At 41.7% G+C, this 132,597-nt stretch overlaps 1 long non-coding RNA gene across 1 annotated transcript; it reads right to left on the bottom strand.

Moving 5' to 3' along the window:
* Window positions 1–42,244: 42,244 nt before the first annotated feature.
* LOC108590812 (uncharacterized) lies at window positions 42,245–106,564 on the bottom strand. Its single transcript, XR_013533374.1, has 7 exons — window positions 103,783–106,564; window positions 102,967–103,057; window positions 100,992–101,085; window positions 55,278–55,433; window positions 53,958–54,103; window positions 43,620–43,712; window positions 42,245–43,373 (listed from the first exon to the last, which is right to left on the bottom strand). It is a non-coding gene; the product is annotated as an uncharacterized LOC108590812 (long non-coding RNA).
* Between the last annotated feature and the right edge of the window lie 26,033 nt (window positions 106,565–132,597).

Genomic DNA, 132,597 nt, shown 5'->3' with positions numbered 1-132,597 from the left:
AACTCCAGCATCATGACTAGCTATCTGAATTGCTGGATAATAGTCCCTCAGCAAAACTAAGCCGAAGCCAAACCACATCCTGAAGATGAAACACTTCTCTGGGAAATCAGCTGACACTTCAGATATAAGAGCTTTGGGTCCCATATTCCCAAGCTTTACACATTACCTTGCTGCCACCAGAGGTTAATCAATATGTTCTCTTAGGTTCTTTTTGTGATGTTCCATCCTCCAAGGTCAAGCATGAAAAATGAGCAAAATCCATGCAAGGACTAAGATCCCAGCCATGGATTTTGAGGGAAGAAAAACTCTTGGGTTATTAGAAGACAGCCAGCTCTAATATCCAAAGGAGAACAACAACCAAAAAACAGGAATAGAGTTGGAAAATTTTGTAACTCTTTTAACATTTATTTTCACCAAACAACTCATTAAATCACTATAAAAGTCAACGCATATGGTCGGATATGACAGTTTAAATTCTAGAAAGAGTTATAAGTCAAGTTAAACTCATAATACATAATGTAGTCTGGGTGTCTCATCCATGAATTATAACATTTTTATTACATCTCATCTGCAAATTACCAACTTGTTCCCTGTCCTGCCAATCTCTTGATTAAATGGGAGAGTGTCAGGCATTGTGAAAATATATTTTGGTAAAAGATAACTCCATCATTTGTCTCGGTTATTTCTACATGCTTATTTAAAGCTTTATCGCTAGAGCAGCTGGTCCAAACTGAATTGTTGATTTAGCAAAGTGACAGCAGAAATGAGGAAGTAGGAAAAAAATTTGGCAAAAAAATCCATGTTTTACTGTCATTATCTTGCTGTATTTTGTCATATCTTTTTCTAATATTTGTATATTTTGAATACTTTCAGTGTCCATTTTGATCATTTCAGTTCCTATTCTTCAAAGTTATTCTTTCTCTACGGGCCTTATTCCCATGGGCCCAACTGAAAAGTGCTTTATTCTGTATCTGATACACATAATGGGGCAATAACTTGTACCCATCAAGTTTTCCCATAAAACGGTTTAATATCTTGAATCAGTGCCAATAGGTCAGGTGAGTGAATCAAGTATACATCATTTCACATTTATCAGAGAGCCATACTGCATTAGGTTCCTATAAAGAACGTACTTGAAAATTACCCTCTTTTAAGGACCTTGATTCTAAAAGTACACATTAATATATCAAAATATAAATAATAAGTACCTATATATTTACCAATTTTTAATAATTTCTCTTTATTTGCATTTGTTTTGATTAGTGTGTTTTATTTACCTTTTTCCAGTTGCAAAGTAACAACATAATTATTAGAGAAAATTTTGAATATAAACTAGTCCTAAAAATATTCACCCACAATCTCAACACCCAAAGATATAGAATGGAAACATTTTATAACTTTCATGAGTCATTCTGATTTATGTCCTCCACTCATAGTAAATGAAAAAAAAATGCATTGCTGGAAAATAGAAATTGCATTACTAATAGAAATTGTATTACTAAGGAGAAAACCGTCTTTCCTTAGCAACACATCTAAGTGGACATGCTTGATTATAAACTTGAAGGCCTGACTTGAACCATCTAATACAAAGTGCTGGGATTACAGGCTTGAGCCACCATGCCCAGCCGAGAATAAAACAATTTTAACAGGGAAAGGAAGACATACAATGACATTTATTAATTTCTAATGGACTACTTAAATGAAATTTTCAGTGACAGCAACCAACAATGAATAGAAGACCATTAAAATTAGTTTGGATTGTGTTTCACTGTTCTTAATTATTAAACAATTGTGGGATTTGTTTGCCTCACACAACTAAGGATGGAAAGTGCTTGTCTGACGGTGCCTCAGTGGAGCCAGAGCACCCAGCCTCTTTCTCCCTTTTGGGCTCTGCCATCCTTAGCATGTGGACCTCTTTCTCCACACTTCCAACCACATGATTGCTAGATGGCTGCTGCATCCCCTGATCCCACCTCGCATCCCAGGGAAAAGAAGGGGATTGGGCAAAAGCCCAAACGGGCAGGTGAGCTAAATCTATCCTCTTTTAAGAAGCTTTTATAGAAGACTCACCCATATCGAAGACTCATCCTCTGCCAGAATTGTGTCATGTGGTCATGCTTAGCAGCGAAGTAAAGGTGCCTAGCTCTGAGACGGCTCAGCTGAGATGAGTCAGCTGGAAGAAAGCATTCAGCTGGAAATAAATCATTACTTCACAATGAAGCACCAAGAACGAAGAAAAGGAGATGGGAGAGAAAAGAGAGAAAAAGGAGGAAAAACATTTCCTCATGGAGAACATTTTCTTGATATTTAATAGCATTTATAGGACACCAAAACTATCTTCTAGTAAGATGATGGCATGTTTTTCCCTGGAGATTTTTAAGGGTTTTCAGTTGCAATCAAATGGATGGAATTTTTTTTTTTTTTTTTTTGTATTTGGGCTCTGGGGTACATGTGCACGCCCTGCATCCTGCAGGATTGTTGCATAGGTACATACGTGCCATGGTGGTTTGCTGTCTCCACTCCCCCTACCCCCATGCCCATCACCTACATCAGGCATTTCTTCCAGTGTTATCCCTCCCCAATGGACGGAAATTTTTATAATTCATCTCTTACTGAAAAACAAGGAAAGAAACAAGATAGTCCCCTGAGTTGCCATGTAATCTCTATTTAGGCTTCCGGAATATGAATTCCTACCTTCTTCAAAATGTTTAGGAAAGTGTTCCTGGCAATAATGCAGAGGCTCCAACCCCAGGAATGAGGCCAAGAGAAAAGATGCTCAGATATTTTTTTAAATAAAAGTATTGAAATATTCCCAGAGATACATTAACTGCTGTGGACGGTTAATTTTGTGTTGGAATGATCAATTTAGGGTCAAGTTCTACATACAAGGGTCCCTCATGGACCCAAACATGTAAATCCAAGATGGGAGTACAAAATCACAAAATCTTTCAAGAATCTAGTTACTTAAAAGGGAATATTATCACTGCAAATATTCAGAGAAGACTTCAATTGAAAGAATACATATATATGTGAGAGAGAGAGAGAGTATGTGTGTGACAGAGGGAAACAGAGTGGAAGGGGAGAACTGAGAAAAAAGGACATAGAAATGTGTTTTATAAATAAAACTCTAAAAAGACTGTATTCCACCTTTGCAGAAATTATTGCGAGCAGCCTTATTTTGCTGACCTAGCAAGATATTTATCCAGCAAATCTCCTAACTATGTAAGAACACATTGTCAAATTATTTTAACTTGTTAATAAATTTAAAAAGCAAACTTTTCTGCAAACTCTCTGCTCTGGAGGCATATCTCCGGTTTATAAATTCTTATTCTCTGCTCTTACTGTAGCTACCACTCCTACTCCTCTCTGATCTAACAGAGTCTTCCTCTTTCCACCCTTGGCTCCAGATCCCAGTTTAGCCATTTCTCTTTGTCCAAGAAGCTGCATTATAGCCCCACAGTCCTGTGTGTATTTGCCCAGACTGAATATATTCAAGTGGTTCCTTCCAATAATCCTCTTTTCTAGACCCATATAATTTATGAAAAGGAATTTTGCAAAGGCTTAAATGTAGTCTGTGCCATATTCAATTTAATTCAATAAATATTTATTGAGTGCCCCCCTAGAATTGTGCTGTGCACTGTGTGAAATATAAAAGAAATATATAGCACAGTCCCTCCTGTCAAGGAGTTTGCAATATTCCTGGGAATAAAACTTGGATGCTGAAGTAATTACAGGATGCGAGATAGTATAGAGCAATGCCATAAAATTATGTAACCAAGACCACAATATAAGGTACAGACAACATTATGTTCGGTCAGGGCAAGCAGGATGGAGCTATGGGGAATAGTTCACAGAGGAGATAGAACTTGAGCTTGTCCTTGAGAGATGTATGGCCTCAGCTGGGAGCAGCAGTGGAGGAGGGCACTTCAGGCAGTGGAAAGAACGTAAGTAAAATCAGAGAGCAAGAACAGTAACCATGATATGTAAGAGGAAATGTGAAGAGGCCAGCCTGACTGAAGACAAAGGGGAATGGAGGTCGCAAAGTTGTGTTTGGAAAAGCTGGATAGAAAGAATATAATGAAAACACAGAAAGCCTTGAAGGGCACAGTAACAAATTTGGACTTGAACCGTATGCTCTTTATCTCTCTCTATCCCTTCCTTGATATTCTGTCATTGTCATTACAGAATTCATTCATTGACAGCCAGCATGGCACTCTGAGCAGAGCATGGACTTTAGAGTGAGAAAGCACAATTCTGCCCCATACACAACCTAAGAAAAGCCATTTAACTGTTCAAGCCTCGGGTTCACAACTGTAAAAATGAGAAAATCAATGCCTATACTTTAGGACTATTGTGAAAAATAGAGATTATGTGTATAATGTATCTTGTGGATGCAAACAGATGGAATCCTCTATGAGTTTCATGCATCCAGTAACTATTTGTTGAATGTCTACTATGTGCCAAACACCGTTCAGCACTGGGAAAATGAAAACAAAAACACACAGTGCTTATTCTCAAAACGCGAACAGAACAGATATGGTTTAAAACAGAGGAAAGACAGTAGCTTAGATTTGCATATGCTTTCAACCGAAGCCCATTTCCACCTTGTACTAGTTTTATAACTTTGGGGAAACTAATCACTGTGTATTTCAGTCTCATCATCTGTATAATTGGTACAATGGTATCTACCTGATAGGCTGATTTGAGGACTAAATGCAAGTATATAAAGAATCTAATCTAGTGCCTGACAATTTTAAGGTATTTAATCAATGTGACTTGTATTATAGTGAAATGGCAGGCATGAAAAACAATCTTGTAACAAAAATTAAGTGACTGGAAGGGAGTTAGATAAGTCTTCACAGATGACACAGTCACTTCACTGCGACTTAAATAACAAATTGGGTTTGCTAAGTGGCCATGTGTTAAGAGGACATTCCTGGAAGAGGAAACAGCATATGAAAGTAAACAGAAATGAAAGGGACTGGTTTATTCTAGGACATGCAGAATTCAGTACTGATAGATCATAAAGTTCAAGGTGGAAAGTCCAGGAGAAGAAAATGATAGATAAGGGCCAATTATCAAGAGACTGGAATGCCACAGGAAGGGGTTTGGGTCCCATCCAATGGGCAACAGGTAGTCATTGATCAGTGTTGAATAGCAAAGTGACTTGACCAGCTCTGAATGTTGGAGAATTCTCTCTAGTGCAGAGGTGGAAAGGCAGGGATAGCATTTAGAAGCTATTGAAAAAATTTACATGACACATGGAGATAGAGAAGATGGGATGATTACTAGAGAGATTTAAGAGTTGGTTCCATCAGAACTCTGTTTTGAATAGATTTTAGAGAAGGGTAAAGATCAGCGAAGAATCTGAAATGCCCCTCCTTTTCTTTCAGAAAGGTAGTGCATTTCTTGAGATTGACAAGACAGATGAGAAGCCGGTTTGGAATAAAGATGATATTTCCTGTCTGAGCTATGATGAACTTAAGGTGCCTGTGGAATATTCAAGTAGAAATTTGGCCACATCGTTCTGGGGTGCAGAATGGAGAACTAAGCTGGCTGGTGATGTAGAATTGGGTGTCATTTATATATATAAATGAGGGTTAACCATGAAAATGGACTCAGGGAAAAGGACAAGAAAGGGGCAGCCTACCTCTACTTAGCCTTAACACTGAGCTGCTCAAGGAGACGAAACTCAGATCTTTTAGGGTAAAAAGATAAACCTGAGATGTAGAGTCTGTTGAGGTATGCCCAAGGTCAAAGAAATCCATTTTCTGGCATACTCTACATGATGTAAGTTTCATTTGTCTGAAAGAAATGTGAGGGACCACATGGAGAGCCGATCTTGGATATTGAGGGACTACATACAGGATGACAATTATAAACACACTGTCTCTAGGAAAACACTTCATTTACAAAGCAGATTTGACAGCTCAAGTAGCTTTTTGGCAGAGCAGTCCCGCCTGGCCCCTGTGCGACCTGGTGAGCTTCGATTACAGCATTGATGCTGGCTCTACCACAGAGACCCCCTAAAAGGGGAGTGATAAATGAGATCCTGTCAGGCTTCATTCCCTGGGTGGCCTTGAATCTCTGCCGTTATCTGTTACCCTGCCAGCACTGACAGTGATGAACACAAGGCAGGCAGCTAACGACACCCCGATTCATTACCCGAAAAGAAGGGAAAGCAGAAATAAAGGGAAGGTGACTGCCACGCGGAAACTTCTCTCACGTGAGTGCCGTCTTCCTTTTGCAGGTTTGAATGGTGAAGAAATGATGGACTCTGTTTGTCCCAAACAAGGGCTCTAAGGATACAACAAAACAAGTCACAAGGAAGCTTGCCTGGAAAAGCAAACACTAGCTTCTTCGTGGTAAAGTCCTTCACAAGCCTTACAAATGTAGAAAATATTCAGCAATTTGTTTGTTTGTTTTCCAGTCCACTCTTAGTTGAGAAAAATGTAAAACATCAAAAATACAAAAAATCCATCAGTCTATAGCAATTGCCCATACTAAATTGTTATTCATTTCAGGAGAGTGTACAGTTTCTTTCTGTAAGACTCTATTAAGCCAGTTACTCTACAATAGCAAACATTTTAGGCAAACCTAACCATTGCTTCCCATGAAGATATTTATATCTTTAAGTAGTATCTGATTCATCCCTAAGAAATATGTCATCAAGATGGTTGGTTGGTTGGTTGGTTGGTTGGTTGGTTTTTGAGATGGAGTCTCGCTCTGTTGCCCAGGCTGGAGTGCAGCAATACGATCTCAGCTCACTGTAATCTCCACCGCCCGGGTTCAAGTGATTCTCTTGCCTCAGCCTCCTGAGTAGCTGGGATTACCAGCACCCACTACCACATCCTACTAACTTTTCATACTTTTAGTAGAGACAGTGTTTCACCTTGTTGGCCAGGCTGTCCTCGAACTCCTGACCTCAGGTGATCTACTTGCCTCAGCCTCCTAAAGTGCTAGGATTACAAGTGGTAGCCACCGTGCCCAGGCAGAGATTTTTGTTTTGACTGTTTTTTTCTGACCTAAAATGGGAATGAGAAAAGGGAGACACACTTATGCTATTGTCTCCCTTTTCTCATTAATGGGATTTCCTATGATACCTGAAGACATTGTACATGATTAATAAATTTACTTTGAATTTAATGCTCAAGGAACACAAGATTTTCCATTTTAATTCAATCTATCTTGATCTAGGGTGTTAGAGTACTGATTCTGTAGGACATTAAGAGGAAGAATGTTACTAAAAGGGAGGAAAAAATAATTCCATGGTCAAAGAGATTTGAGGAAACTTGAGTTACTTCACCTTTGTCAAGTTTTCTCAAATTTATTTGAACAGCTTTCCCATAGCACTGAGGAAACCTGAGTTACTCACTTCTATCAATTTTCTTTTCTACAGGGTATTTTTCAGTCCTTCATATATGAATGTGCATATTTACTCTCCTAAAACTATTGCCTGTAATATATCTCAATCTATTTTCTTCTACTCAGAATATTTTGTGCAATATTTATTTAGACTAGTGTTACATAGAACCACACTTTAAGAACTATTAGTCTAGACTTACCACAAACCCCATCCTCTCACTCATTTATTCCATTAATAAACTCATATGATTATCAAGCTATATACTAAGTATTTGGCAGAGCAAAACAGTCTGAGGGTGGGATAAATGCTTTTTAAAAAAGTGTGATATGATATTTTCCCCCAAAGCATGCATATATCGTGCTCCTATTCTGCTTTTCTACATTCTGTTCTTTAACCTTATTTTCAACATTCCCTGACTAAAGGAAAGAAGCATGGGTTAAAAAAGACACTGGTGCAGAGAGAAGAGCAATTATCTTAAATTTGACATAAAGGCAATGGAGGTAATTAATACATGGATTTCATCCTTGCTTTTTGCTTAAGACCAAATTGTTTTTCTAAAAATAGCAGCTTGAAAACATCACCAGTGCTTCCGGAAAACATTCCAAGCTTTTTTTATATACGTATGAATGAAAGTGGTCAGAACTTCAGAATACTTAAAAAACTACAGCATAATTTTCCTAAGTGCCTCTTGCAAGAGCACGCATAAAGGGATGATTCACTTCATTGTTATAGGACATGTAAGCACTGTATGTTGCTAGTTATGTAAGCGAACACACATTAGCAACATTTCTCATATTGGCTATTTGCTTTCTTCTAATACAAGCCCCTAGTGTTCAAAACAGCCGAGGAGATGTAACATCTGGACACTTTAGCACAAAAAACTGAAAAAGAGATATGAACTAACCAGAGTTGTTTATCAGTGTTTACTTTTTATTTTAGCCACAGAGCAAATAAAAAAAATTAAAACAAATTTAAAGCAAACTAGAGCTTTCATTATTCAAGCAATTTTAAACTAGTATCTAAGACTAGAAATGGACTATAAAGCCTCTCTGCTCTTTTTCATCTTTAAAAAGCAATCAGGCTTCTGGAGAAAAGAACCGATCATCCAAGAACTGAAGTAATATCTGAGAGAGATGAAACAATCATAAATTAGAAGTAGTCCATCATTCATTTTATTGCTATCTTCTCTCCAGGAGAAAGTTGACTCTCTGGAAAATCTGACTGGTGCTCTTTCCTCATGTGCTCCAAGAATTCAAAAGCCAGTTGTGATGTTTCCAAAATAAAGTACGAACAAAGACACTTCTATTTCTTTTTTATTTGGATACAAGCTTCATGGAATTTATCCAAGATGTGATAAATATAATTTTGTGGTTTTTAACAGAATAAGGTTTATCTCTCCACAGTTTCCATGTAAAATTCTTTTTTTCCCCTACAACCTTCTACTTTTTCTGTGGAGGCATTTATTTCTGGCTGATCAATCTGAATTGTTCCATTACCTTCTACCCACTAGTGATGAATAAAGTTCCTTATTTCTGAGTTCTCTGAGAGCTGGAGGATTGACAGGCATGAAGGAAGAACCGGGACTGCCAATGACGGCAGGAATTCATCTTATTAAGTCTCTGGTTTGAGTTAATCACTGGGGAGATAATATTTTAAACTCCAAAAGACTTCATGAAATTTTCCAGAATTTCTCCAGAGACACAGATCAATAGACCAGAATAATCAAGAAAAGGGAGCACGTTTACCAGATGTCACTCACTTGGTAGGGTATTTTACTTGAGTAAGCAAAAGAGGTTTTATGGAATTACTCCAACCTTATGAAAGAAGGAGCAAATCAACCCTCCAGCAAAACTCCAAATTGCAGCTAAAGATAAAAGAACAGGTGACATTTTAATTCCAATCTTCAGCCCTCAACAGAGGGATGCGGGTGGCATTTGTTTGTTATGTCATTCAGTTGATGAACAGGTTTCCCAGAGCACTGAGTAATCACTGCCCTGTACTCTAAAAATAATGCACAGTGATATGGGGACCCAGGGCCTCATAACTGTGCCGATGGTTCCCCTCTTCTCTTTCAGTGAGAAGCAACCAAAAATGAAGCCTGCCTAATTGCTATGAGGGTTCCTTGGGCTTCAGCGATGTTTAAATATTAGCCCCCAGAGCTCGGAGCTTAACTCACAGCAGCAAAGCAGAGTTATCTACCCTGGTACCCTGAACCAGGCATAAAAATTTGAAAATTTTCAAGCAAAGCCTAAGTTTAAAAAAGAAAATCACACATGGCAGGGTATCAGGAATGAATAAACCTCTAGCTCCCAAGAACATTTTCCAAAATGGCTCCTTTACCATTTCTAAATGTGAAGCACAGAGATCTCCAGGTGTGGGGACTCTTCCACTTCTAGATGCCCCTCTCCCTCCACACTGTGAGGTTTATCTGCACCTGCACCTCCTCTAAGACTTGGCTCCTTCCTGATCGTTTCTGCCTTCAATGAGATATGCTTATCTTGTTTTCTTATCCTCTCTCTCCTCTCCCTGTTCCCTCTCTTTCTCTGTTCCTCTTTATTCCTCTCGATCTCCCTCCAGGCCCCTTTCGTCTCTGGTCATGGCAGCCACCTAAGCATCAGTGGGTGCTCGAACTTGGCTTACCTGACAGGGGGTCCCTGAGGCTGCCCAAGAGAAACAAGACCCTAAGAAAATATAAAAATCTGAGCTGCAACAAAGCATTTTTCTAAACTTGAATTCAAAAGTATTTTCCTTAGCCCATGCTGCATGTGCTGTATTGTTAACTTCTATCAAAGGGGTTCATATCTCAGGAATCACGAGAAACTTTCAAACATGATTGATGGCTGGTCAAAAGAACATCCACAGCGCGATAAGCTGCAAAGAGGGAATGTGCTGAGCCGGTTCAGGATTGCCTGGCTGTGCCTTTCAAATTCCTTTCATCGCAATCGGTGACTGTAAGCACTGCAGGGTGAGAACAAGCCGGGACTTTGTGGAATATTCTTAACTGCTGATATGTAATCCATACAGCCAGTGGTAGCAGCCTGAGGATAAAAGATTTAAAGAAATAGAGACACAAGGACTGATTTTTTTAAAAGGCAACTTGGAAGGAAAAAAAAAGTGAGAACAGTAAGATTTATGTTAACCCATTGGGAGTGCTCTGGAAATCTCTTTGATGAAGGATTGAGATTGCTTTGAAGCAGACTTTATTGAAGCAAAAAGTAAGTGTGGTACCCAGGGACTTGGGTCAACTGGGTCACTTATCAGTCTTCCCGACTTTGAGTTTCCTTTTTTTTCCAAATTCTGCATGTTACCAACTCCTAAATGCTGCTCTATAAAAATACTTTCCTGCTGAAGGAGGCTTTTATATGGCCTTAGTAATTAGTAGAAACTTGACTGGTGGGAAATATATTAAAAAGATAAGAACCCAGAAAAGAGGATACACACATGTATATACCCACAGATGGCATGTAAAAGGCTATCTGCACCCCGTTATGCATGTCCTTTCTTCCTATGAGTTCAGATTTTAAATACCACCCTGCAGAGAGTTGGGACAAACCAGATAAGTACCGTGGGAAGGCAAAAGTGGTTGGCATTTTTCCAATGGTAGGAATATCAAATACAGCTTAGGGAGCAAGAAGGAAAGGTGGTCATGGCTGAAAAGGAGAGAACAACAAATAGAAGGTTTTGTGCCACCAGTGAATTTGCCTGAAACTGGGAATATAAAAGCATCCCTTAAACAAGTGAGATGGCCAATGCTGGGATTATGAAAGAAAGCTTTTGACAGAAAAAGAAAATTTTTTTAGAAAATCAAGGAGGAAAAGAAGCAAGTACTAATGAGTGACATAATGATGAGAAAGGACATATTGCTGATGATGTAGGGAAAGCCGAAACTCAGGATTGTCCTTCCTAGCACAAGCTGTCGTCTGTAGCTGTGCTTAGGCTGTTATTATAATTATGCTTTTCCATCGTTTCCGGCTGTGACCATAAAGTAATGAGGCTGATTTTTTTTTAACAAACTACAGCTTATATATTCAGTGTTGATTTTCAGAGAGAGCAATGTTGCTGTTCTTAGATTTTGAAATCTCTGATATCAGAAAACTATTTTCTTTGTGGCTAGTGTTTTGCCTCTGAAGGCAGTTTCCAAAGGGAAGTTTCCAAAGGGAACCATTTACAAAAATGGTTTGAACAATCATACAGCAGTGTTAGTGGTTTTATTGAAGTTAGTGTTTAACCTTCCCAGCTAACTTTTTGGAAGGACAAGGCTAATTTGGGGACACAAGTTCAAGAACAGTAGTTCAGCAATCAGTCATTGCTCACAAAATGAAGTCACAGGATTATTGAGGCAGGAGGAATTGGAACTCCTCTGCAGCCCTTTTAGACAGATACTGAGAAATATAGCAATCTGGTACACTGACCAGTGAAGAAACCACACTGGAAAGCATGAAAGCAAGTGCATTGGAGACTCCACCTACTAGATCATTATACCTCCCAAAAAATAAAGAAATCACTCTGCTCTCATTTGTCCCAACAAAGAAATGTAAATACAGTGTTTTCTCAGATGTTTTGCATAGTGATACGTTCCACAGAGAGCCACCAACTTTACACAAATAGCCAAGGTGGTTCCTAGGGAGATCAATAATGCACAGTGATCAATAATGCCACTACTTGGCAAATGCTGAAACCCACTGCTCCCCAGAGTCTCCACAAAAGAACAAGAACACTTTCAGAACACACAGAAATTTCAATAACTTGCATGAACAACCATCTTTCCGCTGGCAACTCATCCTTTCTTTCTGTAAGGAAATGGTCCGGCGATATAGCAATAAACAAGTACCTCTCCTCTACAAGGAGAGACCAAGCAGGACAATCTCACGCAGCTTCAAAGAGTATCAAAATGACAAACACTATGTTGCTTTGTAATATCTGGGCCAGTTTCCTGTGTTTTATTACAAATTTCCACCATGTGTTGGAGTTCCTTAGAGACGGTCAACTCCAATGCCATAGAAATAATAGCATTTTTATTTTGCTTAATGGCATTTTTATTTTTCTTTAGTTTAGCTTATGGGAAAATAGATATAGTGAACATATAAACCTCAGAAATGGTTATCTTTTCTCTTATTTTCCAGCCTTTATAAACTTTATATTGGTTGCCTGATGCTTTTTCCAAAATATGAGGGAACTGACTGAGCATAAAATGTTGAATTTGGACATGCAGGGAAACCCAGAATCCAAAACAGGTTGACATATTGGTAAATGTGATGAGCTACAAGGTGGCATCACTTCTGAGGCACCAAAAGATGAGCAGGTTGCAAGCAGGGGTGGTCCTTTAGGCCACTGCAGGGGACAGAGTCAGAAAATTATCACAGGTGTCTTCAGACTTGAGGACAAGTCATCAAAGCCCGAGGAAAGCACTCAAAGGACTTGAGCAGTGGTTTCTTCATAACTGGCCAACTTCTCTGATTAACCAAGATGACACTTTCAGTTTAGCCTACAGTGTTATGCCAATGCATTGAAATGGGAGAAAAAATGGGAAGAAATAACATTTACCGAATCTTCACACATGGCCAGAGACCTTATATCACAACAACCCAGTATGGGAAGGACCATTTCGTCGATTTCTACACATTAACCAATTGAAGACTCAGAAGTTAAGTAACTTATCCACCAGCAGAGCGCTTACAAATAGTGAATACAAGATTCAAACCCTGATCTGTCTGGTAACTAAAGCTAGGTGTTTTTAACATGCCTAAGCTGAATTCCAGTGACATTTTCCAGGGTGTCCTACCATTGTTTCTTCCTTTCATGCAATCTTTTCTATGAAAGTCCAATTTCATGAAAGATCCTCATTAGAAAGAAACTCCACTTTGCAAATAATTCACTACTGGATTCCTTTAATAAAGGTGTCATCTGGAATACCTTAACAAATGAAAAGAATTCACTTCTTGCATGAAGTGTGGTGTATTTGTATAGGCATAGAGTCCTTTTCTGACAATGCATCAACAGTTTTTATCCCCTGTATCCTTACACTGCCCTACATCAAGACTACTAACCAACAACCCCACAAATAGTAACCAAGCACTTACCATATGTCTACCAAAAGCTAGTCCTCAGAAAAGCCATGAGACATGGCATTTAAGCAGGTGAAAACAACAGAAAAATATAAACCTGGTAATGATAGGGCAGGTACATCTCCACTCCAAGCTCCCCTCTGCACTGTCGTTCTGACTCACTCTCCCCAGCCTCCCACTAGAAAGCTGCATAGCAACCATTTTTCAGTGTCAAGAATTCATTAAATAAAACATAAATACTATACTCTATGGGACCAGGATTGGGCTCCAAACAAAATTTAATGTGCAAACAGCACTTAAAGGCCCTTGGTCTCCATTCTGCTATTCCCATCACCAGCCTGGTTCAGAAACCTCATAACTCGTCCTCTCCACAAGTGACTTGGCTACAAAGCAAGTTGTTCAGAGAAGCAGATAACAACCTCCCTTGAAAGAAACTAGTGGAGCATTTTAGAAAATAGGGTCTGTAGCAAATGTGGTCATAGGAATCACACAGGAACCCCTCAGGACTCATTTCCTCTGGCATTGCCCTAATGACGCTGCTTACAGTCTAAATGATGGAGAATAGTTCTCCCACATCCTCTCCGGTCTGTGATGCTCCAGTATTTTCTCTGCCACTGATGCTCAGAAAACTGAAAGGATGACAGTGCCAAAGAACTTTCTCCTGGTTAATAGAGAGAATTTGAGATCACCTGGAGAGGCTCAGTCTATTGCAAAGACTCTTTGGGCAGTAATGAGACTTGAGAGATTTATCCGCCTTCAGGGAAGGTCTTCCCTAAACTACCCCAGATGCAACTATAGCCTATTTTTACAGACCTCTAAAGAAAGAAGGTTCTTAACTCTTCTCTTCTCTTCTGAACAGGAATAGAGAGATGGAAGGCAGTTCACTTACATCTCAAATCAGCATATATGTGAGTCAACATAATTGGCCAAACAAAATTATGTTTCATGATAACAGGTAAGCTATTTTTAGATCATTCATAATGAAAGTGCTTTTCTATCTATTGCCTGTTTATGAGATCTGAACTAAGGAAATCCAACCAAATCATTTCTTTCATCAAAATTCTTCTATGGCTCCCCATAATCTAAGTAATCTCATGTAAACGAGATTGAAAAGAGAAACTCTCTTATAATTTATTGTTCCCAGGGAGCCTGTAGCTCATTCCCTCATCTCCTTCAGGACTACATGTAAATGTCGCTTTCTCATTGAGGCCTTCCATTAAAAACTACCCCATTTAAAAACTGCAACATCCCCCAGCATTCTCTCTCTCCCTCTCCCTCTCTCTCTCTCTCTCTCTCTCTCCCCCCCCCTCTCTCTCACTCCCTCCCTCTCTCTCAATGTCTTTCATGCTTTATTTTTCTCCATACCACTTATCACCATCAAATGTACTATATAATTTTTATTGTCTATTTTCCCTATCAGGATGTAAGCTCCATCAAGGAAAATATTTTGGTCTGTTTTTCTCACTGTATTACTAAAATAGAGCCTGGTACATTGTAGGTACTCATTATATCACTGTTGAGAGTACTGAATGAGTACTACATCAACATATAGCTTCCTACAAGATGCAGAGTCTTATGTTAACTAATTGATGATTACTTTTCTCAAATAGGACATGGACAGATGAATATACAATAGCTATTCCTATTAAGGACATTAATTCTGGTTTGCTTAAAGAATCTGAAACAAGGAATTTTCAGCTGTGATCTTCAGAGCTGGCACTCCTGGAGATGTCTCCTTCCCTCAGCTCCAGAGGGATACCAAAATGTGGAGCCTTGGGCTTCCTGAATTCTGCCTCAACCAAACCAGTTCTTCTAATATCTGTCGTTTGCCCTGGGGCTTTCCATAAGATGTTACTGGGGAGGAAACTGTCCCATTGCTAAAAATACAGTTAGAAAACCTCTAGGCTAGGGCCGGGCGCGGTGGCTCAAGCCTGTAATCCCAGCACTTTGGGAGGCCGAGGCGGGTGGATCACAAGGTCAACAGATCGAGACCATCTTGGTCAACATGGTGAAACCCCGTCTCTACTAAAATTACAAAAAATTAGCTGGGCACGGTGGTGCGTGCCTGTAATCCCAGCTGCTCGGGAGGCTGAGGAAGGAGAATTGCCTGAACCCAGGAGGTGGAAATTGCGGTGAGCCGAGATCGCGCCATTGCACTCCAGCCCGGGTAACAAGAGCGAAACTCCGTCTCAAAAAAAAAAAAAAAAAAAAAAAAAAAAAAAAAAAGAAAACCTCTAGGCTAAACCATGAGAGAGAAAAGCATGAAAGAACATTGGATAGACTGTCAAATAAATACAGACTTAATTCATTCAACAAAGATTTATAGGGCACCCATTGGGTACCTCAATTTGTGCCAGATGCTGGAAATAAATAATGAAGTAGAGCACAGTCAGGCTCACAGTCAGCCAAGTTCACATAACAAATAATTATAATGTCCTCAGAAATTTTGCAGAATCAAAGGTGCTTTGGAGAAGGATGTCAGGAATGTGTCCTGCCAGAGGCACGTGCTGAATCTTAAGGATAGTTGTTAGCTAGGTGGAGCATGAGGAGACTGACCCTCACACTGTGACCTTAAATAAGATTTTACTCTCTTAGCACTCAGTTTCTCCAACTTTAAAATAGGAGGCTTGAAAATTAGCTGATTCGTAAAATTCATCCCAAATGTAAAACTATCTATCCAGCAAGGCACAGCGGCTCACACCTGAAATCCCAGCACTTTGGAAGGCTGAGGCAGGTGGATCATGAGGTCAGGAGTTCAAGACCAGCCTGGCCAAGATGACGAAAATACAAAAATTAGCCAGGCACAGTGGTGCATGCCTATAATCCCAGCTACTCGGGGGACTGAGGCAGGAGAATCACTTGAACCTGGCAGGCGGAAGTTGCAGTGAGCAGAGATCGCACTGCTGCACTGTAGCCTGGGTGACAGAGCAAGACTCTGTCTCAAAAAAAACTGTCTATCCTATCTATCCAGCTTTTCCTACTCACCCTACAACAGTAAAAAAAGTTGTCAGTTTCTAGTAATATTGCTGAATATAGTGTTTTGGCCAATTCATCAGAATATGAATAATGTATTTAGCATGCCATGACGATCAGTAAGTCCCAAGAAAAATTGTTTAAATTAATTGGTGCTTCCTTCCTATATGAGAGGTTTTTGTTGAATTTTTAGATTTAATTCCAATAATTCCATTATAACTATGCTCAGTACCAGATATGAAGCAACCTAAAAACAAGTTATGAAGTTACAAACTTTATTGTTCACCATTTAACTTCGTTTGAGTTTACATTTGAGATGTTCTTCCATGTTTAACATATTGAACAAGACAGAACTCATTATGTCCTGGAAAATTTGGAACTAGAAGAGATTTCAAGACATTTTACTCCTCCATGCTTTCAAGTCATAACAAATATGTCATCCAGGAATTTGTTCACTGTCATCAATTATCAAACTATCAAAAGTTAACAGGTTAGCATAATGACATTGAGTGGAATTCTGAAGTATATGTGCTTAGAGAATTTTGGTGTTGGAGTTTTCATTGTGTGTACAAATCTCATTATACTTACAATGTTCAAGAGCTTAATCTCTACCAGGAGGATTAAAGAAAATGACAGCTTCAAAAAAAAAACCATTAATAGCAATATTTTCAAACGCATAGGTTGGTGCAAAAGTAACTACAGTTTTGGCCATTACTTTCAATGGCAAAAACCACAATTACTTTTGCAGCAACCTAATATAAGTTGATATGCCCTTAATTTTAAGAGGAAGCAAGGAGAAAGTAAAAGAATATGAAAAAAGATATTTTTTAAATTGTATTTTGGCTCTGGGGTACAGGTGCACATCCAGCATCCTGCAGGATTGCTGCATAGGTACATACATGCCAAGGTGATTTGCTGTCTCCACCCCAATCCCTGCCTCCCCTGTTGCCTACATCAGGCATTTCTCCTGGTGTTATCCCTCCCCATCCTCCTCACACCCCCCATGGCTGTCCCTCCCCTCCCCTCCCCTTCATTCCCCCACCTAGCCCTGTGAGTATTTTTCCCTTCTCTCTGCCCAAGTGTTCTCATTGTTCATCACCAGTCTACGAGTAAAAACATGAGGTGTTTGATTTTCTGTTCTTGTGTCAGTTTGCTGAGAATGATGGCTTCTAGATTCATTCATGTCTCTGCAAAGGACACAAGCTTGTCGGTTTTTATGGCTGCATAGTATTCCATGGTGTATATGTGCCACATTTTCTTTGTCCAGTTTATCATTGATGGGCATTTGGATTGGTTTCATGTCTTTGCTATCATAAACAGTAATGCAATGAACATATATGTGTGCATGTGTCTTTATAATAGAACAACTTATAATCATTTGGGTATATACCCAGTAATGGGATTGCTGGGTCAAATGGAATTTCTACTTCTAGATCCTTGAGGAATCACACACCGTCTTCCACAATGGTTGAACTAACTTACACTCCCACCAACAGCGTAAAAGTGTTCCTATTTCTCCACAACCTCTCAAGCAACTGTCTCCAGATTTTTTAATGATCACCAATCTGACTGGCATGAGATGGTATCTCAATGCAGTTTTGATTTGCATTTATCTAATGACCAATGATGATGAGCATTTTTTCACATATTTGTTGGCCATGTATTTGTCTTCTTTTGAAAAGTGTCTGTTCATATCCTTTGCCCACTTTTGGATGGGTTTGTTTGTTTGTTTGTTTGTTTGTTTTCTTGTAAATCTGCTTTAGTTTTTTGTAGATTCTATACATTAGCCCTTTGTCAGATGGGTAGATTGTAAAAACTTTTTTCCCATTCTGTTGGTTTCAGGTTTACTCTAATGATTGTTTCTTTTACTGTACAGAAGCTCTGGAGTTTAATTAGATCCCATTTGTCTATTTTGGCTTTTGTTGCCATTGCTTTGGTGTTTTAGTCATGAAGTCCTTGCCTGTGCCTATGTCCTGAATGATGTTACCTAGGTTTTCTTCTAGGGTTTTTATGGTGTTACTTCTCATGTTTAAATCTTTAATCCATCTGGAGTTAATTTTTGTATAAGGTGTAAGGAAGGGGTCCAGTTTCAGCTTCCCACATATGGATAGCCAGTTTTCCCAACACCATTCATTAAACAGGGAATCCTTTCCCCATTGCTTGTTTTGGTCCGGTTTGTCAAAGATCAGATGGTTGTAGATGTGTGGCATTGCCTCCAAGGCCTCTGTTCTGTTCCATTGGTCTACGTCTCTGTTTTGGTACCAGTACCATGCTGTTTAGATTACTGTAGCCTTGTAGTATAGTTTGAAGTCAGGTAGCGTGATGCCTCCAGCTTTGTTCTTTTTGCTTAGGATTGTCTTGGCTATGTGGGCTCTCTTTTGGTTCCACATGAAGTTTAAGGTGGTTTTTTTCCAGTTCTGTGAAGAGGGTCATAGGTAGCTTGATGGGGATAGCATTGTATCTGTAAACTACTTTGGGCAGTATAGCCATTTTCACAATATTGATTCTTCCTAACCATGAGCATGGAATGTTTTTCCATGTGTTTGTGTCCTCTCTTATTTCTTTGAGCAGTGGTTTGTAGTTCTCCTTGAAGAGATCTTTTACCTCCTTTGTTAGTTGTATTCCTAGATATTTTGTTCTCTTCGTAGCAATTGTAAATGGGAGTTCGCTCATGCTTTGGCTTTCTGTTTGTCTGTTATTGGTGTATAGGAATGCTTGTGATTTTTGCACATTGATTTTGTATCCTGAGACTGTGCCGAAGTTGCTTATCAGCTCAAGGAGGTTTGGGGCTGATACAATGGAGTCTTCTAAATATAAAATCATGTCATCTGCAAATAGGGACAATTTGACTTCCTCTTTTCCTAATTGAATGCCCTTTATTTCTTTTTCTTGTCTAATTGCTCTGGCTAGAACTTCCAATACTATATTGAATAGGAGTGGTAAGAGAGGGCATCCTTGCCTAGTGCCAGTTTTTGAAGGGAATGCTTCTAGTTTTTACTTATTCAGTATGATATTGGCTGTGGGTTTGTCATAAATAGTTGTTCTTATTTTGAGATACATCCCATCAATACCTAGTTTATTGAGTGTTTTTAGCAAAAAGGGCTGTTGAATTTTGTTGAAGGCCTTCTCTGCATCTATTGAGATAACATTGTGGTTTTTGTCTTTGGTTCTGTTTGTGTGGTGGATTACGTTTATAGACTTGCATATGTTGAACCAGACTTGCATCCCCCGGATGAAGCCTACTTGATTGTGATGGATAAGCTTTATGATGTGCTGTTGGATTCGGTTTGCCAGTATTTTATTAAAGATTTTTGCATCCATGTTCATCATGGTTATTGGCCTGTACTTTTCTTTTTCAGTTGTGTCTCTGTCAGGTTTTGGTATCAGGATGATGTTGGTCTGATAGAAAGAGTTAGGGAGGATTCCCTCTGTTTGCATTGTTTGGAATAGTTTTAGAGGAAATGGTACCAGCTCCTCTTTTTATGTCTGGTAGAATTTGGCTGTGAACCTGTCTGGATCTGGACTTTTTTTGGTTGTTAGGCTATTAATTGCTGCCTCGACTTCAGACCTTGTTTGGTCTATTCAGGGTTTCAGCTTCTTCTTGTCTTAGTCCTGTGAGTGTGCAAATGTCCAAGAATTTATCAATTTCTTCCAGACTTACTGGTTTATGTGCATAGAGCTGTTTGTAGTAATCTCTGATGAAAGTTTGCATTTCCAAGGAATTGGTGGTGATCTCCCCTTTATCATTTTTTATTGCATCTATTTGATTCCTCTCTCTTTCCTTTTTTATTAGTCTAGCTAGCAGTCTATTTTGTTGCTCATTTCAAAAAACCAGCTCCTGGATTTATTGATTTTTTTGAAGGGTTTTTTGTGTCTCTATTTCCTTCAGTTCTGCTCTGATCTTAGTTATTTCTTGTTTTCTGCTTGTTTTTGAGTTTTTTTTGATCTTGCTCCTCTAGCTCTTTCAATTTTGATCATAGGGTGTCGATTTTAGATCTTTCCTTATTTCTCATGTGGGCATTTATTGCTATAAATTTCCCTCTAGACACTGCTTTAAATGTGCCCCATAGGATCTGGTATGTTGTGTCTTTATTCTCATTGGTTTTGAATAACATTTTTATTTCTGCCTTCATTTATTGTTTATCCATTCGTCATTCAGGAGCAAGTTGTTCAGTTTCCATGTGATTGTGCAGTTTTGAGTGCTTTTCTTGATCCTGAGTTCTAATTTGATTGTACTATGGTCTGAGAGACTGTTATGATTTCTGTTCTTTTGCATTTGCTTAGGAGTGATCTACTTTCAATCATGTGGTCAATTTTGGAGTAAGTGCAATGTGGTGCTGAGAAGAATGTGTATTCTGTGGATTTGGGGTAGAGTGTCCTGTAAATGTCTATTAGGTCCGCTTGGTTCAGAGCTGAGTTCAAGTCCTAGATATCCTTGTTGACTTTCTGTCTATTGATCTGTCCAATATTGTCAGTGGAGTGCCAAAGTCTCCCACTGTCATTGTGCAGGAGTCTAAGTCTCTTTGTAGGTCATCAAGAACTTGCCTTATATATCTGGGTGCTCCTGCACTGGGTGCATATATATCTAGGATAGTCAGCTCTTCTTGTTGCATTGATCCCTTTGCCATTATGTAATGCCCTTCTTCATCTTCTTTGATCTTTGTTGGTTTAAAGTCCACTCTATCAGAGACCTGGATTGCCGCCCCTGCCTCTCTTTGCTCTCCATTTGCCTGGTAAATCTTCTTCCATCCCTTTATTTTGAGTTCATGTGAGTCTTTGCATGTGAGATGGGTCACTTGAATACAGCACACTGATGGGTCTTGACTTTTTAACCAGTTTGCCAGTCTGTGTCTTTTGATTGGGACAGTCAGGCCACTTACATTCAACATTAATATTGTTACGTTTGAATTTGGTCCTGCCATTTTGTTACTGGCTGGTTGTTTGGCCCATTAGTTGACATGGCTTCTTCATTGCATCATCGTTCTTTACCATTTGATATGTTTTTGCAGTGGCTGGTACTGGCTGTTCCTTTCCCTGTTTAGTGCTTCCTTCAGCAGCTCCTGCAAGGCAGGTCCTGTAGCAACAAACTCTCTCAGCAATTGCTTGTCTATAAAGGATTTTATTTCTCCTTCACTTATGAAGCCTAGTTTGGCTGATATGAAATTCTGGATTGAAAGTTCTTTTCTTTAAGGATGTTGAATATTGGCCCCCACTCCCATCTATCCCGTAGAATTTCTGCCAAGAGATCTGCTATAAGTCTGATGGGCTTCCCTTTGTGGGTGACTCGACCTTTCTCTCTGGCTGCCCTTAGCATTTTTTCCTTCACTTCAACCCTGGTGAATCTGACAATTATGTGCCTTGGGGGGTTGCTCTTCTTAAGGAATATCTTTGTGGTGTTCTCTGTATTTCCTGGATTTCAGTGTTGGCCTACCTTGTTAGGTTGGGGAAGTTCTCTTGGATAATATCTTGAAGAGTGTTTTCCAACTTGGATTCATTCTCCCTGTCACATTCAGGTACACCAATCAAGTGTAGATTAGGTCTTCTCACATAATCCCATAGTTCTTGGAGGCTTTGTTCATTTTTTTCACTTTTTTCTCTCATCTTGCCATCTCATTTTATTTCATTGATTTGATCTTCTATCTCTGATATCCTTTCTTCTGCCTGATCGATTTGGCTATTGAAACTTCTGTATGCCTTATGAAGTTCTCATGCTGTGTTTTTAGCTCCATCAAGTCGTTTATGTTCTTCTCTAGGTTGGTTATTCTAGCTAGCATTTTGTCTAACCTTTTTTCAAGGTTCTCAGTTTCTTTGCATTGGGTTAGAACGTGGTCTTTTAACTCAGAGAAGTTTGTTATTTCCCACCTTATAAAGCCTGCTTCCGTCAATTTGCCAAATTCATTCTCTGTTTTTTTTTTTTTTGTTCCCTTGATAGTGAGGAATTGTGATCCCTGGGAGGAGAAGAGGTGTTCTGTTCTTTGATGATTTCATCCTTTTTGCACTGGTTTCCCCCCCCCCCCCCGCCCCCCATCTTTGTGGATTTACCTCCCTTTGATCTTTGAAGCTGGTGATTTCAGGAGGAGTCTCTGTTGGAGCTGTATCTTTTTTGTCCTGTAGAGGGCATTGCTGGGCTCTCTAAAATTCAGTCACGGTGGGTGCTGGGTGGGTGGTCCTTCCCTGGAGTTTGTTTACAAGTGAGATTGGCCCCGCCTTCCCAATAGCGTCTCTCCTTCCCAGAGATCAAATTGGTGTATTTGCTGCCAAGCTCTCTAGCTAGGGCTTCAGTTTCAGTTCTGTGGGGGGTGGGGCCTGCCGGCCTTATGGCCTGTTTTCCTGCTTTCAACTCTACCTGTTTCTGCAGGACGGTCTATCCCACTTGCCTTAGTCCAAACTTCCGCCCAGGTCCAGGCCACAACTTGCCACACCCAGCGGGAGCCTGCTGAAACTCGGCAACCCACCACGCCCCTCAGTCTGGCAGGGCTTTTGTGGACCCTGGGTTGCAGGAGGGATGAGGTAAGCTCAGGATCCGAATCAGAGCACAGAAGGGGTGAATCCTACCCCCACACCCTCCGAGCCAGCTGCACGTTCAAGGTGGAGACGCACCCCGCCCTGTCTTGGTTTGCCCCCCTGGGCGGCTCTCACCCTGCGGCCCATTGCCTGGGCTATTTTCAGTGCCCTATCAGTCCCACCTAAACTAACCCAGCACCTCGTTTGGCATCGTGAAGTCCTCTAGCCCTCTACATCCCATTCGCTAGGAGCTGCATTCCGGCGTTGCCTTCTTTGGGCCATCTTGACCCTGCCCACCAAAAAGAAATATTCTTTAATGATAAAATATGCACTAGATTTAATGTCTGTAGTTCTACCACTGAGTAGCTATGTGGGTAGATCACTTGAGGACAGATCGCTTGAGCTCTTGATAGATTGTCTGAGTTACTTCAGGCTGTTCTCTTATTTATCCAATGAAGGTGTTAATACCTATCGGAGTGGGAAATGCTCACATTTCTGTCACTTGATGAATGGATAAAGAAAATGTGGTGTATCTATAAAATGGAATGTTATTCAACATTAATAAAGTATGTGCTACAATATGAATGAACCATGGAAAATCATACTAAGTAGAAGAATTACGTCACTTAAGATTATATATTGAATGATTCCATTCATACTAAATGTTCAGGAAGGCAAGCCTGTAGAGACAGAAAGTTAATCAATGGTTATCCAGGGCTGTGGGCTGAGGGGAGCAGGAGAGGGATGGAGGTGGTGGGAATTTTTTGGAAGAGTGAGTAAAATATTCTAAAATCGATTGTGGTAATGGTTTCACAACTCTGTGATTATACTAGAAACCATTTATTATGGATTTAATGTTTGCATTTTCTCAATTCATATGTTGAAGCCCTCCCTAACATATAATATGATGGTTTGGGGGAGGTAATTAGGTAATGAGGTTGAGAGGGTAGGGCCCCCATAATGGGATTAGTGTCTTTCTAAAATGAGGAAGAGACCTGAGCTCACACTCTTTCTGCCATGTGAGGATAGAGAGAGGGCTACCAACTGCAAGTCAGGAAGAGGACCCTCACCAAGAACCAGATATTCCGGCACCTTGATCTTGGACTTCCCACCTTCCATAACTATGAGAAATAAATGAAATAAACATCTGTTATTTAAGTCACCCGGTCTATGCTATTTTGTTATAACAACCCAGACTGACAAAGACAATGCAGAATTGAACACTTTTAATAGGGGAATTGTATGGTATACGGATTATATATCTCAATAAAGCTGTTATTTAAAAATACTGATCAGAATTGTTGTGAGAAATAAACAATAGAAGATATCTGAAAGTTCTTCATTGATAAACAACATCCTGTATAATATTGGTCATATAATTATATTTAAATTTTCCTTGAAAGGGATATTTTCAGTGCCACCCTGTCAATCCAAAGATACCTAAAATAAGCCCAAAGTCAACAAAATAAGAGGCTGTTACTACCAAACCTATGTTCCTCAATTAGCATGTGTGCCACATCTGGATGCTGTTCCCACAGTACAGGGGCACACCAGGAGTCTATCTCACTAAGATTCAGAACTCCATCTACATTGCTGAAAACTCAGGCAGCATTTACTTTAGACCTTGTCAAACTTCTAATCAACTCACTTCTTGCTATCTAACTCTGAACATATATCAACAAAGCAGACAAGGATAAACATGTTGAAAGGTTGCTTTGAACACAGGAAATCTACTGTGAAAATAGAGGTAACCAGGTATACATAAAACAGAAGGGAGATTTTTCTCACATAACATAACCATGTTGATTCCACTACTGAAACCCATTTTCCCTTACATTTGAAGTACATCTTGGTGAACACAGCTTTCCCTTGTTTCACTTAACAACTGCTGTTAAAATTGTAGTGACAGAATGAGAAAGTCATTCAATGGAGATTGCCAAATGTCTAATTAGATAATGTTAAAAATCAAAGAAGGGGAATCCAACTGCTAAATATAATAAGCTAAGGCATAAAATCGTGGACAAAAAAGAAAACAGTACCCTCACTTTGTTAAAATGGGATACATGTATAAGATATTTTCTGCAAGTCTCCATGGATTAAGCCCATTACAACTAGTTATTGACTGACTGAGTTTCAGCTCTACATTGATTTCACATCTGATCAAGCTAAGATGCAGAATTACTGCAAACTCACTGTAACTAGAGGAGACAAAGGAACTGAATTCATCTTTGTAAAATTAGAAAAAGTAAAAACCATGAAAGGAAATATAAATAAATTTGATTCTCTGAAAATTTGTAATGACTTTTCAACAAAAGACACTACACAAAATTTGAAAATAAGAACCAGATTGTGAAAGACATTTGAAACAAATAAGAAAGACAAAACATTTGTACCCAGAATATATAAAGAACTCCTACAAATTAATGAGAAAAAAGACAATCCAATAGGAAAATAAGCAAAGGATATAAAGAGATAATTCACTGAAAAGAAAATCAAATGGCCCAAAAAAGAGAAAAGAAAAGGAGCTCATCCACACTAGTAACCAGGGAAATACAAATAAAATCACTAATGATATTGTGTACCAGACAGAAAGAACTGTTATCATTTGAAAATACCACACATTGACAAGGTTTTGTAGAAAGAGGAATCTGTTCATCAGTTGTAGCTATGTAAATTAGAACATTCATTTTGCACTGCCTGTTAAAATAAAAAATGTTTATACCTATGACCTAGCTTTCGTCCTTCTAGATACCTTATTTTTAAAAAGTCCTAGCACATGCAGAGATGTTTATTTTAAAGTTGTTTGTAATAGTTAACGTAGAATTATTAACTAAGATGTTACATATTCAAGAAGTAGAATATTATATAGTAGGTAAAAAAAAAACTGTATGTGTGTGTGTGTCATCATGCATATTACTTTTGTTTGTAAAGTAATATGCATAAAATATCATGTAAAAATAATGCTTTCCATGTTATAATACAATACTATATACATTTTATTAGGATGCAAATATATGTATGCTAGTGCATATACAATCAATCAGAAAAATATAAACAAACTCAAGATTATGAGTACCACTAAGAAGAGGGTGGAGGGAGGACAAGATTTAGATGGTAGTTGAAGAGGGTTTCCACTCTATCCAAAAATTTTTAATTTTTTCAAAAAAGAAAAATACAGGCATGTGTTATGTGTTTTTAAAGTATATATCCAGGAAAAAGCCTGAAAAACAAGTTATAAAACTGTTCAAGTGGTTTTTTATGGATGGTAGATATATTTGAGATTGTTATTGTCACACATATGGTGGGGGGCAGTGTGGGTGTGAGTATGCTCTCCAAATTCCTCAAGTTAAAAAAAAAAAGAGGATAATGTGGCCACTATAGTTTGATAGTCATATGGAATAACAAACCCAAATTCAAGAGTGGCCCTGATCTCAAAGTGACAAAAGCACTCTGCACATGAAAATCTGTTATATAGGTGGGATAATCCACTAACTAATCAACTATTATTCATTAGATTAAAATCTTTATTAAGCATTAAACTTTCACCTTGAAAATCAGAGAGCAGACCTTGAAGAAATGAGCAGAACCAGATTTTTCTGATTAAATATTACTACATAATTTGTCCTAAACACTTTTCCTTTTAAAAATGTCAAGATAATTATATGTTAAATATTATCTTAATAAGCCCTAGAAATTCAGATTTTAATTATAGAAACTTAGGAAACATGAGCTTCTAGCCTCACATCATTTAACTGTGGCCTTGTGGAATTTGCAGGTTATGCCAAAATCCTTCATTACCTGGTTACACACTAGTGGACAATATGACATTTTGCTTGGAAATGATATAGGATAATATGATGGAAAGTAACTGCACTTTTTCTATTGTGCTTCTCCTATAAGGCTATAAATAAGTTGAATTGTGCTCCCTTGATTTATGTTTATGACTATTATTATGATGATTTATTTTGGGTTGAGTGCTGACAGTGTGCTGAGTGCTGTACCAGACTCATAAGAAGAAATGGTTATGCCCCAGAGGCTTACATACCAAGACAAACAATTCAGCCATAAAATACACCGGCTAAGAGATGCTTAATCTCAGCAGTGCAATGCTTCTTGGAGTTTATATGTAGGTGGAGAAAATTTCCTCCTCCCGGGGAAAGAAGGTTAACGCTCTTTGAAAGACTTGGAGGACCAGTTTTCAATAGAGATTTCATACAGGGGTAGGGAAACATCAAAGTGTATGCTATTAGAAGCATAGTAAAGAGGATGGTCGATTGAGGGTTCCCCAGCAAACACACAGTTTATGTACTGAGTTAGGTATTGAGGTTATAAGATTGCCCATCAGGGACTTCAGTCTAGTGGGCACACTCGACTCTGTGATTCCAGATAGGTTCAATGTGCTACTTTTAATATTACAACCATCTTAACCTGTTCTAGAATAATATTGGTTACGGATATCTAAATCAGTGTTTCAGAATATATGTTTTAAAGAACGCTCTGCGTAGAGTATATTATTAGGTATGACAAAATTTTTAAATACAGTGGACCAATACATTTGAAAAATGCTGGGTTGAACAAAGTGAAACAAGGATCTCTATTGCAAAGGTTATCAGAACCATCAATCAAGCCATGGAAATTGTGAACCTCAGAGTTTGATTACAAAAAAAAAACGTTTGGTAGAGCACTTCACAGGACTAGTACACTGGGAAATACGTGTTGGGAAAGGTCGGTGAAAGAAAGAACAAAAGAGAAAATTAATTCAACTATGTTTGTTTTAACCATGATAGCTGTTGGGAGTCCTTTGTCTCCTGATTTGAGTGCTACAAAGATATAGCATGCCCTGGTATCTCTTCCCGCTGAGCTGAGCAAAACACGATACTCTCCACCACCTTCCAAGCACAGCTGGAAAGATAAGAGAGTTTGGTGAAGCACAATAAATGAGTCTACTCATTTGTGGTAGTCAGCCTTCTAGAGGGTCCCCAGTGATCCCAGCCTCCTGGCATTCCTGCCCTATGGGAGTCCCCTCCCCCAATAAATAGGACTGAATTATGTAATCAGCAGGATATTGGAGTGTGACTGCCAAAGTTAGGTCATAAAATACATTACAGCTTCTACCTTGCTGTTTTGAATCTCTGGCTCTGGGGAAAGCCAGCCACCATGCTGTGAGAACACTCAAGCAGCTCAGCGGAGAGATCTGTGTGGTGATGAGCAGAGTCCTTCTGCCTACATCATGTCAGTGAGTCTTCTTGGAAGCACCAAGTCAAGTCTTCAGAAAATGGCAGCCCCAGCCAACATTTTGACTGCAACCCTGTGAATGACCCAGAGCCCATGCCACCCACAACTGCTCTCAAATTCATGACCCACAAAACTGTGAGATAAAAAATGTCTGTTGTGTTAAGCCACGAGGCTTTGAGGTAATTTGTTGTACAGTGATAGACAACTAATATAACGCCCTAGATTTTTCAAGACTTCAAATATTCTCTCTTGTGCATCCATGTGTCCTGATTTGGGATTCAAAAACATTTGATCACCAAAGATACTACTTGCCTTGTACACAAGATTAGAGACACTGAACCTCAGTCAATACCAAGGCCAAAAGAGCAATCAAGGAATTAGCTATATGGCTTTCCTCAAGAATATACGACCACCACCCAGTTCACTGAAAACCTCTATTTCCTAAACGGGGCTGGTAAACTTCTCAACAAACTGATGAAATCACAGAGATAACTACCAAGACCTTTTGAAAAATAGGCCCACTGACCAGGCTATTGAGAGTCAGAAAGTGGCTTCCTCTATAAAGGTTGACACTGACATTGTCTAAACTCCACTATGAGGTACAGCAAAAGGATCAAGTCTCCTACACTGAGTTGAGGTAGTAGAACCGAATCCAGCTCTCCCCGGTGCAACATTAAAGGGGAAGAAATTGAATAGAGTCCAAGGATGAAGGCAAGGTTGGGGGAAGGGGAACAATACAAAGGGTCTGAAAAGACCTGTGCAGAGACATGAAAACATGCTACAAGGCAAGGGGGCCTGGGATCAAGGTAACCCATGCTGAGGAAGCTGGCTTAGAAGGGCAAACCCTAGGGCAGCAGTAGGAGCCCTGTGGAACAGAGCTGTGAAGGGTGCTGAGAAACTTTGGAAAGAGAGTGAAAAGTTCCCATATCACACAGGATAAGCAGTCTTACTTGGAAAGGAAAGGGCAGATTAGGCAAGATAAATGCCAAGTAGAGGTTCACAGACCACATGGAAGCGACATGCTCAAAAGAGGATGTGACCCAGATGATAGGATGGCCATCAGTGGGAAACAAAGCATTAGAAGAGGGTCCAATCTGAGCTATGACCTTGGGGGATATCAAAAATAGGTGAGGGTGCAAAAACGGAGGAGTGGGAAAAGGAGGAAGGGTGGAAGGGAAGGATGCCCAGTGGGAGGGAGAAGTATATAGATGGCAGACACAGTGGTTTATACCTGTAATCCCAGACTTTGGGAGGCCAAGGCAGGCCAATCACTTGAGCTCAGGAGTTCAAGGCCAACCTGGGCAACATGGTAAGACCTTGATTCTACTAAAACTACAAAAAAAAAAAAAAAAAAAAAAAAAACAAATTAGTTGGATGTGGTGGTGCACACCCAGCTACTCCAGAGGCTGAGGTGGGAGGATCGCTTGAGCCTGGAGGCAAAGCTTGCAATGAGCTGACATTTCGCCAGTGCACTCCAACCTGAGTAATTCTGTCTCAAAAACTAAAACCTTTGTTTTTTATGGTAACCACTGTTCCCATTTGAAAAGTTTAGAAAACACATGGCTGTCTAGCTGAGTATGGATTTCTGGGTGGAGAGGTAAACAGTTAGAAAATAACCCAGGACATCTGGACCACAGGTACCCCAACACAAAAGCAGGGGGTGTTTGGGTATGTAACCATCTACTTTAGCAATGTTGCCAGTCTTTTAAGGAATTCTGCACAAATAAGTTGGAATTATTTCCTCCCATTGCACCAAGTCCAGAAATAGTCCATGACCAATGATCCATTACAGCTGCCAGTAGAAATGAATTTGCTTGAAACTTTGCAGCAGGCTCAATACACAGTCTTGCTCATGGAAACACATGTAATGGTAATCCGTATTGCTCTCCAAGTCCAGACCTGGTGGATAATTACAATTAAGCTTCAATGGATTAGCTGCCAGTGGTACAGTAGATAGTGAATGATATTTTACATCTCTACTTTTTCAGCAAATTTGGGAATTAGATTTTTTTCTTCCTTCTCCATGGAAAACAAAAAAGTTATTTCTAATTCATTTAAGAGAACATTAAAATTACTGAGAATTGTACTGTTTCCCATGGCAGGATAAATGAGGTACAGAGTGACTCTCTTCATTGTGTTAGAAATGCAAGGGTCACTCACATTACTCACAGAGCCCCTAGTTTACATTTTTCAATTAGGAGATAATCAGTGTGCCATTATGAGTAAAAATTATTGGAATGACCTTTTGGCTGTATATTTTAACCAGCAAATCTTTGGGGAAGGTTTGATTGAAAGCATGACAGGAGAACAAGGCAAGTTATACTGATGATAAATAAGAACAATTATCACACTTATTATCTGATAAATAATTTAGTGTGATTTGCCATTAATCCATCTCAAGCCACCTCCTGGATGAAAACACACCCCACAGACTGTCTTCTTCAGCTTTTCCCATGTCATGTCAGAAATTCTTGCCTGAGAAACACAAAGGAAGCATTTACCTGGAATATGAAGACCTGTCACTGCGTACTTGATCATTTTAATCAGTTGCAGATAAATTACGGCCTTATATAAATAGTAAATAAATACTTCTTTCTCAGCTTACAAAAAAAGTCTATGAGAAGCTGTTTTGAGGAGAAGCCATAGCTCCATATTTAAAGATCTGTTTTGGTTTGGGAGTTTTTTTAATGTAATTTCAACCTTTATTTTAGATTTGGGAGTACCTGTGCAGGTTTGCTACCTGGGTATAGCATGTGAGGCTGAGGTTTGGGATACAGTGATCCAGTCGCCCAGGTACTAAGCATAGTACCCAACAGTTAGCTTTTCAGCCCTTGCCCCCTCTCTGTCTCCTCCATTAGTCCCCAGTGTCTACTGTTGCCATCTTTACGTCTGTGAGCACCCAATGTTGAGCTCCCACTTCTGAGCAAGAACATGCGCTATTTGGTTTTCTGTTCCTGTGTTGATTCGTTTAGGATAATGGCCTCCAGCTGCATCCTTGTTGCTGAAAAGGATATGATTTCATTCTTTTTTCTGGCTGTGTAGTAAGGAATCTGTTTTAAGTGTTGTCTTCCATGCTTCCCATGCACTTTTAGTCAATGCCTATGGCATATTCCTAATTTCAAAGAGTATATCCTATTATAAGAGGATAACTAAATTCTTCACAATATCCCATAAATCCAATTGGTAAAGATTGGTTAAATCTATTAAAATCATTCTAAATGTTGGAGATCAGTGATAAATGTCAATTCCTCTGTTGTGCCCTCCTTTTCGGCAATTCCAGTAAGCAAACATGTATTATTTTCAACCTTGAAAAGCAATATAGGGGTTTTGGGCATACAGGTTATATTTTTCTGGTGACTTCATCCACTAATATCTTGCAAAATAATATTAATACTGTTTTTTTCCTTTTGAGCCCTCAAAGAGAGACACCATGGTGACTCTCATTCAAAAATGAGGTTTTAATTCTACTGCTTCTTTTTTGTATGTGTAATTATTGCTCTTTTTCAAAAATGAATTTCAAAAACAAGTAAACTAATTTGATTTTGTATTATTTATCTCTAATAATAAGTAAATATGATTTGTTAGGTTTTGTCCCCATGCTTTTTTTTTCTCAGCATTTCTGGTCACTGCTTTGCTATTATTTACGTAGTCATCCTACCTATAAGTTTGGATTCATTTCATAAAATTTTAGGAAAATTTTTAATTACTAGATCATTAATATTAGGCAGAAATCTATGTGTCATTATCAGAAATTACAAACTGGTATTTCCTGTTGTGCACTTCTTTGCCAGGGAACTGATATATAGCCCTCAGACGTCAAAGGTTCTCCCCCTGCCTTCAGGTATCCGGAAGAGATTTGAACAAACTTTTAAGGGTCTGTTGAGAACATGGCTATACAACCATTCATGCAATTTGACATCCTCAAAGTCAGGAAATTCTTCCTCATAGCTAACTAAATCCCTCCAGCTGCAATAGAAGCCCATTTTAAATTTTGTTTTAGGACAAGGAGACTCATCATACTCTTATTTTGTAGATGAAGGAAAGGTGGCAAAGACAAGACACCACAGTGTTCCAATCTTTGTTGTTTCCTTGGCAATGAACAAAGTCAAGAAACAGCTTCTTGGTAGGCATTTCTTATCCACAGTTAGAAAATCTTTTCTCCTCCATCACAAGGTCAGCCAGGATCAATTTCACAGCCCAAGTAATAAGCATAGTACATCCCTGAAAGATGTACTATGGGCTGGGGAGCCCCACATCCTTATAAAGCAGAATGGAGAGTTATGATCATCCTTCATGGTAATATAAGATAATTTTAAACAATGGACAAGATCTTAGATTGCACTCAATTTAAAAACAATGCCAGAGTGCTACTTTACCTAATATAGACAATCTCCAATATATCATATATAAGTTATAAAACCTCTCTCCCCGTAGAGTCACAGGAACTGATTAAAGAAAGGTAAAGAAACTGGAGAAGAAAAATCTATGCAGCTTTTTCTTGTCTGACATGAGAAATAGATGTGAAATAGATGTCACTAATACAAATCAGGATGACTGAAGTTCTCATCATAACGTTGCATCCATATTTTAATGTCAACATCATGAAAATTCAAAAAAGAGAAATTTTTTTAATCTTTCTCTTTCCCATGTCTATTATATATGTGTATATCTGTCTATGTATGTGTGTGTGTGGTCAGACAGCACAAATATAGTACTGGTAAAACTAAATAAATAAATAGCACAAAAAAGGAGTATTTTACTATTTTTTTTACCAAAATTAATATGAGTTTCTTACAGGTGTTTTCTTCTTTTTAAAAGATATTACACTTTGAAACCTGATAATCCAGCTCTCTCCCATCTACACACTCCCAGGGAAATTTGGTAGATGGCATTTGATTTACAAAGGCTAGCAGAATGCTCATGGGCAGATCCTTCTGTTTGAAGCAATTCCAGAGATGGCCCTTCTGTGAAAATGCTTGAGACAGAACATCCCAGCACTCCCTACCAAGCAGAACAAAGCTCACATTTCACACAATTCCAGATATCCTGGGGCCTCCCAAGTTACCACCTGTGATTTGGATCTAAGCAAACAAAAAGCTAAAAGAGGAGACAAATCATCAGTAAATCTCCTAGGTGCTGATCCACAAATACTAGGAGCCAAGGGAAATAACCAGGAAGGTCTTGAAGTGATGCTACCAGAAAGGGAATTATGATCTCGTTGGCACCGGGGAACCTGTTAGGATAAATCAAGTGACTGAAATGTCAATACTGAGGAATGCAATCTGTGAAGAGAGGACAAAGAGGTGGGGAAATGAGGGTGTGTGCTATAGATCAAAAAGAGTTGGACTGGCAATGAAATACAGATGGATGATAAAGGAAGTAGCAATGCTGAAGCTTTATGAGTTAAGGTAAAAGAAATATATGAAATAAAGGGGAATTAGCAGTGGGTGTCCTCTGTGCACTACTAAATCAGGATGAACTCACTGATAAATTAGTGTAGAGGGAAAAAAACAGATACCCATGTCCCCATAAATAAATAAAATGTAGCATGCAGTATAAATCTCTGCATAGATGTCTTGCCTCTCCCTGCTGCTACCTACTAAAATCCTCCAGCATTCTCCTCCTCCTTTTCCTCCTAACTTCCAAATAAGTGTGGGTGCTAAAACCCTTGTTTAACTTCTTGTCTTTGAATAAATGATGATATTCTTGGTTTCACTCCTCCAGGTCCCTCAGGCAGACTTTGACCACTCTTGGGTTTAAAGGCACAATATACATAAACCAAATATGAGTAAAATGCTAAATGACAAGATCATAAAACTGTGCAACTCTAGATTTCAATTACTGAGACGTTTCTTAAGGGATAATAAAAAGAGCAAAATTCAGGTCATCCGGGAATGTTTAGAGCTGCATCGCTGTTAGTTGCTTGTTTCATGAAGTGGAAAGGGCAGCTAGAGGTGAGGCAGTTTGGGCCTGCTCACGACAAATAAGGAAGAACCAATCAGGAATCTGGAGGTGAAGGTCACTTGGGAGCGTGACCTGATTCCATTTGCTATGCCAAGAGAAGCCTTATTTGTGCAACTTCTCACAGATACACAAAATAGGAAAAAGGTGAAGCCATAAGAGAGAATTCTGCCCTGAAAGTTAAAACTCACAAGGGAAAAATCTGTGAAGCAAAATTACACTGTGAAATGTCATTCTCTAAAGGGCTTAAACAAGAACTGTGATAAATGTTATTACTCTGCAGTGCCATAAGGGTGTTGAAGACTCAATCACTGCTCTGATTTTGCCCAACAAGTGCAAGAAGGCAGTTATAGGAAAACAGACCCTGTTCCAAAAGGCTTGCAGGGCTAAAGGCTGCAGGAGAGAAGCAAAATGGGAAAACCACTAATACAGCCACCAAACTCATAAATAACTTTGGATCATCACTGCCTCGTTGCACTCTTGGGTTTAAAGGCACCATAAGGCCAATGTAAGCAAGGATAAATAAAGTGAAAGGTCAGAAAGGTCCAGCAAATATCCAGTTAAGAATCAAAGGAAAACTAGTCTAAACCAATCTTTAAGACTGGTTTTCTTAAAGATCTCAGCAAAACAGTTGCAAGAAACCCCCTAAAGTCATTCTAAGATCAGGCAAGTGTATCTAAGACTGGAGAAGAACAGCTGCACTTCTAATCTAGGATACAGATAAAAGAGTATCCAAACAGTTAGAAATTAACACCCATGGGGATGGTTCCCAGATATGTGATCACAGAAACTTTACAAAATGCATGTGTGTGTGCTCGTGTGTATGTGGGTATCATATATATATATATAATATATAATCACCAGTCATGTTATCTTCTACTCTAGTTGCAGTGCAAAAGAGACAGATTTTAATGAGTTCAGAGTATTATTTTAAACACTTTTTCATACCTTTTTTTTAACCTTTGAAATAGTTCAACCTCAACACTATATTATCCAAATTGTGATCAAGCCTTCCCAGCCTACAGCCACCCTAATGAGGTTCTCGTAAAGGGGCCATAAATTAAGGGAGGGATCTGGGAATCAAGAAAGAAGAGGTCAAAACGGGTTAATAATTCAAAGAGGGGGTTTGCTCCCCAAACTTTGTGTACTTGGATAACTAGGTGTGAAAAAGGAATGTTCTCTCCCAGTGATCAAGGCCACTTCCAAATTTATTAGTAAGTCAAAGCTACTACCAAGAGCAAAATGGAAGACTCTGTGCTCAGGTTAGGGCTTTCTTCCTAGAGATGACAAAAGTCGACCCTTATACATGAACTGATAAGGAAAGATGCTACTGACGAAGTAACTTTTTTAAAGAAGAAATTTATAGAACAATATGTACAGTCTGATCATATTCTGGCTTAAAAAGAGCAGAAGTTATAAATTTTGTGTTTTATGAGCATAGAAAAGGATCTGAAAAAATAAAACTTCTTAACAGTGTTGAGTAAAGTGGGATTAGAGAGAGGACTTTTGTTTTTACATGATTCATTTCTGTGTTTTTTACATTTTTATTATTATTGCCCTATTTTTATAACTTTAAAAAACAACTTTAGTATTCTCATAATTCAACTTTGGAACTTCCTACCTGCCTTTTATGGTTGTTTGTTAAAATAAAGTAGCATTTATCCATTCAACCTTTCATGGACTCACTTAAGCTCAAGAATTTACCTTCTCCATGAAAAAGAGAAAAACTGGGTTAGTGCTCCAGGTGAACAGACACAGAAATGGGACAATTGTATATAACACATGAGCCTGGGCTGAATCCCAGACCAAAGAAAATAATGTTTTTCTCTTGCTATAAAGATTTTTTTTTTTTGAGACAGGGTCTCACTCTGTCACCGATCTCTGCTCACTGCAACCTCCACCTCCCAGGCTCAAGCAATACTCTCACCTCAGCCTCTCTAGTAGCTAAGATTATAGGCATGCACCACCACCCTCAGCTAATTTTTGTATTTTTGTATAGAGACAGGTTTCACCAGGTTTTTTGTATTTTTTTATAGAGACAGGGTTTCACCAAGTTGCCCATGCTGGTCTCGAACTCCTGACCCCAAGTGATCTGCCCACCTTGGCCACCCAAAGTTTTAGGATTACAGGCATGAGCTACCATGCCTAGCCTCTCTTGCTATAAAAATATTAAGATAATTAATAAAATTTGAATAAACACATAGAGATAATACTATTGTCTATGTAGTTTACTGATTTTGATGACTTTACTAGGGTCATATAAGAGAACAGTGAATATTTAGGCATAAAGGGATGTCCATCTTGTCTTTTACTTACTTTCAATTAGGTCAGAAAAAAAGCATATAGATACAGAGAGATAGGTAAGGATACATCCACAAAGAGAAAGAAAGAGAAAGCAAATGCCTGAATGCCAGCAAAATGTTAACACTTAGGCAATCTGGATGGAGGTTATACAGGAATTTTTTGTACTATTTTTGCAACTTTTCTATAGGTCTAAAATTATTTCAAAATAAAGTTTTAGAAAATCAGGAAGGAAGAAATTAAAGGAGGAAGGTGGGAAGGGAGGGAGGGAGAAGGAGGGAGATATGCTTTATCGTCCACTCCTGATTTACAAAGGCCTCTATGATCTTCATTGTTTTGTTGGTTTCGTTGATTGTATTCATTTACATAGTTTGATCTTGTCAGTGAAATCTGATATATCTTCAGGAAGAAAGTTTAGTTTTCACAGATATTTAGCTAATAAACATATCTCAAGATATCTCACAGGCAAATATTCATAGCAAGTATGATTAACCTAACTTACTAGTAGGTGAAAAGACGGAATGAATTTGGACAAAGTCATAGAATAAGTCAGTGGTAGGACTGGAAATAGAAACCAGGTTTCCTAGTAACTCATTCACTATGTTTTTTAAGCCAGAATTTTGTGATGCAGCAGCTATTCTACGGTGGAAAATTGCCCCTGGGAAGTTACAGGAGTTCATCAAAGGCAGAGGGTCAGAGCCCTGTGTCTGCTGTGGCGAGACACTGGCCATATTGCTATGCACCCCATAAATCACAAATAATAATATCCTGAGGCATTCTCTTCTGTATTAAAAGATAAGAACTCTGTTTTTGTTTCCAAAACCATTGCTCTTTTTCCCTGCTTCACATGGCTCATGTAATTCAGAAGATAGACTTCATTCAAAGAATGAAAAATAGGTGAGTCTGAATCCCGGTGCCTCTCTCCATCAATTCAGCAAGCTGCAGAACGTTATCTGCCTTGTAAGTAGCTCAGCTCCCTCTAACAAGATGTATTCCTTTCCTAAAACAGGTTTGTACTTAGGGCTTCACCACCAGCAGTGTTAGCACCACTCTGAGAAAAGTTATGTATTGACATAAGAAGTCCAAATATGGGCTTTATGGAGTGCAGGTAGACCTCATCTTTGGAGAAAAAAAATATGTAGTATTCATAAATAATAGGCTTTAGAAAAAAAAATGATAAGGAAACACTCTCCTTCAATCCTGGCAAATGCACAGGCAGGCAGAGCTCCAAAGTCATCACCAAACTAGAAATGGCTCCAGAGGCTTTCTGCAGGAAGTGTTCTCATGGACTAAAACCTCTCCACTCCAAGTGTAGTCCACAGACCAGCTGCTTCAGTATCACCTGGGAGCTTGTTAGCAATGCAGACTCCCAGGCCCCTCCACAGAATGGCAAATCAGTGTCTGCATTTTAGCAAGATTTCCAGTACATTTGTGTATACATTATTGGAGTTGGACAAACACTAAACTCCAGGAAATGATGGAATAGCTAGCTTAAGCCTAAAAAGAAGCAGAGGGAAAACATACACACACACTAACAGTGCTCTGAGGCAAGCAGAGCCACAAAAGAAGATCCAAATTCTAGTCGGAACCACCCTCAGACAGGCATCCAGTACCTCTCCACTCCACCCATTCATCCATCCCTTCTCTGGGTCTTAGATCCCCGACCACATTCACCCTAAGTGAAAAGGCTAAGCCACCTATGGCCTGTTATCTTAGAACAGAGTTCAGGTGAGAGGGGGCACACACGGCTCAGTGGTATAGCATTTGCCTGCAGAAAGGTGTTCATGTGAGATTAAAAATAGAACTGCAATATAATGCAGCAATCCCACTACTGAGTATGTATCCAAAGGAAATGAAATCGGTATGTCAAAGAGATAACCTGCACTCCCAGCTTCACTGCAGCACTATTCACAATAGCCAAGATATGGAATCATCCTAGGTGTCCATCAAGAAATGAAGGGATAAAGAAAACCAGGGATATATACACAGTATAAACATAATGGGATATATACACAATACTATTCAGCCTTTAAAAAGAAGAAAATTCTATTATTTGTGACAATATGGATGAACCTGGAGGACGTTATGTTAAGTCAACTAAACCAGGCACACAAAGACAAATACTACATGATCTCACTTATACCTGGAATCTAAATGAGTTAAACTCATAGGAGCAGAGTAGAATAGTCAGTACCAGGGTTTGGGGAAGATGGTAGTCAAATAATACAAAATTTCAGTTAGGAAGAATAAGTTCAAGAGATCTATGGTACCAGATGTTGACTACAGTTAACAATAATTTATTGTATTCCTGAAAATTGCTAAGAGTAGAGTTTAAGTGTTCTCACTACAAAATATAAGTATTTGAGGTAATGCATATGGTAATGAGCTTGGTTTAGCCCTTCCACAATGTATACATATTTCAAAACAATATGTTATACATGACAAACATATAATTTTGTCGATTAATTTTTAAAATAAAGGTAAGAGAGGTGTTTAGATATGGAACAATCCTTTGCAAACCTCGGGGCTAAAATCTAAGCTTGAGCATGTCTGCAAACCTTATAATACACGGCATCCTACTTCCAAATCTCATTAGACTGTGGAATGAGATGAGCTTATGTTTTTTTTTAAAAAATGGCTTAATTCTATTCATGTTTTGCTTCTGTCTGCTCATGCAAGCCCCAGTATCTGAACACTTTCACAAAGTAGAGACCATGATGAGTTTTGCCCACCATTTGTGTCCCCCTGGCACTGCATTGCCATTACCTGGCACATGGTGGGTAACCAGCAAATATTTGTTAAGTGGATGTTGAAATTTCTCCCAGGGAAGTCTGTGCTGCTATCCACTAGCATCTGCCAGGCATCACTATTGTTTCTGTGGCAAACTGCCTGTCCCACTGGTACTGCCACCCTTGCTGAGCAGAGCTGTAATTTCCACTGACTAGAACCACTTCTACCAAATGCTGCCACCTCCCAGTAGACAGTGAGGTATCCAGCTGGGCATTGCCAGAGCTCGGCTGGGTAATGCCTGGGCTTCTCTTGTTCTATCCGGTTTTCTATTATTCTCTGGGAAAGAGATATCCGACTGTATTCTTTTTAATTGTCTGGGAGATTAAGAGGATAACCACCACTTATTGAGTGACTACTCTGTACCAGGCCCTGTCTCAGGCACATATATTATCTCAGTTAATGATTATAACAACCTTGTAAGGGTAATAAGATTAGGCCCATTTTATTAATTTAAAAACTGAGGCTTTGCCCAGTATTGCACAGCAAATAAATGTTTGAGCTAGGGCCTCACTCTATATTCTGGGTTCTTTGTTCTTTCTCCTATATTACAAGTACACAAAGCTAAGATTTTCAATTTTCTTATTTCGCATGTGTGTGTGTGTGTGTGTGTGTGTGTGTGTGCAGTTTTGTTTTGTTTTGTTTTGTATGAGACAGGTCTTTCTCTGTTTCCCAGGCTGAAGTACAGTGGCACGATCTCAGTTCACTGCAACCTCTGCCTCCTTGGTTCAAGTGATTCTCCTGACTCAGCCTCCCAGGCAGCTGGAAGTACAAGTACACATCACCATGCCTGGCTAATTTGTGTCTTTTTAGTAGAGATGGGGTTTCACCATGTTGGCCAGGGCGGTCTCGAACTCCTGACCTCTGGTGATCTGCTTACCTCGGCCTCCCAAAGTGCTGGCATTACAGGCATGAGCCACCACATCCAACCAATTTTCTCATTTCTTAAAGGGAAAACAGGCTATTGTATTATAATTCCATTTCTACAGGAAACTAGATTCTGTCCAGTGTAGGAAATATAGTTTCAGCAAGGCCAGAAATTATCCTTGAGTTGTTATGGGAGATGGGGAGGACATTTATGAAATGTCATGGAATCTTTGTCTAACAGTCTTCTAAAGGCCTCTAGAGGTCGTCCAGGCCAAATACATCCCAGTCCATGTATCTTCCTTAAAGCATTGGCTTGAACCAGGGCCTGAGGAGAAGTTCACTCTTACAAGAAGCTGCCCTTTCAGTTTAAATAGTTCTCCTTCAATGGAGCCAAAATAGACTCCAATTCTTCCTTGGAAGCCACACAGAATCCCAAATCTCTTCACTGCAACAAGCCTTTCAAGAACTGATGCAATAAACAGGACACTCACAAAAGCAGAAATTTATCTTTTGCCATTAAAGAGGCTTGCTCTGTGATCACTTCCTTATAAGACATGATTTCCAGCTCCGTTCCCACCCTGACTAACCCTCCAGTCATGCACCAATCTGCCTTTATAGGAAACACCCACAGTCTAAGTCATAATCACAGCTTTAGTGGGGCTGAGGCAGAGTCATTTTCTCCCTTTAGTTTAACCTCACTTCTCTCTTTCCATCTTGATTTTTACCCTAGCCCCTCACACTCAAGCTGATCCAAACTGTCATCCATCTACCAAAGGGTGGTACTGATGATAACTACACAAATGCATTAACTCTCTGAAGTATTTCACCAACCTACTCACCCACCTGCCTCTGAAGCCTCCCGTTTTGAAGTGGCAATGTGATCAATCAAGTCGGTTTCATGTTCCCAGCCCACACAGTACAGAGAAAAAATTAATGACACTGACTGTTCTTCTTACAGAAGCAACCCAACTAGACAGCAGCCTTCACAACAACAGAAAAGGAACACTTCACTTTTAGTCATACTGTAAGGAAAGGGGGAGGGGGAGGGAGTGTATATAAATATATATAAAGTAAGAAGCGATTTGCCTAAAGGCCGTAACAGGGCTTATGCTCCACTGGCTTAAGTAAAAACTAGGACTCCTCTTTTCACTCAGTGCTTAAGCATTTCACAGACACCAAAGACAGTAAAGACAGAAATACTTGATTTAGAGACTTTACCCAGCCCCTGTGGTTTGTAGATTGGAACTTCCAAAGCCAACCCAATGTGAACGGAACCGATGCAGTACAAGGACAGGAGAGGCCCCTCCGCACCATCAATCATGGGCTCCCAGCAGCTCCGCTTCATTTCCTGCCCACCAGACCCAGAGAGTAAAGACTGGATGCATTTCTCTCATTCTCTCTCTCTCTTTCTCTCTCCTCTCCCCACCTCTCTCTCTCTCTCCTTTTCTCTCTCTCTTTCTCACTGCCTTCTCTCTCTCTTTCTCCTTCTCCTTCTCTCCCTCTCTCTCCCCACCCCTCATTCTTGTTTCAAGCCCAGCCCAGGTGTCAGCCTCTCCATTATGAAAATAAATCCATCCCTTGCACAGGAAGAACCGTGAGGCATTAAAGGCCTGCTCTATTCAGCTTTGTGCACAGGTGCCAGGCCCTTCCTATTTCCCTTACTATCCTCAAAAGGAAATGGCCCCTCTGTACTCCTCATTCCTCAGGTCCCTAGACATACTCAGATTTCCACACCCTGAAATATTGACTTCCTAAATTAGATTTCCCACCCCCAGCACTATTTACATAAAGACAGCATGGAGTGGCTTGGAGTCTGTCTCTTAGAGAACTTACTTAAGGGCAGTGGCTTTCCATCTGACTTCCACAGAGATCTAGGGTCTCTCTGGAACCACCTCAGGAGGCAAAGGGAAGGCCCACAGGATGGGCTAGCTTTTACATATAGGAATATAGAAATACTGTGTAGGATTTTTTCTAATAGGAATACTCTTCCACTCAAGAAAAGAAAGCCAGGTTACCATAGGGAAGCATTCCTTCCTCCTTATCGCCCCGTGGCCATCAAATACACACACGGAAAGATGTGTGCCTTCTCTGCTTCCCGTGAAAGAGAAAAAGCTAAAAAAAGCTTTTGTGTTGTAGAATAAAAAGCGACAACAGGCAGAATGTTACTACTTCAGCTTCTCCCAGTTCTTAGAATGACACACTCTCAGAGAGCTCAGGATCATCCAGTCCAGCCCTTCATTATTCAGATGTGAAGTGAAAACCCACAGAGTTTTATTAACTTGGCTTGCTTTATTAACTTGGAAGCAAAGTCACTACCACAATTTTTTACACATAGTGCGCACTCAGTGTTGAAGGAATAAATGTTTACATAAATAATTTGTTAATATACACCCAATTCATTGCAGAAAACAGTTCAGGTGGTTTTCTAAGAAACATAAATCAAACAAACACAAGGGAATGACATTTAATAGGAGTGACAAAAAGGATGAATAGATATGCGCAGAGATGTTCTTGTCTTGAACTAAAGCTCCAAAAATTACTATCTCAGGTACTCAAGACTTTGGAAATTAACATTTGTTGTACTTTTCTAGACTATTCTAAATTTAAGTAATGAACAATTTTCTACTTAGAAGTTTAAATAACTAGTGAGAAGGCAAGGAGGGCTGGCAGGTAACAACGTGTCTATGGATAATATTTTGTGTCTAGGTATATCCTGCTTGATTTCATTCAAATTTGACTGCTCTTCTCTCAAGACCAGAGCCTTTTCACTAAGATTTGCTGTAAGAAAACAGAATTGGGTATGACAAACAGCAAGCCAAGTAGAGAACCTAAAGAGGTCGCATAGGCTGGCATGTGTTGGGACAGGCTTGATGGTTGTGTGCATGTATCTCACAGAAGAAGGCGATAGTCTCACTTCTCTAAGATTTGCCCATGAACTAGCAATAATGGCATCACCTGGGAGCTGGCTAGAAATGCAGATTCTCAAGCCCCACCCCAAACCCACAGAATCAGAATCTGCATTTTAAAAAGATCACCAGTTAATCTGAATGCACATTAAAGTTTGAAAAAGCAGTGCTCCACAGCGTCTTTAAACTCACCAATGCAGATGCCTGAAGTGCAGCCATAAAGACCTAAAGAAGATTTCTCAAAGAACTAAAAATAGAACTACCAATTGATCCAGTAATTCTACTACTGGGGATATATCCAAAGGGAAGAAATCATTACATCAAAAGGATACCTGCATTCGTATGTTGATTGCAGCACTATTCACAACAGCAAAGACGGGATCACCGTGAGTGTCCATCAACAGAGGCCTGGATAAAGAAAACATATACTATGCGATATTACTCAGCCATAAAAAAGATGGAAATCATGTCTTTTGTAGCAGCATGGCTGGAACCGGAAGCCATTATTCTAAGTGTAATAACTCAGAAACAGAGTAAAGTACTGTATGATCCCACTTATAAGAATGAATACGCAATGGGTACACAGAGTGGAATATGACACACTGGAGGCTACAAAAGGTAGGAGGGTGGAAAGGAGTGAGGGTGAAAGCTTACCCATTGAGTAATGAACACAATGTTCACTGTTCAGGCGATGGGTACACGAAAAGCCCGGACTTCACCACTAGGCAACAGACGCATGTCAGAAACCTACACGTGTACACACAAGTATATACAAATTTTACATTTTTATTAAAGTAAAATAAAATGCAGCCATAGAATAACTAAATAAAGCCTGAAACATACTGTTGGCTTGGAGTCCATCAATAAGAAGGACTTACGGGAAGTGGGGAGAAAACTTTGGTTTGGTTTTTGTTTTTAGAGGTTTTTGTTGTCCTCATTGATCTTCGATAAAACTATCAAATGAAAGTCAAATGGGGAAAAGCTACTTTTTGAGCCAATTTGTTTAGTCATACTTTGGCACACATTGACAAGATATTCACCCCCAGGGGGCATCATTGTTCTTGAGAAGTGACTGTTTTAGAGAAAACTTTTGTTTCCAGAGGCGCAGGCCACACAGCACGCAGTGGAATAGAAATACGGCGATTATCCGGTTCATTTACTTGCAGTACACAGTCAGACAAACCAATCCAGGTAGTGCGGGCCATAAAAAACATTCCGAGGTGCCTGAATTACCCAGGTTCACTGCTAACTTTCTTCAAATGAACTGGATCACAGCCAGCCCCACACGGTATTGTGTGCTTTTAAATATAGTGCAGAGGGAACCTGCACCAGCAGACGTGAGGAGGGGAGGGGCAGGTGTTGGTGACCCCTGGACCCAGACAGCATCTGACAAAGGGTGACATTAGTCTTCGGCAGAACCTCAGCTGCACTGTCTGCAAAGCGGTTATCACATGGAAGACAGGGAGGCCTGCCAAAATACAGACACTGGGACCAACCAAAGAATAATTTCTATAAATTCCATCATACAGGGAGAGGAGAGAGAGATGTCAGCAGAACACGTCTCCTGGCTGGGGAGCAGCACACACAGGACTTCAGGGTAGAGTCCGACAAGAAAGGGAAAATTTTTTTGAAAAGGCCAAATTTGTTCAAACAAGGTATGGCAGGCCAGCTGGAAGACATGTCAGTCAAGGACTGGACTCTCTGCTCAGAGGTATTTCTGTCACTTGCACATGACAGCTTCTCAAAACTAAATATAAGGAAAAATTAGAGCGAGATTTTCTCCAGGCATGGGGTGATTCTGATTGCCATTTAGAAACTGGTAGATTAACTAGTATTCATTCAGCCCCTCCTAAATGGAAGGTCCCTTTTCAGGTGCTTTGCATAAAATGGCTATTGGAGGGAAGTAGGGTGGTTAACCCTTTAGGGATCAAAACCACCCCTAATGGATTCTTGTTTGGACTATAGGGAAGTTCCTGGAAATGTCTGAAAATTTTTTAATGTATTTACATATGTTTTTTTCTGAGAAAAGAAACCATAGTTCTCATCAGATTCTCAAACAGATCCATGGCCCCAGAAAGATTAAGAATTACAGTTAGCTGAATGAACTAGGAAAAATCAAAGGAATAACATCTATTGAGGATTCGCCTCCAGGCCCTGTACTGGTGACATCATTTGATATGGTTTGGCTGTGACCCCACCCAATCTCATTGTGAACTATAGCTCCCATAATTCCCACATGTTGTGGGAGGGACCCAGTGGGAGATAATTGACTCATGGAGGCAGTTTCCCCACACCGTTCTCATGGCAGTGAATAAGTCTCACGAGAGCTGATGGTTTTATAAGGGGTTTCCCCTTTCTCTTGGCTCTCTCTCTTTCTTGCCTGCCACCACATAAGACATGCAGCCGTGTCTGCCATAATGGTGAGGCTTTCCCAGCCACATGGAACTGTGAGTCTATTAAACCTCTTTTTCTTGATAAATTAGTCAATATTAGGTATGTCTTATTAACAGCATGAAAAAAGACTAATACATCATTTAACTCTCCTGAAAACCCTAGTGTTCCATCCCCATTTTACAGTTAAGGCAAAGCAAAGCTAAAAGTGGGTGGGTAACCTTAGCAGGTGAACACACCTACTAACTGTAAGGTCTACCAGGTAAACTCACACCGTTCTAGTCCAAAAAAGTCTACCACCTTTTAATACTATGATGCTTGATGCTTCCTGGGTATGATTTTTTGTGTGTGGGGGAGGTGGGTTGTTCCAGAATTAATGAAGGAAGGCACCAAGGAAGACCAATGTGGCATTTTTGCTGTCTCTTGAAGAATGAGCTGAGATTGGGCATCTCGAGGGAAGGGAAGCACATTCCAGGTGGAAGGGGCAAGGTAAAAAGAGGCAGAGCAGTAGGAAAAGATGAAATGTTAACTGAGGACATCACCTTCCCTCCTGTTGACTAAGGCACTTTGTGAAAACTTGAGAGCCAACTAACAGTCACAAGATTAAATGCATCCAAGGATTAAACTTCTAGCCTATTTCATCTTAAATTTCCTGCTACCCAAACCCCAGTGCAAACAGAGGATAACCTCTTCTACCAGAGTCCCTGACATGAAGCCCAGAAGCTGCTTAATGCCCAATATCGATTCAAACAAGTACATTTTGTTTCTAATGCATGGTAAGCAGGAAGAACAGGTTTACTGGAGGTCAGGAAGAAGCCAGGAGCTTCCCCGGGGCCACCAGAGCCCAGACAGCAACACAGGGCCTCTCTGGAAGGAAAAGATCATCTGTCAAGTGTGTGGGGTTTAATGCATCTCCATTCCCCCAAGACTGCTCCTGAGTCAACATAAATAATATCCAGAGACTAAATATTCCATGAGCACCACAATACAGTTAATCAGGCTTTAGGCACACATTGACTCTACAGTGGGATTCTGCTGCCTTCTGAAACAGAAAAGCCATTGACAAGAGGAATATTAGCATGGAATCCCATGTAATTGAATTGTGGTTTTACGTCTTGTGATTAACAGGAGACACAGTCTTATCCCAGGGTACTCCCTCCCCTCTCCTTACCCTGCAGACACACTGCCGACCACTCAGCCATCACCACCAGCCATGCACTCTTCAGTTCTGGTGCTATTTTTAGAAATTAACTCTTTTTTAAGGGAGCGGTTTCACATGCAATATTGCTGCTCAGGTAGTAACTCTAAAGCATCTTCTCATTGGCTTATACATGATTTTAAGTAGATAACAGGCCAAACCTCTTCAGGATCCCTGGATGGGAATTCTTAAGAGTCTGTTTCCCATAAATGGAAGGCAAAGGGTTGTTAAAAAGATAAAGATGCATGCCATTCATCTTGTTTCAGTAGATCCTAAGTTCCTCAAGGGTAGGAAGAGGTTATTTGCTGATTGATTTCATATTTATTGAGTCCTAATTATCTTCATGGACGATAGAAATAAATCTATCAATATACTTCATTACAAGAAGAACATTTTGCTCCCTTTAGAAAGGACACAGCAGCATTCCCTTTGATGCCTCCTTTCCTTTACACTGATTAACAACTTGAAAGAGCAGTTCTTGTTCTAAAAACAAAATATGACTAGAAAAATACTTCATTCTGTTCCATAAAATCGGAATGAAAGATTCCCCCTCTCTGAAATAACAAGGTGTTTAGAAACGAAGGAGCTGCAAGGGAAGGAGGCAGGGGGACCAATCATCCCTGAAAACGTTTCACTCTCAAAGTACACACCATCAAAAATCATAAGTAATTACAAGATTTCATACTTAGTATTCTCAAAACATGGTTTCATCCAGAATGGATGTACTGCATAAGGAAACCTAAAAAGAAAAATCTTAAAACAAACCAAAAAAAGCTAACAAATTTCTAACAGAGTTACTACTCTCAAAACCAGCAAATATGTATCTATAAATAAATGCATGACTCGTGCCCAGCAGCGTATCACCTAAAAGTGCTGCACTTAGGCAGGGGGAGAATGACACAGGAGAAAGGATGGCTGCAGTTTTACCCCCAAGAACAGCACCAGGACCCCCGGCAGCGCATGCAGCCTGTCAGAGATCGGGACCCAGATCATTACAAGCCCAACTTTGGCAGCTCGTTATCAATTCAGTGTGGGTGCTGTTTTGTAAACACATTTAATTTGGTTTTAAATTTTAGTCCATGAAGTCATTACTAAAGGACTCCAGGCTGCTGAAATGATGAACCAACTGCTTCTAAAGCTGACACAAAGACACCAGAGCCAGGAACAGGGTTTTCCATCCTCAGCTCCCTTCCTTGCTTCCCTTACCCCTCTCGCATCCCTGATCTCCTTCTCACCAGTGAACTGACTCTCTAATGCATTGTCCCTGCTCACATGGAAGATTTTCTGTTCCTACCGGGCTGTGTGTGCATATATGTGTCCCTGTGTTGTGTCTGTGTGTACGTGTCTGTTTCCTCTCACTCTCTCTCACACACACACACACGCACACAAGCACACACAAGGAAGTTCACTTTTTCTGACCCAATATTCCAATCATTGCCTCCTCTACCTTTCCGATTTAACCTACATCTACTTCTATATATAAACATTGCTCTTTAACAAAAAGAGCAGGCACTGGGTGAGTTTGGAGGAATGAAATTGTCTTAAAGAGCTGATGGCAGGGAGTACAGCTGACTGACAGATGGACTGACCAACTGACTGGGCTGGATATTATTTATGCTATGACAGGAACAGTCTTGGGGGACTGGAGATGCATTAAACCCCACACACTTAACAGGTGAATTTTTCCTTCCAGAGAGGCCCTTATCTATTGGCCTCCTTGGAGTATCAGTTCTCATGGATAATAAACCATAAAATGAGAGATTTTCTTCAAAGGAGAGATCAAAAGGTGAATCTTTCAAAACATGGCATATTATAAAATTTGGTTTATTGAAAAATGTATAAGCTCTGGTTCTAAGGGATTTGTTTCATTTCAGCTTTTATTTTAGATACGGGGGTACATGTATGGGTTTGTTACCTGGATATATTGCACCCGGGTAGGGAGCATAGTACCCACTAGGTGGTTTTTCAACCCACATCCCCTTCCATTCCTCCTTCCCCTCTACTAGCCCGCAGTGCTCGTTGCTCCCATGTTTATGTACATGTGTCTCCATGTTTAGTTCCCACTTATCTTTGGGAACATGCAGTATTTGGTTTTCTGTTCCTGCTTTAATTTGCTTAGGATGATGGCCTCCAGCTCCGTAACCAGAAGTTTACTCCTCATAACAACCCTGTGAGGATGGTATTGAGGTACTATGTTAACTTCTCTTCCCAGGTCCACAAGGGGTGTGGTTTCAAAGGCAAGAACTTCCAGGCCATACTTCTATCCACCCCTGCTCCGGGAGCCTAGAGTTCTCTGTCTAACTTTCCCAGGTGCCGGAACGTAAACAGCCCAGGTGAGCTTCCTTTGTTTAAAAAAAAAAAACAAACCCAAAAGCCTTGGAAGGAGGGGCTCTATTGGGAGCCAGACAGCCAATCCAGCATCAGAGTCAAAGATCAACCACTCCAGAAGAAGTTTGGAAAAGCTCCTCTAACTGGACAAAAACTTGAATGGGGCGGGAGTAACTCCGCTGTTAAATTTCCCCTATTCCCTTACCTACACAGATTTTCTCTCTGGGATCCTCTCCCATGACTGTGTGGGAGTCTCTCTCTCTCTCTCTCTCTCTCTCTCTCTCTCTCTCTCTCTCTCTCTCTCTCTCTCTCTCTCTCTCTCTCTCTCTCTCTCTCTCTCTCTCTCTCTCTCTCTCTCTCTCTCTCTCTCTCTCTCTCTCTCTCTCCTCTCTCTCTCTCCCTCTCTCTCTCTCTCTCTCTCTCTCTCTCTCTCTCTCTCTCTGAAGTAACTTGCCCAAAATCTCACAACTGGAAAGCGACTGTCAGGATGTCCACCCAGATAGTCCAGCTCCAGAGTCCATGCTTCTAGCCCCACTACACTATGCAGTTTCTGATTTAATGGGTTGCATCTTTGTCTAATAAAGAGAAAATTTTGCTTTACTTTTGTATGCCTCTTATCTACTATTAAAGCCAACTTTTCTCTATCAGGGAAAACAGATAAAAGATTTACCCTACTGGGTAAATCAGTTATTATCCTATTTACCCTCTTGAATATTCATCCTATTTACCCCACTGTGTAAATCAAATATTGTTCACAATTTGTGTTTCTGGCCCACCATTAACAACACACGTGTTGACAAGAAATATTCTAGACCAACCCTCTCATGCTTCCTTCGATCCATTCCTTTTGCTAGCCCATAGACGTAATCAGATCCCCTTTCCTTTCCAAAAATCAGCTTCTTACCATTCTCAAGCACTTCTCCCCTACTGCTCAGTGAGGTTTAATATCGCATCCCAGAGCAGCCAAGCGTATACAGCCCTAGGGCACCCAACACAGAGGCCCAGGAAGCTTCCCTAGACAAGAACTAGTGTTGATCAGGAAAGTCTCCATGTTCTGTGCTGTTCTGTGATAATCTGCCTGTCTTCCTTTGATCTAACGTTAAAGTGGGCAAACTAAACCCTGGACAATCTGGGAAAGCCAAAAGAGTGATTCCATTCTTTTTCTGTGGTAATAATAATAAAGTTTTCTGTTCTGCAGAGCTGGTGTTTTTACTGAATTTTCTTCCAAAGAATGCTGTGCTTTTAGGATGTTAAAACCCAAAGGCCCCAGGATTTTTTCCTCTTTCAAAAATGGATGGTTCTGCTTTTCATTTAAGGTGCAGTTTAGAAAGAAGCAGCCTGTAAAACCAATTAACTAATTGGAAATCACTTAATGACTGTAGCAGCATTTTGAATTTCCGGCGTTGGTTCACAGCAGTCAAGAGAAATTGCTTTCCAATATTATGATAAGGTAAGCTGTGGAGGTCTCACAGGGGGCGGTTGAAGGCTGCTGAGAGAAACAATCAGCTCTAATATGCCCACCAAAATAATGGAGACATTATAACACGGAACTCAGTGATTGTAAAGTAAGCACAACATAAAAATCCAAAGATATGTGGAGATCTGCTGAGAATAAATGTGCAGCCATAGCTCCTTGCTATGATTTTTTTGAGAGCTTACAATCTTCACATAGACATTATGCTGGGGAAATTGCTCTTCCAGAGACAGCCAGGCATGTGTGGAAAAGGAGGTGACATGAGGAGAAGGAAAAAATAAGAGAGTTCCAGTGCTTACCCTGGAACAACTGTTCAATTAATTGTTTAGTATGAATACAGTCATTGCTCACATTAGGAAAATAATCTAGTTAATTGCTCAAGAGTTGACATAGCCAGAGAAAATAAATTACCCCAAACAAAATATTTTATCCATTCACCCATTCACCATGTGTTTGTCTTAAGGTAGTGAATTCTCTTAGCATATTTCCAAATGTCATAATTCATTAAACCAAAATCATCCCTGTAGAAAACAATATCAGCCATACCTCACTCCTTTTTTACTTTAAAAGAGAGGCATAGGGATATGTATGGGGAAAGGACTTTAAACTTTCTTTGAGGTGGATAGTTGGTCCTTATTTCTCCCAGGCCTCAGAATTCTTTTGTGAGTATGGCAATCTTTTCCCCTCCCTTTGCCTTAGTTACTCAGCTGTAAAATGGACTGACACATGTTAGAAGACGTATGTATTCAAACGATGGTCAAATTTTACAAACACAAAGCTAGAACACTACAAATTCTTCCAGCAATGACAAACTTTCATTTTTTTCCTCCCTATTGGTAGAGTAAGTTTGGGCAACGAAGACTCTCTCTCGGAGATATTTGCTGTTGTTTTCCAACAGAAAGGAAATTCTATACACATGCTTGTCACTCCACTGCCTATATTTGGGCCTTATCTAAAGTCCCCATCTTTATTAATTCAGTAATGATGACCAATGTATTAGATGCCTCCACTGGGTACTGCCTTAGATGCTTTCTTTGTGTTCAGCTTTTACTCACAGGACAAGAGGACAGAAGGTGTACTCTGTTCAAGCAGCAGCATGAAGACCAGTGCCACTCACACAAATTGCTGTGCCAAGCATTAGCCCACGAGACCATGGGACAATGTTAGCCCTTTCTTCTCACCAGCCTCATATAGTAGGTGCTCATTCAAAGCAGGACTCACATTGTAGAGCTACATGCCTGGAAGTCCTTCACACAAGAAAGCACTCAGGGTGAGGTGGGCAACATTAGTGGCAACACACTGATGATTCTTCCTTTAAAAACAATGTTGTGGGCCTGGTGCAGTGGCTCACGCTTGTAATCCCAGCACTTTGGGAGGCCAAGGCAGGTGGATCACAAGGTCAGGAGATCAAGACCATCCTGGCTAACATGGTGAAACCCCATCTCAAAAAACAAAAAAACAATGTTTCATGCTAAGCAAATTTTTACCTGTTTAAATTATTACCTTTCCTAGGACTTAATTTCTCATCTGTATTCCAGAAAGTGACATTCTTCAAACATCCAGATTATATCAAGACAACAAGGTTGATAAACTGATTTTTAGTTACAACAAAGATGATCAATAGGATCCAGGTGCAGTGGCTCACACCTGTAATCCCAGCACTTTGAGAGGCCAAGGCGGAAGGATCAGAAGGTCAGGAGATCAAGACCAACCTGGCCAACATGGTTAAACCCTGTCTCTACTAAAAAACAAAAAACTAGCAGGGCATGATAGTACGTGCCTGTAGTCCAAGCTACTCACAAGGCTGAGGCAGGAGAATTGCTTGAACCCGGGAGGCGGAGGTTGCAGTGAGCTGAGATTGTGCCACTGCACTCCAGCCTGGTGACAGAGCAAGACTCTGTCTCAAAAGAAAAAAAAGCTGATCAATAGGTAAAACAGAACATTAACTCTAATGATACTGCAGAGGAGCAACCACATCAAGAATGTCCCAGATGTGAGCTGGACTACCCCATGAAATAACAAGGATAACATTCCAGTCTTCTTAATAAAAGAAAAAGCTCCAAGCTATCAAAGGAGAAAAACCTGCAAATTAACCTTTCAGACTGATTCAGAACATTTTCCAGGATGATGCACCTGAAGAAAAACATGTGATTCAATTAATAGCGTTTGTCACATTGCAGACTGATCCAAAGGTGAGGCTACACCTACGAAGACAGGCTGAATGCCAGCTAGTGTAGCCTCATTTGCAAAGCTCGGCACTCTGGAGCTTAAATGTCCCTGCTTAACAAATGGGGAGCAATTTAGTCTGTTGCATAAAGACAAAAGCAAGGCCAAAGTCTAACAATAGCTCGCCTCTCGCCGAGTCCTTGAATTAGTAAATGTTATTACGAAAGGAAAATATACTTTTATCTAGGTTGTTACATCTTCCCTCTGCTGTCCTCTGTGGCTTTGCCCATAAGCTTATAGTTTTTAGTTAAATTGGACAATTACTGAGTGAGAAGTGCATAATTAATGAACAGTCACTGTATATGTTTGGAAAACTGTGACCCAATCACTGAGTAGATAACTGAACCACTAAAATAAATGACTTGTTCCACTCATTACCTGATCAGCATTTGTTTAGAAGTTCCTTGGTGCCCTATCAAAATTCTAATCAGTTCTATTTAAATTACATTTTTGGTACTGCATTGTTATAAATGCTAATTTATGCCTAGAATGGAACAGCTTTATTTCTTACCTCCTGAAGAAAAAGATGAATAAAAACATACTTTTACAGGGCATAAAAGATTATCAAGTGTTCGATGACTATTGGATTTTGCACTTGCCAAAACACATCCTGAGACTTCGTGCTGAAGCTCTAGGGGACGACGAGGACATTCAAAGCCTCCCACAGCAAAGCCATCCCCACTTGGAGGCTGAGGACTGTCACAGCAGCATCTGCAATCACCACTGGGATTTTCTGCATTTGGGGACTGGGCAATCTTTGGGGTGATCAAGGGAAAGAAGGGAAAATTCTTACAACTTGAGAATAATGATCCAAAGAATCTTAAAGGCAGATGGTTATTTCAGAATCTCTAGGCAACTTTTATGCACGGAGAGGGATTTCTCCAAGCCTGGTAGCCCATCTGCTTTTGTGATGATGTCCATGTCCACCAGCTTGTAGGCAGTGGCAGATCTCACATGGTAACTCCATATATTTTTTTCACAATTAGTTTGGTCTCCAAACTTAGCACCAAGATGTCACTCTAAGCAACTCAGGCAGTTCCACCCAAGAGAAGACTAAAGCACTGTTTTGCTCTCTCTGTTGTACAAGGCTTGACCACTTGCAGCCTAGAGGTGGCCCAGACAGGCCCTAAGTCATTTGGGATCTAAAGGACGTCAGAAGAAAGAAGATTGAAGCTGGTGTTCCAAAAATAGCTAGAAATCTCCAAAGAGGTCACCAAAGTCCTGTCTTTAAAAGTGCCTCATCCACTATGATGCTCCCTCCCATCCTAGGCTCAGCATCTGTGGAAGTCAGTGAGCCTGCCATTATCCTGCCTGGAGTGGGAGGCATCACATTCAGAATTCATTGCCAGAAGTTTTTCATAAGCTGAGGAATTACCTTGAGAGGATTGAATTTCCAAGCGCAAGTCAGCACCTGCTGGGGAGGCTGGGGCCACCTCAATCATCCTGTACCCGAGAGTCTCTTGCAGCGAGTGGGTGAGGTGAGGTTGGATCAGGCTGGCTTAGGGCCGCTTGGCCAAGGGGCTAGAAAACACAGGTTCACAAAGGCATTTAACCTCGTTTAAGCAGTGCAATGTGGCTGAGGCTTAAATAAGGCTGGAACATTTTCTCGCTTATTATCACCTTGATAACCTTTTCCTGTAGCTAGGAAGGAGTGGCATGAGAAAGCGGGGCACGGGGAGACTTTGAGGGGGGGCACAGCACTGAGCAGGAGGGGAGCAAGCTGCTGTTTTTCCTATTTTCTGAGTGCATTTGGAAAGAGAGGAAGGATGTTTGCTCTCTAAATATTTTTACTTTTAAATAGAAACCGTTTTCCAGACTGCACGGCTAATCACTTCATAGAAAAGGGAAGAAAAGAAGAGCTTTCATTCACTTTCTTTGAAACCTATTCATTACAGTTTGAAAGCAAAATTTCTCTATGAAATACCTAAGTAGTGGCAGCATTTCTGCAAGATCTAAGTCTGGGGGTGAGGGAGCAGAGATGGGAGAAGTAAGCAGAGCCCAGGAACAGCTGTGCTCGCGTCATGGAGGGGAGAAGGAGAACTGATCACCTTCGTCCGTTGAAAGTGGTGGGGGGGGTGGGGAGCAACATGGTCCCCTCCCCACACCTTCCCAAAGAGGCACTAACAGAACACCTGTCTGCCCTGTGGCTGAAACCAATCTTAAAAGAGATCTTTTTAGAGAAATTAAACTTTACAATGATTGTTCCTCAATCTTATTTAAATCAATTATAATAACTGATTCTAATTTGCATAAAAATCTCTCATCGTCCTCTAAAGCTATTTGAACCAAACCCAAATCAAAGCTCTGTGATGGACACAAGTGAGTTTAAAAGCCTCACTGCGGTTCCTACCAGCAGAGGACTGTGATTCTAATACCCATCCACCACTCTCTCCGCCTGAGCATCCTTGATTGGCAATCAAAAGTCCTAGATAGTATTTCTAGGACTATACAAATCTTTGTATAACTTACCTTTGAGTTATAAAATTTCACTGTTCTAATCTGGAAAAGAAAATTAAGTCCCTGGGAGAGCACATGTTGTCTACCAAATGTCCATGGATTGTGAGGCTCAGTCACCACTGTGATTATCCCATTATTATTATTGTCATTGCAGGCATTTCACACTAACTGAGGAGCTACAATTTCCCTGACTCTATCCAGGATAAATGATATACGAGTTTTACAGAATCATACTTACCATCGACTCTGGGCCAATAATTTGGCATTTCATCTCAAAATGTTGCTCACATCAGAAATGTGAGACAAGAGATCAAATGAGAAGACATCCTCCATCTGTGAAGTGATTCGCATTTTTAATATGTCAATTTAGCCTCCATCCATATCAGTTATAAAACTGTGGAATAACCAAATATAGAGTCCTGTGACATCTCACTAGAGGCTTTATTCCAACTTAAAATTGGTAATTAATCAATATTACATATATTTTATAGTTCAATCCTCTTAGCAATTACTTGGAAGACAAAACAGTAATGCTTGTTAAATGTTAAGATGGTACAAATCTGGGAGAAATAGTTAATATTTTAGATTCCACGTGACTCAAAGTTCTTGCCAGGCTGGAGCAATAGGAAAAATTTATATGAGATATCAATCACAAAAATAAACACAACCCTGCACTTAAGTTCAAAATGCCAATTTAGGTACATTATGTTTTGCCAGAAATCATGTGAAAAACCAGAGGGGCTTTCACTGTGTGCTTTAATATCAGGAGAAGCCAATGTGATACAGCTACATAAAATGCTAACAGAATTTTAGATGATAATAACAGACATCTGGTCCAAAACAGGAGAGGTAATGGTTATGTTGTACAGTGGTCAGATATCCCATCGCTAAGAGAGAAAAGGTAACACAATCTCCTTCACCAGCTCTGCAAATTTGAAGACATCATTTGAGCCTTAGTGTTCTCATCTGAAAATGGAAATAATAGCAGCCAACAGAGATATTCTTGTAAAATTGTTGTAAAATCAAATGAGTTAGCCTCAAAAGTGTTTTGAAAATTATAAAGTAGCATTGCACCAGACATCTGCTATTTGTCACTCAACAATCACCTTCCTCTTTTTGGCAATTTCAATTCAGCCCTCTTTTGGGGAACCTCTCCTCCATCATTCTTACCACATGATGGGCCCAACTTGGCTGAGGCTGCAGAGATTGGTTTAGGAATGGCCACATGACCCAGTCAGAGCCAAGGAGACATGAGGAGACTATGTGAGGGCTTTTGAGAACAAAGAGCTCTTGCTCCTTAACTGCATTTTGTCAGATCAAGAGGTGAGTCTTACAATATCATCCTGCTACCCAGGAAGAAGTCAGCCTAAAGATGAAGCTTAACCAACAGAAGTGGGGAGAAAAGGCAGAAATGAAAAAGACAGAGAAATAAGCCCTGACAATCTCATTTGATATTCTGGATCAGACCCTCTCAGCCAAAGCCAGTATTCCCTTGCACTGTTCTATATTCCAAGCCCATATATTACTTTTTTTGTCAGTTTGAGCAGGGTTTTTATGTCCCTTGCAACAGAAAGAGTCCTACAATTGTGTATTTATTCTTATGTCTTGGAAAATCCAGTTATTTAAATATATGGAAATAATACATGAGAGAGTTTTCAAGTAGAAAATACAGACTCCACAAAAATCAACTTGCTTACATTGTGTTAGATTATCATAATTCTGTTAGATTGTTACGGTGACTGTCTTTACTAATACAAGCAACATTTCATTATTGACTATGTCTTGGATTCTAAGACCTACATAAGAATTTATGTAACAACTTTGTTCTAAAAAGAATTTTTTTTAGCATTCTGCCTCTGGGAAATCCATGTTTCCAGCCTACCCCATCTTGTCTTCCTTGTCTTCCTGCTGAGCTAATAGCCAGATCTCCAACTAAAACAGCAGTGCCCATCTCTGATTAATGGGATCTTTCTCCCCACCTTTTTTAATGGCTTTCTCCCATTGTGATTTCAATCAGAACATCACTGGGAATCCCTCCTGGTGCCTCTCCAGGATCACTGCTATTGCCATTTCTTATAGACTCCTCCTTAAGAAGAGAAAAGCCAAAGAAATGTCCCCATACTCCAAAGCTGGAATCAACGTGGAATGTGTAAAATAAATTATAGCATATTCCAGCCAAAAAGGCCTAGAGACATCAACACCTGCTCAACAATGGGCTAAACCCAGCCCACTTGATTTTTATTTTCAATTGCTTTATACATAAAGTTTTATTTGAACACAGCCATGCCTGTTTGTTACATATATTTGTCTGCCTTTATGCTATAATAGCAAAGTTGAATGGTTGTGACAGAGACCATATGGCCTGCAAAACCTAAAATATTTACTCTCTGGGGCCCTTTGCCAAAAAAGTTTGCTAACCTCTAATCAAGTCCAATCACCTAGTTCTTAAAAAGAAGCTTAGGCCCAGAAAGACGAGCTAATCATACACAAAAGACCAAATCCAAGTTTGTTTCACACGATAGTATTTTCATGTTCTATTCCTGTCTACTAGATTAGAAGTGTCTTGCAGGCAGAGATTGTGCCTCATGTTTCTGTGATGTCCCAAACCATAGAGGCTGAATACTGAAGTGTCCATTAAAACTAGTTAGATAAATGCAAAGGTATTGAGGAGATAATGAATTTATTCAGAGACGTCTATGTAAACCATCTCCCCTCCTGCCTCCACAGCCTCCAATATTTGTAGCCACAAACCAGTGATTCTCCATGGGATATCAAGTCACTATGTGTGACATCATCTATAAAATGGCATGAAAGTATCCACCTCACAGAATGGTGAGGCTCAGATGAGATAAAGTGTGGAAGGCACATAGGACAGAGCCTGGCACATGTCAAACACTCAAAGAGTAGTAGGTTACTGTGATGACTATCATAAAAAAGGAGGCACCCTGAGACATAACTGGGTCTTACAGGGAACATGTATTTTGCTCCTATTACTGTACTGCGGACTTCTCCCAGATACCTCCATGAGCAATGGGGGAATATATATAAAGGTGGGCTCCAACACTTCATTTCTGCAAACAATTGAATCCATGTTCAATTGCTGTTACACAACGAAGTTTGAGCGCAAGTGACAGAAACACGATTCTCCCTGATCCCAACAGCACCTGTCGTACTAGAAGGAGAGAAAAAGATTCTTCCCCTGGAGCTAAGGCATTACAAACGTCAATACCTAATAAAGTAAGGAAAAACGTAGCATTGTGTCAAATAGCGTGTGTACAGCATGAATCTAACAGTGACCAAGGACATCTGTCCTGATTCTCTCTACCATGAAAATAGTCCCACCCGATACCAGGGGCTTTCCTCTGGCCATATCAGCCCTTGTCTATTCTGACTAAACCTTCTTTAGATTTTCTGGCCGTAACTTTCTCAACTAATAGGAATGTATCATCATTGCTCAACAGCATACCGCATTTACTGCATGAAACTTTTGGCTATGGGCAAAATATTTTCACCAGCCGGCCCATCCTCTTGCCAAAGAATTATGCTTATAAAACTATGTTGCATTTTGATAGACCCCAATATGGAAATAAGAAGGGAATAATAAACCTATAATCCCAGTCAAATAGAAACAGCCAAGCACTCATCCTCCACTCCACCTCTCTTCCTGGTCTAAGGTGGTACCTCGAAATGACCCTTTTCTCTGTTGTTTTTGTTTTGGGACAGAGTCTTACTCTCTTGCCCAGGCTGGAGTGCAGTAGCACGATCATAGCTCACTGCAGCCTCAAACTCCCAGGCCCATGAATTCCCCCCTGCCTCAGTCTCCTGAGCAGCTGGAACTATATGCCTGTGTCACCACACCTGGGTAAGTTTTTGATTTTTTTGGTAAAGAAAGCATCTCCCTATGTTGCCCAGGTTGCAATACCCGTTTAAATAAATATCCCTTTAGAACCTAACAAGAACATATAGAACAAAATCATCTACCCTCTCCTCTACCCAACTCCTTCTTTTGATGCTAATCACAGGGAGTAAACATTTTTCCAGAATCACTTAGCCCATATCAGGAATCAAACCCTACATGCAGTCCTCTGTGATGTGCTAAACTCATCTGCTTAGGTCCTGGCAGCCAGAAAAGATGACTGGGGGCTAAAAACTAGTAAACCCCCCCATTAGGAGGGCCTTTCCCACCCAGGCCCCCATTCCTACTGCCACCATCTGTATTTGTTCTTCTGCTACATAAGAACTCAAACTGGGTGGTGGGCCTGTTATTTTTAAAAGTCTTTCAGTAGCGTCTATACCCAGAACTGCCTCATCACAATTATCCTCACCAAACGAGGAAACTTCACATTGAGAATGGATATGGTTTTCAGCCAGCACCAAATGTCTCTCCTTCTGCCTTTTTGTCTTTCCGATCAATCAGAACATGTGAAACTCCCAAATGAAGAGTAAACACACAGCCCAGGTTCCTTTCATCTCCTAACATATGTCATGAAGGGGGAGGGAAAAACTCTATTCCCAGCTTCAATCAGCCCTTGGTATTCTGCGAAACTGAAAGGAGGCTGTGTGGCGCTGTGGAGGAGTGCCGAATGTGGGCCGGCTCCTCCGAAGATAATAGGTATTCGCCGCATACCTGAGTCTTGGAGTCATTATCTCTCCTGTGAGCACTTCTGTATTTATATATAATGAGATCATTACTAGGCAGCTATTCCAGTTTTATTCAGACTTTAATATTTCTTAAAGAAAAAAAGTAGCATACAAAAGGGTTTGTGATGCCAACTCAATCAGACGTGCTGTTGATGGAGAATTATTCAAGTGCAAGCCAGAACAGGCAAAAAAATTTTCAGAGAGGTTTCTGTCAAAGCTGAGTTCTCCTGTGACGATGTTTCAAGCGAATGTGCCGAAGTGTCCAGAGGTGAGGAAGGAAAATAACAACGAACAGAAAAGAGGGCTGTGTACAGGATTAAAAACGAGGCACGTCGCAGTCTAACTATTCAGGCAGGTAGGGCGTGTGCCACCTGCCGAGACTCGACTCCCACCCCCGCTTTCAGTGGGTAATTAGACCAGGGAAGCAGCTTTACTTGCCCTGGGCTTCACTAGGAGCAGTCAGGTTTTAGAAATTAACCCTTTGGTGGGTACTAGTGCCTTTTGTGATTGAACTCTGGTGGATAGGCAAGGTAGGCAAAGGCAATTCCTTCCTCCTCTCACAACATGCTTTAAAGAAGGGAGTTTCTGTCTCTTCAGTCTCATTGTATCTTCAGGGTGAAAAAAGAACTACGGAAGAATTTTCTTTCCCTTTGTCCAGAGAACCCCCATTCACAGAAAATGGCTAGAAATTCAGTGCCCCTGCTAATCAAATATTCTGGGAAAGGCTCTATCCATTTTCAGCAAATGAGAAAATCAAATGAAATCAATTGAATACTAAAACAAACAAAAAGGAATCTCTCTTGACAGCACCTCAGGATGATGCCAAGCCTTGGGTGGTGACTGTGAAGGTGGTTCTTCACTGGCCCCCACTTTTAGAAATACACTCTGCTAACATGAGCTCTCTGGATGTTTGTACTTTGGATAATCACAAGCTTACTGATTCATTTCTGGGATCTATGCTTTATCCTGTGATACAAATCCAAGAAGACTATCATTTTAGCTCTTCGCTCCCTGTCCTGAAACTGCAGATGGGAATAAGCAGATGGAGCAGGGATGCAGACTTGTCATCACATAAACATGAAATGAAGGGATCCTGGCTCTTTTCTTATGGTGGTTGTAAAGCACCCATTATTTTTCCCCTAGCACTTCCTAACAGGCAAAACCAAAATAACATTGGAAGGAAATTTACAGAATGCGCATGCTGTCCACTGAGCCCCCAACCCCTACTCAAAATAGCATTGGTAGATTTTTTTATTATTTTTATTATTCTACTTAAAGAGATACCCTGTAATGGTTAGGAGTTAGTTCTGATAACATTGTTAAGGCTATTTTATAGATCCTAGTCTTAGGATGTACTTGATGTTTAGAAATCAGTTTGGGAAGGAAGAAAAGAAGGGAGAGGAAGGAAAAGAGGGATGGAGGAAGGAAAAAGAGAAAAGGAAGAAAGGCAGGGCAGGCAAGTGCATGGGAGGAGGAGAGAAGAGTGAGAGGATAGAGATCTCGGGCTCTGTAAAGTGTAGCTATCTCTGCTATAATCTGTACTCCGCAGGCAAAGAAGTGCATCAAAATAGTCCTAAAAAACACTTGAACTTAAAGAGATGTAAACATGAAAATGAGAATAATTTTATCTCCTCAATTAAATCCACAATAGCTAACCATAGTAACTATTTTAAGATTAACTCCTTGAAAAGGGGAAGAATGGGCCCGAGTAAGACTTATTAAATGTCTGTCCATTGTTCGATATTGCACTATTGTGTGTTAGCAAGTTTGGGGGTGGGGGATCAGTATGTGTGCATGTGGGGGGAAGTGGGTGAGAGAGAGAGAAAGTGAAATTTCACTGACCATCAACATGGATTCTCCAGGGAGCACAATAATCCAACAGTGCTCCTCCATCTGCCTCCTTTGGGCAAAGAGCACCCTCCACTCTATCAGCCTTTTCATCTACCCTCCCAGCCTTAAAAGAAGAGATCTCTCTTTTTCTCAAAAACCAACTGCCTGTCCAACATTCTCACCCTATCCTCCAATGGTCCTTTCCTTCTGTCATCAAATATGTTGATTTTCCTCCTCCATGGAAGATCCTCCCTAGGCTGCTCTTAGGAGAGATGGATCCCAGCCCCGCTTTTCTGTGGACTGGCCAAGAGACCGGCAAGACTGCATCATTTCCTCTCACACTCACCCTAGTACTGCCTCAAATACTGCTTTGTTCTCATCTCTTCTTTACGAGTGAAATCACCTCACCATTCATTCTCTCTGGACGCATCAGAAATATGGCTTTCATGCTCACCACACCATTATAATTGCTCTTTAGAATCATCAAACGGAACCATTGTGCCAAGCCACATAGTCCATACTAGTTCTTAATCCCTTGGACTTTTTAGCTGTATCTGATGCAGCTAAGGAAACTCTTCTTGCAACCCTGTTTTTCTGAGCTTCATGCTGATCCCCTCATTGCCTGTTCCTCCCTGCCTCTATTTTGTCTGGTCCCACATGCTTGCTATGGGGCACATGGTTTTATTCACAGCCGGGCAGCCAGCTACACATGTGATGGCTTCAGAGATGAAAAAATACATTCTCCAACCCCACATTCCCCGCCCCTACCATGCACAGAGCCCTCCATCACACCAAATAGTTGATTGAAGACACATCCCTTTGAGTGAAAGTACTGTGACTCACAGAATCTTCTATTCAAAAGTAAATAGCTTTCAGAAGCTGTACATTCATCCATCATCTATTCATATGAAATTAATTTAATAGATAATTCATGTTTCCTCAGAAATAAAAAGGTGGCACACTGAGGAAATGGACTCCACTTTGAAGGAATGTCAACTCTATTACCTAGATAGAAAAAAGGCTGAGTATAGTAGCTCAGGCTTACAATCCCAGCACTTTGGGAGGCTAAGGCGGGAGTATCTCCTGAGCCCAGGGCTTCAAGACCAGCCTGGTCAATATAGCAAGACCCTGTCTCTACTGAAAATTTCAAAATTAGCCAGGCATGGTGGCACATACCTGTAGTCCCAGCTACTTGGGAGGCTGACCGGATTGCCTGAGCTGAGGAGTTGGAGGTTGCAGTGAGCTATGATTGTGCCACTGCACTCCAGCCTGGACAACAGAGCTCTGTCTCTTTAAAAGAGAAAAAGAAAAGAAAAGAGGGAAGGGAAGGGGAGGGAAGGGGAGGGGAGGAGAGGGAAGGGGAGCGGAGGGGAGGGGAGTGGAGGGGAGGGGAGGGAAAAGAAGAAAGAAACCATGTTTAAGAAAATGCTGCAAATATATATTTAATACCTATAAAAATACTGTTTACATAATTAAAACAACATAACAAATTCCCATAATTGACAAATGGCAAGGTCATAACCTATTAAATCTCCAGAACTCTCACCAAAGATGACAAATCTGATGCTCCCTTAGAAAGCCAAAGGTCTCTGGGAAGGAGGATTCTGGAAAAGTTAATTAGCAATATCTGTCTATGAAGTTTCTGAAATAACATGATGATTTACTATCAGAAACATGACAGAGAAGTTTCCTATTCTTCTCAATGTTTTAAGCAAAACAGCCCTGTAATCTAAGCAGAAAAAAACTGATCACAGAATTTTGCTGTGAGCCCACAAAGACCTGATTTTTCCCCTAAGTAGTTTTCTCTGCACATGTGCTCTGTGAGGAACACTCAACTCTGTGTCATTGCCGTCAATAAAGTCTCAGATCCTGACGCTCTGATGGGCTCACTACCATTTAAGCTACTGTTAGCATCAGGAGTTACAGACCAGCCTGGCCAACATGGGGAAACCCTGTCTCTACTGAAATACAAAAATTAGCTGGGCATAGTGGTGAGCACTTGTAATCCCAGCTACTTGGGAGGCTGAGGTAAGAGAATCAATTGAACCCAGGAGGCAGAGGTTGCAGTGAGCTGAGATTGTACCATTGCACTCCAGCCTGGGCGACAGAGCAAGACTCCATCTCAAAAATAAATAAGTAAATAAAAAATAACTACTGTTGGCAATCACCATGCTAAGCATAAAGCAACTGGGTATTCATTTGTCAGAGTTCCGCCTCTAATTTCTAAGGCTGCCCAAGATGCTTCTTCCTATGGTCCTGGAGCCCAGATCAGTGAGTAGCAAGTAAACCGTCTAGATACTGTATGTGAGGGTGGCCAAGATTAAATTTCCCTTTTCTCTGCCTGCAAGATGTACTATGGTACGAGATTAATAAGATTATACCTCCACTCTGGAGCAAAGTGCCACCTTTAATCATTTTCAGCAGTATGCCACCTGACCCTCCACTCTTTAGGTTTATGAACAATAGGGAAAGATGACCAGGCAAGAAGACATCTATCCTCCTATATCAACAAGATGTCTTTTTCCAGAAGCCATTAAAGCAGGAGTTCTTAGTTGCCCTATATCAGGGATTAGCAAGTTACAGTCACAGGTCAAGTCTAGCCCACCATCTATTTTTATAAATAAAGTTTTATTGGAACACAGCCACACTTATAAGGTTACATATTGTCTAGGGCTGCTTTCTTACTTGAGTAATAGAGTTGAGTAGTTTTAACAGAGATCTTACAGAGTGCAAAGTCTAAGATATTAACTATTTGACCCTTGGCAGGAAAAGTCTACTAACTTTTGCCCTATATCCTCCGTGACAAAATTTATATAATTAATAAAAGTCAATGTTTATCAAACTTTTCTAATGTGCAATGTGGCATTAAACACTATACATGAACTATATTATTAGATCTCCACAACTGCTCTAGAAAGTAGGTACTTTTGTTTTCCTCATTTTAAAAGTGAAGGACCCAAGGCTTAAAGAAGTAATAAGGTCTCAGAACTAAGAAGTGGCAAAGGCAGAATTCAAAGCCTGTCAGTCTGACTCCAGTGCTCTGTAACATATTAAACATATAAATGCTGGTAAACAGTAATGCCATTTACTAAGTGCTTACTATACACTAGCCTTTGCATATATTGTCTCTAAAGCTTCCCACTGCCTATGCTTGTATATCCAAAAGATCAGGCAACAGAGCACCCAAACTGGTGAAGTGATTTGTCCAAGATCAGACGGCAGACAGTAGAAAATCCTGTGTTCAAACTCAGACTCCACAGTGCTTTCATTATACATGCCACCTCACTGCAGAAAGATAGTATTTCAGAAATAACATAATAGACATTAGAAACTGTCATTTTTTTTTTAACTTCCCATTCTGTCTAGAAAAACTATAAGTTAACACGCCCAGGTTCTAGCCCTCACTTAATCATTAATGATCTTTGTGGCTCCTGGCAGGTCATTTAACCCCTTCTGACGTCAATATCGTGGTTGGCAAAGGAGTTCATTCAGATTGGCTGCTCTGTAAGATGTTCCAGCCTCCAATATGCTCCAAACCTTCAGTGCTGTCCCTCTGAGAATTACGTCGTCACTTTTGTGCTCTCACACTCTCTCTCCCTTCTCTCTCTTTTTTCGCTCCCTTTCTCATCGTGTGTGTGTGTGTGTGTGTGTGTGTGTGTGTGTGTGTGTGTGTTTTCCTGGTAATTACAAACAACTATCTGAATGATCCAGGGAAGTTTTTTATTTAAAACTCCTCACTCTCAAAGTGCTAGAATTATATAGGCGCGAGCCACTACACCCAGCTTCATCTGTGTAAATTTATTTCTATTACATATTTATTAAGAGATAGGGTCTGGCTATGTTGCCCAGGCTGGTCTCCTGGGCTCAAGCAATCCTCCCCTCTCAACCTCCAGAGTAGCTGGCACTGCCAGCATACACCACCACACCCAGCTTCTATCACGTCACTTTGAATGGCTGCATGATGTCCCACAATGATTATATACTACAGCTGATTAAAGTGTTCCTATAATCTTAGACATTTAAGTTGTATTCATTTTCTACTATTAGAAACTATGTTGTGATTAAACATTCGTATATGTGCAATAAATAAATAAAATAAAACTCCTCATCTGAGATAATCTCTCATTATGGATCCTAATTGCCTTTCATTCAAGAGAGAGGTTAAAATCTCCTCCAATAGTACCTTATCATTACAGGATGGCTTATGAAAATAGCTGCTCCCTCTTAGAACACTAAGAGGCTTCCAGATACATGACTCTTACTGCTTCTTCATTCATTTCTGATTTGATGTATTTCATACTTTGTTATTTCTGATTTGATTAATTTCTTACTGCTTCTTCATTAATCTCTGATTTGATGTATTTCAGTTAATCTATTAAACAGCCAATAAGATCTAATTTCCTGAGACCCAGATGGGTTAAATGCAGTAAAATGTACATTTAAAATTATGTGATTTGATGGATGCCATTGTTTTTCTTTATTGTGAAATTTTAAATCACTAGCATCCACCTGGAAGATTAAGAAAGTAAGGCCTATTGCTGTTCCTGAAAGATAGAGCTTTCCCATCAGTGATAGACTGGATAAAGAAAATGTGGCACATGTATACCATGGAATATTATGCAGCCATTAAAAAGGATGAGTTCATATCCTTTGCTGGGACACAGATGAAGCTGGAAACTATCATTCTTAGCAAACTAACAGAGGAACAGAAATCCAAACTCCACATGTTCTCACTCGTAAGTAGGAGTTGAACAATGAGAACACAGGGAGGGGAACATCACACACCGGGGCCTGTCAGGAGGTGGAAGGACAAGAGGAGGGATAGCATTAGGAAAAATGCCTAACGTAGATGACAGGTTGATGGATGCAATAAACCACCATGGCACACATACACCTGAGTAACAAACCTGCATGTTCCACACATGTACCCCAGAATGTAAAGTATAATGAAAAAAAAAAGAGCTTTCCCGATGAGCTGTTTCATCTCTGTCTCATTTCCTAATCCTATTATCTTTTTCTATAAATTGTCAAACTTTAAGGACCATTGAATTCTCCTGATAGATGCCTTCAGGAGGTTAAAAACTGCCTCTCAAGCAAAGACTGAGTTCTACAAACTGCCTTTAGAGTTTCTCAAATGGTGGCCCTTTTCAACCTAGGTCCCCTCACTTTAACTGATGGACAAAACTGATGTAAGAAAATACATCGATTGAGTTTTCTTCTTTCAGTGACTTGTTTAAAAAAAAAAAAGAAAGAAAGAAAAAGAAAAAAAGGCCATTTTGCCAGTGATCCCTTTAAGCCTTTTTAATTGCAAAAAAAATTTTTATGGTGTTGCTGACCTAGCCTTAACAGAGTTCATTTCAGAAATGTGCTGAAGTGGGTACCAGTGCTGACAACTAAGGCTGAGAAATGTTTTAAGTATCACGACTCTACATTTTTCTCCTGTCTGTGAGGTTCAGGGATTCATCCTGTCTGAATCACGCCTGCCCTTTGTTTATGCATGAATAAGATATTCTAGACACTGAGGACACCACGCAGACACCAGCCCTTCCTGGAAAAATAAGACCTAGACCTCAAATCGGGGTGAATACACAGACTCCCCAGTGCCAACTAATTTCTAAATGTGAATAAAGATACATTGGTTAGCAAGCTTTGTCCAATTCTCCTATTGCCCCCTAACCTTTAGCAAGACAAAAATGTAACATATAATGGATCCTAAAATTAACGGCACATTTTGCTTTTCAGTTGATCAGATCAGCTGAGAATGGGGTCAGTCTCTTACCTCCCTGAGATAAGAGGTTGTCACCGTTTGAGTGCATTTATCTGCACCAGAGACATTAGGCCTCAGAAAATCTCTGACAACTTAGAAGCTCAGAATATAAATCAAGAATAAACCTGCAAAAACAAACCAGCTTCATTCCGTAACTCCTCATAGGGTCACATCCTCTTCCTGTATCATTCAGGAAAACCTCTTTGCCCACCAATTCGCTGGATAACCATTTATTGGGCACCTGGTATTTGCAAAACACTATTCTAGGCACTGGGGATCTTCTGGACACGAAAGGCAAAGTCCATACAGTAACAGAGCTTACATTCTAATAAAGGAGACAGGCTATCAACAAATATGAAAAATGTACGAGAATAGTTAGTGCTATTTTAAAGACAAAACAGGATAATATAATACAAAAGGACTATACAACCTTGGATAGTCAAGAAAGATTCTCTGAGGAGTTGACATTTAAGTTGAACCATGAATAAAAAGCATGGCACCCTGTGAAGATCTTGGGTAGGGGAAGGACATTTCAGGAATAGGAAATATCTAGTGCAAAGGTCCTAAGATGAAAGGGAACTTGAAGTTCTCAGGAAACCAGTAGAACAGGATGAAGGAGAGGAAGAGATATATAAGATAAGGTCTGAAAAGCAGAGGCCAGCTCTCATAAGGTCCTGAAGACTCAGTAGAGTGCTTCATTTTGATCTAATTATCATGGGAGCTATAAGAAGATTTTAATCGAGAGATCTTCGCAGTCTTATAGGTTTTTTTAAAACAATACCCTGGCTGCCATGAGGGGAATGGATTGTAGGGAAGCAAAAAACAAAAAACAGAGAGATCACTTTGGAGTCCACTGCTATGGTCCAAATGACAGACAATGAGGCGTTTACAGAGGCGATATTTGGCAAAGGTGCGGAGAAATGGGAAGTGTAGGAACATGTTTTGGAGACTGGATGGCAGGATTCGCTGATGGATTTGATGGCAGGCGGTGAGAGCGTCAAGAATGACTCAGGTTTTAGCTGGCTGGAAGTACATTGGACCTGTTCACTACTCTGGCATCTGAGATTGTAACGTTTCAGCCAAATGGCACCAAATGCACAACCAACTGCACTATAAGTTTGAAATGCACAAGAGGAAACTGGTATATTTTACAAACTATCACCAGAGAAGTCATCACTATTCTGATTCTTTCCTTCAGAGCAAGTGTGTAACTTGAGAAAGCCTCTAAGCATGACTGCATACTGGTAGTATTCTTAACTTAAGCAGAAAGAGTGCATTTCCTCATTATGTCCTCGTAGCTGCGAGGCACAAGAAATGGAGAGTGGGCTGGGGATTCTGTGCTTTGTTAAAGTGAAGGGACAATCAGCATCAGGAACATTAGCCACGGCAGTACACAGGATTGCCAGACGATGTATGAAAGAAAAACCGGTCATCTGAATTGAATTTTCAGCTGGAGCCTAAGAGGCCAAATTTAATCATCCCCCGAAAATTATCACACAAGTCAATACTTTCTCCCTTCTCCTTGCAAAGGGAACGAAACAGATTCTTTATTTTTCAGTCAAGCAGGTGGCCTTGAGGCAGCTAACCAGCTGGCTGAAATCTAAATACCTTCGCCAAGGCAAAAGTCAGTAACATGATTGATTGTCTTCACATTGTAGGAGAAGAGAACCTCCCCCAGCCAATCAGCATACAGAACTGCTATCAGATTATCAGTGAACCAAACTAGACTTAGAGCTGAGAAACCCAGGTGCCCAAATCCCAGGCGCCAATTGGCTGGGGCTTCATCTACCAGCTCAATTATACTTGATGCATTGATTTCTAACAAGGTTCAGTTCGTTTCTTAGTTGCTAAGCCACAGCTTTCTTTTTCAGAACTCAAATAAGTATCTACACTCCCAGTCCATTATTTTAATATATCTGCTTCAACTGCAATTGGTCTGCCCCAGAGTGAAGGCTCTTCCTCCAAACAGGTTGAACGTAGAGACTTCTGAGCATCTCAGAAGCTGCCACAGGAGATCCCTATCAAACTCACTGTTCTTTCTCCTAGGGGTGAAAAAGCACCTTGGATACATCCCACTTCACTGGAATTGCACAGTTAAGATTCTATCTGACCAGTGGTTTGTTGTTTCGCACCCCAGGCACCTTGACAGCAGGAAGCAGAATGGTTCACCTAGGGTGGCCGCAAACCAGCGTTCTTTGCACAGGGAGCTCCCAGGTGAAGGTAGGACCAGACCAAACCAAGTCTGAGGTGGCACTCACAGACCACAGTGGGTTTCCTGCCTCTGTACTGAAATTCTCATGTGCATCTACAATATCGTCTGGTCTCAGACCCAGGAGGAATATGAAAATTGAGGAGATCCTGGTTAGGCATGGTGGCTCACTCCTGTAATCCCACACTTTGGGAGGCCAAGGCGGGCAGATTGCTTGAGCTCAGAAGTTCAAGACCAGCCTGAGCAACGCAGTGAAACCCCCATCTCCACTAAAAAATGCAAAAATTGTCTGAGTGTGATGGCACACGCTGTAATCCCAGCTACTCAGAAGGCCGAGGCAAGAGAATTGCTCGATCCAGGAGGAAGAGGCTGCGGTGAGCCTAGATTGCACCACTGTACTCCAGCCTGGGTGACAGAGCGAGACCCTGTCTCCAACCCCCCAACAAAAGACCCTCTCTTAATCAGTGAAGAACAAAGGTGTCAAATTCTACTTGCTCCATGATATTTACCAACCCTATCAATACCTCAAATTTCTCATTGGTAAAATGGAAAAGGACAGTCACCAAAATAAACTAGAGAAGGGATTGTAGAGCAGTGAGATTAACTTTCTACTGAATGGAAATCTCACCCATTGTGTCAGAGCGGCTCCTCCTGACAGCTGTAATAGAATGGTATCCCTTATTCCTAAGAAAATCAAAGAACGGAGTTTACTCGCTATCTTTTTTTTTAGTTTGTTTTTCCTTATTCTTTTTGGTGATTGCTGGCACCATGGTTTGTAATGTTTGTTACTAGCCTTGGTATTTGAGCTTAAGAAAAAAGTCCTCGTAGAAAGAAGCTGTCACAGAGGCAAAAGGAATCAACCAACCACCTATTACCCTAAAACACCACTTTCCACAAAGCTCAGGATGAAAGTCAACAGTCTTCATGTCATGGCACAGAAATCTTTCCTCTCTCCGCTCAGGAAGGTTATTTTTCTCCTAAACACTGAACATCAGACTTGTCAAAAAATGTTCCTTAGTGATCTGACAGAGACGGAATATTGAAGTTAGAGAGAGATTTGCTGAAATATCTCCCTTGTCTCAGGGAAAAGCCGAAATTCTGTTGTTGACCCTGACCACGAAGATTAGAATAGAGGTTGTGTGAAAACAGAGGTAGTGCTGATAGAGGCACCACCTCCAGCCTCGGAATGTAAGCCTTGTGATTGATTAGAGGCAGGAACCCAAGCACTCAGTGAGGGGAATGTGGGAGCAGGGGGGCAGGTGGCAGCTCGGCTCCTCTCCACACCAACCGGATTAGTGACGACGTCACAGGAGTTCAATGGCTGCTCTGGTTCTCTTTGCCTTCTCTCCTTCTATGCTCTTAGGCAGAAGCACAAATACATCTTGTAAGAAAACCTAATATCAGCGACAGAGAGGATTGTTATTTTTAAAGGACTCCTTTCAGCCATGAGGCTCCACGCGGAGGCTGCATCCGGACAGCCCTCTCCTCCTGGGCTTTTTCCCAAGGGGCAAATAAGCCACATTCTATAGACTGCGTGACCTTGGGTTACTCGGTGGGCATTCTGAGTATGTCTCCTTCCCTAGGGCGCTCAAAGTTCAGTTACCGTTCTATCTCCAAGAAAAAAAGGTAGAGAAAAGCCTTTCTGTGGTTTCTTTTTTTCCACATTAATGGTATCCTTTATACTCCGTGGTTTTTTTAAATGGGGAAGGAAGGAACAAAGGAACGAGGGAAGGAAGGAAGGAAGGAAGGGAGGGAGGGAGGGAGGGAGGGAGGGAGGAGAAAGGGAAAGGAAAGGAGGAGGGAGAAATGCAGGCCGGGTAGAGGATGCTTTTAAAGTCAGAAAGTGAGGCAGAGCGTGCTAATGCGGCACTGAGGCACAGCACCTGTGGGTGCGGAGCAGTGCGAGCAGGGGTCATAATCACAGAGGGGTCACACCACAGCACCTGGCGAGTGAGGGAGGATTCGCTATCATAATTGCCTGAGCAACTTCCCCAAAATACCATCCTCCTCCTCCTCCCCACTAAGATTCCGAGGTTGATTTGCAGCGCACAGTGTGGAAGGATGTCCGAATGTTTTGAGTGAAAAATGCAAGACGCAGAAGAGTGCTTTCAGGAAGATCCCATTTCTGTTAATAATACAGTCATAATTACATGTCTTATTTGCACAAGTCATTATATTCCTAGAATAGTATGAAAGAATACACAGCAGACGTAAGCAGTGGTTTTCTCTAAGAGATGACATTATGATTGGCTTTCACTCTTAAATTAACATATTGGAATATTTCACATTGTTAATTGTTATGTTTCTCCCCATCTAGTCTCACCAGATCCCTTTATAGTCATCCTGACATGAACCACAGACCACAGAACAAGAAAAATGTTGCAAAGACTTAATTTTTAAGAAAAAATAATAGGACTCACACCTGTAATCCCAGCACTTTGGGAAGCCAAGACAGGTGGATCACCTGAGGTCAGGAGTTCCAGACCAGCATGACCAACATGAAGAAACCCTGTCTCTACTAAAAATACAAAAATTAACCACGCATGGTGGCACACACCTGTAATCCCAGCTACTCGAGAGGCTGAGGCAGGGGACTTGCTTGAACATGGGAGGTGTAGGTTGCGGTGAGCCGAGATCGCACCATTGCACTCCATCCAGCCTGGGCAACAAGAATGAAATTCTACATCAAAAAAAAAAAAGAAAAGCCTTTGTTTTCTACCCTAAATCTAGAGCAGGAAGATTCTTCCACACACTGACACAGCAAAGGTTTAGGTAGAGCTCCCATGTCTAGAGAGAAGAAATGGAGAGTCACAAGGGTACCTACGATCCCACAGAAGAGAAAGTCCGCAGACTCCAGGGAGCTGCAGCAAGCTGAGAGGGGCTGAGGTGTCACCGCTTTGCCCCACGGTGAGGACCACCCATCACCAAGGGTTGTTGTCACCTGGTGGTATCCCGCATGCAGTGGCACTGATCTGCTTCCCTGAGTCTGCCCAGCACAGCCTTGTGCCTGCCTCCCAAACCCCCTCCAGTGGACACTCTCAGGCTCCAGTCCAGCAACACCAGACACCCATGAGCTGCCACCTTGCCCAAAATCAGGTGAGACATAAGCACTAGACTTCGGGGTGAAATGGAGCCTTGCACTGGGCCAGGATGGGACCAGAGGGAACAAGTTTGGAAGCACTGAGCCAGGGTGGTGGTGGACACACTGCCTTTGGTGTATGCACATTTTAGAATGCGTCATGTGTTGCATGCATGTGCTGCTCTGTGAGGAAAAGCCTGATTTGAGGGAACCCAATTTGACTCAACGTTCACTATTTATCAAGTACAACCTCCACATTGACTCTTAAGACCTTCCCTCCCTCAACTTCTGAGACCAAGTCAGTGTCTAATTAATCTCCAAGGACACCTTTCCATCTTCTATAGGCACACACACACCACACACACTCTACCCACACACCACACTATATTCCTTCACAGTGCACACATGCCCCACACACGCATCACACACACTCCACCCACACAACACACTGTATTCCCACACAGCATACACACAACCCACACACACACCACATACACTCTACCCACACACCACACACACTCTACCCACACACCACACTATATTCCCACAGTACACACTACCCACACACCACACTATACTCCCACACAGTGCACACACACACCGCACACACACAGCACACATATACCACTATATCTCACACACCACACACATACACACATACACCATGCCCATACCACACTACACACTACACACCACACACAGACCACACTAAACACCACATACAAACCACACTCTACACCACACATCACACTATATACTCCACACATTGTGCACACCACACACACACACACATACACGTGCGCTTCATGTAACCCCTTCGCCTTTCCATTTGCACTCCCAAGGTCTCTGCCTGGAATACCTCCCTCCGCCCTCTCATTCCTTAGCTGTTCTGGGAATGCTGACTGAATTTCCCATTGGCTTTGGGGACAGTCACCTTGGTTTGCAGTCTCGGGTCTGTCATTATCTGCCCTCACACAGCTTGCATTGGGACCGTCTCCCCAGCATGGTCAGTTCCACTGCACAATCACGGCACACCATTTGCCACTGTCCCTGGTCTCTGACCCAGCATCCGAAATCTACTGCTCTCCTATGACAGATGACCCCTCTCTAATCCTCCCGGGATCCGCAGTGTTGTTTCCAGAAAGTACATTTTCAAGCTGGAAAGGGTTTTTTCATTCTTCTTGACAGCCGTTGTAATAAGACTCCATTATCAGATTAGCAGAGAATGACGATGCTAAGAAGTGACACTGCACAAAATGTGATAGTTGACAGGGAGCCTGTCCCATTTGGTATTCACTCATAGAATGTCATTCGGATCTCAAAAAAGGGCACATTAGAATGAGACTCTCTCACCTCCATTTCTGCTGATGAGCCCAAAAGAATTAATGATAGAAAAGTGAGTGGGACAGATCTCCCTTATACAGATGTATGGAGATCAGCCCCCAGTCCCCTCCACAACTCCTGGTATCTGCATTCAGATAAGAATAGGAAAAGACGGCAGAGAGAGGTGAGAATTTTGGTGAGGAGTTTTGGTGAGACTCATCATTCGAGAGAGCTATGCTGCCTGAATCTTGTGAGCACCCAGGAAACCCCCTTGGGGTATAGAGAGTTGGGGTCCCCAGACCGGTAAGGGGACTTCAGGGGACCACACTGAAAAGTGTTTCTTGTAGCTGCATACGTACATGCTGACCAGCGCGAATCACTCATGAGAAAGAGTGGCTGAAATGTAGAAACCCAGAAGATCCACACTGTGTTCCATTTGCCACAGGAGTCTGACAGCCAGCAGGGGTTCTGACACAAAGAGTCTGGCTGGGAAAGGAGCTGAAGCCAGTTCTGGATCCCTGCTCACTGGGTCTGTGGCCTCAGCACCTGCTGAGAAGGTAGAGGTTCAATTGCCTCCCAGTTGTTGAGAGGCAAATGGTACATCTCTCAGCCTTGACATGTGGTTTTCACATCACTAAATGGGTATGCAGCCCAAGAAGACAGAACCATCCCTGTGTGAGGACCAGAGACCATGATTTATCTCATCCTGATGGAAAGAAAATGACCTCTATCTCCTTGCCTAGTGGAAAAGGGAGAGGAGGGAAGAGGAAGGAATAGGAGGGGAGGAGAGAGAGGAAGGAAGAGGGGAGGGGAGAGGGAGAGAGGAGGGGAGGGGAAGTAAGGGGAGGGGGGAGGGGAAGTAAGGGGAGAGGAGAGGAGGGGAGTGAAGGGAAGAGGAGGGGAGGGGAGGAAAGGGTAGAGAAGGGGAGGGGAGAGAAGGAGAGTGGAGGAGAGAGGAGAAGAGAGAGGAGGAGAGGGGAGGAGAAAGGAGGGAAGAGGATAGAGGAGAGAAGAGGGGAGGAAAGAGTGGAAGGGATGAGAGGGGAGGGGAGGGGAGAGAGGAGGGAAGAGGGAAGGGGAGGGGAGAGATGAGGGGTGGGAGAAAGGAGGAGTAAGAGGGGAGGGGAGGGGGAAGCATTGCAGGTGAGAAGTTATTTGAAGTATCAAAAAGAAACTGATAACCTAGAATAATCCATCTGCTTCCTGTATTATTCTATTTCTGAGAATGAAGAAGAAACGCTTCTCTCACCTCACGAAGAGTCACTGCTCTGTTTATCTTAGAGTCTAAATATGAATATGTGCCTCATCGTACACTGTCATCCCTTTTGCAAATGGCCACATGAGCCTGGACTAAATATGGGATGGCTATTTAACATTATGGAAGCTAGAAAAACACCACCAAACTCCGGAAAAGGAGAATATTGACAAAGTAAATGCCTCCTACTTGTGATAAACACAATAATAAAAAAGCTATTACAAATTATTGCACCACATTCTACTTTGAGAATCTTGGTTTGATTTCTTTGAAAGGCAGCAGAATGTATCCCCATTTGGGAAATGAGGATGTGGTCATTTTTATTCTTTTCTGTTTTTTCTTTTTTCTCTCAAATTGTAAGCTTTCAAGGACACTAAGTAAATCTCTGCCTCTGGAAGGGTCAATCTGAAATAACCAGATTTCAGACTGTGACACCTACAAAATATAGAAATGAACATGTCACCTCCATGCCAGGCCCCCAGCCAGACCTGCATGCCGCTCACTCATCCTGCGAGTACTTGGAGAACCCATTATGTACCAGACACCATGCCAAGTGCTGGGCAGACGAGTGAAAAAGACACACAAGCCACCTGCTCTCCTAGTACAGTTCCAAGAAATCAGTTTGGAGAAATAGCTGTAAACCCCTAACAGCTGAAATTTCAAAGGAATTTTAACTCAGCATCAAATTCAGTGTTAGGTGTTTTGCTTTTGTTTTTGGTTTGTTTGTTTTTTTTCTAATAATCTCACATTTTGCACATGATAAACAATCATCATGTAAAGAGCTCACCAATAAGGCACCAAAAGGTGCATCACAGCCAAGAAATGTCAGCCCTTTTTGCTACATGGCATTGCTAAAAAAAAAATGGATTACTATTAAGAATAAATTGGCCCCGGTGCAGTGGCTCACGCCTGTAATCCCAGCACTTTAGGAAGCCGAGGTGGGCGGATCACCTGAGGTCAGGAGTTCAAGACCAAGCCTGGCCAACATGGTGAAACCCCATCTCTACTAAAAATACAAAAACTAGCTGGGCATGGTGGCACATGCCTGTAATCCCAGCTACTCAGGAGGCTGAGGCAGGAGAATCACTTGAACTTAGGAGTCGGAGGTTGTAGTAAGCTGAGATCTCACCATTGCACTCCAGCCTGAGCAACAGAGTGAGACTTCATCACAAATAATAATTAACAAATTGACCAGGCACGGTGGCTCACGCCTGCAATCCCAGCACTTTGGGAGGCTGAGGCAGGCGGATCACATGAAGCCAGGAGTTAGACACCAGCCATAGCCAACATGGCAAATTCTGTCTCTACTAAAAATACAAAAATTAGCTGGTCATGGTGGTGCACATCTCTAATCCTAGCTACTCGGGAAACTAAGACAGGAGAATCGCTGGAATCTGGGAGGGGGAGGTTGCCACGAACCGAGATTGCACCACTGCACTCCAGCGTGGGTGACAGAGCCTGACTCTGAAGAACAAATGCATATGTAGATGTAGGGTTAGTGCTAAATGTTTTCATATATAGATTCTGCTGTTAATTCTATCATTTAGCAATTTGTTTTATGTTCCTTGGTTTTCACTTCCCAAGTAACATGGAAGGCTACAGGAAAGGAAGAGTCAGGGGCAACAAAGAAATGGATTTCTGGCCAGGCACAGTGGCTTATGCCTGTAATCCTAGCACTTTGGGAGGCCAACCCAGGCAGATCACAAGTTTAGGAGTTCAAGACCAGCCTGATCAATATAGTAAAATCTGTCTCTACTAAAAATACAAAAATTAGCCAGGCATGCTGGTGAGTGTCTGTAATCCCAGCTACTTGCGGGGCTGAGGCAGAATTGCTTGAGCCAGGGAGGCAGAGGTTGCAGTGAGCTGAGATGGTGCCACTGGACTCAAAAAAAAATTAAAAAGGAACAAAAAAAGAAATGGATTTCTGTCCCACTGATATTTTATTCACTCAACATGTTGCTCCATCTTTAAAAGGGAGATACATTTTAAATGAAAGAAATTCGTCTCTGTTTTCCCCTTAACTTCTCTTCGAAAACGAATGAGATTTTCTGTAAACTTTTCTCTCTAATCTGCAGATTCTGTTTCAGTGGATCAATAAGAAAACATTTTGACAAGTCAAATGTTCATTTTTTAGGGGAAAAATAGCCCTCTCTATCCAGACTGCCAAGACTGTGGCTTATGTGTTCTTAGGACTTCAAGCTATCAATCCGCATTTGACTGCAGACATTGCCCAGATGTCTTGGTCAGCGCACATTAGAGGCTTAGTTTGCTGGCCTCTTAGGAAAGAGATTTAACATTAGCACATGTTCAATGTAAAGGAACATCCTTCTCCATTGAAAGAGAAATTTTATTTCTCAGGGAGAAAAAATTACAACATGTAGTCACTAGGATGCATTATGAACCTGTTATTGTGTGTGGGATTTATGATCAAGGTCTCTCTCTTCCGCAAGGATTCTTCAGCTAAGGGCGGAATTACAGATTTCAGCGCCCACAAAAATGTTTCACGGACCTTTGGCCCCATCTAGTGGCCATATCCTGTCATATCGCCCAACATTTTCCTCTTGGAATTTGAAAAGAATGAGATGAGAAGCTCTGTCGGTGAAAGCTGAAGAGTTCATACTCTATACAGGCTTGGCAGAAGACTAAGGTTGGCCAACAGAACTGTTACGCCTCAGACCTGTGCTGGGCACAGGACATTTCTTCATAGATTAGAGCAAGAGAGCTGCAATCGGATCCCGTGGCATTTAAAAAGGAGCCATTTTCTAACAAATCTGCAAAGTGCTAAGCTGTCTCTTCTTAGTCAATGTCTAGAAGCATACTCTGAAATTCACAAAGTGTGTGTGTGTGTACATGCAGGCACATGTGTGTGCATGCGCGTGTCGGTGTGCCTGTGTGTAGAGGGCGTTGTATGAAAATGTGCAGGGTTTGTGTAAGCTCTGCAGTGCCAACTGGCATCAGGAAGGGACATATGCAAAATCACATTCCACATGGCCTCTAAATTTAGATAAGCTGTCAATATCCTGCACTAGAGGGGCCTTCTTTCTCATGCTCTGGTTTAAAGGCTTAAAAACGGAAGCCAAGTTTAGCCCATCTGAAGCAGGCGGTTAATGGCGCTGTCCGGAGGGAAGTCAAACAGCAGCTTAGGCTATCGACGTCGTGAGATCAAGATCCCACAGCCTTACAGAAGCGGCGGCTCAGGGTCAGTCCCCTCTCCCTCTTCTACCCTCCACCCACCAATAGCCACAGAAGCAAAGTGATCAGAGGCACAGGGGATCTGGGCCTTAAAGTTCCCTTTTTTGTTCTGTTAAGAGTAAAGGTCAACAGAAATTAGGCATAGACGGAAATCCAGATTCCGTTTGACCCCGCAATTCTGTCTTCATGGAGGGAGGAAGTGCTGGAGATCCGGCTTCAGCAACACTATGACAATGGCGTGAACATCTGCCTTAAGATGTTCTCAAAAGCAGACCGGTGGCCAAGAGGGTCACAAGTTGACACGTGGAGAGCTCCTTGACTCGCTTCAAGCCTAGCAGATCACAAATCTAGTCATCATTGCTCTACTTTTCCCCTGCCCTATTTATTCTTATTGCCCTATTTTAAAAATTATTTTTAAATTATTTTTACATATCAGTAGGGAATTTAAAAGTAAAATGTGGGTAGGACAGAAATTCACTTTTTTGATTCCCTTGTCTATTTAATCCCCAAGCAGAATGTATGCCTTACCCTGAAAAAGATATGCTTCCTCATTAACCCCCTTCCTGTAAAATCCGGCTATTAATAGTATCTACCCCATTGGGTTACTATGAGAATTAAATGTGTTAATACATGTGAAGCACGTATAACAGCGCCTAAGCGCTCACTCAATAAATGTCAGCTATAGGTACTAAAATAATTCCAGCAAGTCAAATGAGCAGAGACAGAAACTAAAATAGCTTATTTGCTCTTCAAAAATTCTTTTCACAGGTGCATGACTATGTTTGCTTTCAAGAAATGCAGGTCTCCTTTCCAAGACCCAAAACTCCTTAAGGAGGAGGTGGCATTAAGAGATTCTCCATGGGACTCTACAGCCACCAAATTCCATCCACAACTCAGGAGACAGAATTTGAATGGGAAGATGTGGACTCTGTTACTGCCAACAGGCGCCTGGGGATGTCTCCTTGATGATCACACTAAAAGACCTCCGGGACCCTTCAGAGAAGAGGCCCTCACTGTCGGCAGCTGTGATCGCCTGTCTTGGAATCTCTGAAAACCCTTAGGAAGCATTATAGATGTATGCTTCAACTTTTGGGGCAGACTTGGAATTTTAATTCTATGAAACTATCTGAACAGTCCGGTCAGGAGAAAGACTGACATACCATGGGTAGGAAAAAACTGCTCTATTATTCATCCTTACTGGAAAGACAAGTAATTTCAGCCTGACAAAACAAAAATGAGAAGAGGCAAAGAGAGTAGGCAAGTAAGATATCGAGACAGAAAAGTAGATGTATGGGATAGATAGACAATAGATAGATACATAGAGGATAGAAAGAGATAGATAAGTAGACAGGTAATTGATAGATAGAGATACATACATAGATACATGGATAGTTAGACATATAGGTCATCATGCCCACAGAGATGCATGCCTAGTACATACAAATAGAAACACAGAAAATGGTGCATACATAGATGCAGACATACTTACATACATAGAAAAATGTGCAGGCTACAGAGGAGAAGGGGAGAGCAAGAAACACACTAAATCGACCTTTTGTTCCTCACCTGAGAAACATAATGGGATCCTAGATTCCAGCTTGTACATCATCCCTTAAAAAGCTCATTGAGAAGTTTGGTCATGATCCTGTCCTTATCCCAGAGCTCTTGGGAAACCTTGCCATTAACTCTTACAATTGCTGCACCTGCTCATTCACTCCTGGGAAAATGTCAAGATCTTTTTCCTTTTGTGGAACAGAGGCTACAGTAAAGGCACTTTTCTTCTACTGAGACTTTTTCAGAAGGGTTTTTTTTCCCCTCCTACTATTCCAAAGATTTTATTTTAGACTGCAATGGAAAGCACAAAGAGGCATTCAGCTCAGGCTGCAGATTGCTAGAAAACCCTTCACATCCCACGGAAATTAGAGAGGCAGCCGCACTCATCAGCAATAGTGTATAAATTTGGAAGGAGTGATTTTATAAAATCAGACCATTTTAGAATGAGGAGAAACATTAGTTCATCCTCTTCATCTGCAAGATGAGGGGACTGAGGTACTTAGGATCTAATCTTTGACTACTCAAAGAGCCTCACTTTTCTCATCTGTGAAGCACAAGGATGACGGCACGGTGACTGAATTAACAACAGGTTGGTATTCAGGGGCTGTGCTGTTCCAGAGCAGGTGTGCCTCTTTGGAAGGCCCTGAGCCCAGCTGCCTTCTCCATGCTGCTGAGCAGAAGCAGATCTATTCCCATGCAGCCCCAGGCCTCCTTCTCCTCAGATTCCCAAGGTGGAAATCCAGATAGATGACCTGGCTGGTCCCAGACTGCCTTGTGAGTACAATTCTGAGTGTTATTTACTCGAAGAGCACATTAAGCGCACACCTGTGGTGGGGAATATTTAATGCAGATGTTTGGGAAGCAGCTTTGCCAAAACTGTCAGAAAATGCATGTGAGGAAATTAGCCTCCTGGTCCCTCAGTGGGTATTATGTCTTTTATTGTCTTTGTATTTTGAAGTATTTTCTTTTTTAAAGATGAGGTTTTAAAAGACTGCTCCATTGAGGGCATGGAGGAGGGAGAAGGAGGGAGAAAAGAAAACAGGGGAAAATAACAGAAATGGGGAATCCCACCTGCAATAACCTGAACCAGGTGGAGCTCAATCCTTCCACCGCTGCTCCATGAGGAGCTGGGATAGAGAACCACGTCTGGACAGAACGTGGAATGAGGAGAGATTCCTGGGCATTCTAAGGGGGAGAAGACATAAAAGATCTGGGATCCTATTAAGAGGATGGCTTCTCCCAGTGGGCCAGGCTGCCTAGAGAGGGTAGACCCAATGGCATAAAGTGGTAGGAAAAGACACTGACATTTAATAAGTGTAGCATTAACCATTAGGACCGACCAGTGAGGACGCCCTGGTGATCAAAATAGAGCAGACCAACCAAGTTCCAGAGAGCAGGACTTCCAGGACCAGCAGTCTTCCTGGCAGACTAAAAGAGGAAATCTTAAAAGAGCTGTGGGTGCCAATGTAGAAAATGTCAAACTTCTCCTGGGTAGAAAGAAAAATGATCATTGTCTGTACTGAGCCCAGATCACCACAGAAGGGGAAGGCACTCAGGAAAACAGCACAGAAAGATGGTCTGCAAGGGTGGGGTGGGGCTCCCCTCCACCGTTTTCAGGAGGATGAATCCAAGTAGTCCTTGGGGGCTACAGCATGAAACTTTCAGTTGGGCAATAAATATGGCTAGTTTCTTTTTTGATTCACTCACAATTTAGAAGGAAGACAGGCTGGGGATGTCTCCCCCTGGGAGCTGCTCCTGCCCTAAGGATGGTCTGGGGGTGGGGTGCGGTGGCTCACGCCTGTAATCCCAGCACTTTGGGAGGCCTAGGCGGGTGGATTACCTGAGGTCAGGAGTTCGAGACCAGCTTGGCCAACATGGCAAAACCCTGTCTCCACTAAAAATACAAAAATTCACTGGGCATGGTAGTGCATGCCTGTAATCCCATCTACTTCAGAGGCTGAGACAGGAAAATTGCCTGAAGCCAGGAGGTTGCAGTGAGCAGAGATCACATCACTGCACTTCAGCCCGGGCAAGAAGAGTGAAACTCCATCTCAAAAAATAAAAAAAGAAAAGAAAAGAAAAAGGAAGAAATGGTCTGGAAGGGGAAGGGGACAGAAGAATACAGAAGGTCACTTGGCCTTCTTTTAGTGTTGAAGGTCACCAAGGGTTGTCTCCAGCCTTGGGAAAGTAAGTGATTAAGTATTCTACTTGAGCTGGCCTGCAACTAGATTGGGGTTAAGGTATGGTGCAAATTGCCTCTCCTGGCTCTGCGCTCTATGCATACATTTTCAGGGACTTCACATGGAACCGATGTAGAGAGAGAGGAACATACAGCCTGCTCAAGCAATTGTGCAGAGTAGTTCCCAAGAGGAGTCTTAGGGAATCTGAGGACCAATCTTCAGCACCCCATACCCAGAAAGATGAGAGAGGAAGGCGAGAAGGATCAATAAGCCCCATCACCCCACACAGGTTAGGCTAGCATCCAGCCTAATCAGACCTGGAAAGTGAGACTGGCCGGATAAAACAAGAAGGAATCCAGGAACGTGTTGAGGGATTTCCCACACATAGGAGAGGGAAGACAGGACTATGGATCATGACTCACTGCCATAAGAATGTTGTAAGGTGTCTGGAATATTTGCTTCATCCCTCTGGCTGTTTCTTTTCCTTGTTCTGTTTCCGCATGGTGAGCAGCACTGAAGCTCTTAAACTTGATGTTTCATGTGCTGCAGGAAACAGGAAAGCCAGAAAAATAAAATAAAACCCAACAACCAGGCTTAGATTGGGAAGGAGAAAAAGACCCCAGAAAGAAGCAGAAGACAACAGCTCAGAAGAGCCTGAGGGTCGGGCTGAACCTCTGGAGCCTTCACAGCTTGGTGAGAAGGGAGCCAGTCAAGGGTATGAGGAGGGACACACATGGTGAGAACACAGCCCTGGGCTGTGAGAAGTCATGAGCACTGGCCTCAACTCTGTGTCTACCTCTGTGACCAAGGGCAAGCCTTCTCACCTCTCTGGGTCTACCATGATGAGTAAATCAGGAGTTAGCTTCTTTACCAGGATGCTGGCCAGGGCAGTGGAGTACGAAGGTGGGAAGTGGGAGAGTGGTCAGCCCTGGCTGCAGGAAATGAGGAGCACATTGTCATCAGAAAATTTTTCAACAATAATGAAACAGACTCAGCAGTTCTGCTTTTTATTATCATCATGCACAGGCAATGGAAAGCAATGTCTGTGCTAAAATGCTCCTCCCTACCAGGATGCTGTATCTTATTCCCCCATCCTCTAGGGAAGATGCAACGCCAGAGAGCCCTTAGTTGGCAGGAAGTCCATGGAAGAGCTTTCTAATACCACTCAATAATTACAAACAATTAAAGCTACACGAACACTGAAACACAGTATTGCTGAAAAAATTACGAGAGGGAGTGTAGTAGGCTAAAGAATGGCCGCAAAGATACCAAATCCTCATTCCTGGAACTAGCAAATCTTAGTTTATTTGGCAAAAACTTTACAGATATGATTAAGTTAAGGATCTTAAAATGGGGAGATTATCCTGGATTATGTCTGTGGGCCCCAAATGCAATCACATGTATCCTTATAAGAAAGAGACAAAGGGAGATTTGACACAGACACAAGAAGAGGCAATGTGGCTGCTTTGGGCACCCACCAGGAGCTAGAAGGGGCAAGGAACAGATTCTCCCCGGCACCTCCAGAGAGGCACGGCTCTGCCTAGACCTTGGTGTCAGACCAGTGAAACTGATTTCAAACTCTGCCCTCCAGAATGGTATGAGAATGCATTTCTGTTACTTTAAGCTGCCCACTTTCTGACAGTTGGTTACAGGAGACAAATACAGGTAGTACCACAATAAATGTAGAACATCTTCTTCAAGGGGGATTATGGTCTCCAGAGAAAGGACTTTCTGCCATCCTATTGCTCACTTCAATCTGTCTCTTCTCCTTGGTGTCCAACATTCCAGAATCGAGCAGGAAATGCTAGAGATGAAGCCTTATGAACACAAAGCTGGAAAAACAGCTCTGACAGCTCCCGTGCCCCCAGTAACCTCTGGCAAACTCTGCCCCACAGAAGGTGGTGCCTCTGGGACATGAAGTTTGAATTTGCCACCAGACCAGAGTTCCTGCAGTTCAGAGATCCCTCCTGGGCCAGTGCTGGTACTCAGAACGACATCCTGGTTGATTCCTGGAAAGCCTCCCCAGTTGGCTTCACCACTCGTTCTCTAGATCTGGATGGTCCCCTTGGTAAACATCCTTTGTGTGCTGTTCGGATGGCGAATCATTTATTCATGGCATGAAGTGTTTCATTAGTGACCTACTTTCTCCCTCCACACATCACAGAAACCAGAATCCCTGCTTAAAGTGAAAACCAAATAGAGACAAGGGCCCAAATAAACAGGTTGTGTTTTAAACCAAATGGGCAGAAGCAAAACAACAGGCCCACCTGGGTTTGACTTCCCCCTTTAAAAAAGAAACTGACAAAGCAGGAAAACGCCATGTGAAATACAGTGTAATACTGGTTAATAAACGTACTGAAAATATAAGCTTTCCCCGTAGCTCCTCCCTGCGTGCCTCGTGTTTTCAGTCTGCATGCTACTAGAAAAAGCCTATCAGTAATGAATTTATGCGAATCAAAACATGGTTTAAATACATTAAGGAAGAGTTGCTCACTAAAGAAATCTCCCCACGGAGTCTTTCATAAGGTGAAGACTCCATTTTTAATTTATTTGTTATGAAAACCTGGATTCATCCTATATCACATTTGCTTAAGGAGAGGCACAGATTTACAAGTACAAACTCAAGTGAGTTCTGCTCCATTGCCAAGGTTAATTGCTGTCCTTCTTTCAAGGAAAGCTAGGATTCTAAGCTTCCACTGTGCCACTTTTGCAAGCACCAACTTGCCTGGCCCTAGGAGAGCTCCTATAGCAATTTCCACTTCTCGTCCTCGGAGCAAGGAACATTAGGACCACTGAGTTGGAAAAATCATCAAGGGTCCAGCGATAGAAAAGTGCACCTAATTTCAGAAGGAGGAGAAGTTCTAGTAAGAAAACAACAAAAGGTGATATTGAGACAAGAGAAAAACTCAAAATAATTCTGTAATATGAGTATTGTAGAAATAAGAGAGAGGAGAAGAAAAAGACCTGAGAGAGACATATAGGGAGAGAGACAGAAGGGAAGAACGAAGGTCAAAATAAAATAAGAGAGTTTAAGGAGAAAAACCAGACAATAGAAATGTTCTGATTCACATATATTCATTACAGATAGGGCTTTTTCTAGCAAGAGAAGAAGGTAAAGTAGGTTCTGAGTATCTAGAAAATCTCCTTTGTTCATGGACCTATAATTTTTTTTTTTTTTTTTAGACAGAGCCTTGCTCTGTTGCCCAGGCTGGAGTGCAGTAGCACAATCTCCTCTCTCTGCAACTTCCACCTCCTGGGTTCAAGTGATTCTCCTGCCTCAGCTTCCCAAGTAACTGAGACTACAGGTGCCCACCACCACACCTGGCTAATTTTTTATATTTTTAGTAGAGACAGGGTTTCACCATGTTGGCCAGGCTGGTCTCAAACTCCTGACCACAGGTGATCTGCCTGTCTTGGCCTGCCAAAGTGTTGGACCTATGAATTTAAAACTACCTCCTAGGCTGGCACAGTGACTTACACCTATAATCCCAGCACTTTAGGAGGCTAAGATGGGAGAATCACTTGAGCCTAGGAGTTCCAGACCAGCCTGAGCAATATAAAGAGACCCTGATTGCTACAAATTTTTTTTAATTTTTAAAAAATTAGTCGGGTGTGATGATGTGTGCCTGCAGTCCCAGCTACTCAGGAGGCTGAGGTGGGAGGATTGCCTGAGCCCAGAAGTTTAAGGATGTAGTGAGCTATGATTGTGCCACTGCATTTAGGCTGGGCAACAGAATAAGATCCCATCTCTTAAAAAAAAAAAAAAAAAAAAAAACAACTACCCCCTGCTTTCACAGTTTCTAAGAATTATGATGAAAAATAAACAACCAACAACAACAAAAGTACCACCTGGACTACATTTGCACAATGTTTTATAATTTTCAAACAACCTTTCCTTTTGATTCTTACATCATGAGGAGCATGCCATTTTACATGTGAGTACACAGAGATTCCTTTTGATACCTACCCAGGATTTCTCAGCTGGAAATTCAGAATCTGACTTTAGGGGAAGGGCTTCCTGGTTCCCAGAAAAGTATCTTTCCCATTATCATTCTAAAATATTATACAAGGGTGATGGGGGAGCACAATGCACCCCGGAATCCTCACACGTCTTTCACTGTGTGTAGGCAAATACCTTGAAGTCATGTTTTTACTAAATTATGCTTATAACCTGTCTTGGCTCAGGCTGCTATGACAGAATACCATGGATTGGGTGGCTTAAACAATAGACATGTGGCCGGGTGCAGTAGCTCACGCCTGTAATCCCAGCACTTTGGGAGGCCAAGGCCGGCAGATCACTTGAGGTCAGGAGTTTGAGACCAAGCTGGCCAACATGATGAAACCTCATTGCTACTAAAAATACAAAAAATTAACCAGGAATAGTGTCAGGTGCCTGTAATCCCAGCTACTCAGGAGGCTGAGGCAGGAGAATCACTTAAACCCAGGAGGCAGAGGCTGCAGTGAGCCCAGATCACACTACTGCACTCCAACATGAGCAACAGAGTGAAATTCTGTCTCAAAAAAAAAATAAAAAATAGACATCTATTTCTCACAGTTCTGAAGGCTGGGAAGTCCAAGATCAAGGTACCAACAGACTCTGTGTCTAGTGAGGGCTCTTTTCCTGGTTGCAGACAGCCCCAGCTTCTCAATGTGTGTTCACATAGCCTTTCCTTGCTTGATGTGTTCTAGTGGAGAGAGAGAAAGGGGGATGTCATGTTGCTTCCTTTTCTAAGGGATAATCCCATCATGGAGGTTCTATCTTAATTGCCTAATCACCTCCTAAAGGCCCTGATATGGTTTGGATCAGTGTCCCCAGTCAAATCTCATGTCAAACTGTCATCTCCAACATTGGAGGTGGAGCATGGTGGGAGGTGACTCGATCATGGGGACAGATTGCTCATGAATAGTTTAGCACCATCCTCTTGGTGCTGTTCTCAGGATAGTGGTGAGTTCTTGCAAGATCTGATTGTTTAAAAATGTGTAGCACCTCCCATCTCACTCTTTCTCTCTCTTGCTCCTGCTCCTACCATGCGAGATGCTTTGCTCCCCCTCTGCCTTCTGCCATAACTGTAAGTTTCCTGAGGCCTCCCCAGAAGCCAAGCAGATGCCAGTGGTGGTGGGGTGCTGGTGGTGGTGGGGTGCTGGTGGTGATGGGGTGCTTGTGGTAGTGGTAGTAGTATAAGGACCCGTGTACTGAATAAGCAAAGGCTTCCTGTACAGCCTGCAGAGCCATAAGCCAATTAAACCTCTCTTCTTTTAAATTACCTAGTTTCAGGTATTTCTTCATGGCAATGCAAGTATGGCCTAATATAGGCCCCAACTCCAAATACCATCACGTCGGGGATTTGAATTTCTTGAATTTTCAAGAGGCAAAAACATTCAGTCCATGCGTATATAACCTGTGCACAGATTCCATGTTCTTTCCGAAGTTTTTCCCTAATAAGTAGTATGGTTAAGGACTAGGAAAGGCCATTGGCCAATGCTGATGTGAAGTGAGCCAATCAGGGGAAAGAAAGCAGAGGAGAGCGCCTCAGCCTGCCCTAGACAGAACTGCAAAGTGTAGGGAGTTTATTCCAAATCCTCCCATCCTTGGACAGCATTCCCTCTCCTATGGAGAAACCCAGAGTCCCCAGTGACCTGGCCACTACTGTTGTGTTTCCTCTCGGCTATGGACTGAATGTCTGTGTCACACAAAACTTACATGTTGAAATCCTAATCCCCAATGTGATGGCATTTAGAGATAGAAGCTTTGGAGGTAATTTATGAGGAGAGAACCCTCCAGATGCAATTAGTGCCCATATAAGAAAAGACTGGAGAGAGCTGTGTCATCTCTCTCTCTCCCCACTGTGTGAGGAAGTGAGAAAGAGGACCCTCACCAGAACCCTATGACGCTGGCATCCTGATTTTGGATTCCAATCTCCGGAACTGTAAGAGATAAAAGTGTGTTGTTTAGGTCACCCCAGTTATGGTATTTTGTTATAGCAGGCCAAACTAAGATACTCCCCCAACTTAAAAGTAAGTATCTTTGCTCATCCAGTACATAAGTCCTTATACCACCACCACCACTACCACCATCACTCCACACACAAGCCCAGAGTTTTGCTGGTAAATGTTCTACAAGCCACTCTCCAAAAAACAAAACAGCCCTGATTGGTAGGATTTGCCATTTCCATGATGTAAATGCTCTCATGGCTAACTTCAAGCTATCAGTGTGACATCACTGGAGACAGAGAGTGAAAAAAATGTACAGTGGCATTTCTACTGCACAGTACAACAGTCATAAACAGCCTCAAGGCACAGACCATTGAGAAATGTGCAGCCTTAATAGGAAATGATGAGCTTTCAGTATTTACTAACTTTGTTTCCAATATAATTTAATTGTAAATTTATATAATTCAATTCTTAATAACAATAGCTATGTTTAACAACCAGTTCCTGAATTTCCTGAAAATTTAATAATGGGCTCTCTTCAGCCTGTAGGGGCTGACCATGGCAAACAACTGTCCATTCCAGCTACTCCCCACCCAGGCCCTGCTTCTGGTTTGCTAACGTGGCTGCTACTTGGTGGCATTTTTATGAAACCCAAAGTGGTCATTGCAATGGTTGAATTTCAGGCAACTTTGCAAATTGATGATGTTTCTTGAGCTCCTCTCAAATTGCGTGTTTTTCAGTAGTGAACTCTGCCACCAGATAGGCAATGGCCTCACGCAGTGTGCCATTTTGTGGTTGCTACCCCTGCTTGTCACATAAGCTGGCGCACACACCCCACAAACTCAACGTGACTCTCAAATATCATAATAACTGAAAAATCCAGCCAACCATTTGTGTTGGCTGCACAATGCCGAAAGACAGATATAACTAAAATATTGTTCTCCTCTGAATTGACTGGGTATGTTAATGTTGTACGGACAAAGGCATATTCCTCAAAACAGCCATGCACGTAACACCTATCAAGCTCTTTCAGAAAAAGGCTCACATAGCCTTGAAACGGGGAGGGAAGAAGCAGGCTGCCTGCTCCGCTCAAACGCCCTTGACTAGAGGTTTAACTTCCTCACTCTTCTTTCCAAGCACACAGTATTTGAAAAAAGGACAGCAGAGCCTGCAAATCCTCTCATCAAAGAGGCATTGACTTTTAATTTTACAAATGTGGCTCTTTCCCATAAGGAATAGAGAGAATTCATTAGTAATCGTACTCCGGAGACTTACTCCTCCTGCATGTTTCTTTCTTCTGGCTATCATATAATTACACCCCAGATTTCTGATTACAGAAACTTTCCCCCTTAACTGCCATATAATTTTAGAATCTCTCTTTTTCTATTCCCTCCTTTTCCAGTAGGCCTTTAAAAAGAGAAGAAAGAGGAAACTGGCAAAGAGAGTACATGAGTAGGTACCAATGCAGTTTGCCTTCACTCCTGGAGTCCCTATATCTATAGATGAAGGCAAAGGGTGGGAGCACTGTGCTAATGAGATAAAAAGCATCCCCAGAAAACAGTTCGTATGTACAGAACAGAAGCAGAAGCCATCTGACTGCAACCCTCACATGAGGAAAGGAAGCTAACTCAAAACATGAGATGCGGCTGGGCATGGTGGCTCACGCCTGTAATCCCAACACTCTTGGGAGGCCGAGGTGGGCTGAGCACCTGAGGTCAAGAGTTCGAGACCAGCCTGACCAATATGGTAAAACCCTGCCTCTACTGAAAATACAAAAATTAGCCAGGCACGGTGGCGGGCACCTGTAGCCCCAGCTACTTGGGAGGCTGAGACAGGAGAATCACTTGAACCAGGGAGGCAGAGGTTACAGTGAGCTGAGATCACACCACTGCACTCTAGTCTGGGTGACAGAGCGAGACTCCATCTCAATAAAAAAAAACCATGAGACACTACAGAGACTTGTTAATTGCCATATATACCAGCCATGCAAATAACTTCACATATCATAACCTGCCCTCAGCATTGTCTGACCTGCTGAAAATGCAAATAGAAAAGATATGACGTGAATCAGCAGCCTTATGATTGGCCTTATAGAAATCCTTCTTCTGTTCTGATAGAAGCAAAGCCACTTCCAAAGCCACTCTCTGTGGGAAAGTGTGCCCAGTATGGGTGTTCAGTCACGGACTCTGCTACCAAATAGATGATGGCCTCACACAGTGGCAAACCATCGTGCAGTGATAGGCCCAGGTGTGTGAAACAGGGAATGAGTGCTAATTCAAGAAGAGGCAGCCTCCGACAGGGGCCCCATCTGCCTGCAGCAAATGCCTAGCTCTGCTCCTTGGAAGAACAGCAGAACATGTGAGCAGTTGCAGTCTCTCTCCCCCCCACACATACACACACGTATCATTTCTTCTTTTCAGAAAGAAAATTTCTCCTTAGCTTTTCATTATTAGTCTCCAGTGATGAACAATAGGTGGGAAATTCTGAGAAAATAAACTGCTGAAATTATTATTCACTCCTTGCTCCAGATTGCTCTGTGAGCTGTGGAGTGCACGTTCTGCATTCGGTGACTAAGGCCTCGTCCCATGTGTTTTCCCAGTTCAATCAACTGTGCTAAGAACTGTCACAATAGCCCTTGACAACAAGAAAATAAAATTTAGGGTAGAATGGAAAGCCTGACTTGCATTGTAATTCTTGTCTGCACCTGTTTTTTCCCCCTGGTTGACAATGTTTGCAAACCTTTTCATCCACCTTAATGACAAAAGAAAAGGAATGAGTTATTTTTCCGGTTTGGATAATTGCTTCTGAAATGTTGTCACAATCTTCCAAATGACTATATTTCTTTCATGTCAGACCACTGTGATTTCCAGGCAGCGCAGGTTGTGGTTTTGTTAGGGTTCTGGTCTGCTACGAGCCTTGGGAGTTTTGTTTTGTTTTTTGTTTTCTGTTTTTTCTCTTTTTTTCAAGAAACAGACAAAGCAAAACCAAATAAGTCACAATGATAACTTATGACAGAAAAATCAACATCCGAATCGAATGATAATAGCAGGAGCCAGCAGTCAGGAGAGGAAGTGTCTTGTGCCAAGAAAAAAAAAAGGCACAGAAAGTTATTTAAAACTGATAAAACCCACCAGGAGTCACAATCCCATCATGGTCTCCCTTTGGAAAAGCAGTTTTCAGAAGCCCCAATTAACCTTAATTGAATTCTGCCTTAGTAATATCTGGAATTTTAATTGACTGGGAAGGTAATCATAAATCTCCGTTCATAATTCGGCTTAGCCATTAGTAAATCCCCGGATGGCACACAGCCTTGTCATGCAGGGGACTTAGCTATTCCGTGGGTGAGGCTGGGTTTTAGATCCTAAAACAAACATTCAAAGAGAAAGCCCCTCACTGTCAGAGCCAGCCTGACAGTGTAGTTCAGGGCAGAAGAGAATGGACGATTCCAGTGAACCAGACGTTCATGTTTATGGCGTCATCGGCATTGAGTTCCTAAAACATGAACAGAAGCACTACCTCCTATGCCCCCCAGAAAGAAATCACCCTTCCAGTTCATTTAGAATATGCATAGGACTGTTTATATCTTCTTTAGAAAATCGGCCGGCGCAGTAGCTCACGCCTATAATCCCAGCACTTTGGGAGGCCGAGGCGGGTGGATCACAAGGTCAAGAGATCGAGACCATCCTGGTCAACAAGGTGAAACCCCGTCTCTACTAAAAATACAAAAATTAGCTGGACATGGTGGTGCGCACCTGTAGTCCCAGCTACTCGGGAGGCTGAGGCAGAAGAATTGCTTGAACCCAGAAGGCAGAGGTTGTGGATAGCGGAGATTGTGCCATTGCACTCCAGTCTGGGTAACAACAGCGAAATTCCATCTCAAAAAAAAAGAACATCAGCCATCAGTTCACTCCTTTTTTATTAAAACTGCTAAGGCCAGGGAGACATTTCAGGTCTTTCAAATTGCCTGAATGTGACTATTTTAACTAGAAGCTTCTCAGCTAGGGTTGAGGGGCCTCTCAGAATGACCTGGATGCCTTTTCAGAGCCCCATAGGTATAATAGAACTGAGGAAAGGGGCCCTGGTGTATGTATTTTGAAGGAAAAAATAAAAGAAAACGTCCTGGTGGTTTCTGATTTGGAGTTCCTTACTGTCCACCAAACCCACCACTTCAGGTAAAAACCATGACTTTAGTCAAATCGACAGGCCACCTCTGTCAAACAATCAGGCTGACTGATTTTCGTTTTACGAAACTGAATGGATGTTTGAATTAACTAAGATCACCAGTTATTTTGAAATCGTCTAGAAATAGTTCGGATGTGATTTGACATGGCAGGAGAAACTGTGACTCAGATCAGTTTCTCTCTCATTCCTCCCCATTTTCACCCACACTTTCCGATCCTTCTACCAGAATGAGACAAAAATCAGGGCATTTCCACCATATAACACATTTCTTACTTCTGTTGCTTTCATTCAAACCTTGCCTAACACTACCATTAAAACCTTAAAAACTGTCAATGAAAGGGAAGTTCTGTATGTCGGCCAGGTGGTGAAATGAGTGAAAAGGTGAATTTAAGGAGTCCTGGTTGGGGTATAGGGAAAATTAGTCACTCTTCTAAAGATCCCCAACATTCTCCATTTTCACATCACCCCTATGTCCTTCAAGCAGTCCTGAGTTGTTCATGGAGAAATTGGTCAGAAATAAACTATGGAAACTGGCACTATGCAAATTCAGACAAAGGAAAAGTCATTTCTTCAAGTTCTAATTCACTTTCAAAGTCATGAGGAGCCCCAGAAGTAAATAACAAATCTGAAACAGGTAACTGCCTCTCCCTGCACAAATTTTCCTGAAACTTAAAGACTTGAAATTTTACCAAAACTTAACTTGAAAGAAAAAAAAAGAGTTGTAAATATCGCCCTTTAATAATTTTATAAATCCTGTCCTATGTTTTTCTTATCTACCTCAACTTTTCTCTCTCCTTCTCTCTCTCTGTCTTATATAAACATTTTGAAGCCTTCTCATCCAAACCACACTTTTCAGGAATCACACTGTGGAAAGGGAGAACATAGCACCTTCATCTGATGCCTTCTTGCTATATCATAACATCATGAAGGGCATTATATAGCAAGAGGACAAGCACATGCATGTCAGCTCAGGTCTCTCTTCTTCTTATAAAGCCAGCAGTCTGATCATGAGGCCCCTACCCCGATTACCTTATCTACATCCTTTACCTCCAAAGATCCCACTCCAATCAACACATGAATTTAAGGATTAAATTTCCAACACATGAAATTTGGAGACATAATCAAACCATAGCAAACATCAAGGAAAACAGAGGAAATTACAAGAGTAAATCTGGCATTTAGATGGCCCAAGTACGGGAGATTGGCATTAGTATATCAATAATTATTCACCAGTTGGCCTGTTTCAGGAAATGTTTCTGATTACCTGAAATAAAGGGCAAATCCAAGAGCAAGGTCAGAGAAGAGACATAAATAGATTATTTCAGAACCCATCTTTAAGATTTAAGCTGATGTTTTCAAAGTATGATCAGTGAAGTCCCAGTATCATAACTGTCTTGGGTCCTTATTATCAATGCAGATTCCTGAACCCCACCCTTGAGTTACTAAATCACATCACTGAGAATGAGGCCAAAGAATACACCTTTTACAAGTTACTCAGAGTATACTTATGCTCATTAGAGTCGGAAATCACTGAGTTAGGCAATAATAGTTATCACTTTTGGGTAGTTCTCTTAACAAGGTAAGATAAAGTGATATCGTTATCTGAAAATTAGACTCTGGGAAAAAAAAATTCCTGGATCTATCATTGAGTTGACTAAGTCAGACTTGTTATTTCGTTCCATTATTAAAATAAGAAGAAATGAACTGAAGCCCTCCAGGACTGGAAAATAAACTGTCTGCAGTGGAATGGCAGAGTAACTTCTTTGGATCTGTGATAAGACTGGGAAAGCCACAGTGGATTACATCGACCAGAGGTCCATCAAGTGACACGGTGAATCAGTTAGCTTTTGTTGCATAGCAAACCACTCCAAAATGTAGTGACCTGAAATACTAATCATTTATTTGTTCAAGATTCTGAGTAATGTGGGCGGTGTTTTTGGTTTTGACCTGGCTCAGATGAAGATTGGTGGTCTGAGATGGCCTCACTCACATGTCAGGAGACTTGGCTGAGCCTGGCTTGTGTCTCTGCTCCTCAGGGTCTTCTTCAGCAACCTAGCCTGAGCTTTCTTACGTGGCATCCACGCTTCAAGGCAGCAAGTGGGAACACACCACATCTTTCAAGGAGCAGGCTTAGAACTTCAAAACATTGCGGCTGGGCACAGTGGCTCATGCCTGTAATCCCAGCACTTTGGGAGGCTGATGTGGGCAGATCACCTGAGGTCAGGAGTTCAAGACCAGCCTGACCAATATGGTGAAACCCTATCTCTACTAAAAATACAAAAAAAGATTAGCCAGGCATGGTGGCACATGACTGCAATCCCAGCTACTCAGAAGACAGAGGCAGGAGAATCGCTTGAACCCGGGAGGCAGAGGTTGCAGTGAGCCATGATCACACCAATGCACTCCAGCCTGGGCAACAGGAGCAAAACTCCACCTCAAGAAAAAAAGAAAGAACTTGTACAACATCACTTCCGCTATGTTATATATTGATCAAGGACAACCCAAATCCAAAGAATGGGGAAGAAGGCTGTATCTCCTGGTGAAAGGAGAAGCAAAGAACTTGTAGACACTTGAAATTATGCTTCATAGAGTGCACAGGAAGCGATATGAGGAAATGCTGAAGCACAAATTGTTCTGAAAACACAATCACAGTGGATAGTACCTCTGTGCCCCTATACCCACACTTAGCAATGTGCTGGGACCTAATAACTCTTATTCTCCCCACATTCTTTTCAGTCGCATATCTCTCTCCTTTTGTTGCATTCTCCTTTTCTTTTCGAAAACAAGAAAGCCTCTTTATATTGTTAATATTATCAAGACTGGAAAATCTGCTAATGGCCACACTTTTCCCCAAGTCATCCAACCTCAAAACTTCTGAGTCAACTGTAACTTGTCTCTCATGCTTTCCCTCACAATCAGCCACTGCCTAGCCCATGGATACTGTCTGTCCAATACCGTGATGCCCCCCATCATATCCCGGCTGTGTACTCACCAACACCCTTACCTCAGCTCCCACTATTTCCCCACCATTTACTAGTTATGGGATATTGGTAACTTCCTTTGGGTTTCTATGCTCCTGTTTCCTAACTGTAAAATGGGAAGAATAGTGTCCTCGTCTGTCAGAGTTGCAGTGAAGATTAAATGAGATATTTTGTATGAAGTATGTAGCACAGAGCCTAGCGCATTAGCAAATGCTCACTGACCATAACCTGTCAGAGTCACCCTGCCATAATTCCTCTTCCTTGTTTACCTGATTGTTTCTCCTATTCAAAACACATCAGCGAGTCCCCCAAGGCCCTTGAAAATAAATTCCTCAAGCTGACATTTAAGGCCTTCATATCTGACCCTATTGTACCTTTCCATTCTTTCTTGCTTTTCCCCTCAAAATGCCTATTCTTTTGATGAAGACCCTCACACTTTTCCCCCTAATTGACACTCAACCTTCAAAACATGCACCCACACTCAGTCACCAACTGCCCAGACTGCCTTAGCCCATTTTGTGCTACTAAAACAGAATACCACAGACTGGGTAATTGAGAATAAACAGGAGTTAATTCCTCACAGTCTTGAAAACCGGCAAATCCAAGATTAAGGGACCATCAGGTTTGGTGTCTGGTGAGGGTCTTCTGCTTCCAAGAGGGTGCCTTGAACACTGCATCCTCCAGAAGGGAGAAATGCTGTGTTCTCGCAGGGCAGAAGGTTAAGCAGAGAGCCCATTCCCAAAAGCTCTTTTGATTTCAGCATTACTCCGTTCAAGAAGGCAGTGTCCTTACGGTCTACGCATCCCATCAGACCCTACCTCTCAACACTGCTGCATTTGGGATTAAGTTTCAAACACACGGTCTTAAGAGGGGACAAACATTCAAACCGTAATAACTAGTGTCCTCAGGTATACAAACAATTCATAGTCCCTGTCTTAGGCAGATCTGTCATCGCAAAAAAAGAAAAACCCAACACTTCTGTTATACGTTTTCTCATTCTCCTTTCTGCAACTCCAGCCTCAGACAATCCTTTCTTCCTTGGAACACCCAAAATAATCCTTCTCTCATGACACACTGTGCTCTGTATCACAATTCTGACTGATCAACACACTACATGCTGTCTTTCCATCCAATTTATCCGGCTATGTTTAATTCAGTTCCATGTACATAATAGACACTCAATAAACATTTCTGGAATTGAGAGAACACTAACCTCTGCATTATCAGCATACTAAACCCAGCCCATATCAGGCTCTAAGGGCTATATTTTGGCCCAAAATTTAGCCAAGCTGATGTAATAATGCCCCATATCATGAGTAGGTTCTGTATACTTGTATCAACTCACAAATGCGCACAATTCACTGCCTCAACCTCTTTCTATATAGTGTTGAAGAATTCGTGAGAGCAAGAGGTTCTCAAAGGTCTTGTTCACACCTGATTTTTTGTCCCTTTGCACAAGACCTGTGGGTACACTATCATCTCTGACTGGTAGTAGTTTAAATTTACCCAATGGTATTTAAATTTATCTGATAGCATTTTAAATTGATCTAATTTATTTAATTTACTTAATCTAATTTAATTAAACATCATCTCTACCTGATGTTATTTGATTTCACCTAATGGTATTTTAAATTTATCTCAGTCTGGAAGTTAATCAGAATCAATGAAATTGGTTTAGGGCAGTGTTTCTCAAAGTGTGGTTCCCTGGACCAGCAACAGCATCAGGATACTTGGGAGAAATGCAAATTCTCAGACTCAAAGCTACCTACTAAATTGGAAATGGAGGGAGTGCTTGACCAGCTTTCGTTTTCACAAACCCTGCAGGTGAGTCAGATGCATGCTAATGTTTGAGAACCACTGGTGAAGGGATTGACTGAAATTGTTTCTGGACAAATAAACTGGTAACACAGATGGGAGATAAGAAATTTTTTGATGAAAATGAACTATCGCTGGGTTATGGTTTGCATAGATTTGCAGGAGACCAGCCGAGATAGCAGATGAATGTAATGGCTGAGACCCAATTCTATGATTGGCCAAGGTACAAGATATGCATCTGTTTACTCTGGAACTAAGGAGATAGGGAATGTGTCATAATGTGACACTGTCAGCATACAGAGTTATTTTTAGAGCTGGGTATTTGCTTCACAAGTAGAAGAAAAGGATTGAGAATACACTCAGAAGAATGCAGTATATAAATGTCTTAGAATTGTGGGTTTTCCCTTCACAATGGGAAATTCAGAAATAAAAAGAATTGCACAGTACCTCACACTACTGTGGAGACAGCCAGCCTCACTGGCAGGTATTCAAGCATGTTAATCGGTGCTTAGGTGGCTCAGGAGCCTCACCTGATCCGAGATGGCCGCTGGTGGCACATGTGCAATAGGATTATTTAATTAACCTCTACAACACCAAAGGGCCAAGACACCCCAGAGCCACTTTTTTGCTGCATAACTACTTCTTATCTTCATTAAGTCTAGTGACAGCTTTCCTAACAGTGGGAAATCATGCCTTAGCCTATGCTTGACTACTCGCTAAGCCAAGTTAAGCAAAATCTGTGGCTTTCCAAAAAATATGCAGTAGGGACAGGTAAAAGTTTAAAAATTCATTCTATACAGAGTGCTATTGGCTAAGCTCCTTAAGGATTTTTAGCGATTTCTTGGAGAATCAAATTGGCTGCGGAGATTTAGCTATCTATTTTAGAGATGTGTAGGAGACATTCTGCAAGAAAGAGTAAGCATAAGAAGATGCAAGGAACTTCCAGGCAGACAAGAATTTTGCACCTACATTTTTAAAAATCAAGGTGTAAGTGAGTATGGTCAGGTCTACAGTTGGAGGTCAAAGTAGAGTTAAAATCAGAAGTAGCTAACTTTAAATTTATCACAGTCTAGAAGTTAAGCAGAATCAATAAAATTGGTTTAAGGCAGTGCTTCTCAAAGTGTTGAGAACAGGCCGGGTGCAGTGGCTCATGCTTGTAATCCAAACAGTTTAGGAGGCCAAGGTGGGAAGATCATTTGAGGCTAGGAGTTCAAGACCAGCCTGGGCAACATAGAAAAACCATGTCTCTACAAAAAATGAATAAATAAATAAATTTAATTAGCCAGGCATTGTGGCATACCCCCGTAGTTCCAGCTACTCGGAAGACTGAGGCAGCAAGATCACTTGAGCTCAGCAGTTCAGGGTTATAGTGAGTTATGATCAAACCACTGCACTCCAGCCTGGGCAAGAGAGGGAGACTCTGTCTCTAAAATAAAGAAGAAAACGTAGCTATGTAAAATTATGAGTTATAAAGCATTGTAGAGAAAACTCTCGATGACTCTCAGAAAATTATTAAATACATTACATTCTGCATCCAATGTAGATTCTATCTGCCACCAGATACTCTTAAGAGTGACATTCACTGACAAGTAGCTTGACATAACTTTGGATCCTAGGGTCCCAGTAATTTTAGGAATAATTGATTTTTTTTTTTTAATGAAAAGAGGAAGAATTGATTTTATAATGTTCTCCTCCCTTCCTCTTTCCCAGTTCCACCTCAATTAAAATCTAAAACACAAGAACAAATACATTTTCAGAAGGGGAAGAATCTCTTATCCTTGACAAAGCTACAGAAGAGCTATCAGTACAGTTAAGAACAGTGTGAAATCCTGCCTCAGGTTCTCTGCCACCCCTTCTCACCTTGTAAATTCACAGTGATTTATCCAGTACACAAATATTCAGCCTCTCACAAGTGCTAGATAAATGCTGTGCTGTTAACTGGGGATACATTTAAGAAGTTTGCAATCCAATGTAGTCAACCAAACTTTCCTAAGAATCGCCTGAGGCACTTGTTAAAATACCAATATCCAGGCCCCATGCCAAACTTTCTTAATCAGAATCTCTGTAAATGGAACCTTAGAATCTGTGGACCTCAGAGGCCACTGTAAGTATTAAAGCCCACTGATTTGTATTAATGGGGAAAGCTTAGCCCCTGCAAATTAAAATGGCTTTGTCCTCAGCCAAGAGGCTACTTCCATGGATAGTAAGCTACATATATGGTGGTTTCAAGCAAATGCACCCACCACTTTGGCCTTGCGCAAAGACATGCAGTTTCGGCAAAAGCGAAAACAAACCACTAGAGAAAGGTACAGACCACTTGGCCTTCAGCTGTGACTCATGGACATGAGGGAGGTGTCATCAGAAGGGGCACAGTTTGCTGCAATTGTACTTAATGTGTGTGTTTGGGTAAGTTGGAAGTTCCCATGACTCAGCAGATTATTAAACTGGAGGCAGTAATTCAGTAATTTGGACGCCTTAATTTAAGAATATTCAACTCAAGGGCAAAATATATTTAGATCTAATTTTATATCTTTTGGACTTTAACATATCTGGGCTTGAAGTTTTAAGAGTTAATTATTGAATTTTAATCTCTCCCTGGGAATTTGATAATGGGAGAGATTTTACATCAAACTTTGGCATATCTCTATGTTGTTGGCATTTTATTATTAGATTTTGGCATCTCCTTGCAGATTGTCCAATATGTTATGTTGGACAACAGGGCTAGAAGGAAAAGGGGTTCAATTTCTTGGCTCCTCTGTGTCCCCAACAGCCTTGTGGTATAACAAAAGAAACCTGCTAAAGCTTAATCAAGTGATTGTTCTGACTGGGTCCCCTGCAAGTTAAATGACTCTGGCCTAAATGGCACTGGCAGGGGGCTGGGATGAGAAAATTTAGTAATGCAGTGGTTTTGCAAAACCAAATAGATTTATATCTGGGTCTTAAAAGACACAGCCCAGGCCAGGCACGGTGGCTCACGCCTGTAATCCCAGCACTTTGGGAGGCCGAGGCAGGTGGATCATGAAGTCAAGAGACCAAGATCATCCTGGCCAACATAGTGAAACACCCTCTGCTAAAAATACAAAAATTAGCTGGGCGTGGCGGTGCACACCTGTAGTCCCAGCTACTCAGGAGGCTGAGGCTGAGGCAGGAGAATCACTTGAACCCGGGAGGCAGAGGTTGCAGTAAGCCAAGATCGCGCCACTGCACTCTAGCCTGGCAACAGAGTGAGACTCTGTCTCAAAAAAAAAAAAAGAAAAGAAAAGAAAAGCAATAATATATAGCCTTTGGGAAGCCATGTTTCAAAGATTCACTGACTCCTGTTGTCAGAGTAAGACCCAAGAATGGGATTGGGAGCCAGAGAGTCCAATCAATGGTTTTAAATGAAAGGTTCTTAAAATATAAAATGCAGAGCAACAAATCAGTACCACCTAGGTAGTTGTTACTCATTTCTATGTCTAGTCAAGTTGTTGGTAGGATGTCAGAAAAACTCTGTCAGCATGGTGATCCAAAGGTGCAGGGCTAGAGGTCACACTGCAGTATGAACGTGTCCTAAGGCTATAATCTATTGTTCAAACTACTTGAGTTAACCTCAAGGGTCGGCACACAAACTCAGGCTTTCATGGTAACCTCAAGGATACAAGCAATCAAGATGCAGAACAAAGCAGGTAAGGGTGAGATACCCTGTGTAACTGTTCAGGCTCTTCCTCCCCACATTAAACACACACTCTGGCCCAGAGGAATAACACATGGTGCCTCTAAATGAGGTTCTTGTATCACATCACACTTGGGGGACTGTTTAGGTTTTGAAAGTTGTAGAGTTAACATAATCCCCTTTGAGAATCATGCCTCATAAATGTATAGAGTCTAGGTTTGTTGACCATAAGTAATCCTAAGCCAGGGATCTCCAAATAAGAACACCCCTTCTTTAAAGACTCTCCTATCCCAAATATCATTAGCCTACCAGGAGGTCCAGTTATCATCAGCATGTTTACAAGGAGATTAAGCCAGGTTACCTGATTTCTTTTCTGGAAGCATTCCCCCAGGAATCAGGAAAGATGTGGCTCACAGGCTAGCTGCCTTATCTCCTTCCTCTCCACCAAGACACTTCTGAGACAGAAAAGAAAGATACTATTAACAATTATGCCAGCCAGGCATGGTGGCTCACACCTGTAATGCCAGCACTTTAGAAGGCCAAGGTGGGCAAATCACTTGAGCTCTGGAGTTCCAGACCAGTCTGGGCAACATGACAAAACCCCACCTCTAAGAAAAACCCAAAACATTAGCTGGGTGTGGTGGCATACTCCTGTAGTTCCAGCTACTCGGGAGGCTAAAGTGGGAGAATCACCTGAGCCCAGGAGGTCAAGGCTGGAGTGAGCTGTGATCACACCACTGCACTGCAGCCCAAATGATAGAGTGAGACCCTGTCTCAAAAACAAACAAACAAAAAATTATGCCAAGGCAACAGTTGAAAATTCAGACTAGCCCAGATAAACCTGGATAGATGGCCACTGTCTTAGTTCATTACAGCTGCTATAACAGAGTACCATAGACGGGTGGCTTACAAACAACAGAAATTGTTTCTCACAGTTCTGAAAGCTGGAGGTCCAAGATCAAGCCCCAGTAGATTTGGTGTCTGGTGAGGGCCCGCTTCTACGTTCAAAGACCAGCACTTTCTCACTGGGTCCTCACATGAAGAAAAAATGAAAGCAGCTCTCTGGGATCTCCTTTAAAAAAGCACTAATCGCCAGGTGCTGTGGAGCATGCCTGTAGTCCCAGCTTCTCCCGAGGCTGAGATGGGAGGATTGCTTGAGCCCAGGAGTTCTGGGCTGTAGTGCGCTATGCTGATCGTGGGTCTGCACTAAGTTTGGCATCAATATAGTGACCTACTGGGAGTGGGGGGCCACCAGGTTGCTGAAGGAGGGGTGAACCGGCCCAGGTAGGAAACAGAACAGGTCAAAACTCCTGTGCTGATCAGTAATGGCACTGCGCCTGTGAATAGCCACTGCCCTCCAACCTGGGCAATACAGCAAGACACTGTCTTTAAAAAAATAAAAAAAAACCCATCTCTACTAAAACGTAGTGGCAGGTGCCTGTAATCCCAGGTACTCAGGAGGCTGAGACAGGAGAATCCCTTGAACCCAGTAGGTGGAGGTTGCAGTGAGCCAATATCACACCACTGCACTCCTGCTGGGCAACAGAGTCAGACTCCATCTCAAAAAAAAAAAAAAAAAAAAAAGAGCACTAATCCCATTCATGAGGACACCACCTTCATGACCTAATCACTTCCCAAAGGCACCACATCATAATACCATCACCCCCAACATAAGGTTTCAACATATGAGCTTGGGAGGGGACACAAACATTCAGACCCTGGCAGTCACCCTATCTATGGCACCCAGCACTGGAAGTCTGTGGGTAGCAGAGGAGAAATAAGGCTTGAAATGTAGGGAATCAGAAGGTAGTCTGTGAAAAATTATTTTCATCTTCAAACATCTAAAAGTGTAACTGGAGGATTACAATTGTAACTGGAAATTATTTTAATCTTCAGACATGTAAAATTGTAACTAGAGGATTCTCGTTGAAGCCTAGTCAAAACAAAAGTTCTTTTTTTGGCAGAAATATACTCAATAATGCATGACATATAATTATAAATGCACTCGACATTTTTTTCTTTTTTGATAAGAATTGCACAAAATAGAATTTATCATAACTCCTTTATCATAGGCCAGACTTCTATAGTTGTACTAAATGAGTTTGTCTGTGTGTGACATCACATGATTTATGCACTCCAAGCTCTAATAAAAAAAAAAAAAAACTTTGATCAGTCATGCCAGAGGAAGGACTAAATTATCTTTCTATTCTCACTGTAGAAATTGATATTACAAATTCATTGTCATGTAAAGAGGTAATCAAAGCATAGGCTGCCCCTAAGAAGAGTAGAAAAAATATATAAATATATCCCAGAAAATACATTAATAAAAATATTACGTTGCTTTCTGAATTTTGCGACTTCTGTGATATTTCTCAGCTTTTTGAGCTTGCGATGTCTGTGATATTTCTCAGCTTTTTGAACAGCCACCTGGTAAGGTAGGAAAAACAAAAGCAGCTGGAAAGTCGGACAGACTTGGTTTGAATCTTGGTCTTCCTGAGGGACTGTGTTAAAGGAAAAATCCTGTCTTCCCGGGTCCACAAGGGGCGTGGTTTCAAAGGCAAGAACTTCCCAGCGCCATGCCTCTATCCACCTCCCCATCCTGGAACCTAGAGTTCTTTGTCTAACTTTGCCCCGCGCAGCTAGGTAAAATGTCAAGCTGCCCCTTTGTTTAAAGAAACGCCGCCAACAGCTCTGGGAGGAAGGGCCTCTGTTCTGGGCAGGACAGCCAATCCAGCATCAGAGTCGCTCCAGAGGCAGTTTAAAAGAACTCCTCTCATTGGACAAGAACATAAATGAGGCGGGAATAACTTCAAAGTCAAAACTCCACTGCCCCTTAGCTGCCCAGATTTCCCTTTGGGATCCCCTCTCACAACAACCTGGGAGCTATCTTTCCCTCTCTACCTGTGCGGATATCCCCTTCGGATTCCCCTCTCACAGGAGTGTGAGAGCTTTCTCTCTCTCTGCCTAATAAATCTTTTTTTGCTAAACTCTTTGGGTCCGATATTTACTTGAACCGTAAGCTCACCACGCCGCCAGGGCCCCCTTCCCCATTCCTGGGGCAAGGGAGGCCAAGAACCTCAGGGCACATCCCATTGTGGAGGGAGCTGAGCCCCGTCCAGTCCTGCAACCCAGTTACACTCGCATTTACTAACCGTGCGACTTTGAAGAACTCCCTCTACCTCTTGGTACCTTGGCTCCCCAATCTGTAAAATGGAGAAAATAAGAGTAGCCTACATCATAGTGACATCATGAGGGTTAAATAAGCGAACACATTAATTGCTTAGTGTGGCCTGGTACAGAGTAAGGGCTCAATTAATGTTAACAATTAGGTGGGGAAGAGACCTCTCTTAACCTCCATTTCCACCCTTACAAAATGAGGAAAATGATACCCATTTTACAGAAATGCAAAGGTCGAGTCCCTGGGATGGAGTGAGTATCAATAAATGAGAATGGCCAGGCACAGTGGCTCACACCTAGAATCCCAGCATTTGGGGAGGCCAAGAAGGGTGGATTACTGGAGGTCAGGAGTTTGAGACTAACATGGCTAACATGGTAAAACCCTGTCTTTACTAAAAATACAAAAATTAGCTGAGCATGATGTGCGTCTATAATCCCAGCTACTCAGGAGGCTGAGGCACGAGAATCGCTTGAAGGCAGAGGTTGCAGTGAGCCCAGATTATATCACTGCACTCCAACCTCAGCGATACAGCAGGGTCTGTCTCAAAAAAATAAATTTAAAAAAAAAAAAAAAAACAGGCCGAGCATAGTGACTCATGCCTGTAATCCCAGCACTTTGGGAGTACAAGATGGGTAGATTACAAGGTCAGGAGTTCAAGACCAGCCTGGCCGAGATAATGAAACCCTGTCTCTAAAGAAAAAAAAAACAAATACACAAGAATGACTGTTCTGGTCTTCAAATAACAGGTTCCAGTGAGCCAGTGAGTCTCTCCTCTCAGCTTCCTCTGTGAAGGATCCCACCCCACCTGGGCGGTGGTCCCGAAATGCATAACAGCACCCCCTGCTCCCAGCCTCCCTTCCTGTGACCCATCATCCCCTCAGACTCCTAGTGACTCTCTAAAAGTCTTTGGATATCATGGTTACTTTATTCACCTCGTGTTGAATAAAAGCACCTAACTAGCCTTAGGGCAACAGGATTTCTGCCTTTTTACATTTTATTTCTCTCATGGTTTTCCTTTTTTCTTTCAATCTCTTTCAAGTTTGCAATGTTTGGTTTATTATACTAGGTGTGAAAAAAAAAAAAGATGAGTTGTTAATTGGAATTCTTGGGATCTTCCCATGCCTAGAATTAAACCATACACTTGGGTCCCAAAAAGAAATGGGTATTGATTCCACTTTAACTGTCAAGGATGTTCTCTGACTTCCAACACGCCCTGCATTCCCTTCCCCAGCAGCCAGAAAACAGCATGTAGGTAATTCGGCCTGACTTACCTAATGGAATGGCTTGACGCCTTCATTTAGAAAGCAAAAGCACTAAACTAACACACTGAAGTGAGGTCATTTCAATGTTGTACTTGGAGGAAACTATGAAAAACTTGATTCTTTCACTGAGCTTCAATCTCTGGTGTCAGTTTAATCCATTCATTGATTTTTATTCATTTACAAACCATTAAGGCCCTGTGGGTTATTCTGATAGGCACTCCTCAGAAACAAGATCAGAGAAGCCAAATTTTACTACCAAGTTTCTGAATTTAGAAGCTTGGTTGCTGAAAAGACACAAGATCCAAAATTAAAGAAGAGGTGGGGAGAGAGGGGAGGGGATGGTGGAGGTGGGACATTGGCTCTGTAACCTGTCGTCATCCTTCTACGTACCTGACAAGAATACTGCCAGCTCTGAACTCATCTTTAGGACTCTTGCCCAGGCAAAGGTTTTTGTTTTCAAATGAAACAGACCCTGATAGAACAACAGCTCTCACAGAAGGAAAGTCACCATTATTATTCCAGGTAATTCCAAGGCATCGTCATATTGAACTGTTTCACCCATACATCCAAGTGAGAAAAGTTCATTGTTTCACCACTCTGCTCAGTCTGGCATATTGAGGGGTTGGGTCTGCTACCATACCACATACAAACAGGCCCTGTGATACCCTCTAGTTCAGGGGCCCCCAACCCCTGGGATGCAGACTGGCACTGGTCTGTGGCTGGTTAGGAACTGCACTGCACAGCAGGAGGTGAGTGGCAGGCCAGTGAGCATTACTGCCTGAGCTCCGGCCTCCTGTCCTATCAGGGGTGGCATTAGATTCTTATAGGAGTGTGAACCCTGTTGTGAACTGTGCCCTCAAGGGTTCTAGGCTGCAGCTTCTCATGAGAATCTAATGCCTGATGATCTGCGGTGGAAGAGTTTCATCCCAAAACCATCCTTCCATGATCTGTAGACAATGTCCCTGGGAACTGCTGCTAGTTGTTCCTGGACTCTGAGCTGAGCCCCTGGCCTCATCTCTGGGCTTGCCTCTCAACTGAGGCTGTTTCTTCCTGACTGTTGACCTCGTTCTCAACTCACATCTGGGTCCTGATGTTCAACAGCCCCACGGGCACTAACATATTCAAGGAAAAGCACCCAAAAGCCTTGTGCTAAAATAGTATTAGAGTTGAATATCATTTTTGTAAAAAAAAAAGTATTAATATGAGTATGTATATATATATATATATATACACATATATATTTACTGTTTGTATGTCTGTGTGTGTGTGTGTGTGTGTGCGCGCGCATATACTCAAATCTGTGTGTTTGTATATATGTATTCCACTCTCAGGAAAATCCTCAGTAAATGGGCTTCTGTCTATGACTTCCCTGGATCCACAGACTGCATTCCAGAGTTTAAAGCAGGCTTGCGATACCCTTGGGGTGGCAGGACTGTATATATACAACCCTGCAACTGGGTTGTGTATATATGTGTGTGTGTGTGTATATATACACACATATATACATATTTATATATATATACACACACATGCACAAACACAGTATATATATATATATGTATATAGCCCATACATATATATACAGCCAGCATATATACTTTACAGTGTGTGTGTGTGTGTGTGTATACATAGCCAGTACATATATATAGAGATATATAGATATAGATATAGATACAGCCAACCAGATATATAGGCATAGAGTCTAAATATTAACTAAATCATGTAGTTTAGGTAATTTGTGTATATTTCTTACTTATTTCTGTGTTTTTTTCAGAGTCTATTTCAGGCTGTCACCTCCAGGACATTGCCTATGCTATCAAAGTGATGCAAACTCCTGAATAGACATGGAATCTATTTGTTCCTGCCCAGGCTCTCCTAGATTTCTAGGCCATCTAGGCTCTAAGACACTTCACAAAGCAGGTCTTTTGATTCCAACTGCAACCCCAAGAATAATCCCAAGCCTGCCTAAAACCCCAGAAGATAGTCTGCAGATCCAAATAAGTCATAGACAGAAGCCCATTTGCTACTGATTTTCCTGCGAGAGAAAACTGGGGTCCTTTCTCAATGAATAGAGTGGAGTGCACCATTGCCCATTGCTAGTAAGGAAAGGGTAGGACTAGTTTTAGAATCAAACAGACTCAGGTTAGACTGGGCTCTGCCACTCACTAGCAGTGTGACATTGGGTAAATTAATCTCTCTCGGCCTCCATTTCCTAAGCCATAAAATGGGGAGAAGTCCATCTACTTCATCAGGTTGCTGTGAAGATGAATGAGATGAGATTGCAAAGTGTTCATCGTGGTGCCTGGCTATGCAGGAGCTCGATCAATAGCACTGATCAATACTGAAAACTATGGATAAGATCTGGTCTTTGAGCCATTTTACAGTGAAGCACAGCCTGAGCACTGATCACCCCCTTGCAGAAGGTCAGCTTTCTTTGGTAGGGATTAAAGGGGAGGTGTCACTTACCTTCCTCCTGAGCTATCTATTGGGAAATGCTCCCTGCTCTGGGCCAGGTCAACACTCACTCTGTAGCTGGTCACTGCCTGGTGCTCCTGGACACAGACTCTTCAAATAGGATGCCACTGCTTCTCCAGGGAAAAAGGCAGAAAGGGAAGGAGACAGGGAGCACCCCCTGTGCTGTGCTGCCTCTTCATTCTCTGCTTCACTTGGTATAAGGCTACAGGGGAACATGTGTCACATTTCCCTGGAAGTTTGGAGTAGTTAAAGGGAGTTAATACACTGGAACAGACCCACAGCCATGTACTGGGATGATGTTTCCCATAGCCTAGGGGAAAAGGACCCAGACAGGCAACTCACCTCAACAAGGGGCATATCCCACCTCCTAACTCCACTCTCCTGTCCTGAGGTCTGCCCTTCTCTCAAAAACACACCCTTTGGCCAGGTGCGATGGCTCATGCCTGTAATCCCAGCACTTTGGGAGGCCAAGGCAGGCAGATCACTTGAGGTCAGGAGTTGGAGACTAGTCTGACCAACATGGCCAAACCCCATCTCTACTAAAAACACAAAAATTAGCCAGTCATGGTGGCTGGCACCTGTAACCCCAGCTACTTGGGAGGCTAAGGCATGAAAATAGCTTAAACCACAGAGGCAGAAGTGGCAGTGAGCCCAGATTGCTCCACTGCACTCCAGCCTGGGCAACAGCGTGAGAATATGTCTCAAAACATACAAACAAACATGCGTTTCCTCCTGTTCAAGCTGCTATCAAAAAACAAAACAAAACAAAAACAGAAAAACACAACTTTTCTTGAACTTCTGCAGCACAGACAATGCTATCAAGTCTTGTTTTATTTTCCTCTTCCCAAACACGTAAGAAGACTCCCTTCTCAGCCTTCCAGGTAGGTATTGTGAGGGCCAGGCAATGGGGTTCTGAGCAGTTGGATATGACTGTATGTGATGTCTGCCACTTCCAGGCCTGGTCATAAACCCCCTGCAGGAGAGTATCCGCTCCCTCTCTTCTCTGGCCGCAGTTCCTTGAAGGTGGCACGTTTTAGGAGGCACTGCTACAAGATGGAGAGGTGCTGCCCACTCCACATCAGAGTTTGTGTTGTGAGGAAGGAGTAAACCCTCACAATGCTACACCCCTGAGGTCCCAGGGCTATTTGTGACCACACCATAGCCTTAGTTACCCAGACAAATATCACCTCAGAGTAAGACTCTTCATGAACCCTTCAAGAAACCCTGCCTTCAGGTGTTAGGCTTCTTCCAAAATCTATATTCTTCTTTCTAGCTGTACATTTTACTAAATCTGAATTATTCATCTTAAATAATGCCCCAAAGAGAAAAGTGAGACTTCGGCAGAATAATGAGTGGTGACTTCGGCACTTTAAGCTCCAGCAAGATAGAGAAAAACATTGGCATTCTAGATCCAGACTCTCCATTTTTTTTCTCACTTGCATGGATATGTTCACACATAATGCTCCCAACAGTCCCGCAGGTAAATCCCTCTCTCTCTCTCTCTCTCACACACACACACACACACACACACACACACGGCTAGTGGTCTCAGACCAGGAATCACAAATGCGAACGCATGAAGTGGCCATACAGAAAATGCCAGTAATGAAGTTGACCGTGCACAGTCATGCAAAAGTGGCTGAGCCATACCTTGTCTGAAGGAAACAGCTCTTACCCTGTCTTCCCAGCCATTACCATGCAAGCTGCAGATCAGTGTGGCCAGATCTTCCAATCCTTTAAAAGAAACTAAAATCAGCCAGGCACAGTGGCTTACACCTGTAATCCCAGCACTTTGGGAGGCCAAGGCAGGCAGATCATGAGGTCAAGAGATAGAGACCATCCTGGCCAACATAGTGAAACCCCGTCTCTACTAAAAATACAAAAATTAGCTGGGCATACTGGCATGCGCCTGTAGTCCCAGCTACTTGGGAGGCTGAGGCAGGAGAATTGCTTGAACCCGGGAGGCAGAGGTTGCAGTGAGCTGAGATCGCACCACTGCACTCCAGCCTGGCGCCTGGCGACAGAGTGAGACTCTGTCTCAAAAAAAAAAAAAATTAAAATCTAAATGTATATAGAAACTCTCCAAAGTTTTATAATGTGGCAACTATGTAATTCACATTTAAAAAGAAAAAGAAAATAGGCCAGGTACGGTGGCTCACACCTGTAATCCCAGCATTTTGGGAGACTGATGCAGGCAGATCATGAAGTTAGGAGTTCAAGACCAGCCTGACCAACATGGTGAAACCCCATCTCTACTAAAAATACAAAAATTAGCCATGCGTGGTGATGTGCACCTGTAATTCCAGCTACTCAGGAGGCTGAGACAGTAGAATCACTTGAAACCAGGAGGCAGAGGTTGAAGTGACCCGGGATCACCCCATTGCACTCCAGCCTGGGGGACAGAGCAAGACTCTGTCTCAAAAAATAAAATAAGTTTTGCATGCCAAACACAACTGAGCTGCCAGGTGTGCCCATGTTATGTAGGGCTGCCATTTTGCATCATCTTCCTCAACCATGTGTGATTTATTTAGCCCCTGCCCTGGAGTTTGCCAGGCGCCTCTCTCCCAGGGAAATGAATACCTAATTATGCAGGGTAATCCTTTTTCTTCCTCACCTATCCTCCCCATCTGCAAATTCAAATTGCACCCGCATGGCCGCTGGAAATAAGAATCCAACCCATTGATAAGTCATCTATATCTTACATCCTGACTGTGGCTCCCTTAGCTACTCCCAGGCAGCCTCCAGCTTTTAGATTACCATATTCAAAGACTCCATTAAATTCTTAACCAGCACTGCCTTTGCTGCTGCCTCTCTGAGGCAAGAGAGGGGCATTCCTGTGGATGGCCTCACCTCTCTCATCCAAATACTCCTGTGAGCAACAGCCTACAAGTGTGAAATAATGGTCAGGAATTAGAACTGTATTTTCATGCCTGCACTACAATTTTTCTGAGAACAAGGCTAGCTAGCTTTTAGAAGGATCAAACAGAATTTGAAAATCACCCTACTTTATGTGCCAAGAGCTTTAAGAATATCAAACATTTCTTACCATTTGCAAGCAAATGGGTCAGAAGATTTTTCCGCGATTATCTCCTCCAGAAAAGAGCAGTTTGAAACCAGAGAAAATGGGTGTTACTAAGAAAAAAAAAAAAAAACTACCTTAAGAGAATAAGAAAGTCAGTCCCTGAGATATCTCAGAAATTGAGATGGAATAACTTTCTTCTACCACACATGTGAGCTCCAAGCCCACGAGAGGCTGCATTTCAAGCAGAAAGCTCTTTTCAAAGCACAAATGTTGGAAAATAGACCAAGACATCAGCGCATTCTAAACACAGCTGTGTTTGTCCACACCTCCTCCTGCCAAACTGTGTTTGATTTAACCTGGCAACCCAGGGGTGAAAGGCGGCTGCATCCAATTATTCAGTCTCTGAGGCTTCTCTTCACCCAGCATTATTTTAATGTTTGATGGAGTAAATTGACCTATTATTAAATGTTGCAACCAACAGAGAGGTTTTAATAACCTTTTGGAGTTTTGTATTAAAAGTGTTTTTAGAGGGTTGTAATTTGTATTCATCCCAAGAAAAAAAAAAAAAACAATGGTCACTATTCTGGGTGTCGTGTGCTGGGGTGAGTGTTACCACCACTCCGCTCCAGTCTCTATATTGCATGAGTCACAGCTGTCTCTGGGATAATGTATTTATTAGCACTGGTGTGGGGGGGGGAAGAAAGGAAAACAGGTTGTAAGATTTGCCAATCACTTGGGCTCTGCAAGTTGGATAGTTTAGCAGGCTTTTTTGAGTGTTCTGGGTCACCTAGGAGTGAAGAGCCCACAGAAGTTGTCAGGGAAGCATAAAGCCCCAGGTTGTCATCAGGATAATGAGCCGGCACCCTAGTTGGACTGGTTATCTCAGGCCTGCATCACAGGCAGAGGAAGTTTACAAGAGAGCTCAAGGTGCAGTGTCAGCATGTCCCTAGTTAGGGCCTGAGGGTACAACTGACTAAGCATCAGCATCCGATAGATAACAACAAAAGCCATTATCTCTCTCCCGGCTGGGCTGCCAAGTGCCGGGGCCAGGATTGCCTGGTGTTTGCAGTTTCCATAGCAGCACTGTTTTGTTCTAGCTGGCAAAGTACACGGAGAGGACGGATAAACATTGCAGGAAATGACACGAACGACCCAAGTACTGAGCCTGGGATTTCATGGCAGGCTCTGCCCTTTGTGAGTCAGTGGCGGAGGTGAGGACAGACACATTTCAGGAGAGGCCTGGAAACTCACAGCACCTTCAAGCACAGCACCTGGCCAAAATCAGCCATCCCTGCAAGGCTAGAGCTCTGGGCCTCTACTCCATTTCCCAGAGCAGTGGAAACACACGCAGTGCATTCGGAACACCGTTAAAATGTGGAGAGAGACCCTGTGCAAAGTGAGGGGTGAGACTGAGGTGCTGCTATATTGGGCTGCCCAGAACTCACGGAAGCCCTGGCTCCTCTTTCATCTCAGCGCTGCACAGCCACAGCAGGGTCTCTGAGGTCCTGGTCACTGATTTGGAACATCACGCTCCGTGCCTGTGTGTTTATGGATGCAAGGGGCCAACACCTCCACCCCTTGCACTGGAGACTGCTGGGGAGGGTTTAAATTGAGGGGGTGATACATTCTTCAGGTCCGTTATTTGCTGGGCATACAGTTACTACTTGCTACTAAGTAAGAGGAAAGAAGACCTGGTCCCAGCGTTATGTACTAATTGCGTATTATGGTAATAGGTCTAATTCCCTTCAATTTCAGTTTTCATCTGTTGGATAGAAACTGAACTAGTTGTCTCAGAATAGGAAGCAGAGTTCTCTGCCACTAAGGAAGGCCAGCAATTTCTTGATATTACAAAATCAAAGCACCTCAATGGTGTTTTCAGTGTTAAAGAACTAAATCAGGTCGGGCACCATGGCTCATGCCTGTAATCCCAGCACTTTGGGAAGCAGAGGTGGCACATCACCTGAGGTCGGGAGTTCAAGGCCAGCCTGACCAAAATGGAGAAACTCCGTCTCTTTAAAAAATACAAAATTAGCCAGGTGTGGTGGCATATGCCTGTAATCCCAGCTAATCAGGAGGCTGAGGCAGGAGAATTGCTTGAACCCAGGAGGCAGAGGTTGTGGTGAGCTGCGATTATGCCACTGCACTCCAGACTGGGCAAAAAAAAAAAAAAGGAAATGCTCTATAGATTCTGAATTATTTTTACGCCATCCTCTCACTATCATCATCGTCTCAAGCTGGCACATGGGAAAATGAAAGGTTACATTAAGCTTTATGGTCATAAATTAAGGGTGACAGGTCACGAACTCCAAGTTCTAGCCACAAATTCATCCACTAGTCTAGATGATATTTCCTGTTCCCAACCCTGCATAAACATAGAGGGTTTAATGCAAGTTCACTGGCGGCCTCCATCCTCCCTGTTCTGGGTTATGGCTGCTATAATATTACTTCTCCTGTATGGATTCAGCTAAACATACCCTGTGTAACCTAAAGCATTCTCTGGCAGAATATCAGTGCCTTTGGACTTTCGGGTTAATGGGCCTAAATGTTTTTCATTTAGGTAAGCCAGAAAATATTATGGTCTCAGCTAGACCTAAATGATGAAATTTTTAAAAGTAGGAAATAGATCTAGAGTGGAAGGAGTTGAGGGAAACTCACATAGATAAATCTCCACAGTAAACAAAGGACAAGTGTACTAAGAGCCAGTCTTAGCTTTGATTTTAAAAGCAGATTTCACTGGTCTTTGTTTGTCTAGAATCATATCCAGTTGCCAGGCACATTGTAAGTACTCATAATTATCTGTTGAATTAATGATACTCTCAGGGCTCCAGCAACAGAATGAAAAGAAGCATCTGTAGTGTGGTGGAAAGCACCTGTGACTCATGCTGCTCAGCCTCTGGCCTGCTCCTCCTGAGTGCTGGCGGGGAGCCCAGCCTCCAGGGGCATGTGGTTTCCTGGTCACTGTCCTGCTGCTACCTGACTGATGCTAGAAACCAAGGTAGGTCAGGCCTTGAGGTAGAAATGAGGCACAATTTCTACTCTTGTGTTCCAGGACTAGGTGAGAATATATGTCTTCCTAGTTATGGGTTAAAAGCAAGAACTCTAAAATCTTATCTCCCTGCAGTCTCTCAGGAAACAAATGTGTCACCATCTACGTCATCTCAAGATCATAGCAGCCCTCGGTTTGACTTTACACAAAGCACTCCCAAGACTGAACTGGTGGGAGAAAAAAACCACATCAAACAAACAAAAAGCCCCTGACATCTAGGTCCTTATAGTTTGATATTAATCATCATCTAAAGAGCATTTAATAACTGTCATGCACTGTGCTAAGCACATTACTAACATCTCATTTATTCTTCACTCCTGTAAATGGAGAGAGCTCAGAGAGGTGACATAGCTTGCTCTGGGTCACACAGCTAACAAGTGATGAAGCCAAAATTGGAATCCAGGTTTGACTGACTCCAAATTCCAGGCACATTCTTTATCATTACAGCAGGCTGTCCCCTCCAGCCTAAGGCAAGAGACAGCACACGTGCTGCACACACCATAAAGGAGCCTACGGCGTTTCATCCACCACTTCCCAGACAGGCAAGACGGAAACACATTTGAAAGGCTCAGGATTTTTTTTTTAATTTTTTTGAATAGGTAAAACATTTACAGGTTTCAAAAAATCAAACAGTCTGCAGAGGTTCAGTGAAACATCTTATTCCCATCCTGTCCTCCATCAGCTCTCTATACTCTTTATTGCATTTGTAAGGTATCTTCAGATTTCCCTTATGCAAATACAAGCACATGTGAACATATATATTTTTCCTTGTTTTTCATGAAAGGTAATGCATTGTACATACTGTTCTGCTCAGAGGCTGAACACTTTTCTTTTTCCATTTGCCATTTCATTTAACCAAAGACTTGTCAGTCTTTCCATATCAATGCATAGAGAACTTTTTTTTTTTGCAAGAGTATAGCTTAGCCTTTTTTTTATTGCAATAAAGTGTAGCTTAGCATTTCACTGTAATTTATTCAAGCAGTTCTATATTAATAGACAATTAGTTTCTGAGCTCTTTCATTAAAATATAATGGTACAATAAATAACTTTGAACATATACCATCTCACATGTGTGCCAGTATATCTGTGTATGGTAAAATACTAAAAGTGGATTGCTAGATCAAAAGATATATGTATTTGTGGCCAGGTGGGGTGGTTTACACCTGTAATCCCAGCACTTTCAGGGGCTGAGGCAGGCAGATTGTGTGAGCCCAAGAATTTGAGACCAGCCTGGGCAACATGGTGAGACTCTGCTCTACTAAAAAAAAAAAAAAAAGAAAGAAACTAGCCAGGAATTGTGGCATGCACCTTTAGTCCCAGGTATTTGGGAGCCTGAAGCAGAAGGACTGCTTGATCCTGGGAGGTTGAAGCTGCAGTGAGCCATGATCCTGCCACTACACTCCAGCCTGGGCGGCAGAGCAAGACCCTGTCTCAAATAAGTAAATAAACAAACAAATAAATATGTGTTTGCAATTTAAATAGGTAAAGCAACACATGTATCTTTTTTTTTTTTTTTTTAATGCTGTGTAACAATATTACTACAGACTTAGTAGCTTTAAAAGGCCGGGCGTGGTGGCTCATGCCTATAATCCCAGCACTTTGGGAGGCCAACACAGGTAGATCACCTGAGGTCAGGAGTTCGAGAACAGCCTAGCCAACATGGTGAAACCTCATCTCTTAAAAAAAAAAAAAAAAAAAAAAATTAAGAAAATAAAAGAATACATTTATTATCCCACAGTTTCTGTGGGTCAGGAGTCTGGGCATGGCTTAGCTGGTCTTCTGTTTAGGGTCTCTTAAGGATACAGTCAAGGCGTTGGTTTAGTCTTTTGGCCATAGCTATTGAAATTGCGAACATATGTATGCTTGTTTTTGTTTTTGTTTTGTTTTGCTTTTGGTTTTGATGTTTTAGGGAGAATATTTGAGAAGTTATGTGTAGTCCTTGCTTTCAAAAGGCACATCATCTACTTAGGAAAGGCCTGAAATCCACACATAACCGAGAAAGGATCAAAATTGAAGGCAAACATCCTAACTTTGCTAAGGCATTGGCTAAAAATAGGAACAATATTAACTCGCCAAAACCATTCATTATTTTTTCATCCATCAACATTAAATTTTTATTTCACAGGTAGAAAGGCAGGGATGGGATAGAGTGAATAAAGGTTGAGTGGACATTGATTTCTGTTTGGGGATTTATGCGGCTCTAGGGGAGCTGATTCTCTCCCAGGGATAGAGCCCCAGAGATTTTCTACACTGATCAGCACTTTCCACCCCCCAATCAAAATGCTGGGCTCAGGGGTGAGTACTGTAGGCTAAGCAGGCCCATCAGTGTGATTCTCAGGGTTTTGCTTGGAACTTTAGGATGAAAGTATTTTCTCTTCCTTTGGAAAATGTGAAATAAAATCATTTTTGTTACCATGAGGAGCGTAAGAGGGAAATAAAACTTTTTAAATTAAAGAAACCCCTAGCTAGCTTCCTGATGATTTTGTGTACCTTTGGATGAACCTCACGTGAAGCCCAGTTTACCGATAAACAATGCAGTGACATAAGCCAGTAATATTCCTTTACTGCTCAAGAGAATTTCTGTGACTTGATATGGGCCAGGTGCGATGGCTCATACCTATAATCTCAGCACTTGGGAAGTTTTTTAGTTTTGTTTTTGTGTTGGGGGTGTTTTGTTTTTGTTTTTGTTTTTGTTTTTTGATTTTTTGGTATTTTTAGTAGAGATGGGGTTTCACCATATTGCCCAGGCTGGTCTCAAATTCCTGAGCTCAGGCAATCCACCCACCTCAGCCTCCCAGAATGCTGGGATTATAGCGATCCACCACGCCCGGTCAATCCCAGCACTTTGAGAGGCGAAGGCGGGTGGATCACTTGAACTCAGAAGTTCGAGACCAGCCTGGGCGACAGAGGGAAACTCTATCTCTACCAAAAAGAAAAAATTAGCCAGATGTGGTGGTGTAGTCCTGTAGTCCCAGTTACTCAGGAGGCTGAGGTGGGAGGATCAATTGAGCCAGGAGATGGAGGTTGCAGTGAGCCAAGGTCCTGCCCCTACACTCCAGTCTGGGTGACAGAGCAAGACTCTGTCTCAAAAATAAAAATAAAAAAGAACTGATCTGTTGAAATGTACATTTTCATGAGGTTGTCAGTGTTTGAACTGGACCTGCAGACATGCAGGAATTTAACAGCACAGTGAGCCGGTGAGAATATTCCAGGAAAGAAGTGATCTCAGCAAAGGCAGGAACACCCTACAGTGCTTTTGCATTTTGTGGGACTTCCCTTCTGCCTGCCCTGCAGCAGCCTCTTCCTTTATTTACCAAACAATTATTGTCTGATTTATAACCAGGCCCAGTCCTAAAGCTTGTTACCATTAACTACGTAAGTTCAATTTCGTTGCAGTTTATTTTCTTTTTATCTAACTTTTGAGTTTATTTTTGTTTGTTTTTGTTTTTTGTTTTTTTGAGATGGAGTCTCACTCTGTCACCCAGGCTGGAGTGCAGTGGCACCATCTTTTCTCACCACAACCTCCGCCTCCCAGGTTCAAGCTATTCTCCTGCCTCAGCCTCTTGAGTAGCTGAGGTTACAGGCACATGCCCACAGGCCCAGCTAATTTTTGTATTTTTAGTAGAGATGGGGTTTCACCATGTTGGTCAGGTTGTTCTCAAACTCCTGACCTTGTGATCGGCCCATCTCAGTCACCCAATGTGCTGGGATTACAGGCATGAGCCACTGCGCCGGGCCTGAGTCTATCCTAAATAGAAGGCATATCCTGTTCCAGATAGACAAATTTGCCGTTAAGACCTAAGCCGATATTAAGTAGGAAAATTCATTCAGCTCACTTTGGAAGTAGTCTGGTTTTTGGCAGGATGATAGGACAGAGATGGAAGAAAAGAGGGAATCGTTTTCAGTGTTATCTATTGCTGTATAACAATAGTACTACCAACTTAGTAGCTTTAAAAAAAAAAACATTTATTATCCCATAGTTTCTTTGGGTCAGGAGTCTGGGCATGGCTTAGCTGGTCTTCTGTTTAGGGTCTCACAAGAATACAATCAAGGTGCTGGCTGAGGCTTTGCTCTCATCTGAGACTCAACTGAGGAATGATCTGCTCTCAACTCTGATTGTTGGCAGAATGCAGCTCCTGGTGGTTGTCAGACTGTGGGGGCTTTAGTATTTTGCTGGATATTAGCCAGAAGTAGTCCTGTTCATGATTATTCATGTATTCTCTAAGAAGGTGGAAGCTTTCTCTAACAGCTTTCCTCTTTTCTTTCTAAGCTCTCACCAGAATCACCTTTATCAGCTGAGAATTACAGCAGAGTCAGCTTTTTCTAGCACAGACCTCATCAGGGGTGTCCAGTCTTTTGGCTTCCCTGGGCCATGTTGGAAGAAGAATTGTCTTGGGCCACACATAAAATACATTAACACTAACCATAGCTAATGAGCTAAAAAAGAAAAAAAACGCAAAAAAATGTTATAATGCTTTAAGAAAGGTTAAAAATTTGTGTTGGGCCACATTCAAAGCCATCCTGGGCCTCATGTGGTCCATGGGCTGTGGGTTGGACAAGCTTGATCTACACGTTACCCGGTTCCAGAGCCACTTCCACATCTTTGCATATTTGTTAGAGCAGCATCCCCTACCCTGGTGCCATTTTCTGCGTTAGTCTGCTCAGGCCGTCATAACAAAATGCCACAGCCGGGGTTGCTTTCACAACAGAAATCTATTTTCTCACAGTTGTGGGCCTGGAAGTCCAAGATCAAAGGGCCAGAGGTTGGGTTTCTCCTGAGGCCTCTCTTCTTGGCTTGCAAATGGTGGCTATCTGCTGTGTGCTCAGAAAGAAAACTCTGCACCCATATCCCAGGTATCTATTCTTCTTCGTTTGTTTGTTTTTGGAAGCAGAGTCTCACTTTGTCACCAGGCTGGAATGCAGTAGTGAGATCTCAGCTCACTGTAACCTCCGCCTCCCGAGTTCCAGCGATTCTCCTGCCTTGGCCTCCCACGTACCTGGGACTACAGGCGGGTGTCGCCACACCCAGCTAATTTTTGTATTTTTAGTAAAGACAGGGTTTCACCATGTTGGTCAGGATGGTCTTGAATTCCCGACCTCATGATCTGCCTGCCTCAGCTTCCCAAAGTGTTGGGATTACAGGGGTGAGCCACGGCGCCCAACTCTATTCTTCTTATCAGAATACTAGTCATATTTAAATAGGGCCCCATTCTTATGACTTCATGTAAATTTAATAACCTCCTAAAAGACCCTATCTTCAAATACAGTCGTGTTAGTTATTAGGACTTTAACCTATGAATTCTGAAGGGTTGCAATTCAGTCTATTAACAATGACCCACCTTCACCGATACAACGTTTACATGACCACAAGCACAACAGCCCTTTTGCTATGCCTGTTTCTTTCAACATATTCATACTCACCGTTGGGACTGGTAGAAATTAGGGTTTGTTTATAGCCATATGGGAGACCACAGGTTTTTTCCTGAGTGCTCTCACAGGGCATGCATTTGTGTGTGTCTGTGTGTGGTACTCAGCTCCAAGGCCTTGTAACAGAGATGATGTATCCCCACTGAAGAAAAATGACAGTCACAATAAGAAGACGAAGCCAATTTGTCACTTAATGTAAAGCCTGATTGTGTGGCAACAACAGCCTCACACTGGGATTGATTACAAACAAGATGACACTTCCCTGTGGCTTATTATAAATAAATACCATTAGTTTTAGAATCTGCATTACTGCAGAGGACAGATTATACCTCAGCGCCCTAGGCATACAGTAAATATCCCAGGGAGTACAATGGCCCTTCTCAACCCACAACAGGCGCTTCGCCTCATGTGACATAGTTTCATAAATAAAATCAGGCTGTAGCACAGAGCCATGAGAACCGAAGTGAACACAGAGCTTGACTGAGATTAGGGATTCATCTCCATGAAGGGCATGCTTTACAGTGTGGTGGGATTTTGTTCCAAGCGGCCCAGGGGCCTCAGTAGCTGTAAGGCATTTTTGATTTCTCCCTGGCAGTGAAGCCCAAGAGAACCACTTGATGCCTAAGAGTATTTCCTAAAAATCAGAGTTTGGTTTTCAAGATGAAAATAAATCTGTTAAATTTTTTTTTAATATCTCCTTGCCCTTGCCCTGACTGTTCCAAATCTGTCATTCTACAATCTTCCCATAAATAAATTATTTTAACCAAGAAATATAGAGTGACTGTTTTCTATTTATTTCTTTATGCTTTGCTTCAGTGCAGGGTTGAATTTGATCTGCCTGTGAAATATATATATTTTTCATTTCCGGGGCTATCCACTGGTTTTCTATCTTCCTCTCTCTCTCTTCCTATCTCTGTATCTTTCCTTCATAAATACGGATAGGCGCTGGGAAAGGCTTAGCCCTCCCCCTTTCAGGTGTGACACGAGTGCCCTCTGCCGTCCAGAATGGTGAACAACTCAGCATCCAGGCAGGTTCAGACCAGAAGAGCAGACGGGGGGGGGGGGGGGGGGGGAACCTACGGCTGTTCTCCCATCCCTGGGCAAACACTAGAAGTATTGTTAAAATGAATAATTTATTAAACCACAATTGTTTATTGACTGCCCTTTCACTATTTGCTTTCCAGTTATTAAACACATTCGCGGAGTGCTTGGGTGTCAGCCCTTAGCCGACTTGCAGCTTCTTTCTGAGGCAATGATGTTCCCAGCCCCCTGGCTTCTCTCCACACGATACATTTTCGATCTCTTTTGTCAGGTCAGGGTCAAACTACAGTTGTTCTGAGATGACTTTATCAATTCTCAGTTGATAGACTCCAAATGAAAAAAATGCCTACTGCCGCCTCATTGCTACTTAAGTAGGAGGGTTATTTGTGTAATGTTCTGTCAGTCCAGCAGGATCTGTGACAGATGCAGAGTCAAGTGAAATCAGGAAAAAGATGGTTTTATGCCTTTTATTAGTCTCTCTTCTTTACCAAGGAACAGATGACATCCATCCTAGGCTGTCCTTCCAATCTGAAAGAAGCAAGGGAAGAAACGTCCCCCCACTCGTTTGGGAGTAAGCAAGACCCGCTTTAAGTACTCATGCTAACTCTCCCCCTTCACCCTGAGGGGATTCAATGTCCACAGCAGAGCAGGTGGGAAGGGCCCCTGGCTGCGAAGAAAATTCTCTCACTCCAGATTTGAAGGGAAGCATCCGTCTGTACCCAGAGTGCCCCCTGCTTTTAAAGGGCAAACATTTCCACCATTCAGAATTGAACCCAAAAAGAAATCAATAAGGCTCAAGGCAAAGGAAGAAACAGAGATTCCCAAAATTGAAAGATTTTATTCTAAAACCCAAAATTAAAAATATATATACTTGATTGATACTGACACTAGACACCAGCACAAGAAAGCTTTCACCATTCTCTCTCCTGAAATAAGACAATCGTTCCATTTCGATTCAAACACAAGTAACTCTTTCGAGATTTGTGTTTGAATGCAGAGACCTACTACCAGATGTTGCTAAAACAAAAAAGAAAAACCCCAACAGTAAATAAAATCAGAAGTGCCATCAAATTATTCCTTTCCCCAAACTGAATATGACTTTCAAGGAAAACTCACACTTTGATGCTTTCTGTCACTACATTAATATTCAGAGGCTCAGCATCCAGAAGGCACTGGCTAGACACAGGCTAGGGGTTGGGGAGGGACCCTGCCAGCACGGTTTGCCTAAACCTAAGCATTAAGAAAGTATATTTGCTGGGCACAGAGGCTCACGTCTGTAATCCCAGCACTTTGGGAGGCAGAGGCGGGTGGATCACCTGAGGTCAGGAGTTCAAGACCAACCTGAACAACATGGAGAAACCCCCATCTCTACTAAAAATACAAAATTAGCCAGGCATGGTGGTGCACACCTGAAATCGCAGCTACTCGGGAGGCAGGAGAATCACTTGAACCGGGGAGGCCGAGGTTGCTGTTTGCTGAGATCCTGCCATTGCACTCCAGCCTGGGCAATGAGAGCAAAACTCCATCAAAGAGAGGAGGGGAGGGGAAAGGAGGGGAGGGGAAGGGAGGGGAGGGGAGTCTGTAAGACACAGTACCTTTTGATGGTGACTGGCACTAAATCTGAAGTGAATCTGATTTTCTGACCTGGGTGACAGTTATGGTTTTTCCAGTCATGTGACCAAACATGGCACATCCTCACTAAGCTTCAGTTTCCTTGTTTGTAAAATCAAACTGATGTTTCTTCCTTCATGAAATTAAATATGAGTTCATCTGTGTCATATACACAAAGTACTTAGCACAAATTAGAGGTACAGTAAACATGCAATACATGTATGGGATCCTTATCTTTCTATTTTCATTCCCTTCTTTTCATGCTAAATACCATACTTCAAAACAGGGTCAGGCCAGGTGTGGTGGTTCATGCTTGTAATCCCAGCACTTGGGAGGCCCAGGTGAGTGGATCATTTGAGCCCAGGAGTTCAAGACCAGCCTGGGCAACATGGTGAAACTATGTCCCTATAAAAAAAAAAAAATACAAAAATTAGCCAGGTGTGATGGCTCACACCTATAGTCCCAGCTACTTGAGGGACTGAGGTCGGAGGATCGGTTGAGCCCAGGGAAGTTGAGGCTGCAGCAAGCCAAGATCACGCCACCACACTCCAGCCTGGGTAACAGAGACCTTGGCTCAAAAACAAAAGGGGTCATCCCATTTCTATGCTTCCTAAATTCCATCTGCCTTTATTCAACAAATATTTATTGAATTCTTCTATGTTCTAGCTACTCAAACATGAAAAACAGAGTCCTCACCCTCAAGGACATATATATAATACATTAACAATAACAATCTCTATGATAAAATTCTTTCTTTCTTTGCTATTGGCACTAAAATAGCTGGTATATGTGGCTGTGTAGCACACATGAAGTTTACTTTAGTGGAGTGTGTTCAGGAGTAGGAAAGAACCACAATTAATTTTCTTTCCATACTAAATCATATAATGAATCATTTCATTTAGAATAATAGCGCATTAAAAGTTTAAATTGATAAGTCTAGGTATTTTGAATGTTGCCATAATTTTACAGGTGGTAAAAGAGGCTCAAAATGTTCATGTTTGTTTTTTGTGTTTTTTTTGCAGTTGTGCATTTTAATTTCCTATTTTTCCCCTGTGGATTCACAGAGGAAATCATGCTAGAAAAAAAAAGAAGTCAGCCGGGTACAGTAGCTCATGCCTGTAATCCCAGCACTTTGGGAGGCCCAGGCAAGCAGATCACCTGAGGTCAGGAGTTCGAGACCAGCCTGACCAACATGGAGAAACCCTGTCTCTACTAAAAATACAAAATTAGCCAGGCATGGTGGCACATGCCCGTAATCCCAGCTACTTGGGAGGCTGAGACAGGACAATCTCTTGAACCCGGGAGGCTGAGGTTACGGTGAGCCAAGATTGTGCCATCACACTCCAGTCTGGGTAACAAAAGCAAAAACTTCTTTTGTCTCAGAAGACAAAAAGAAAAAAAAGAAGTCACCTTAAAGCTGAATAGAGGCCTGACCAACATGGTGAAACCCTGTCTCTACTAAAAATGCAAAAATTAGCCAGGTGTGGTGGTGTGCCTTGTAATCCCAGCTACTAGGGAGGCTGGGGCAGAAAAATCGCTTGAACCCAGAAGACAGAGGCTGCAGTGAGCCAAGATCACACCACTGCACTCTACCCTGGGTGACAGAGCAAGATCCCGTCTAAAAAAAAAAAAATGCTGAATAGATCTCAGTTTCTCTTCAGCAAAAGCTATGCAAATCCGAGAATTTTAAGAGTCCAGAAGCTTGAGTCTATGTTTTTCTCTGTTGTATCCCCAGTTCCTGGTCCAAAATCTGGCAAATTAATAGATGCTCATAAGTCTTTTTGGACAGAAAGTGATAACACAAGGGTTGAGCCAGACAGGCCCTTTCAGGCCATATCCACCATGAGACACATGAGGTTTGGGAGCACTTGGGAAAGGCATGAACACCAGGTGTGCATCAGAGCCCCCAGAGGTGAGCACCCTCCCAGAAACTGAAGTGTACAGTGCAAGGACATGCCCATGGAGATGCCCATGGGGACGATGCCAGGCATCTGCCAGAATGTGCCTGGAGAGACAGGCCATCCGAGCCATAGGGAGAGAATGGAAACAGGACTCCATAGGAGCCCAAATTGATTATTCTGAATTTAATATTTGTTTAAGTTCTGAAATTCATCTCAATCATCAAACCCTAATATAGAAAAATATAAAGGATAGGCCATCCCAGTGATAAAATCAGCACCAAAATTCTAACCTCATCATCCAGAATCCAGACATTTAAAAAATAGCAGAGCCTAACATAAAAGGGGACAGACAAGATTATTCACTGGACCCAGTGATTCCCTCAAACTGACCCCCCCCACCGTTTACTTTCCAGTACCTGCAAGGAGCAAGCATACACTCTCTAATGACCAAAGCAGACACTCAGGTTTGCACTCCCTGACTTTTTTACTGAATTGCTTCCCACAGGGGGGCCCTCACTGATACTGATTTCTGTATGCTTTTGCTAATAGAGTGAAAAAATGTATTAATAGTATATAAAGAAACTTTATTACTAATTTGGAAATTCTTACAACTCTGAATCAATTATCATAATCCTAGAAAATCACTGCAATTGAAATATTTCAGTCTAGCCATTAAACTTTGGTTAACAATGATTCATAAATTGCCCTAGTAACACCAGGTGATACAGCCAAAAGGAAAAAAAAGATGTGGGTGCAATGACTTAGATGCATGCAGGATATTATGGAAGCAGCTAAGAGGAGTCTCTCACCCAGTTTAAGGGGTGAGAAGGGAAGAAATAAGGAGAGGAGGTTTCCTGAAAGACCCAGTTGAGCCTAAAAGGTTCCTCTCACCCTTGCCAGATCAGCTCTCGTTTTCATTTGTATCTGGAAAAAACTGACCATTTTGAAAGGAGTGAATAAATCTGAATGCTGAATATGTCTAAACCCAAGGAATGGGGGTTGTCATTGAGACCTTCCAAACACTGCAAAGACTACTCTATCGTCACACAACCTATGATCAAAGGTCACATGGAAGCAAACTGAATAATCAAAATAATCAATTTGCAAAAGATTTGTATTTCTTCAAAGCAATGTAAGACCAAAGGAAGTTGGGCATGGTGGTTCATGCCTGTAATCTCAGCACTTTGGGAAGCAGGAGGATCACTTGAGGCCAGGAGTTCGAGACCAGCCAGGCGATCATGCAAAATCCTGTCTCTACTAAAAATATAAAAATTAGCCAGGCATAGTGGGGCGAGCCTGGTGTCCCAGCTGCTTGAGAGGCTGGGGCACAAGAATTGCTTTAATCAGGGAGGTAGCGGTTGCAGTGAGCTGAGATTACACCACTGCACTCCAGCCTCGGCGACAGAATGAGACTCTCCCTCAAAATAAAATTTAAAAAAGAAAAGAAGAAAAAAGGAGATTCTAGCACTTTTGGAGGCCAAGATAGACAAGTCACTTGAGCCCAGAAGTTCAAGACCAGCCTGGACAACACAGCAAAACCTTGTCTCTACAAAAAATACAAAAATTGGCAGGGTGTGGTGGCAGGTGCCGGTAGTCTCAGCTGCTCAGGTGGGTTGAGGTGGGAGGATCGCCTGAGCCTGGAGAGGTCAAGGTTGCAGTGAGCCATGATCACACCACTCCACTCCACTCCACTCCAGCCTGGGCGACAGAATAAGAGTCTGTCATAAAAAAAAAGAAAAGAAAAGAAAAAAGGAGGAGTGGGGAAGGAAGAGGAGTAGAAGAGGGAAAATAAACAAATCTCCCAGCAGAAAGGAAATGGGAGACTTGTTATTGTCCCAGTTAAAGTGGAAGAATAAACAATGTTACCTTACACAGAGAAATTGTACCTTATACAGAGATATTAAAGTAATGTCACCTTATACAGAGAAACTTTCTCCCTATAAATGTACATGTCTACCCTGATTAGAATTTACAGAGAGCCCATCATCATAAACCCAAGCACCTTTCACTATTTTTATCAGAAAAATGGAGGGCACTTACACTGGTAAGTGCTTTAAAATTTCCTGAGCAATGATGCTAAGTGCAGGAAGATGTTATTATGTCCTGTGCCTCCTTCCTCTGACGTCTAAAGCACTCTTGGAAGAATGGCAAATGTTGGGAATATGTTAGAATGATATGAGGTCAAGGCAAATGGTGGCCAAATGTTGGTAAAGATATCTACAAACGACACCCATGTCATCTCTTCAAAAATCCATTTCACTCATACAGCAGCAAAAGAATTTGTGATGAGTTTGGAGAGAGTGAAGAAACACAATTGTCTGACAATAGTCTAAGCTTTCTTCCCCACTCTCTGTAGGGATCTATTCAGGACACAGGAAATGAAAAGAGAAGCTCAGTGTGTGATGAATGTCAGTTACTATTACATTTATTAAGCTCTTCCGCAGAGGCCTTGGGTATAGACAGGTACATAACAAGGAAAATACATAAACAAAAAACCACCTGCATTCCAGGGTTATTTGCCTCGGCCCTCTTTGTGAACTTATTGAGACTTGATGAGGTTACAAGAGAGATGCCAGAAAGTATAAAATATACTTGTCACTGTGCATATATGCTGAGGAAAACAAAAAAGGATTTGTGGCTTCCACCTGGGAGATCAGATGGGTTAGGGGTGTTCAGTTCTTCAGTTGTTGGTAGGGGAAAGAACACTGAAATCCCTCTCACCTCAGTCTTTGTTTATGGATGGTTTTGTTCTGATTGGAAAGTCGGTAAGACTAGGACCCTCGACAGACCAGTGAGGAGCATATGAGAAGCCATGTATGGCCTTGATTTTTTAATAAACCATGCTGATCTACAACTCACTGGGGAAGAATGTTTGGTAAATGTTTGGAAAATGCAGACTTCCAAAGAAGTGATCATAGTCTTATGCTTGGATGGTGTCTTTTTTTTCTGGATGCTTCTTCAAGTGTTTTACAAACTTGTGTAAAGGGTCCCTCACCAGTCATTGGAATGCAGTTGTGTCCAGGGCAGAATAAAGTCAGCAGCTCTTCCAGAAAGCAAACATACCTCCAGGAAGAAACGTTATTCTGTAAGTGTACTTATGAAACGCTCCAAGTTTCCCCTTTATCAGGGCATTTATGTGTGAGAGTAGAGACGGGCTAGTGGGTAAGGAGTTCGTGACTGTCCTTACAGGGAGCAAGCTAGGGCATCTGACATGCAGCCAAAGCCTTTCACCCTCACTTTCACTCACTTTTGCTCGTAGCTTCAATGAGCAAAAGCAGGTTAAATTAAATGTCCCAGCCAGCTGGAAGCATGTGCTCATGTGTAGAGAAAGGGGTGGGTTGCAAGGGGGGCCATATTAGGGAGATAGAAGACTATTATGGGTTAACTATAAAGATCTCAGGTCCTTTTTCACATCAGCTGGCAGAGTCAGAGTCCCTTTCTTTTCTCCCCGGTGGTCTGATCCCAGGTCCTTTTTCACATCAGCTGGCAGAGTCAGAGTCCCTTTCTTTTCTCCCCGGTGGTCTGATCCCTAAACCCTGGCCCAGGCCCAGCTACCAGCAAGAATTTGTATGGTGTCTCCACAGAGCCGACTTCACAGCTGCAACCTACACAATCCTGCAGGCCCCCACTCAGAAGGCCCTGCACTTGATTTCATGCTCCAGTGTTGCCATCTTAAAATTCCTAATAATTTTATCTTTGAACTTGTGTTTTACAAGTGAAGTCTCATGGGACTAAGGAGAATGAGTGTGAGCAGAGGGGATACAATATGTCTGCATGTGCACTAACGCCTTTCCTTGCCATGCATTCACATCTACCACCTGTGATGCCCCAGGCAGAGAGTTCTGGTGGGCCCATGATGCATGAAAGGTCAGTGTAACTCGGTGGTAGGTGACCCCGCCTCAACCTACAGCCCAGCCAAGAGGCCCTACTTTCCCTTAGAACCAGTTTAGCTTGAAATAATCAATACTGTTTGATTGTTTTGTTTTGTTTTTTCTTCCTCTCAAGACAGAGTCTTGCTCTGTCACCCAGGCTGGAGTGCAATGGCATTATGTCAGCTCACTGCAACCTCCTCCTCCCTGTTTCAAGCAATTCTCCTGCCTCAGCCTCCCAAGTAGCTGGGATTACAGGCGCCCGCCACCACTCCCAGCTAATTTTTTGTATTTTTAGTAGAGATGGGGTTTCACCATGTTGGCCAGGCTGGTCTCAAACTCCTGGCCTCATGATCCGCCCACCTCGGCCTCCCAAAGTGCTAAGATTACAGGCGTCAGCCACCTTGTCTGGCCAAGAATCAATACTGTTTAAGCAAAAAGAACAACCAAGGAACCCTACCACATCTTTCTCACTCATGTTACATCCCTGTATTAGTCAACCACACTGTAAAGGACATGAAAGGACAGAGAAAGATGGAGCAACGCACAGTTCATTTTCCTTTCTCATCACTTAAGCCAAAGGCAGTGTCAGTAGAAAGTGTCATACAAAGTCAGATTTTTACACAGACTGGATAAAGCACAGTTGACTGGTCATTTTAAAAACTCTTACAAAACAATAGAAAAAGAGAAATATCCCAATATAAAGTGGGTTTAGGGCACTGATAGTACATTACAAGAGAATTTCAAATGACCAACATTAAACATTGTAAAATGTTTTTAACTTTGCTAATAATGAAAGAAGTGTAAATAAAAACAACAGTGATCAAAAATGTTCTACTCAGAAGGTTAGAAAACATGAAAATGAAAATACCAGCATCCAGTACAAACCTGAAGTGGAAAGCAACTGGAAAAAAGCATGACTACACTGATCAAAATATCAAATGACTCAGCAATAATATTGCCAGGAATCTACTAAAGAGATAATAGGGACGTTTATAAAGATGACTATGCAAGATTGTTCACTATAGCATTGTTTAGCATATCTAAAAATTGAAATAACCTCAGGCTGGGAGCCTGTAATCCCAGCACTTTGGGAGGTCAAGGTGGGCAGATCATGAGGTCAGAAGTTCGAGACCAGCCTGGCCAACATGGTAAAACCCTGTCTCTACTAAAAATATATTAGTCAGGCATGGTGACATGTGCCACATAGGAGGCTGAGGCAGGAGAATCACTTGAACCTGGGAGGCAGAGTTTGCAGTGAGCCAAGACTGCGCCATTGCACTCCAGCCTAGGCAACAGAACAAGATTCCATCTCAAAAAAGAAAGAAAGAAAGAACCTCGATGTTGATCCATAGGTGCTGGGGTCTGAATGTTTCCTCCCAGCATTCATGTTGAAATTCTGACCCCCAAGATATTAGGAGGTGAAGCCTTTGGGAGGTGATTAGACCATGAAGGTCTAAGAGTCTTTATTGATGGGCTTAGTGCCCTTGTAGAAAAGGCCTGAGAGAAATCCCTCACTTCTTTCACCATGTGAGTACACAATGAGAAGATGCCATCCATGAACCAGAAAGTGGGCCCTCACCAGATACCAAATCTGTGAGTGTCTTGACCTTGGACTTCCCAGCCTCCAGAACTGTGGGAAATAAATACATACATTTATATTGTTTATAGACTATCCAGTTTATAATATTTTATTATAGCAGCCCAAACAGACTAAGACAATAGGGTGTAGGTTAAATCAATCATAGTACATCTATAATATGTATGCAGTTGTTGAAAAAGAATTAGATCCTTTTATATGTACTGACTTAGAAAATATATACAATAGAGTGTGAAAATTTTTAAAGCAAATTAAGATAAAATGATCTCATCTGGGAAAATGTGTGTGTGTGTGTGTGTGTGTGTGTGTGTGTGTGTGTGTGTGTGTGTTTTGACAGAGTCTCACTCTGTTGCCCAGGCTGGAGTGCAGTGACCTGATCTTGGCTCACTGCAACCTCCACCTCCTGAATTCAAGCAATTCTCCTGCCTCAGCCTCCCAAGTAGCTGGGACTACAGGTACATGCCACCACACCCAGCTAATTTTTATATTTTTAGTAGAGGCGGGGTTTCACTATATTGGCCAGGCTGGTCTTGAACTCCTAGCCTTGTGATCCACCCGCCTTGGCCTCCCAAAGTGCTGGGATTAGAGGCATGAGCCATTGCACCTGGCATATATATGTACTTTTTACTAGTCCTGTCTCATCCTAGGGATATCATATTTTAAAGTTACCTTTGGGAGGTAGAATTAATCGGGAATGAGAATGAATAAATGAGATTACTTTTTACTTTATTCCTTCTGCAATATTTAGGAAAAAAAACATTTCAGAGCATGTTGTTCTGATAATTTTTTTTTTTTTTTTTTTTTTTTGAGACGGAGTTTCGCTCTTGTTACCCAGGCTGGAGTGCAATGGCGCGATCTCGGCTCACCGCAATCTCCGCCTCCTGGGTTCAGGCAATTCTCCTGCCTCAGCCTCCCGAGCAGCTGGGATTACAGGCACGCACCACCGTGCCCAGCTAATTTTTTTTTGTAATTTTAGTAGAGACGGGGCTGATAATTTTTTTAAATTCCATGTTAAGATACAATCATTTACTGTACGGTAAATATTAAGTGACCATCAAAAATGATGATGCTGGCCAGGCATGAGCCACACGCTCGTAATCTTAACACTTTGGGAGGCAGAGGCAGATCGCTTGAGCTCAGAAATTCAAGACCAGCCTGGGCAACATGGTAAAACTCTCTCTCTACCAAAAATAGAAAACAGCCAGTTTTGGTGGCACATGCCTGTGGTCCCAGCTACTTGGGGGCTGAGATGGGAGGATGGCTTGAGCCCAGGAGGTCAAGGCTGCAGTGAGCCATGTTTGCACCACTGCACTCCAGCCTGGGTGACAAAGAGACTCCATCTCAAGAAAAAAAGGTTAATGCTGTAATCTATACATACTGACTTCAAAATATGGTCACGACATACATTTCTGAAAAAAGAAAAGCAGGTTGCTGAAAAATATGTGTAAGACAAACACGTTTGCATAAAATTCTGCATCTGTTGAGAGAAGAGCATCAGCTGTCTAGAAAAATGTTCATCAAATATTGATGGTAGTTATTGCTGGGTAGTGGTACTTTTAGTGATTTTTTGCTTTTTTTATACTTTGCTGTGTTATGTAATTTTTTACAATGAGTATATAACCTTTTTCTAAATCAGAAAAAAAATCTATTTCTATTTTGAAAGTTTTACTATATCCTAGGAAAATAAGAAGAGTAAGTTCCACAAAATGAATAAAAAGTAATTTCTTCCTGATTCCCAGTAGTATCCCTAAAGTCAGCACAAATAAGGATCATAACTTAGAACTGCATATTTTCTGATTTGAATCTTTTTGCCCATATTTTGCTAACTCTCTATACTAAAAACAGTATTTCAAGTCCCCACCATCCCCACCCCAACCCCACCACAAAGAAAATACAGGTTCATCCCTATTCAGCAAATTCAACCCCTAACCAGGGGTTTCTTCCTAAATGAATTTATTCTTAACTTTTCCATTTATGTCCTAAGCACTGTGTTTGATGCTTAAAAAGAAAAAGCACTGACTTGACCTAATATCAGTACTACATGAATGTGCAGGTTTATTTTCCCAGTTTTGTCCTGATGGCAGTAATTATTCAGAACCTTGCTAAGTCTCACTTCCTTATCAGTCTTTCTAATAATTCTCACCTGCAAAACTGGCAGTTTTATCCTTCTTTTCAGCAGAGATTTAGAGACCAAGAACTATAGTGAATTCTCACCTTACAAAGAGTTTATTGCCTTTTTCGAAATATACTGCAGGACGTTTATTAGTAGACTATGAAGTATTTATCACCAGTAATTAAAAATAAGCTGTTCTTGTTGTAATAAATGCAAGGCAGAGATGCAATACTATTACTTTTTATTGTTTATTTGCTCTTCCTTTAATCTAATATAAAAACTCCTTTACTAATGTGCTAAGACATTTATCTTAAGGTTGATGTTAAACAAACCTGTTTGCATTTTACCAAGCAGACTAGGAAAGCATCTGAAGTCACTATAAAAAGATTTCTAAGGCAACAGTGAAAAGATCCAGGAATGTTTGTGCACTGCTGGTGGAAATAAGGTATATTGACTTCTAAAAGATAAGAAGGTAATTTGCAACTAGAGAAACCATGTTCTCATCCTTTAGCCTAAAAACTCGACTTACAATTTTTATCCTAAAAACTAATCATAAATGTGCATGAAATGTTAGCTACAAGATTGCTTAACCATTGGAAGTCAGTGTTTCGAATTTTCCAAATAACAAAACACCTTGTAGCCATTAAAAATAACGTTGTAGAAAAAAGATTTAATTACAAAGAAAAATGGGAGACAAGGAGTTTATAAAATAGTATGCATATGCACAACATGATTGCAAGTTATAGCTTAGATCTGATAAACAGACAGAGATCAGAACTAGAAATATATCAATCAAACATTAATAAGTCTCCAAAATATAAATGTTCAAATCTCTGAAGGATGGAATTATGGGTGGGGTATATACTCTTCTGTGTGCCCATCTGTATCTTCCAAATTCTTACAATGTATATGTGCTACTTTTATCATGGGAAAAAGTTATTTATTAAGAGATAGTAAGTGCCCTCTAGAAGCTTGTTGAATGAATGAATTCAATTTCTTTTTTTATGTATCTCTCCTGCTTTGAGGACTCTCCATATATGTAAAGTTGTCACTTGAAAAGAAAAAGCTTTAGCTGTAATTCAAGCTTAGTCTCACTGATACCTGTCCGAGTAGATCCAGAATTGTTTCAAAACATCATCACACACGTACACATTAAATTAAGCATATCACATTCCAATATCAGCTAAATAAGGTCAAATTATGATTTAGAAATAATGATTAAGGGATAGCCACAAGTGATTCAGCTTCACCAAAGACTGAGACATATTTCAGTATTCTCCCAAATTCAAGGCATATACAATGATCTAAAATGCAATTGCATGATTCCTTGTAAAAACTCACAATTTTTATGTGTGTGTATATACACACACATGTAGGTGCAAAGCAGACCCCAAGGTTATTTGAATTTGACCCATGTCTTAG

The sequence above is a fragment of the Callithrix jacchus genome, chromosome 3, assembly GCF_049354715.1.
Source record: "Callithrix jacchus isolate 240 chromosome 3, calJac240_pri, whole genome shotgun sequence".
In the NCBI taxonomy this organism is placed as follows: domain Eukaryota; kingdom Metazoa; phylum Chordata; class Mammalia; order Primates; family Cebidae; genus Callithrix; species Callithrix jacchus.
The sequence above is the reverse complement of the archived record's forward strand: the minus strand, read 5'-3'. Positions and strand labels throughout refer to the sequence as shown.